The 143,116-nt window shown below is 51.8% G+C and overlaps 5 protein-coding genes across 20 annotated transcripts in view; 2 read left to right on the forward strand and 3 right to left on the reverse strand.

Moving 5' to 3' along the window:
- Positions 1-4,041: 4,041 nt before the first annotated feature.
- Positions 4,042-16,543, reverse strand: LOC144951287 (excitatory amino acid transporter 5-like). 2 transcript variants are annotated; one of them, XM_078881485.1, is made up of 13 exons: positions 16,105-16,543; positions 15,382-15,538; positions 14,390-14,469; positions 13,466-13,681; positions 13,253-13,295; positions 12,849-13,099; positions 12,112-12,359; positions 11,403-11,502; positions 10,989-11,222; positions 10,657-10,851; positions 10,046-10,180; positions 9,484-9,580; positions 4,042-4,834 (listed from the first exon to the last, which is right to left on the reverse strand). In XM_078881485.1, exons 2-13 carry the CDS (start codon positions 15,526-15,528, stop codon positions 4,325-4,327), a joined length of 2,256 nt encoding a protein of 751 aa, XP_078737611.1. In that variant the 5' UTR covers positions 15,529-15,538; positions 16,105-16,543; the 3' UTR covers positions 4,042-4,324. The 2 variants fall into 2 exon arrangements, with proteins under 2 accessions (XP_078737611.1, XP_078737601.1); XM_078881475.1 differs by having other exon boundaries at positions 15,688-16,543.
- Positions 16,544-49,057: 32,514 nt separating this feature from the next.
- LOC144948002 (prostaglandin E2 receptor EP4 subtype-like) lies at positions 49,058-60,803 on the forward strand. Its single transcript, XM_078877433.1, has 9 exons — positions 49,058-49,112; positions 49,848-49,893; positions 50,877-51,506; positions 52,188-52,335; positions 53,396-53,638; positions 57,712-57,813; positions 59,811-59,897; positions 60,365-60,439; positions 60,711-60,803. The coding sequence occupies exons 1-9, from the start codon at positions 49,058-49,060 to the stop codon at positions 60,801-60,803; spliced, it is 1,479 nt and encodes a 492-aa protein (XP_078733559.1).
- Positions 60,804-72,483: 11,680 nt separating this feature from the next.
- LOC144951295 (uncharacterized) lies at positions 72,484-85,529 on the forward strand. Of its 4 annotated transcripts, none has more exons than XM_078881498.1 (14): positions 72,484-72,591; positions 73,610-74,124; positions 74,793-74,932; positions 75,740-75,838; positions 76,575-76,706; positions 77,147-77,239; positions 78,072-78,113; positions 78,585-78,635; positions 78,779-78,844; positions 80,667-81,017; positions 81,885-81,948; positions 82,357-83,013; positions 83,240-83,373; positions 84,479-85,529. In XM_078881498.1, exons 2-14 carry the CDS (start codon positions 73,923-73,925, stop codon positions 84,548-84,550), a joined length of 2,103 nt encoding a protein of 700 aa, XP_078737624.1. In that variant the 5' UTR covers positions 72,484-72,591; positions 73,610-73,922; the 3' UTR covers positions 84,551-85,529. The 4 variants fall into 4 exon arrangements, with proteins under 4 accessions (XP_078737624.1, XP_078737641.1, XP_078737632.1 ...); XM_078881515.1 differs by having other exon boundaries at positions 80,667-80,798; XM_078881506.1 differs by having other exon boundaries at positions 76,605-76,706.
- A 4,451-nt stretch (positions 85,530-89,980) lies between these two features.
- LOC144951322 (dual specificity protein phosphatase CDC14A-like) lies at positions 89,981-115,972 on the reverse strand. Of its 12 annotated transcripts, none has more exons than XM_078881552.1 (18): positions 115,576-115,972; positions 114,229-114,319; positions 113,953-114,028; positions 113,098-113,190; positions 111,533-111,612; positions 111,032-111,098; positions 104,901-104,963; positions 104,730-104,817; positions 104,288-104,370; positions 103,640-103,787; positions 103,300-103,438; positions 102,887-103,088; positions 102,161-102,372; positions 101,712-101,759; positions 100,583-100,747; positions 94,556-94,862; positions 93,375-93,420; positions 89,981-90,885 (listed from the first exon to the last, which is right to left on the reverse strand). In XM_078881552.1, exons 1-18 carry the CDS (start codon positions 115,619-115,621, stop codon positions 90,785-90,787), a joined length of 2,055 nt encoding a protein of 684 aa, XP_078737678.1. In that variant the 5' UTR covers positions 115,622-115,972; the 3' UTR covers positions 89,981-90,784. The 12 variants fall into 12 exon arrangements, with proteins under 12 accessions (XP_078737678.1, XP_078737662.1, XP_078737670.1 ...); XM_078881536.1 differs by having other exon boundaries at positions 93,360-93,420; XM_078881544.1 differs by having other exon boundaries at positions 93,375-93,423.
- Positions 115,973-129,690: 13,718 nt separating this feature from the next.
- The window catches only part of SASS6 (SAS-6 centriolar assembly protein), a 20,021-nt gene continuing 6,595 nt past the window's right edge, over positions 129,691-143,116 (reverse strand). Inside the window, exons 4-17 of the mRNA XM_078881630.1 lie at positions 142,377-142,481; positions 141,718-141,889; positions 140,661-140,738; positions 140,048-140,167; positions 137,576-137,767; positions 137,113-137,307; positions 135,826-135,915; positions 135,351-135,530; positions 134,707-134,788; positions 133,498-133,640; positions 133,151-133,204; positions 132,878-132,996; positions 132,391-132,467; positions 129,691-131,888 (exon numbers count right to left, since the gene is read on the reverse strand). Coding sequence (XP_078737756.1) covers positions 131,761-131,888; positions 132,391-132,467; positions 132,878-132,996; positions 133,151-133,204; positions 133,498-133,640; positions 134,707-134,788; positions 135,351-135,530; positions 135,826-135,915; positions 137,113-137,307; positions 137,576-137,767; positions 140,048-140,167; positions 140,661-140,738; positions 141,718-141,889; positions 142,377-142,481 — 1,735 coding nt within the window. The 3' untranslated portion in view covers positions 129,691-131,760. The remainder of the gene's footprint in view (positions 131,889-132,390; positions 132,468-132,877; positions 132,997-133,150; positions 133,205-133,497; positions 133,641-134,706; positions 134,789-135,350; positions 135,531-135,825; positions 135,916-137,112; positions 137,308-137,575; positions 137,768-140,047; positions 140,168-140,660; positions 140,739-141,717; positions 141,890-142,376; positions 142,482-143,116) is intronic.

Consider the following 143,116-nt stretch of genomic DNA (forward strand, 5'->3'; position numbering starts at 1 on the left):
CTGTGGTAACGACATTAAAGATATTAATGCATGCGGGGTATATGGAGGTGCGGGCTATCTGAAATTTGTTTGACACAAAACGCTCTTTTTGCAGGGTATATGCGTCTGCGGGTTATATGCATATGCGGGCTATATGAGGGAAAATCCGGTACTCAATTCATAGAGAGGTTTGATCAAGCTGGATTCCACAAGCTGCAGCAGTTTGAAAATGTGCTGTTATGCGGAGACATGGACAAGGTGGTAGACGAGTCTCCTGAATTTAATTCAAGACTACTGCAGCTGGTCATGTTTGGGGCTAATTACACATCTCAAATGAGCTCAGATGTTGCTAGCATTATTAGGGAAATTGTGTCAGAGGTGAGAGGTCTCTTCAGTCAGGTGGAAGCTTTAGTAAGGCTTCTGCTGGTCGCCCCGGCCTCCTCTGTAGAGGCTGAGACATGGCTTAGATATTCGATGAGTCAAACAAGGCTGAATAATGTGGCCATGTGTCACGTGCACTAGGAGAAACTGGACCTTGAAGGAATATGCCAGTCTTTTATAGGCGTCAACGATAAGCATAAACAGGCCTTTGGATCCTTTGCTTGAAGAATGGCAAGTCAAAACACTTGTCATTGCCTGGAGAGAGGAGGTGATGGGAGGATAGGAGCAGAAATAACTTCAGAGCAGGGGAGAGGAAAACAGATGACTGGAGAAGAGAGGAGAATATAGGACCAGAGGAGGAGAGGAGAGAGGGCTGGAGAGTAGAAGATAGGAGAGCAGAGCAGAGCAAACGCCCCTGCTGCCTACCCAAGTGTACTTGTAAATATGTAAATAAAAACAACAATTTTCTAAACCTTGGCCACAATATCTGGACTTGTCTTCATATAACAATGCACATATTTTTGTGGCTATGTTTGTACTTTATTAATCCCTAATCTCTGCCATGACATACAATGAAACAAGAAAAGGTAAAAAAGAGAAAACAGAGCGTATTCATTCTAGATTTGAAGCTTTTGTGACTGCAAGGATTCATCCTCTTAGGTTTTTTCGGTAAAGTCACGTAGGTAAAAAAATATATATTAATATATACATACATACATAGCAGGCGTGACCAAAAAGATCTCCAAAATTCTAAAAAAACACAAGATCCAAGTCCGATTCAGTACAGTACATAAAATCCGTGATCTAATCCCATCTGTAAAAGATGTCATTCCTGACTTGCAATACCCTGGAGTCTATAAATTGAGTTGCATCTGTGGTGATTGTTACATTGGGGAAACGAAACGTCATGTCTCCGATCGTGTCCACGAGCACAAGTCAGATCTGAAACACGGCAAAATTGATTCTTCCGCCGTTGCTGATCATTGCTACAACGCTGTGGGCTCTCATGATATTGTCTTTTCCGAGACCAAGGTGCTCTGAAAAGTTTCTGGCTACCATCAAAGGTGTGTACACGAAGCCATCCAGATATACAAACACAGACATAACTTCAACCGTGATGATGGGTACAAACTGAGTAATCATTGGAAATATGTTATTAACCATGTAAAAAATATTTAATTACACATTTGTACCATCTTATTTGACAGGTACTATTCTACTTTACCGAGTGTTGACATCCCCAGCGTTTAACAGTACTGCTTTCTTTTATTTTGATTATCAGCTAACACCGGCCACAACCCCGAGTCGATGTGCACCATTGTTCTCTTTTAGCCCCCCCCCCCCACCGTTCCATTCCCTGGCGACCACATTCAGATAATCCCCCCTCCCCCTTAACTTGTATTTAAGAGCTCGTCTCTTGGATTTTTCCTCACTTGATACAGTAAATTTAGCTGTGACGGTCCCACCTGATGACGGAGACTTGTGTTGCCTCCGAAACGTCGTGATTTATTATTTTATTTCTATTCTTATTTATATATTTTTTTATTTTTTACCTACGTGACTTTACCGAAAAAACCTAAGAGTAAAAAACAGGGCAATGTAATACAATACACTATTAGACATTATTATGAAAATAAATCAAAAGTTTATCCCATGTGTTAGTGAATTTTTTATTTTTTTATCAGGAAATGAGTTTTCAAATTTAGATTATTTGTTTCTATTGACTCCATGGCTACGGCCTCGCACAAAGCCATAAACATACACAGAGACCGATAGGGGCAATGGCTACTAGATTTTTGATCCAGATGTCGCTGGTTCGATTTGATTTCTCGGAGTGGCAGTTGAAGCAGCAGAGCGAGTCTCTAAAATCCCCCTCCCCTCCGCAGCTACCACTGTATGGGTTCTCCAGTCGCGTGTGGTGGGGTTAAATGTGGGTATTCCCGCCACTTCCAACTTGTCTGGCAATCGTGGACATGTGAGAAAAATTACCACTCGAGCTCCTTCAAGAAGAGACCCCTTCCGCCAGCAGGGCCTCGAGCGAGCAGTTGCAGTGCTATGCCTGTGCCTCGCACTCACCTTGCATATATGATTTACCCCAGCGGTGCATTCGTCACTGACGTTCCCCTGGAACCGGTTCTACAATCTGTTACCTCATTATACCACCTTTGCCAGTACCAAAATATAATAATAGGGGTTTTCCCCTTTTTTCTGGCAACAAAACTGAAACCTTTTTACAAGGATTCATGTATGTATTAACCACAATACTTGCAGTCGAAATGCAAACAAAAACACACGATGATCATATATGCATTGTCTTTGAAACTGATTGGCCCACACCAAGGGACTGCTTTCTTTTGAGCCTGGACCCAATTGGTGCTCGACCAGAGGACGCCTTTTAGCGTCCTCGAGGGAAAACCCCTATTATTACAATTTGTTACCTGTGGAGCGGTCATCGTTGAACAATCCCTACCATGAGTTGCTGCACTGCCGCCTTCTGCCCTCGGTGAGTGGCCACCAGGGCCCCGTGGCCTCTGCTGAGTGACCCTCTGGGCCCCGTGGCCTCTCTGCTGAGTGACCCTCTGGGTCCCGTGGCCTCTGGAGAGTGGCCCCCAGGGCCCCGTGGCCTCTTATGAGTGGCCCTCTGGGCCCCATGGCCTCTCTGCTGAGTGACCCTCTGGGCCCCGTGCCCTCTCATTAGTGGCCCTCAGGACCCCGTGGCCTCTCGTGAGTGGCCCTCTGGGCCCCGTGTCCTCTCGTGAGTGGCCCTCTGGGCCCCGCGGCCTTTCCGCTGAGTGGCCCTCTGGGCCTCTCCGCTGAGTGGACCTGTGGGTCCCGTGGCCTCCAGTGCCAGGGGAATGAATCACACACAGCGGCACTGCTAAAGTAAGAAACGCGTTTAATGGAGACGTCCGTACATCAATCTCTGTGACGGCCGCACGAACAGTGGGAGTGACGCGGTGACTGACCATGACAGTGAATGCCGTGCGTGTGTGGGCAGGCACAAAGACAAAGGTCCCCCGTGTAGCCCACACAGACTGTTGAGGCAGCATCTTTAAGCGAGTGCCTACGAAGGCCGTCACGGCGCGGCACCTACGAGGAAATGTTGTGGGCGGAACCGCGCCCGGCCTGTGACCACTTTTGTCTCCCCTGTGCTGAGGTTTACAAACCCCAGCAGGTACTCATTTAAGGCTGAGTCGACCCAGGGGAGGCTCAGTACCGGTTCGGATATTCGTCACTGATGTTGGCCGTGAGCAGTAATCGAACTTGGGTGGACGGGTTCGTAGCGCAGTGCGTTAACCGATGCACGACTACTCCCCACACACACATGTATATACACAAAAACACACAGAGAGACACAGCGAGAACAGCACAGTAGAATATTTGTACGTTTTACAAAAAGCACTTCATATTTTATTGGTTTGGTTTTTAAAAGTTTTTTGTTATGCGGTAAAAAAAACCTTAATTTTAATTCATCGTCACATGGAACAACATTGGTAGATTGAAAAGTCTTGCGGTTCAACACAGGCGTGGCTGTGACTCGTTATGAACAGACAGGGTCCTTGCCTACAAACATCTGGCAGTTCACCAGCACTGGTTCCAACAACCCTGAATGTGCTGATGAGACACGCAGTGTTCAAACATGTCTGAACGTTATTTCGTACTGGATCAATGCCACTGAAATGATCGACTCTCGGAAGGCAGCGTGGCTGATGGGATTTGTAAAAACTACTTTTAATGTTTATGTGGAGGGAAAAATATGTTAAGGAGGCAAATTTTCTACAGAGTTATTGGGTTACTTATATTCCCCACAACAACATCTGAAAAATCAGAGAAGTATGCCACTAACCAGACACTAGCCAGCCAGACACTCGCCAGCCAGACACTCACCCTAAGCCCGATGTCTAACCCGATCTACACAACCGATCTCCTCAACGCCCCCCCCGCCTCATGGGGAGTTCATAGTTCACAGGATGGACTCTGAGTCGGTGTCTTCTGACGAGTCGATGACCACGACGACGTCATCATCGTCATCATCACCATTCATGTCGATGACGACGCACGCGTCCGCTCGCTCGCCGCCTCTCGTCGTCTGGTCCTCGCACTCGTCCACAGCCTCCCCCCCTCCTCTGCCTCCTCCCGCTACCCCAGCAGCCCCCGCTGCCCGTGAGGTGCGGGTGCTAGTGGTGCTGCCGCTGCTATTCCCCACGCCGCAGCGCGACCTCCAGTACTCGCGGCGCAGTGTGGCCGCGCGGCACGAGCGTGACCGGTGATCGCGGGGGCTCGCCGGCAGCCACGTCCCAGTGCACGCACCGCCACCACTGTCACCGCCGCCACCATCGCCGCCGCTATGGCGGCCGTGCCGGGGGTAGGTGGCCGCTCGGCGGGGCAGTTTGACCCCTGGGATCACCGCGCCATTGCGCTGCATCGCGACGTGGGGCAGCCTCATGCTCTTCAACTCCACGATCCTTTGTCCCTGCGGAGTTGTAATAATGATTGTATAGCGATATAGAGAGAGAGATATACACAGTGTATCAGACTACACGTGCTGGTCCGATATGTTCGAGGGGACGGGTTCACCGATCACGTCTCTCCAACGCCTTGCGAGTAGCGACCTTACCTTTAGCTTTATTATAATAATATAATAATGATATTATTCGGGTCTTTCGGTAAAGTCACGTAGATAGGTTCAAAGAAAACTATGACGTTTCGATCGCAACACAAGCGCTCGTCATCAGGAAGAGGGAGTTAGCTTCTAAAGGTAAACTGTTTATAAAGGTTTGAAATGAGCATAGCCCAAATGTCAGCAGCCAATGTATACAAGTGGTGGGCAGCGACCGCGACGGTGGTGGGTTTTTCCACAAATCAAAGGGCTGCCCAGTAAAAATTTGCATGATAATGCAAGATCATTGAGCAGCCTCCACGGCGGGCGCCCTGATGTGGCTATGTTAACATGAGATATTAGCATGTTAATAGAAGATTACAAAGCAAAAACCTCGAGCTCAGTGAGCGAGGTGGCTGTGTTAGGGTGAAAATTTTTACCTGTTAATGTAAAATCTATCTACGTGATTTTGATTTAACCGCCTCTACGAGGAGGGTTTCCACACAACTATTAGATATTTATAAAACTTCGAGACAAGAAGGCTCATCTGATCGAGTCGCTCACATTCCTGAAGAGATGCTGCGAAACTAAGGTAATACCGATCGCCTTTACATTGACATCTGCTGCTGTGACTTCTCACAATGCTAAACGGATCTTGTTCAGGGCCAGCTTAGCTCTGATCTCAGAGAGAATAAGATTTCTCCGATTTGAACTACATAATTTAGACAAGACTCTCCTGAAGTCACACTTAACATTGACGGAAAAAATGTCTACATCTGATTGGGAACCTGTAGATAACACGACAGCCTCTTCAGTCAGCTAAATGCAAAGATAACCTGATTTCCAAGTTCAACCTCTTTTCCAAGAAGAAGCCAGATCCACACGTTAAAAAGTTAGACGTTGAAAAGATTGTTATCAATCAGAGTAACAGTCTAATTTCTGACAGCCTAATATCCGTGCTAGATAAAGGGTTGAATTTTGCAGTCCCTAAACAGATCCCAGTTGAAGATTTCATTGGCCAGGTTTACGTAGCCCTTATGGGTTTAGGACACATTACTGCAGACGTGGCAAGATCAGAAGTCGCTGTAATCTTCAAAAACGCTAAGGCACCTATTAGCAACATCAGTAAGGATGAGCGCTTTGAGCTTTCTCAATTATAAAAGAGAGATGAAATAGTCATCCTCTCAGCTGACAAGGGCAATGCCACAGTCATCATAGACAAAACCACATACAATAACAAAATTCAGGACCTACTTAATGATGGTAGCTATACAAACATTTTAAGAAATCCCACCAACAACCTCGTTACGAAAACCAACAAGATCATCACCGATTCGACATCTTTAATTGAACCAACCAAGCAGTTTTCCTTAAAACCCTCTGCTGCTAGACCACTCTTTATGGATTTACCAAAAATCCATAAATAGGGTACACTCCTTCGTCCTATCATCTCCACCATTGACTCATCCACCTACAAACTGGCCCGATTTCTGTCTGAGACCTTACAACCATTAACTGGTAAGACCACCTCAGCTGTACTTAACTCAGCTCACTTGGTATCGTTAATTAAGGACATCTCACTAGATTTTCTCGTTAGTTTTGATGTAGTCTCTTTGTTTACCAAAGTTCCTGTGCCTGACACCATTGCAATCATTGAAGGTTTGGTCCAACATGGACTGAATGCTGATGTACCAGCCAAGGTGAGACACTGCCTCACCAATACTTCACCTGGAATGGTACATTATACAAACAAGTTGATGGTACCCCAATGGGTTCTCCCTTATCTCTAGTTGTAGCCAATGTTTTCATGGAAATTTTTGAGACAGATGCCATCCAGGCATCCACTCTATGTCCATCCTTGTGGAAGAGGTACGTAGATGACACGTTTGTCATCTGGCCACATGGCCGACCAGCTCTGAACCAATTCCTCAACCACATCAGCTCCATAAACCCAGCCATCAAATTCACCATGGAGGTGGAAAAGGATGTTTTAATCGAAAGGAGACCAGATGGCTCAATGGAACACTCTGTCTACAGGAAGGCCACCCATACGGATGCATATCTGTATTTCTGACCATCATCACCTAGCCAGTGAACTGGAAGACGTACACTAAGTTCTCAAGATGAATGGGTATTCAGACTACACAATCCGTAAAGCTATCACCCCAACCGTTGGGAAAGAACCATCTGAGGATCCAATTAAAACCATCACCTTGCCATACATAGCAGGGGTCACTAAAAAGAGTTAAAAAATCATGAGCAAACACAAGATCCAGGTTCGATTTAACACAGTACATAAAATTTGTGATCTGATCCCATCTGTGAAGGATGTGATCCCTGACATACAATACCCCGGCGTTTACAAACTAAGCTGTGTCTGCGGCAGTAGTTACATTGGGGAAACTAAGCGACATGTCTCGGACCGTGTTCGTGAACATAAGGCAGATCTGAAACATGGTAGGACCAATACCTCGGCCGTGGCTGATCATTGTTTTAATGCGGTGGGCTCACACGAAATTTATTTCTCTAAGACGAAGGTACTTTGCAAACCCACTGGCTATCAACAAATATTCGTTCATGAAGCCATCCATATATATAGAAACAGACACAATTTCAATCGAGAAGATGGGTATAAACTGAGCAATCATTGGAAGGACATTATTAACCGGTTCAAGTCAAAACTGACTGTGATGTTGCCATCCTACCACCTTCCGATGCTAGTTGTTATTTTCGTGACTGCAGGGATCCATACACTTTGGTTCTTTCAGTAAAGTCACGTAGGTATTAAATAAAATAAATTAAATCACAACGTTTCGATTGCAACACAAGCAACCATCAGGTGGGAAAACCACAGCAATAATTTTTTTGCGCTGAAGTGGGAGAGAGAGTTGCCGTGGTAAGAGATAATATAGGTAAGAAATGGGGGAGGAGCAAGGGGGAGAGGGAGGGGTGGGGGTGTGGGGTAGGGGTAGCGCTGCGTGGGCGCGAGGAGGAGTGCGTGAGGCCGGTTGGGGGGGGGGTGTAGGCGGGGCTGGGAGTGGGAGGCCGAGAGAGGAGAGGTTAACTCGGAAAAATAGAGTAGTCGTACCCGGCAGATATGATAGACAACAACCGCTACAAAGCAGTTATGGTTTTACCTGTTTAATAACAAAGGTTTGTTCATGAAGCCATCCAGATATATAAACATAGACATAACTTCAACCGAGAAGATGGATACGAATTGAGAAATCTTGGAAGGATGTTATTAACCAGGTAAAACCCGGGTACGACTATATTTTTCCAAGTTAACCTCTCCTCCGCATCACCAGCTCTCTCGGCCTCCCACTCCCAGCCCCGCCTACTCCCCAGCCTCACGTACTCCTCCTCGCGTCCACACAGCGCTACCCCTCCCCCACACCCCCACCCCTCCCTCCCCGCCCCCTTGCTCCTCCCCCCTTTCTTACCTATATTACCTCTTACTACGGCAACTCTCTCTCCCTCTTCAGCAAAAAAATATTGCTGTGGTTTTCCCACCTGATGATGATTGCTTGTGTTGCAATCGAAACGTCGTGATAAAAAAAAGTCACCTACGTGACTTTACCGAAAGAACCAAAGAGTATGGTTTATTGCAGTCACGAAAACTTCAAATCCAGAATTAGTCGATTTAATTTATTGTGTTTTATATCTACGTGACTTTACCGACAGAACCAAAGAGTAGGTAGAATTTCTCACCCTAACACAGCCACCTCGCTCACCGAGCTCGAGGTGTTTGCTTTGCGATCTTCCATTAACATGCTAATCTCTCACGTTAACATAGCCACCTCAGGGCGCTTGCCGTGGAGCCTGCTCAAAGATCTTACATTGTCATGCTAATTTTTACTGGGTAGCCCTTTGATTGGTGGGCAAACCCACCACTGTCGTGGTCGCTGCCCCCCACTTACGTTAACATTGGCAGCTGACATTTGGGCTACGCTCATTTCAAACCTTTATAAACATTTTACCTTTAGAAGCTAACGCCCTCTTCCTGATCACGAACGCTTGTGTTGCGATAGAAAAGTCGTAATTTTTTGTTATTTTCTTTGAACCTATCTACGTGACTTTACCAAAAGACCCTAAGAATATGAATTAAGTCATTATCGATTTTGAATGTAAAAATTCAGTGACTTTCTGCTCGAATTAACATTGAGGCATTGGTGCTCATCTCTTGTTTGAAGCCTTGCAGAACCAGTGGTGGAAATTCCATATTCCTCTGGCGGGGGTAAGGGGGGTGGTGCAAGTCTCTCCATAGCACAACCACTGTTGACTTCCCCACAAAGTGGTGCAAATTTTATGGACCCCGGAGGGAGGGATGATGATGTGCTGAGTCAACCCCACCCCCCCAAACCAGTGATCTGAACTCACGACCTTCTGATCGCTGTAAGCCGCTCGCTCCACCGCTGGGCACCCCAACCGTCACCGTCGTGAGAGGTGACAATGGCTTTGGGGGGGAGGGCTTCATCCAGCAGTAGATAGACCATGGCTGATGGTGATGCTGATGGACTCACCCCGTCCAGCTGTTGGAACTCCTTGCGGCAGATGTGAGATATGATCCCGGCTCCCAGGGAGTCACCCAGAACATTCACCATAGTCCGGAACCGGTCTCTGCAGCCAGAGACAAAGACCCGCACACACAGACACATGCACGGACACGAGGTTAGGTGGACACGCTGAGAGATGGACAGAGTGCAGGTTAGATGGACAGACAGATGGAAACATATGATAAGCGCGTGTCTCTGTATCTCTCCGCTAGTCTATGTGTGTGCTTGTCTCTGTGTGGTAGGCATGTGTGGTTATTGTCGTCTGCCAGTCATGTCAGTCAACCCATGACACCTGAGTCTGTCCCATGGCCTCTTTTCAACTAGGAGCCTTCCAGACTTTCACACTTTACTGGCCTCGAAGTGCACCTAGCCTGACACAAGCGCCGCAGTGATGTCACCACTGAATGTCGGCCATTGGTATCGTCGCCCGCCAGGACGGGACGACAGCCGCACGACCCCCCCGGCACTTGCCCCTACAGACCGTGTGGGCTATAAGGGGGAGCTTTGCCTTGCGTGCGTGTGTACCCACAGCGCCCAGTCGACGGCGACGATGAGGGAGATGTCCTCGCTGGGCAGCCCCACGGACGTGAGCACGATGGCCATCGTGACGAGGCCCGACTGTGGAATCCCGGCGGCGCCGATGCTGGCTGCCGTGGCCGTGATGCTGACGAGTCCCGAGGAGATGCACGCAGAGGCACGGAATATTATGTAGAGACTCTCATGGTCACACACACGCACGGCTACTGTTTTATTATTATTTCGCTTGTTTATCCAGGTAGCATGAAGAAAGATTCAACTCTTCACAGGAGGGTCCTGCCAAGTTTTTGTGATGGGGGTGATGAGTGCTGCTGCGTGATAGTAATTGACTAATTTTAAAATTTGGACCGTGATGCTGACATACTATGGCCTTCGCTTGCGAATGGCGTCATGGCATCCTTAACGTTCTGCCGCGAGCGAATCAGATGGTGCGTCGTAGTATTTTTTTTATAAATACAGCACCACCACCGCAGTCTTAATTAAGACAGCCACCACATTCGAACCGCGAACCTCTGCAAGTAGCAAACACCACTCTACCGCTGGGTCACGCATCCCCGGCGCAGGTTGCAGGGTTTGGCAGGGAGGAGGATGAGGAGGAGGCACCTGATGGTGACGAGTTGGCCTAGGTCCAGTTCGTAGCCGTTGACCTGGGCGATGAAGATGGCCGCCACGGCCTCGTACAGTGCAGTGCCGTCCATGTTGATGGTGGCCCCCACCGGCAGCACGAAGCGCGCAATGCGACGGTCGATGTGGTTGTTCTCCAGCAGGCAGCGGAACGTGATGGGCAGCGTCGCCGAGCTACCATCACGACAACAGCGACAACAATGACAACAACGACAATGGTCACACGACGGAGACAACGACGTTGGGTTCCCGTGGCGGCCCGTCGGGCTGGCCATCCGGCTATCGGCGATGGCGGCGAGGCCGGCGGGCACCTGGAGGAGGTGGCGAGCGCAATGAGCAGGGCCTGCAGCATGCCACGCACGAAGGCCACGGGGTTGCGGCGAGTGACGGCGCAGTAGATGCAGGGCAGCACGACAAGGCCGTGCAGCATCAGCCCCGCCACCACCGTGGCCGAGTAGAGGCCCAGGCGCCGGCCCAGCTGGGATGGGTCGTCCATCTCCAGCACCTTGGCGGCCACCAGGAACACGATGCCCAGCGGGAAGTACCTGGGGAGACCGGGCGGACGGGAGGCCAGAGAGGTTGTGGTGGTGCAAGGAGGAGGAGTGGGTTGATTGTGGTGGTGGTGCTGTTGGTAAAGGAATAGTGGCATTGGTAGTATTGGTAGTGCGTGTGAGTGTCATTGGTGGTACTGGTGGTGTTGGTAGTGTGCCGGTGGTGAGACCCACCACACAGTGACGGATACAATGCGCAGCACAGCCTCGTTGAGACACTGGCAGAACGTGACAAGCGGCAAGCCGTTGTGTCCCATCTTGCCGAGCATCACCCCTAGAGCACACGCCGCGAGCGCCAGCACACAGCCACGTCACCCGCATTGCCCACCCAACTGGAAACGGCAGATCCGCCGGTTCCAACCACGCGCCACCCTTGGCCCAACGTTGTGCGTTGGCAAGGGCGATTCAACCTCCCCACAACCAGGACGTCAACTCGCGTCGTTCCGATTGCGTTTCTGCTCAAACGCATTTCTCCCCATTGCTGTGCCTGCCTCAGTCCGCTTCAGCTTTCCAGGAGCATTGTTATCGATAAAGAACACGAATCCGTGGACAATTCACCTCCTTCACACATCTGTCCTTCCACATGAAGTATTTTATTTACACATCCCATCGACCAAACGGCATTCTGGGAGTGCATCTTATTAGCAGCATTGGTTCAACTCTTGTCGGCAGAGTGGGGCTTGCTTGCACCATCGCTGGTGAACTGCACAGACGGTTACAGGTCAGAAAGGACATGGCTTCTAGTTCCACGCAAAGCCATTGTAACACGAGATAACACTGTCTGTCACCAGGTAACACCGTCACGAGGCAATACGAGGTAACACCGTCACGAGGTTACACCGTCACGGTGGTTCCATTGTCTACGTCGGAATGGAAGCCGCACCCATGGTGGCTGAAAAGATGACGATTCCCAGGACGTTCATTCCCGCGCTGGTGCCCGGGACGCTCCGGTAATACACGCGGGGCGGCAGCGTAACCATCTCCACCAGCACCCTCTCCGTGGCAACGCCGCCTCCACCACCGCTGCCGCCGTCGTCACCATCCCCATCACCATCGTCGACATCATCCTCCGCCACGACGTGAAACACGAAGTGCGGTCGGCCTTCAATCGTCTCCACCTCATCGCCCGCTCTGGATGAAGAGTAAAGAGAACCATTGGTTTCGTGTGGCTGGAGTGTGTTCTTACTATTATAAGTATTCCTCTACGACGCTTGATTAACGACAAAAGTCTCTAAACTCCTTTTCAGGAGGGTCCTGCCAAGCGTGGCAATGATGCTCTTGACGTCTCTCATCCCAATCGAGGAACTTCTCCGCATCGGGAAGTTTGGCCAACGGCGGTAACATTGTGTGGCTTTGTTTTTTAGCTACGGGAGGCAACCAGAGAACCACACACTGGCACACATAGACAAAGATCCCCCGTATTGCATTCAACAGACTCTGAGGGCAAGTGCTGTTTGCGAGCACCTATGAAAGCCGAAACGGCACATGAGGGGGTGGGTGGCCAGCACCACAACCGGCGCCTTTGTCTCCATAGTGGAGATGTTTACACTACACCAGCTACTCATTTGAGGATGCGTCGACCTAGGGGAGAACCACGCTCACACAGTTGACTTTACTCACCCGTGTCTGGCCGGGTGCTCCTGCTGCTGCTGGCTATGCTGTCGCTGCTGTCGCTGCTGCTGGTGTTGCTGGTGCTGTGAGGGGGCTGGTCGCTTAGTTGGAGCCCATTTGCTACGACCACCACCTCTACCAGCACCTCCACCACTCGTGATGTTGGGAGGCAGGGTGGTGCCTGTTGACGACGTGATGGGTGACACGAGGTGCGGAGTCTCGTTTCGCGGCTTCACCACGGAAACCATATTGGTGCGGTACTGAGAAAACAGATCATCGTCGCCCTCATCATCGTCATCGGCCGTGATCTATCCACTGCTGGATGAAGGCCTTCCCAATCCGCCAACACGGGCTGATTTCGTGGCTCCATCTCCGTGGAGAGATCTGTGTGGAGAGATCTGTGTGGGTCTCACCTGCTGGAACGTTGCCTCCACGAGGTTGGCTGGAAACATGTTTCTGCAACGAGAGTGCGGTGACATTGGAAAGGTCGCTCAACAGCAGCAACAGCACCAACAACGCCAACAAGTGAACCGGCGGTCATAATCTCAGAGTACAAATGTCTCGGCGGAACAAGTGGAGAGTGTGGAGGGTCGGCGTGTCGTGGCCGGCGCAGGCCCCGTGGCCACCGTATGAGGTCGAGCAGGGCGTCCGCCGAGCTTGGCAGGCTGCGGCCTCCCTGGTCGCGGCCGTCGCGCTGCGCCGCGCTGCCCGGGTGCACGGCGCACGCCAGCACGATGCCGATAACCACGGCGAGCAGCGTGGTGCTCAGATAATAGGAGACCGTCACCAGGCCCAGGCGGGCGCACGTCTTGCTGTCCAGGGCGGCCAGGCCAGAGATGAGGCTGCAGGCACAGCACGGTTTTAAATGACAGAGTTTCGTTTAAACGTAAAAACAAAACATCAAACGGAGAGTTGGCGACAGCAGCGCAGGGGTCTGTGGGCCGAGTGGGGTGGGGCGGTTGACGAGTGCTCTCTCTGCTCCGTCCTGTGAGTCGCATTCAGGTGTACCACCTGGCATCGTGCCATTGGCGATCGTCATAGTACTCCGCCACCTACGTCTTCGCGTAGAGTTACACTGCACTTAATCCCACAGCTCAGGGAATATGGGTCAAAGGGCCCCTGTTCCGAGCCCCGAGTGGAACGGAGGAGACCTGGGGACGTCGCGAATTCCAGCCCAAGGCAACGCGGCCGCAGCGTGATGCACTAACCGCTATGATGCGCCTCTCCGCCCTGTCAGAGGGCCGTCGCCTGAAACGGTTTTGCCAAGTTCAGAGTCTAAGAGTTAAAGTGAGTTCCTGCTCTACTGAGCAACATCGAGGCATTGGTGCTCATGTTCCGTTTACGGCCCTGAGCCAATGGTGGAACTTCCACATTTCTATGACGGGGGCGAGTATATCCATAGGACAACCACTTCATCTTCGCCACAAAATGGTACTCATTGTATCAACCCCGGAGGGGTGATGGTAAGAGTCAACCCTTCCCAGGATATGAACTCGCTAACCACTGCACCACCGCTCATCACAACACGCATACACACAGGTGTCCCGTACCTGGATGTGACGAGGGGTAGGATGAGCATCTTGAGCATGCGCATGAGCAGCTCACCCGGGAAAGCCAGGTACTGGATCTCCTGCAGGGCAGACGACCAGGCGCTTTACAGAGCACAGCACACCAGAGACTCACCATCGGGCCAAACGAATTCAAAGGTTAACACGGAGGAGCTTTGCGCAACTGATATGATTTGTAATTCATATTTGGGTGAAGCCATTTCATGCCCAAATGTGTGTCGTAGGCCTTACATCACACGACACAGCCGAACGCATGTTCCCTTGTCACGTGGTGTGCAAGCAGTTAATGCACTGATTGTTGTTGTAGCTCAGATCAGCGCCGATGAGTTGGAGAACAAATCTCAGGGCCTACATTGAGCAGCGATTTGATTCACGACGTTTGGCTTGAAACTGCGTCAGGTGTCTTCAGAACAAGGTGCAGGAAGTCAAAGTAAATTTGGGGTCAAATATTCTGACTTCCTCGACGTTATGTTGACGATTCTTGGCGTGACTGGCTTACACGGCCAAGGCACGTGTGCCTCATCTGCAGACACCTGTACACGAAGTGAACACACCTATCACACGCCTCACACCACACCTCGTATTGTTAATTTTAGTTTAATGTCGCGTCATCGCTGATGCAATTCGCATCTCATAGTCGCTGACGAACCACGGACACGCGGGAAGGCAGACAGGCGGTGAGTCGGCACTAACAATTGCCCAGGTTCTGCAGTCCCCTATATATTGAGACGTTTTCAGACAATGAGTTGAGACATTTGGGAGTAAACCGGAGCACCTGGAGAAACCCCGTGCGTGCGAGCGGGCAACATTATTGATATGTGTCACATACACACACACATCTCTTGACAGGTGTCACACACACACACCTCTGCACAGGTATAACACACATAGATACACACCTGTCGACAGGTATCACACACGCAGACTCACACCGACTTCGCAGGCGTGTGGCGCGCGTGCTGGGAGCTCGTCACCTGCTGGGAGAGCTGCTTGGCTCGCAGCAGGAAGCCCAGGAGGCAGCCCACGATCACCGACATGACGGAGAGGATGAGCAGCAGGTTCTGCAGCACGGACGCCTTGACGCGGAGCCACGCTGTGCTGCTCGTCGCTGCGCACGCCATCCTGCTGTGCCTGCCGGTGAGTGGTAGTGGTGGTGATACTGATGGTGCTACGGGTGAGTGGTGGGGATAGTGATGGTACTACGGGTGAGTGGTGTATGTGAGAGTGGAGGTGATACTGCCTGAGCTGGTGGTGAGTGGTGGTGATAGTGATGGTCCTACCGGTTAGTGGTGGTGATGCTGTTGGGGCTGGTGGCGGCGGTGAGTTGTGATGGTGGAGTTTACGACTCGGCACTGGCGGTGGTGGTGCTGATGCTGAGATGACTGCTGAGGCCCCTGGTGGTGGTGGTGCAGCTGATGGTTGTGTTCTGCTGGCGCTGCTGCTGCTGATGCAGGTCTCTACTCAGTCGTGTTTCCCACGCAGGTTCTTTACATCCTGCTGCTGGTGTTGATGTCGCCGCAGATCCAATATTAAGGTGTTGTCTGCTGCTGATGATAATGCTTCTGCTGATGACGCTGATATTCCTGCAGCTTACGATTTCAATGCCAGGTTAAGACACAAATTTATCGGCAAAACCGTGGCGATTTCTGCTTCCGAACAACAACGAAACGAACCAGGCGATCGCTGCCAGATTTTACTTTTCAAAAGTCGCACGACATCTCGCAGTCCACCCTTGCTGGCTCGTTGGTTGACATCAGCGAGGCTTCCTCCAGCGCTCGGCGTCCCCCGCCAGCGCTGCGCGTCCGCTCCACCGCCACTCGCTCCCCGTCAGCGTCCCTCGGCTGCCCCCCTGCTCTGTCACGAACCGGGCTCCATGCCCGACAGACACTCGAACCGGAGCAACAATCCACGGTGCCACTACGAAAACTGGTTAAGAGAACAAAAAAACCCCAAACCGTTCGGTTACGCCATTTGCTTTTGACCCCCAGTTTCTGCGCGCAGGGTCCAGATGCGCAACGCGTAAAGCGGCCAGCGACAAACCGCACCGGTTGGTTTGGATTCAGTTAGGGCCTGGACCGCCGGCTGACGCGATAAGGGCCGGGGAGGGCCACTCGCGAGCGCCGCGATTCTCCCATCCCCGACACTGCTCGCCAAAGGCTCAAAGCATTTGTCTGAGCCACTGCGTAGCAACAAATCCCCTCGGCTTTTCGAGACCCGGGAGTAATCTCGGGTAATCCGCGCGGCACGAACATCACCGAGAGGAGAAACGGGCGACCGTGTAATTGTCTAGGCCACCGCTCCAAAGCAGTTGAATGATGTGGCTGAACCAACAAGCAACAGTGAAACAAACTCTTTCGAGTTGGTGGTCGAGACAAGGCTGAGAGGATTGTGCGTGCGGTGTGGTGGACGCGTGACGTGCGTAGGGGCAGGGCACATGGAGTGGCGCCTTGCTGCTGTTTCTGAGCAGCTCGCCTGCAAGTGTTGATAAATCTACACACCCACTCACCCACTGACTCACCTACCCACTCATCCACTGGCTCACCTACCAATAAACCTACCCAGTTATCCACCACCTTACCTTTTAGCTCACCTACCCACCCACTTACCCATTCACCTGCCCACGCACCCGAAGAAACACCCACTCACCCATATGTGATTATTTTTTAACACAGTTGCTTATCAAAGGGCCAAAACGTCAAGCAGTCAGCAACAAACAGTGCTGTTGAAGTGGTCACAGATAAGCGTTAACACGTTTCATGAATTAAGCACGGTTATTATTGTTGTAAGATCTTTGCGGGAAGAGATGACGATGATGGTGGGAGAGGGAATTCCAGAGTGGAGCAGTGCGAGGGAAGAAGCAGAAAGAGAAGTGAGTGACCTGCAGTGTGGTGAGTGTGTGGGTGAGTGGGTAAGTGAGTGAGTCTTGCTCTGACATGCAGTGTGGTGGTTGAAAATTGTGTGGATGAGACGATTCAGTGTCTGGTAACCCGAGGGAACAGTCGCCACTGCAGTCGCGATTAAAGAATAATAAGGAGGCGATTGACCGCCAGTGAACCAACGAGTGCGGGACCATTAATGACCCCGAGTGCTGCTTCACTCTGGACCCTGTGTGGTGCAGCAATGCGGTCGGAGCCTGACGCTGCACAACCAGATGTGACAGCAGCAGCGAGGGTCCGGTTCGTGCCGTCCATGGGAGCAATGATTGCTCGGCGTTGATTCGCTATCGCGTGAGCCCCACTCCATCCCGTGCGATGCCGTCAAGTGTCTCGGTTCGGGGCGTGGAGCGTTTCTCGTGCGAGTGATTTCCTGCTGCGCTAACGAGCACTAAGGCGTTGGACCGATCGCGTCTCTCGCGCGCCTTGCGAGCGGGGATCTTGGCGCTTTCTCGTTGTTGAACATTCGACGTCGGAGTGATTCCTGCTGCTCAAATCCACATTGAGGCATCGGTGTTCATCTCCTGTTCACAGCCCTGCAAAGCCAGGGGTGGAATGTATACGTTTCTATGACGGGGGCGACTCTGTCTCGACGACAACCACTACTGACCTACCCACAAAGTGGTGCTTATGTTTAGGTGAATGTATAAGGTGCTAGGTAGGTGAATGTGTAGGTAGATAAATGTCATTGTATCGACAATGGAGGAATGATGTCCACCACCCCCCAACCAGGATTCAAGATGTGAACTCACAAACTTGCCGGCTGTGAGCCGCTTGCTCACCCAACCAGGTGACCACGCGTCACAAAGAGACGAAGACCCCCCGTGTAGTCGCAACAGGCTGCAGGAGCAAGTGCCAGAAAGGCACACCAGGGGTGGGTGGTCAGTACTACGGCCGGCTGCCTTTGTCTCCCTCGTGCCGATGTTTACACATCATACCGGGTGCGCATTTAAGTTCAGATTTTTAGATCCAATAACCACGTGTACACGTCGTGTATCCACGACGGCACCTCGCAACCCCTCCTCAACAGCCCCCCCCCTCCGCTCCTGCTCGAGCGAGGGGATTTGGACCCCTACACGGATATGAAGGGGTCATGGGGATTAGAAGGGGTCAAGGTCCTGGTGTGACCGATCTCTAAGCCTATGCGTCAGGATCTCCGCTAAATCCTCCAGAGCCGCGCAGCGCCGTCGCCAGGCCTCGCAGTCATAACATGTTTTCATTCATTGATCTCGTTAAATAGAGTGCCGCGTATTGTCACTAAGAATGTTGTTTCTAGTGTAGTGCTTTTGTTAAACCGGCAGAGCCTCACGTGCGAGCGTGACCCCCGGCACCGCAATCAGACAAAGCGAGCACGAAAGGTAGAGTGAGCGAGCGAATAGAATTCGAGACAAAAACAACAAAAGCATAACCACTTGACAGAAGACATCGAACACAGTAAACAAACGCAAATCGGAGGCGGTGCTGTGTGATGCCGCCGCCACGAAGCCGTTCAGCAGGCGCCCCATCCCCGACCTCGCCACCACCAAGGGACGGAGCCGACCCCTCGTCCCCCTCACCTCACCTCACATGAACACACCCGCACGCATTTCCCCCCCCCCATAGAGCTGGAAGGGGAGGACACCTGATCGACCGGTTTTTATCCGAGAAACCCTTATCGGGATTAACTCTCACGGTTTCCGGCGATCAGGGAGTTGGATGACCTCCCCCGACGCTACGTTGCACCGCGGCGCTGCGACCGACCTTAAGATGGTATGGTTGCGGCGAGGGGCATTCGGCCACCGCGGTTGAGGCGCACCCCCCACACCCACCCCCACGTGTCGACGAGGCAAGCAGGGACGGGACGGCATAATTAGCAGGAATGCGGCGGCTCTCGCATAGTCACTTAAGGTTGGGATTGTTGCACTTGAGCGCGCAGGCACAATTGTTGGGGAGGGTAAATAATTAAGCTGAAGGTATGAATAGATCGGGAGAGGGGAGGCGCGCGGGGAGCCGTGCACAGATTCCCACGACGGGCCTTTGTGATGGACACCGCCGCATGAACTTCAATAATGGGGGCCTGCGTGAGAAAGGGATTGATTGGAATTTGCGCTGCGCAACGCCGCACATTGATTAGCATATCACAGGCGCCCGGAACCGCGGTGCGCGTGCTAGAGGGTGCGAGCCCATTGTTAGGGAAAAGCTGTGGGCCACCATCCCGCTCGGAGCCTTTGATGTAGGGAGGATAAATAGGGGGCGCAAAGGGGAAATCAGGCTCTCACTCCAGCGCGAGGCGACAAGACGCAGCTCCAGCCCAGCGACCCGGACGTCCGTGGGACGCACCGAGGTACGCTGCGAGCAGGGGATCAACGGACCGCCGTGAGCACCTAACAGTGAGTAAGGAGGTGAATTATAATCATAGCAGATAAATCGGGAATAGGCATAAAGGTATCAGCGTGGGCCAGCCTCGTCGACTCACTGATTTAACACCTAGTTCCAGGTAGCGGACAATAAATCATGAATAGCGAATCGTGGCCTCGTGTGATCTCGTGGAGAGGTGTGCACGTGTGTGGTCCTGCGTACACAGTGGTTCGCCACGTGAGTGAGCGCGGCGGGGAGCTGTGTGCGTGAGTGCGCGTACGTTCACTACGTGTATGATACAGGTGCGCGATCACAACGTGAGTGCTCCGTGGTGAGTGAGTGCCGCGGGGAGCTGTGTGCGTGAGTGCGCGTACGTTCGCTACGTGTCGGATACGGGTGCCATTGGTAACGTGGTTATTCGATGTGGAGGCGAGTGCCGCACCGGGCTGTAGACGGGCGCACGCTCGCAGCGTGCGAGCGCTGTACGTAGCGGCGTAAAGAGGGGGAGTATGGCGTTTGATTGATGATGCCGTGCGCACGTATGCTTGCGGCGTGGGAGCGCTGCGTGAAGCCGTATGGGTAGGGGCGTCGCGTTCGAAGGCCGGCGAAACCCTAGCGGGTATTAGGGAGGTGGGGTAACATAAACGGAATAGGGGATGATGGCGGGAGAGACCCCGGGGGCCAACGGCCCCCACAGCTGTACTCCCGTTTGCAGACCTGTAGAGCTAGCGGTGGAAAGTCCACGTTCCTTTGGAGGGTGGGTGACATTTTACTTACGATAATCGCCGTTGACACCCCCACAAAGTGGTACCCATTTAATCGACCTCGGACGGAGGGAGAGGTGATGGGCTGAGTCAACCCCCACCCCATCCAGGATTGGAACTCGCGAACTTCCAATTGCGAGCCGCTCGCTCTGTCACTGAGCACTGTGGCCGGTTTCAAAATATGCATCGTCATCATGATCATTGTTATTGTGCTGCGATGATGAGGTGGCTCGTCATTTACAGATGTTGTGCTAAAGAGGATTGCTACGGAAGTGGCCATGAGCGCTGTGCACTCACGCCGGCTGGCATAGCCTGCGCCCTTCCCTCTCTGCAATTCTCCGCGCATCTCCGCTAGGATTATCGCTGTGTCTACCAAGCCGCGCTGCGCCCGGAGCATGACTCGCCGCCACACTGCCCTGTGTTGTTGTGTCCGCTCTTTGAGGACCCGTGTCTGAACACGGGCAATTCAAGAGAGCCTGGCTCTGCTTACAAGACACTAAATGTCAAAATCTGTCCAGAATGTGCTTGTGTATAGCCAATTCTGCTGAAGTTACGCACTCCCAGAAGGCTTTTCGGTCGTATCTGTGCCGATTTCTATTTGGATGTCTCTCACAATTAGTTGATTGTTTATGCTCTGGTGGCTGTTTGCTTGCTCGCTGTATTTCGTTACCTTCTCGCTTCTGTCGTTGTGGTCACCCAGACCACTCTTGCAATCGAGACTCATCCTGCCCTTTTGAGTCCCCCGCGTGTCAACAAAACACGACAGTGATGTTCGGCTCAATTTGGCATTGAGGCATCGGCGCTCATCTGTTGTTCACAGCCCTGCAGAACCAGTGGGGGAAATTCCACATTCCTATGGCAGGAGTGAGTCTATCCATAGCACAACCACTCTTGGCTCCATCATCCTTAACACAAAGCGGCACACATTGTGCCATTGGCTTAGAGGGAAGGCGCCTGGATTAGGGATTTGCCTCGGCTGTCCCCGTGACTCTGGGTAACCAGCATTGGGTCATTGTAACGGTGGCACTATTAATCCGCCCGTCCCTTGCGTGCGTTCAGCGGTGGAGTCGTTTGCGATTGGTGACGATTTGCCAACAGTCCACAAGGTAGCACTAACGTCATCGGAGCGGGGAGGGGGGGAGGTTGAGGAGGAGGTGGTGGTGGCCGAGGTCGAGCGCAGACTCCTGCTGCTGCTGCTTTCGTGGTTGGTCTGGAAAAGCCCCCACTCCGCCTTCCCCGGCGGGATGGTCCCTCCGTTTGCTCTGCTACCCCCGCTGCCTGGAAATGTCCGCCGAACGCACGGGTTCACGAATCACAGTGGATGGGGAACGTGCCCTGATTATTTGTAATATGTTGTGTTTCTTTGACCCACAGAGACACGTGAAACAGCCTTTCTTTTGCAATGTCAAGTCTTAATTAGCTTTATAATTATGTTATTACACTTAATTCATAGTTGGTTTTGTGTTCAGCCACGTTCATGATCTGGCCAAACTTCACCACCCGACACGGCGAAACAAATTGTCACGTGCTCAGGCGTTGAACCGGGCAATGACAGCTATCGTTGACAATCTGCGCTGCATTCCTCGTGGATGAATCTGAGTTTTCCTTGAGCGATAAGCCCGAGGCGGGCCCACGAGGAGGCGATGTAGCCACGTCGAGCGGTGCGCCACCGTCCGTGACGGTGCGGAGCACAGGAGCTGCGTGAGCACGGAACTTCGGTTAAACCTCCTGCGAGCAGGCCTCGATTCATCACGTGGCCTCAACGTGCACCTAGCCGGACACAAATGCTGTGGTGACGTCCACTGAGTAGTGAACGGCGGTTGTGTGGAGGGTGTAAGGCGCTATAATTGCTCTTACAAAAAAAATCTGGACCGGTTTTGATATGCAATGTCTCATCAGCAGAGCCAGACTTGCTTGATCAAACTGTTTATCGGCTTATAAATGACACATTTATATTCATGCGATCTAACCCAAAACCCTCTGTTATAAGCAAGGAACTTCTCTGGTAGGTATGGGTGATAGACGCAAAACTCTTGGTAATATTGTACTAATATGTGATAGAAGTCTGATAGTTATGCCACGGCTAACATCAGTGGCTAAAAGTTACGTCTGCGCTGGGCACACGCCACCACCAACCTGCACTGGTCAAATGCCCTCCACAACTGACACGGCGTGAGCCATCATCCTGCAGTGGATTCACTAAAAAGCGACCACTACTGCTGGCGCAGTCGTGGAGTGATTTCAAGTCGTCGTTGTGGGTTGACTCAGCCCATCATTCCTCCATCCGGGCACCACTCTGAACAGATAAAATGAGCACCACTTGCAGCTGAAGTCAATTGGTTTCCTTTTGAAAGGCTCGCCCCCGCCATAGGAACGTAACATTTTCACCACTTGGTTGAGGCTGTGAACAGGAGATGAACATTACATGAATAAGCAATTGAGCGAGAATAAAAGTTGGTATCGTGTATTTAGGTATTATTCCGCTCGTTTACCCACACAAGCCTCGCTGAGTCGCAGGAGGGTGCTGCCGAGTTTTCGCAGCACGGGGGATTTTGCTGCTAATGCTGTGTGATCTCAACTTGGCAGGCGATTTTTCAGCAATGGGATGTTGTTTGGCCAATACCAGTTGCATTGTTTATTTTAGCAATGGCAGGACATCGGAGAACACAGAGTAAACCCATACAGACTCGAGGGAAAATTACAAGCTCCACACGGAAAGGCACTCGAGTCGGGAGTCGAACCCAGGGCCTTCTTGCTGTGAGGCTCAGCGAGTGTTACTGTGGGGGCCGACGTCCGCCCCACCGCCCTCGCCGGGCAGGTGAGGCGCAACGTTTCCCCCCTCCACTCCCTTCTCCTCCACTCCCTCCTCCACCGCATCGATCGGCCCCCGGTGGGCTCCCGCCTGCCTGGGTGATCGCGCCCCCCCCCGTGCTGGCGCTCTCTCTGAGTCACGTGGCTGCATCGCTGGCTCACCGCCGCACGGGGTTACTCCGCGCACGCCCACGGACACCGCCACTAACACGAAGGCGGCTGCGTGAATATGCGCTCGCGCCTCTGGGTGGTTAAACCCTAATCCACCTGCACACAAAGGCTAACGCTAAAGGGCTGCGCGAATTTGCGCGCCAGTGGGTGGTTATTCGCTACCCCGCACCCACGATAAGACGCGCTCTAAAGCGCGCTCTAAAGCGGCAGCGCGAACGCGCACGCACCTGCAGGTGATTAATTTAACAAGCACGTGCATAAAAACGCGCGTGTCGGCGAGCGGGTTTAATGCACCCCGCCTCCGCCTTAATACTCGCGCCACACGGCTGCACGGACGCGCCTGCGTCGGCGGCCGCTTTTGTTATAATACACGCGCGCCTCACACTAAAATTACCAACACCGCGTCGAGGTTCCACACATACACACAAATCACACTGCACCGATACTCTGTACTAAAGTTTATTAACGGTGCAAATACACACTACCTGGGGGTGGAATATTTCGCGAGAAGAGCTTAGTCTAACTCTGCCGACGAACCCAGTCACTCTACCACGTACCTCGAAGCTGTACTCACGTCGTACGGACGCTGTGAAAGTCGGAGGGAGAAGGACGAAATAAAACTTTACCTATCACTGCCTCGTAGCAGCACTCGCTGGCATCACACGGATGCTGCGAGCGGCTCGAGGAGGCAGGACGGCAGGGAGTGGGTCTTGACAGCCCAGAGGTTGAAAAGGCCCAGAGTGACGTCGCACCGCGCAGCCAATCGTGCGCTTACCTGCGCCCTTGCAATTTTAAACCAATTTTAGGGGCATCGCAATATAACCTGTCCTGCGAGAGTCGGCCAATCTCCTGTCACCGGGAAACCGTGGGACTCTCCCTCTAGGGGCCCTTCGCATTAAAACCCGATCGGCCAGGCAATCTCCCGCAGGGACACTACGTGGGTGCAAGTGCTGCGTGTGTGCTCAGGGTGGGGGTAGTGGACGATCATGTCGCTTGCGGAGTTGCTCCGCGGTCGTGGCACCACATTGCCACTCCACTATCATGACCAGCGCAGGCAGAGCTGTGCGTACGAGATGTTCTTGATGAATGTGCAGTCACGTCCAACGTTTATTACAAACACGGCGCCTCGAGCTCAATTGAGATATTAAACGATTGCTACCAGAAACATAAATTTTCCAGAAAGAAAGAAAAAAATAATGACATTAAACCAAATGAAAATCCATGTCTCATCCTGCGTTAAACTAATCCCGTTGAAGGTATTCACTGTCCTTTTGCCGTGCGGCCGATGGGCGGTGTGAAATAGTCGCGTGGCGCACGCTGATACCCATACTTTACCCCACCTGCTCCTCCTGCCCAATTACCCGCAAGGCATTAGTGGTCGTTCTAATTGATGATATTGCTCATGTATTAGTAATCAGACGTAATTAGTTTGGCGAAAGGGTGATGGGGGAGGGGAAATGTGTGCGGGGTGTGGGTGATAGTGGTGCTCATCGCGGTGTGTAAACGCGCGCTGCCCTATGCGCCCGGCAACCCGAGTTGGATTCCCGCGCAACACCGGGCCTCCCCTAGGTCGACTCCTCCTCAAATGAACACTTGGTGTTGTTTAAACATCACCACTAGGAAGACAAAGGTGGTCGGGAGTGGTGCTGACCACCCACCACCTCGTGTATCGTGACTGATGTAATAGGTGCTCGCTAACAGCACTTGCCCCGGCTATTTGGGGGATCGTAGGCGTGTATGTATGGCAAGGCCGTAGCCATGGAGTCAACGTTGGGGGGAACCAAATCTATATTTGAAAACGAATTTCCTGCCTAAAATATAAAAAATTCACTAACACATGGGATTAACTTTATTTTTATTTTAAACAATAATGTATAATAGTGTATTGTATTACATGGCTCTGTTTTTTATTTTTTACCTTTTCTTGTTTCATTGTATGTAATGGCAGGGATTTAAAAAGTACAACCATAACTACAATCATATCAAAATAAATATATTTTATAGCAATATATTGGGGGGGATATTTTGAGCATTTTTTTATATTAGGTGGGATGTGTCCCCCCATATATATTATAATTACGGCCTTGATGTATGGGAACGTATATGTAAATAGAGAGGCCTGTGGAGGCCTTCATCCAGCAGTGGATAGATTGTGGCTGGTGCTGCGTGTGTATATCACCCATTAGGGGTCGGGCTCCTCTTGCGCACCACGCCGCCAATTGGAGGAATTGCACGGAGGAGGGACTTGCGGCTCAAATGGTCCAGAATGGCCATGTCGGAGACACGGAGCCAGCACCGCTGAGGTTCTGAGTTCCAGCCCTGGGTCTGGGTGACACAGAGATGATCAAGAGTCTAACGCGTTTCTTGAATTGAGCGAGGATATTGATGGGAGGAGGGAATTCGAAGGTGGAGCAGTGCGAGAGAAGAAGAAATAGAAGTGAGGTGATCTTCAGTGTGGTGAGTGGGTAATAGGGTGGGCGAGTGAGGAGGTTACGGGGTGAGTAAGTGAGTGGTCAGTGTGTGTTGTAACCTGCAGCAAGGCCGTAGCCATGGAGTCAACATTGGGGGGGACCAAATCTTCCAGGGGGTCTGGTTGTCCCTCCTTTAAACTAATTTCCTGCCTAAAATATTAACACATAGGATGGACTTTTTTTGTATTTTTTACAATAATGTCTAATATTGTATTACATTGCTCTATTTTTTTCTTTATTACCTTTTCTTGTTTCATCGTATGTAATGGCAGAGTGTAGGGATTAGTAAAGTACAACCATAACCACAATCATATAAGGAGACATCTATTTTATAGCAGTATATTGGGGAGGACATTTTGAGCATATTTGAATATTGGGGGGGATGTGTGTCCCCCAATACATATTATAAGTACGGCCTTGAGCTGCAGTGTGCATGGTGATGAAACACTGCGAGAACAGTAACCGAGTTCAGGGTAACCTTAACAAGTAGTCGCGATGGAAGAGTGGTAAGGAGACGACTGATGGATCGAATCAATGAGTGCTGAATCACCAATAATCTAGGTGAGTGAGTGACTGGGTGAGTGAGCGAGTTAAACTGAGTGAATCAGTGGATGCTGGATCTTCAAACACCCTGATTGCTTTCCCACTGAATATAGTGTGCAGCAGTGCGGTAAGAACTGAGTGGTTCTTCTTGGGAAGGAATTGTGCTATGGGTGACAGCAGCGATTATGAAGCGCACAGGATCAATAATAGATCGGGGTGACGGCTTATCAATATTTTGTGGTGGCAGTGGTGCCAAACCTTTTAGATCAACTCAGCTTGAAATGCTCCCCACTTCAGCCAGGCGGGGGTGCTTACACTGCACTTGGCTGCCTGGATCCAGGACTGTGGAAACAGCAGCGAGGGTTGGTGGATCACACACATGTTATGAAACTCCCTTCCTGTTGGCGTAGAGTAGGAGCCATGTCCTGGCTCGCCAGGAGAAGGCAGTACAGCAAGTGGGCTAATCGCCATCTGTTGCTATCTGGTAGAGAATTGCCCTCACGCACGGCGTGGGTGTCCTCTGAGCGCTCCAGTTTCCACACATGTGTGGAGGAGTAGTGTGATGACGTCATATCATGGGCGCTGTAAGGTGTGATGACGTCATATCATGAGCGCTGTAAGGAGACACCTTCGAGAACAGGGGCGGGTCCGAGTGAAGGGGAGGAGCCGCCAAAGGGGTATTTGAGGGGGACCCCCTGACGAAGGCGGGGTCGTTGTGGGAGCCCGGAGTGTGGATCGGCTGAAGGAGGTCTCTCCCGCTCGTGACCGGACGCTGTTGGCTGAACCCCCGTCCGGGGTCGACGAGTGGGAGAGCCAAAGAGATGGCCGAGAGTAGGGCTCCAAGAAGTCTGTGAGAATCGGCTGAGAGTGAGTGGGGTTCTTCTATCCACGGCCGGGCGTTGTTGGATGAACCCCCGTCCCGGCCCGAGTGAGAGAGCCCACGGGATAGCCGAGGTTAGGACGAGTAGAGCTTGGGGGTCCACGGGAAGGACCGAGTAGAGAGAACACATACCCCTGGTGTGAGCCGAGTGTTTAAACCGGGTTAATAAATGTCGAAAGCCCTTACAAGAAGTTCCGTCTCCGCGTGGTTCTACGATGCAACACTTGTACTCTATAATAAACACTCATTATTATTTGGCTGAAAATATCTTAAAATTAAAACCAAATGCAGGACCCTCCGGAATTATTCTAACTTTGTGGCGTAGAAAAGTCCACTGCATAAGCATTGCCCCATACACAATAGGAATTGGCCGAAGATGTTATCCGAAAATGCAATAGATGGCCTCTGGGGGCCACGGTTCGTTTATGAGCTGAATTTATCAAATCGCGGGTGACTCAGGGAAGCTTTGTCTATAGGAGGTGATTAGGGGCAACTCGGAACGAGATGAAAAATTAATGACTCACTCATTCACGTCCCTTGTTTAATCATTGCGTGGGCCCCTTCACACACAATGCAAACACAACACAAACACACAGCTACACACAAACACAGTACCACCTACACACAGCAATACATACAGGAACACAAAACAGACACAGCAACATACACCCAGCAAGATGAGCATGTCCGCTATGACATAACCAATATCAGGTAACAAACACCCGCGTGTGTTAGCGTGGGGGGATGTGCGTGTGTGTGTTGGAAATGTGCGTGTGTGTGTGTAAGGAATGTGCGTGTGTGTGAAATGTGCGCGTGTGTGTGGGATGTGCGTGTGTGTGTGTGGGTGGTGCGTGTGTGTCGGGAATGTGTGTGTGTGTGGGGTGTGTGTGTGGGATGTGTGTGTGTGTGGGATGTGCGTGTGTGTGGGATGTGTGTGTGTGTGGAATGTGTGTGTGTGTGGGGGGGATGTGTGTGTGGGGGATGTGTGTGTGGGATGTGTATGTGTGTGTGTGGGGGGGGGGGAATGTGTGTGTGTGGGGGGGGGGGGAATGTGTGTGTGTGTGGGATGTGTGTGTGTGTGGGGGATGTGTGTGTGTGGGGGGGGGGAATGTGTGTGTGTGTGTGGGATGTGTGTGTGTGGGGGATGTGTGTGTGTGGGGGGGATGTGTGTGTGTGGGGGGGGGTGTGTGTGTGTGGGGGGGATGTGTGGGGAGGATGTGTGTGTGTGGGGGGGGGATGTGTGTGTGTGTGGAAGGGATGTGTGTGTGTGGGGGGATTTGTGTGTGTGGGGGATGTTTGTGTGTGTGGGGGGGGGGGATGTGTGTGGGGGGGGGGATGTGTGTGGGGGGGGGATGTGTGTTTGTGTGGGAAGTGTGTGTGGGATGTGTGTGTATGTGGGGTGTGTGTGTGTGTGGGGGATGTGTGTGTGGGGGGGATGTGTGTGGGGGATGTGCGTGTGTGTGTGTGGGATGTGTGTGTGTCGGGAATGTGTGTGTGTGTCGGGAATGTGTGTGTGTGTGGGATGTGCGTGTGTGGTATGTGTGTGTGGGATGTGTGCGTGTGTGGTATGTGCGTGTGTGTGTGGGATGTGTGTGTGGGATGTACGTGTTTGTGTGTCGGAAATGGATGTATGTATGTGTGGGATGTGTGTGTGTGTGGGGTGTGCGTGTGTGTGTGGGATGTGTGTGGGATGTGCGTGTGTGTGTGAGATGTGTGTGTGTGTGGGGGATGTACGTGTGTGTGTGTAGAGGTGGTACGTGCTGGGGGGGAGGATCGTGAGACAGCGCGTAGTGGGTGGCTACATCACATCACGGTCCGCAGGCAGGTGTCCACATCGCGGTCCGCATAGGCCCCGCCCTCTGGCGCGGAGGGCTATGTAAGGCGATGCGCAGCAGTGCTCGGGGAGTCGTCAACCAGTGAAGAAAGAAGACGGAGCAAGAGATAGGGCCCTGAGACCCCTAGCCCCGCTGCCCTTGTAAGGGCCGGGACTCTGTGCGGCTCAGTGGCGAGACCTTGGGGATCACGGCCTGACGTCCTTGTAAGGGCCGGGCTGTGTGACCCAGGGGTCGAGACCCGTACCCTGGCTAGGACGGGTCAGATAGCCTCCCCCTAGGAAGCACGTAGCCGGAGGGCCTGAGAGCGTAGCCGAGTTAGGCACGCGTAGCGTAGGCTGTATCTCGGCTGTATCTGTTACTGTTGTGTTAGTGTTAATAAACAAGTGCTGCCCCGTCAACTCGTCTCCCGCCGTATTTAAGATATTACAACTGGCGTCAGAAGTGAAACTGTCTTCAAAATATGGATACTAGGAAGACTAATTGTACTCACGAGCGAGACCGGGAAGACGACCACGAAGTGCCGGGCCAGCAAGCTTCGGGAGGAGAGGAGGAGGAGCTGCCGACACCGCAGCACCTTTCGGGGACGCCCGACGCTCCGCTCGGGTCCGACACCAGACTCCAGGATGCGCACTTTCGCCTGGCGGAGCTGCTACTCGCCGCGGCTTCCATTTTGGCGGAAATCACGGCATCTGGAGGAGGAAGGACGACGGCAAGCGTGGAGGAGGGAAACCGGGTGCGGGCTCGCCCCAGCACCGCGCCGCACGCCGAAGATTCCCGCCAAACTACGCTTCGCGCCTCGAATATTGAAAATGGCGCCATTTTCATGGATCGTCCGTCGATTGGCGGGAACCGCGACCACCATGTGACCGAGGAACTCCACTCTTCGCTGCCCGCGTCATCGGCGCGCGCCAAAAGTCGCCACGAACAACCCATAGACGGGGCCGCCATTTCTCACAGCGACGGCGCAGCGCGGGAAAGTCATCTATCGGAAGACGACCAGGTGTTTCAACAACGACTTCCTGCGTTGACGGCCTGCCGCCACCAATTCTACGATCGACGGAAAGGTGACACGGAAACTCCACTCGCCTACCGCACAGCGCTGCTTGCCCTCGCGGACGCCGCCTTTCCCCGCATGGATGAGGAGGGGAAGGACGCGATGGTGACGGAACAACTGCTGGCGTTGGCGCAGGACCTGGGGGTCCCTATCAACTCGGCGGACGAGGTAGACATTGGTTCCTTGCGGGTTGCTACGAGTATCCATGCACACGAGGTCCTGAAACGGAAGCGGACGGTCGTCTGTGCATCAGCTGTCTGTGCATCAGCCGCGGACCAAGGCCCAAAGTCGTCCTGGCTACCCCCGGCAAGTCGAGGCACTACACATGCTCGATCCACATACACGTCGCACACGGGTTGCCGCTTCGCGGGGGAGGGAACGCGCATAGGGGCCGCGGGTTCAGTTCGGCGAGGGGGGTTCATACAGGGGCTGGGAGCGGCCCAATGGTCTGAGCTGGCCCACAGGGTAGTGGCTGCATCGGCCGGGTCGTCCGTAGTTACGGGGTTTATAGACGGAGTTGAGGTCCGGGTGCTGGTTGACACGGGCACGTCGGCAACTATCATTTCAGATCTTATTTATAACATTCTCCCCGTCCAATGTCGACCCCTGCTCCCGGTAGACGTGCCATGTTATGCGGCGAACGGGGGCTCCTTGGGTATTGTCGGGCAGATTCGGGCGACCATTTGCATCGGGGATATTAAATAGGCGGGACCTGTTTTGGTCTCTTCTTCCCTGGCGGTTCCATGTTTATTGGGCACAGACTTTTTGGCTAAAATGCCGATTAAAATTCTCGTCGATCAAGGGTGTATCGAGCTCCCATCGGGTCGCCGCATAACATTTTTATCGAGCCCTACCAAACTACGCACAATTTGTGCGACGGTCCAAGCGCTGGCAACCCAGACAGTGCGCGTACCCCCGGGATCGCAGATGCTGGTACCCCTCCGGTTACGGAAACTTTTGGGGGTGGATACGGCGGGGCAGGGCGTGCTGTTGGGTCTGTCGAACAAAGCTGTTGGGGGTTTGGACTTGGCGGTGGCTCAGACGATGGTACGGGCGGACAGGGACCCATTCGTCATGGTTTTGAACGCGGGGTCGCGGCCAGCCGTGATTCCACAGGGCACCGTGCTTGCTCACGCGGCGCCAGTGCCCGTGGATGAGCAGCTCATTGCGCACGTTGATTCCACTCCGGGTCCGCATCTTTAATCGGGGGAAGATCAACAGTGGTTGGACTCATTGTGTGCGGGCTCCAGTAACCTGTCCAGTGTGCAATTGGGGGCGCTGCGCGCCCTGCTACTCGAATTTTCTGACGTGTTCAGCAAACATAAATATGATATTGGGTGCACTGACCTGTTACGCCACCACATTGAGACGGGGGATGCGGCCCCAATTCGGCAAAATCCTTTCCGGTTAAGCCCAGCCGAGAAGGAACATGTGCAATCGGCTGTTAATGACATGCTGTCCGCCGACATCATTTCGCCCTCATCCAGTCCATGGGGAGCTCCCATCGTGCTTGTTAAGAAACACGATGGATCCTTGCGGTTTTGTGTTGATTTCTGCCGCCTTAATAAGATCTCGGTGGCTGACGCGTATCCGCTCCCCAGAATGGACGAATCCCTGGATGCCTTAGCGGGGGCACGTTTTTTTTCGACGTTAGACCTGCTATCGGGATTCTGGCAATTGCCCCTCGATGAGGAGTCGAAACCAAAGACCGCCTTCCGAAAATCGGTAGGCCTATTTCAGTTTAATCGGTTGCCCATGGGACTTCATTCCGCTCCCGCGACGTTCCAGAGGCTAATGGAATTGGTTTTGTCGGGCCTCCAATGGGATACCTGCTTGATTTACCTTGATGACGTCATCGTTTTCAGTCGAACTTTCGAGGAGCACCTCCAACGGTTGAGGGGGGTGTTCCTCAGAATGCGATCTGCTAAATTAAAGTTTAAACCGGGAAAATGCCACCTACTTCGGGAATCGGTACGGTACTTGGGGCACATTGTGGGCCGTTCGGGGATCTCCACCGATCCCGCTAAGACACACTGTGTCAGTTCATGGCGACACCCACTTCAGTTACTGAGGTCCGCAGTTTTATTGGATTTGCCTCCTACTACCGCCGCTTCGTTCAGCACTTTGCCACCATAGCCAAACCCCTGCATGCTTTGACAGCGAAAGGGGTGAAGTTTCCCTGGGGGCCGGAGGAGGAGGCCGCGTTTTGCTCCCTTCGGGATGCTTGGTGAGTGCTCCACCCTTGTGTTACCCTGATTTCACCAAACCATTCCTGCTTGACACGGATGCCAGTAACACGGGTATTGGGGGGGCGCTCTCACAGGTGATCGGGGGAGTCGAACGTGTGGTCGCCTTCGGTAGCAGGGTTTTGTCGCCGGCGGAACAGCGCTACTGTGTGACCCATCGCGAGTTACTTCGCTATCGTTTTTTTTATCCAGCAATTCAGACCGTATCTCTACGGCCGTCATTTTACTGTCCGTACGGACCACGCGGCGCTGCAATACGCGTTGCGTGTTGCCCAACCCTCGGGTCAGTTGTCACGATGGTTGGAGGTCCTCCAGGACTACCAATTCACGACCACTTACCGTAAGAGATTGCGCCACACCAACGCGGATGCCCTGTCGCGGTTGTCGCCTCGCTCGGAATGTGCATGTCTTCTGGGATCGCCGCGTTGTAAACCCCCTGTCGCCGTCTCCACGGGAATTTTGTTCGCCGCCACCGACGCGCCACAGGTCGACGTTCCCGCTGCTCCGACGGGCGGGGACTCGTTACTCGCATTGCCTCTTATTGAGTGGGGCCGACTCCAAATGGCCGACAGCTCCGGTCTCACATTGCGTCGTAAGGCAAAGGGTCCCGAGAGAGGGGAAAAGGGGGTCGGCTCCTGGGTGGTCAAACAGGGCCTCCTTATGAGGTGGGACGGTATGTCCCGGCGACATGCGCTTGTCGTGCCGTCTGCTATGCGGGGTAGGGTCGTTCTGGCCGCTCACGAACGGCTCTTGCATTTGGGAGTTCATAAAACGCTTGCCCTGCTCCAGCGGGACTACTATTGGCCGAGTATGGGGAATGATGTGGCGAACATACTCAAGGGGTGTGTGGGGTGCGCCCAACGAAAACCGCCGCCCATTGCGGCTAATCCACCGCTACAGTCTATTCAAGTCTCGCGCATAAACCAACTCCTTGCACTGGATATCTTGGGGCCCTTTCCGGTAACGCCTAGGGGTAACAAGTACCTGCTGGTTGGCGTGGAATACTTCACTCGATGGCCCATGGCGTGGCCGCTCGCCTACCAGTCGGCGGCGGCCGTGGCGGACGCCTTTGTCCAGGGCTATGTCTTGGACAAAGGTGCCCCCGAACGCTTGCTGCCCGACCAGGGAAATAATTTTTCGGGCGTTTTGTTTCGAGAGGTGTGCGACCTTTTGGGTACCAAAAAAGTGCGTACCTCCCCGTACCACCCACAGACTGATGGGATGGTGGAGCGGCTCCACAGAACGATTACTTACATGTTATGCCAACAGGTGTGCGAGGCTCAGGTTGATTGGGACTTGCAGGTCCCTGGTGTCCTCGCTGCGTACAGGATGGCCCCCCACGCGGCGACAGGGTTTTCTCCATTTTATCTCATGTACGGTCGGGAGGCCGATCCGCCCATGGATGCCCAGCTGGGGATTTCCGAACCCCGTGCTAAATCTAAATTGGCCGACCATATCAAATTTAACATTGCTAAGCTAGCCGAGGTGCGGGAAGCTGCGAGGCTGAATTCGAGGTCTCGCCAGCTTGCTAACGAGCGGTTGCGTGCACGGAGGGTGTACATGCACGAATGAAAACCGGGCGATAGGGCCTGGCTGCACTGCCCGCATGCACCGTTGGCTACGTCCCCGAAACTGCTGAGGCCATGGTGGGGACCCGTTGAAGTCGTGCGTGTTGCACGACCCTAGTGCATTCAGATAAAGTGGGGAAAACGCCGTTGGTACGTTCACCCCTCCCGGCGGAAACCTTTCGCGGCGCCACATGGCCTTCCTTCATGTCGTAATGACTGAGCATGTGATGTGGCCGTCGACTCGGGGAGGGAAATGGTACCGCCTGATCCTCACATGTCTCCGCCTGATCCGCTCCCAGGTGTCTCGGAACTGACGGCTGCTGACCGTCGGCAACCGGATCCCCGAGGCACGCGCGGATCTCCGAAGCCTGCTCCGTGCCTTCCGGGACTGCCGGAGCCACCTGACGGTCAAACACGTCCTGTGCCATACGACGGGCCGGCCAAGCAGACCCGTGCTAAGTCGCACCACTTTTTCTGACTGGGGGGGGGGGGAGGCAGTCCCGCCGGGTCACCTCATCACAGCGTTCCCCTTCCGTCCGTTCTAATGTTCCGTGTCAAGGGGCGAGCAGGGGTCGAGGGGACGCTGTACAGGTCGTTCTTGTATATAATTTATTGGTTTTACTCGTCGGTGTGTACATATATTCTTGTTATTACAGTTAAGGGTTCGGTTATTTATTGCGGGGTTCGCGGGGTTCTCGTTGTGGTTGGGTTGTGATTGTTAGTTTTGGTGTTACGGGGCGCACACGCGGAGAGTTTTTTTTTGCAGCCGAGCCGGCTGCGAGCTATGTGGAAGGGGGTGTTGTAGAGGTGGTACGTGCTGGGGGGGAGGATCGTGAGACAGCGCCTAGTGGGTGGCTACATCATGGTCCGCAGGCAGGTGTCCACATCGCGGTCCGCATACGCCCCGCCCCCTGGCGCGGAGGGCTATGTAAAGCGATGCGCAGCAGCGCTCGGGGAGTCGTCAACCAGTGAAGAAAGAAGACGGAATAAGAGATAGGGCCCTGAGACCCCTAGCCCCGCTGCCCTTATAAGGGCCGGGACTCTGTGCGGCTCAGTGGCGAGACCTTGGGGATCACGGCCTGACGTCCTTGTAAGGGCCGGGCTGTGTGACCCCAGGGGTCAAGACCCGTACCCTGGCTAGGACGGGTCAGATAGCCTCCCCTAGGAAGCAAGTAGCCAGAGGGCCTGAGAGCATAGCCGAGTTAGGCACGCGTAGCGTAGGCTGTATCTCGGCTGAATCTGTTACTGTTGTGTTAGTGTTAATAAACAAGTGCTGCCCCGTCAACTTGTCTCCCGCCGTATTTAAGATATTACATGTGTAAGGAATGTGCGTGTGTGTGTGTGAGATGTGCGCGAGTGTGGGGAGTGATAGTGCACTGTTTTTTATGTGCTTGGGAATGTGAATGTGTGTATGGAACCAACAGTGTCAAGGTCGGCCTCTGTGGAGAAGGTTCGTGGAGGACGCTGCTGGGAAGTTGGAGGCAGTCGTCCTTCAGCAACAACAGATGGCAGATGTGCGACGCTCACAACAATGAGCGGAGCGCAGAGTGGCTAAAACGCAGAGTTGACACAGTGGGGAACACGTGGTGCATCTTCCATGCAGTCGTCTTAGTCAAGCCATGACACCTCGGTCTGTTCCGTAACCTCATGCCAGCGGGCCTTCGACACTTTGCGTGGCGTCAAAGTGCGCCTAGCATAGCACAAGCGCCGTGGTGACGTCACCGCCACTCAGTGGTGGACGGCGGTTGTTGCTGTTGTGTGTATGCCACGGACAAGATTAGAGACGAATATTTGAACTGGTCCTGTGCCTTGGATAGGTCCACTCAGACTTAAATTAATGAGTACCTGTTGAGCAAAAGCGGCCGTGCTTGGCGTGATTCTGCCCACGCGACCTCCTATCTGCGCCGTGCCAACCGTCGTAGGTGCTCGCTTCCTGCACTTGCCCCAGCAGGCTGTGTAGGCTGCACGGGGATCTGTGCCTATAGCGTCATGTGCATATTCATACACTAACCGCAAACATAAGGACACGCGCTTATCTCGCCCGCACGGCTCTGCACGATATCGCTCCCCAAGCACCCAACACTCGACTCCACTGCGCAACACCGATTATTATTTTAGTTTCCCCAATGATTCACAATGGCGTGTCAGGGGCACGGAGTCGTCAGCACCGCTGAGATCCTGGGGTCAAGCCCTGAGTTTGAGTCGCCTTCTCTCTCAGGGGTTCACACAGACAAGTGAGTATACATACACATCGACGTGAGTACATACACACGTGTACATACACACATACTCGTGTACATACACGTGTACATACACACACACGTGTACATAAACATACACGTGAGTACACACACATACACGTGTACATACACCCACGTGAGTACACACATACACGTGTACACGCACACACGTACACGTGTGCACACACGTACACGTGTACACACACATACACATGTACATACACGTGTACACACCCACACGTGTACATACACACACGTGAGTACACACACGTGAGTACACACACGTGAGTACACACACATACACGTGTACACGCACACACACGTGAGTACACACGTGAGTACACACACACTGACCTCTGCGGGGGTCAATAACACTTAACGCGAAGCAGCGCGCCTCAGTTATTGCTATTTTACCGGTTCCTCTCGGGACGTCTCCCTTCATCACGACCGTCATCATCATTAGCAGCATCAGCCCGGGTGTTGGGGCTGGAATAGCGCACGAGGAGATGGTGTGGCAGCATACCCCGACGGCTAGCTGGCCACATCTCTGTGCGATCCGCAGATCCCCCAGCGCCGACGTGACCACATGCCAGGCGAGGTTGTTCCTAATGGCCTCTCCGTGATACTCGGGACAGGTGGCTCAGTGGTCGAGCGAGCGGCGCAGTCGGATGGTTGCGAATTCAAATCCTCGTTGTGGAGGGGGGGGTCGATAAGATGGGTAACAGTCAACAGGGATCTTCTTTATGGATAGCCTCTCGCTCGCCATAGGAACGAGGAATTTCCACCATTGGCTCCACAGCAGGGTTGCAATCGGGAGAGGAGCGCCGATGCCTCCATACTCGCGGGAGCAACAGCGGTCGCGAGGCCTCGTTGTGTAAGCGCGGGGCCGTGGCCCGTGAAAGACGCGGCGGTGGCTCTCGGGACCCGTGGAGGGGATCCCGGTGCGGGTGCCTCTGTGATGCCGCCGCCACGAAGCCGTTCGGCAGGCGTCCCATCCCCAACCTCGCCACCACCAAGCAACGGAGCCAACCCCTCGTCCCCCTCACCTCGTCCCCCTCACCTCGTCCCCCTCACCTCACCTCACATGAACACACCCGCACGCATTCCCCCCCCCCCCCCCCCATAGAGCTGGAAGGGGAAGACACCTGATCGACCGGTTTTTATCCGAGAAACCCTTATTGGGTTAACTCTCACGGTTTCCGGCGATCAGGGAATTGGATGACCTCCCCCGACGCTACGTTGCACCGCGGCGCTGCGACCGGCCTTAATATGGTGTGGCCGCGGCGAAGGGCATTCGGCCACCACGGTTGAAACGCATCCCCCACACACACCCCCCCCCACGCGTCGACGAGGCCAGCAGGGGAAGGACGGGACAGCATGAGTAGCAGGACCGCAGGGGCTCTTGCGCATAGTTACGGAAGGTTAGGATGGTTGCGCTTGAGCGCGCAGGCACAATTGTTGGGGTGGGTAAATGATTGAGCTGAAGGTATGAATAATCGGGAGGGCGGACGCACGCGGGGAGCTGTGCACAAATTCCCACGGCGCACCTTTGTAATGGACGCCGCCGCATAATCTGCAATAACAAAGGCATGCGTGAGAAAGGAATTAACTTGCGGAACGCCGCACTTGCTGCACATCCGATTAGCATATCGAAGGCGCACGGTACGTGGGAAGGGGGTAGGAGCCCGAGTCCGGGAATTAGGATAAAAAGGAGCGTAGCAAGGTAGGGAGCCGCTCTCTTCACTGCTCTTCAAGAGGCACGCGTGCAAGTCGGCTCCCAGCTTTGCCCTCCGGACGTCCGCGTGACGTGTCCCGACGGCATAGAGGAAAAGCCACAGGACGCCGAATACTTCTAACAGTGAGTAAGAAGGTGAATTAGAATCATAGCAGATAAATCGGGAATAGGTAGAAAGGTATCAGCGTAGGCCAGCCTCGTCGACTCATTCTGATCTAGCATCAATTCGCAGGTAGCAAATAATAAATCATTAATAGCGAATCGTGGCCTCGTGTGATCTCGTGAGCGGTGTGAACGCGTGAAGCGCTGCGGCTCGCCTCGGGGGAAGCGCTGCGCAGAGCGGCGCGAGAGTGGGTGTCGCGTGTAGAGCTGCGTGTGTGCGCGTGCGTTCACTCCGTGTGCGATACAGGTGCGCGATCATAACGCGAGTATTTAGTGGTGAGTGAGTGCCGCGGGGAGCTGTGTGCGTGAGTGCGCATACATTCGTTACGTGTCGGATACGAATGCGCATTGGTACGTGGTTATTCGACGTGGAGGCGAGTACCGCACAGGGCTATAGACGGGCACATGCTCGCAGCGTGCGAGAGCTGTACGTAGCGGTGTAAAGAGGGGGAGTATGGCGTTTGATTGATGATGCTGTGCGCACGTATGCTCGCAGCGTGGGAGCGCGGCGCGAGGCTGTAACAGTAGGGGCGTCGCGTTCGAATGCCGGCGAAACCGTAGCGGAAAATAGGGTGGTGGGGTAACGTAAACGGAATAGGGGATGCAGGCGGGAGGGACCCCGGGGGCCAACGGCCCCCACATAGTGGTGTCAGAAACGGGACGATCCCCCGCGCCCCCAAGGGAGAGAGGCCCCCCGACCCAAGTTAAAATAAAAGGCACATATACGGGCAAAGGGATTCCATCATGGAAATCGTTTGCCCGCAGCATCAAGGGGGCTAAAAAGATTAATGGGTGGTCAGATGAGGAGGCGTTGCAGCAGTTAGAGCTACATTTAGATGGGCGGGCAGCTGACTTTGTGGAAGCTTTGCCCGCAAGCGCTCAAACTCATTGGGAGGAACTAATGTGCCAACTCGAAGAGCGCTTCGGCAAATAGGATGAGGAGGAGGCGCAGGCGGCATTAGAGGCACGCCGCCGCCAACCCGGCGAGGATCTGCGAGACTACGCCGAGGACGTACGCACGCTGACCCAGCTCGCGTACCCGGAGTAAGAGTCAAAAATAATTGAGGGCCTCGCCGCCGGGAAGGTCCAGCGATATTTGGCACAAACCCCGTGGTGGCAGCCAAATGTCGACAGTGCACGCCTCTCCTTTGACACCCTCGTCAAGCGTGCGCGCAAATGCGAGAAACTCTCGGGTGAGCACACGCAGCCTCGAGGGAGGGGACGAGAGTGCGCCGTAGCGAGCCTACTCTCCGACGAGGAGGAAGAGCTCGCCACCGCAGTAAGGGGACGGGCAAGGGAGCTCCAGAGACCTAGCGAGACAATCCCGGGGTGGGCGGCCGGGTTACAGACCGGCATGGGAGATATTGCTGGCCAGGTACACCAAGTACGCGAGGAAGCAAATAAAAATGTGAAGACCATCCAGTCTGAGATGGGTGAGCTACACTCCACAGTAGGGGGGCTGACCGGGAAGGTATCCCAATTAGAGTCCGAGTTGGAACAACTGCGTACAGGGAGAGGGAGCGGGCAGGGGACCCACTACGCAGCCGCCACCCCTCCCCGGACGTGTTATGTGTGCGATCGGCGAGGGCATCTCAGGAGGGACTGTCCTCAGGTTGCCCGAGCTAGACAAGAGCTAAGGTCAAACACTAAGGCCCCCCTAGAGAGGGGACCACCGGGGGGTGAAATCGACGTAGCCCTGACACAAACAAGCTGTGAGAATAATGGCGAGCGAGTGATCTCCACACAGGTTCCAGCAACAACGCCCACAGAAACGGTGACTCCTGGCGACTGGCTACGGGAGCTGGTGGCGGGGATCACGGGGGCAACGTCGCTGGTGGAAGGGGAGGTAAACGGAATGCGTACCCAAATCCTGCTGGACACGGGGGCGGTGGCCTCGCTCGTGAGCGCAGCGCACTGCAGCGCAATCGGGGTCGACGTGCGTCACCTGCAGGCCCCGGACCGCGCGCTGCACACGGCGAGCGGAGCCGGAATGGGGTTTCTGGGGAGAGCCACCCTAGAGGTCCGCATAGGCAGCCAGGTGTGCACCCAGGAGTTCTACGTGTCGAGTGCGTTGTGTCACAAGTGTATTGCAGGTACCGACCTCTTAGAAAAGCTGGGACTCAACGTGCAACCCCGCCAGCGATGCGCCACCATGGAGAGCAACGGCGAGCGGATTCCATTCCTGGGACAAGAACCAACGCGCCCCCGCTTCGCACCTGTGGCCGCTATCCTGGCGACGGCAGTCACCATCGGGCCGCTCACCGAGATGCTGGTGCCGGTGGCAACATCCCCCACCGACCCCGCGCTCCGACCATCAGGGGAGGTAATGCTAACTCCTCACCCGGAGTTGGCAAAACGGTATGGGGTCGTGGGATCCGCCACGTTGGTAAACGCAGATGGGGACCGATTGTTTATGCGGATGTTTAACCCGCACAATACCCCAGCGATACTGCGACGGCGCACCCCGATCGCCACTGTACACCCCCTGCACGCACGCCACTCTGACGAATCGGTGTTCGCACTCTGGGCTGAGGACCCCGGTCGTCCTGAGGGGGACCAGGACCTGGCCTGGCGAGTAGGCCCGACTCCCCGAGCCGAGATCGTCCCCCTGCTCGACGCGTTACATGTGCCATGGGTGGATTTACCTAAGGGAGAGGCCGATCAGCTGCGCGAGTTACTGCGGGAGTATGCCGACGTGTTCAGTGAACACGACTCGGACGTGGGTCGGACCGACCTTGTTAAGCACCAAATTGACACCGGTGCAGCCAGACCCATCAAACTCCCTGCGTACCGAGTGGGCGCACCCGAACGCACGCAGATCAAAGAGGCGGTTGGGGACATGCTTCGAGATAACATAATTCAGCCCTCGGCGAGCCCCTGGTCAGCCCCGGTGGTACTAGTAATGAAAAAGGATGGGTCAACCCGGTTCTGCGTCGATTACCGTAAACTGAACGCAGTCACGCTCGGCGACGCCTTCCCCATACCCCGCATCGACGACACTTTTCACAGCCTCGCCGGAGCGCGATATTTTTCCACCCTCGATCTCGCGTCCGGGTACTGGCAGGTGGAGATGGCGGAGGAGGATCGGCCGAAAACCGCATTCACCACCCCGATGGGGCTATTCGAGTTTCGAGTACTCCCGTTCGGACTCACCAATGCGCCCGCGACGTTCCAGCGGCTGATGGAGTTGGTGATGCGGGGTTTGCAATGGGAACAGTGCCTGATTTACTTGGATGACGTGATCGTGTTCAGTAGATCTTTGTCTGAGCACTGGTCCAGGCTTCGAGAGGTGTTCCAGCGACTGCGAGCGGCTCATCTCAAGCACAAGCCACGTAAGTGTTACATCGCACAACGCGAGGTGGGGTACCTCGGGCATCGCGTCAGCGAGGCAGGCGTGCGCACCGATCCGGAGAAGGTACGCGCCGTAGTGGAGTGGCCACGGCCAAGGAATCTGACGGAGATCAGATCATTTTTGGGGCTCGCCACCTATTATCGTCGATTTGTAAAGGGATTCAGCGAGAATGCACGCCCCCTCACCCAACTCACTTCCCCTAAGCACCCCTATCAGTGGACGGGGGCCTGCCAGACGGCCTTCACCACTCTCAAAGACCACCTCACCCATGCCCCCACCCTCGCTTTCCCCGATTTTACCACCGATTTTATTTTGGACACCGACGCCTGCAGCAGCGGGCTGGGCGCGGTGTTGTCACAGGTACAGGATGGGACGGAACGAGTCATCACGTACGCCAGCCGGACCTTGAGTGGGGCCGAGCTGAACTATTGCGTGACCCGCCAAGAGTTGTACGCCGTGATTTTCGCATGTAAGCAGTTCCGGCCGTATTTGTACGGCAGGAAATGTCGCGTACGCACTGACAATTATGCTCTGCAGTTCCTTCTTACATTCAAGGAGCCGCGGGGGCAGATGGCCCGGTGGTTGGCGCAGTTGCAGGAGTACAACCTGCAAATCGAGTATCGGGCTGGCCGGACGCATGCAAACGCGGACGCCTTGTCGAGGCGACCCACGGTGTACGCTGAGACAAGGGCGGAGGAGGCCTGCCCGTGTTTCACGGGGGGACGCTGCCGGCAGGCAACGGACCCCCGAGAGGCCGCGGCCACTGACCCCCCCCCAGCGAGAGAGAGTGCAGTGTGCGCCACAGAGACCCTCACAGGTGGCACCGAGGATCCCGTCGACCGCCCTGCAAGCGCGGGACCCGCGGCTCGGGACCCGATCGGACGGATCCAGGAGGACGTCGGCTGCGCATTCCCGGGCCTGAACGACGAGCAGCTGAGACAGACCCAGCAGCGAGATCCCGATCTGGCGGCAGTGGAGGCGGCACTGCGGGAGGAAAAGAGCGCCCTACCAGGACCCTGGAGCGGTTTGTATGGCCGGTTGTGTGTGCAGAACGGGGTGGTACGGGAGTTAACCGAGGCCGGCCAGCCGGGGTGCATCTGTGTTCCTGCCCAGGTGCGACCCCAGCTGCTACGGCTGGTGCATGACCACCCACTCGGGGGCCACGATGGGGAACGACGCACTCGAGAGACCCTGCGTCGCCAGTATCTCTGGCCCAAATTGGCACAAGACGTGGCGGCCTGGGTACAGGGCTGCCGCGCCTGTCAGCAGTGCGGGCCGAAACCGGCACGATACCAGGTACCCCTAAGGCCGTTCCGGATCAGCCACACGAATCAGCTGGGCGGGATCGATCTACAGGGGCCATTCCCGCGATCCCATCGAGGCAACCGGTATATCCTAGTCGCAGTAGAGTATTTCACCCGCTACCCTGTGGCAGTGGCCATCCCTGATAAAACGGCCTTGGTGGTGGCCCGGGCATTCGTGGAACATTACGTACTTAAGCACGGGATCCCAGAACGAGTCCTCACCGACCAGGGTAGCGAGTTCGAGGCCGAGCTGTTCCAGGCACTGTGCCGAGAATTCGGAATCCAGAAGGACCGAACCACCGCGTACCACCCCCAAGCGAACGGAATGGTAGAACGCATGAATCAGACCCTAGCGGGGAAACTCAAACGTATGGCGGCCGCAAATCAACGGGATTGGGACGAACACCTCCCCTACGCCCTTTTCGCCTACGCCACCACCGTACACACGTCGACGGGACAAACCCCGTTTTTAATGATGTTCGGCCGTGAGTCTCGTTTACCCGCAGATCTGCTATTCGGCGTCCCTTCCCCCCAGCCGGAGGAGGGAAGCCGCCCCGTGGAACACCTGTTGGAGACCCTGCGAGAAGCCCAAGGCCGAGCATACCCATAAGGGGAAGCCGGGCATCGGCGGCAGGAACAGGGCACCCGACCCCGCATGGAACCCCCCTTATTCCTGACAGGCGCTAAGGTGTGGCTACACACCCCTCGCGTCGGGGCCGGGCAGGTGGGGAAACTGACGACCTTCTCGCGGGGACCCTGGACCGTGGTGCGGCAGATCTCCCCCTGGACGGTACTAATTTATGGCGGGGAGAGGGGTCGAGAGACGGTGGTCAACGTCCGCCGCTTAAAACGATGGAAAGCGGCCCCGGCGAGAGAGAACCCCGTCACCCGAAGACCCCGAAATCCCGGAGTACCCGCACCCCTCGTGTTGGGGGGCCTCGCACACTACATGGGCCCCGCCGGGCCCCCAAGATGCCCCGATCCAGTCCGGAGACGGCGTGGACGACGGCCCCTAAACCCTTCCGCTGCTGAGTTTGTGCCCCAGCCCACAGGTGCCGGAGGACGGGGAGAGCTGCTGGAGTGGAGGAGGAGGCCGCCGCAGGAGCTACAGAGGACGGAACCACCCGCCTCCGAGACCAGCCACCAGGTCCGGGCGGATCCCCCAGACCCCGCAACGTTTCCTCGTCGGCGCGGCCCAAGCGAGGTGCTCCAGTCAACCCGGGACGGGGACTGGCACCTCGGGGGGCTATGTGATGCCGCCGCCACGAAGCCGTTCGGCAGGCGTCCCATCCCCGACCTCGCCACCACCAAGCAACGGAGCCAACCCCTCGTCCCCCTCACCTCACCTCACATGAACACACCCGCACGCATTCCCCCCCCCCCCCCCCCCATAGAGCTGGAAGGGGAGGACACCTGATCGACCGGTTTTTATCCGAGAAACCCTTATCGGGTTAACTCTCATGGTTTCCGGCGATCAGGGAATTGGATGACCTCCCCCGACGCTACGTTGCACCGCGGCGCTGCGACCGGCCTAAATATGGTGTGGCCGCGGCGAAGGGCATTCAGCCACCACGGTTGAAACGCATCTCCCACACACACCCCCCCCCCACGCGTCGACGAGGCCAGCAGGGGAAGGACGGGACAGCATGAGTAGCAGGACCGCAGGGGCTCTTGCGCATAGTCACGGAAGGTTAGGATGGTTGCGCTTGAGCGCGCAGGCACAATTGTTGGGGTGGGTAAATTATTGAGCTGAAGGTATGAATAATCGGGAGGGCGGACGCACGCGGGGAGCCGTGCACAAATTCCCATGGTGCACCTTTGTAATGGACGCCGCCGCATAATCTGCAATAACAAAGGCATGCGTGAGAAAGGAATTAACTTGCGGAACGCCGCACTTGCGGCACATCCAATTAGCATATCGAAGGCGCACGGTACGTGGGAAGGGGGTAGGGGCCCGAGTCCGGGAATTAAGATAAAAAGGAGCGTAGCAAGGTAGGGAGCCGCTCTCTTCACTGCTCTTCAAGAGGCACGCGTGCAAGTCGGCTCCCAGCTCTGCCCTCCGGACGTCCGCGTGACGTGTCCCGACGGCATAGAGGAAAAGCCACAGGACGCCGAATACTTCTAACAGTGAGTAAGAAGGAGAATTAGAATCATAGCAGCTAAATCGGGAATAGGTAGAAAGGTATCAGCGTAGGCCAGCCTCGTTGACTCATACTGATCTAGCATCAATTCGCAGGTAGCAAATAATAAATCATTAATAGCGAATCGTGGCCTCGTGTGATCTCGTGAGCGGTGTGAACGCGTGAAGCGCTGCGGCTCGCCTCGGGGGAGCGCTGCGCAGAGCGGCGCGAGAGTGGGTGTCGCGTGTAGAGCTGCGTGTGTGCGCGTGCGTTCGCTCCGTGTGCGATACAGGTGCGCGATCATAACGCGAGTATTCAGTGGTGAGTGAGTGCCGCGGGGAGCTGTGTGCGTGAGTGCGCATACATTCGTTACGTGTCGGATACGAATGCGCATTGGTACGTGGTTATTCGGCGTGGAGGCGAGTGCCGCACAGGGCTATAGACGGGCACACGCTCGCAGCGTGCGAGAGCTGTACGTAGCGGTGTAAAGAGGGGGAGTATGGCGTTTGATTGATGATGCTGTGCGCACGTATGCTCGCAGCGTGGGAGCGCGGCGCGAGGCTGTAACAGTAGGGGCGTCGCGTTCGAATGCCGGCGAAACCGTAGTGGAAAATAGGGTGGTGGGGTAACGTAAACGGAATAGGGGATGCAGGCGGGAGGGACCCCGGGGGCCAACGGCCCCCACACCTCCACTACTGTTACCGAACCATTCACCGGTAGTTATGGTTCACACTTGCGCTCACGATTCGCGCGGATCATTGGAACGCGGTCGCAAATAATCGATTATTATTTTTTTTAATCCGCATATTAAAATTGCAATGCGCCGCTCGTGACGTCAGCACAGGTGTTAGTTTTGTGAAGTCACCACGGCTGGTGGGTGTAGTGACGTCAGCACGCTGGTGGGTGTGGTGACGTCAGCACGGCCGTTGGAGGTGGTGACGTCGGCACGGATGAATTGAGTTCAGTCCACGCGCAGCGCTGCGAGGGAGAGAGGGAGTGGGAGACTTTGACTTTTAAACAACTTTTATTGCCGCCAGCAGCAAAAGCACTGGATGCGATTTCAATATGAAATACACAGTCACCAGCAAACTAAATAAAATAAACGCTACAAATCCACGCGCTATGGCGCTAAATGCAGCGCGCACAACACGAAAGAAAAGTCACGTGGTGGTGGTGGTGGTCATCGCGCACGCCACGGTGACGAGCGAGCGCTTCAGAAGGTGGGAGAGAGGGAGAGGCGGTGGGACAGAGAATGCGAGAGGAGAGCAAGGGGAGAGCGAACTCAGGTGAGAACGCATCACGTGACCGACTATTACCATTGATGCACTAATTATACTAATTGACCTAACTACTGTATATTATAGCGTTAATTATAAGCACGATTAATGATAATGAATTGGGTTTGTAATATTGTGACTGCGACGACGAAATAAATGAACAAGCGGTGTTGGTGTGAACTGGACTACCGATTCGCGGCACCACGCTCCCTCTGTGTGCTCACGCTGCGGTGCTGAGGGTGGCAGCAGCTACGCGGGCCGTGCGATGCGGCAGTTGCGTTAAGAGTCGTACGGGTGCACATGAACCGAAGCTAAGCAGGTCGTGCCTGGTTAGTCGTCATTGTCGTCAAATCGTCAGCTATGATCTTTCCACTGTTGGATTGAGATATCTCCAGTCTAACTCGTGTCGCTCCTGCGCGCGAGCCGACTTCATCGCTCCATCTCCACGATGGACGTGCTCTTGGGGAAGTTGTTGATTGCGGACCGGGATCGTGGTCACTGTTCCCGTGAACGTCTCTCGTCAATTCCTCCACCCGTGTCGAGGACTCGCATCGACCAGACTCTCACCCTAGATTTGAAGTTTTCGTGACTGCAGGGATCCGTGAAATATAAATTATTTTATGCCTACGTGACTTTACCGAAATAACCAAAGAGTACAGACTCACGGTTTCGTCTCATCACCACACCGCACTGCTTCACTCTGGAATTCCCTCCCATCATCGTCTCTTTTACCCATGCTCTTAATAATAAGTGCTCAATTCAAGAAATCTGCAAAAAAAATGTGTATGTCTTATCCACTAAAAATGTTGATAGTACGTACTGTTTGTTGCTAGCCGCTTGATGTTTTAGGGGCCTATTGAGCATATGCTCAGCAAGTTTGTAAGACGAAGTCGCCATCTCAATCTCTGGGTTACGTTCTCAGTACTCCTGGAGGGCAATCGTCAGGGGACGCAGCAGCGGCATTGGCAGCGGCGGTGCACTCCACAGGGAGCGGTGCCGGCTGCTTGGGTTCGGTCTCACGGCGCGGCAGTTCTCCCAATGGGGGAGCTCAACCCACCCCTCTTTCCACCCACCCAGCATTACTAAAGGGTAACACCGCCACACTGGAGTCGATGGGCGTGTTAGTTTCCTGTGGCGAGGTCACATGTGAATACACTATAATACCTTTTTCCAACATGTCTGGCTCTCTCCCGTGGAAGCCCATTCCACAAACAGTGGCTTGAACGAGCAGTTGCAGAGCTGCGCCTTCATAAACACAACTTGTGATGCACAATGGGGTCTGCTGCTCACACACTGATGCCAGCCTCAATCATGCCATTGACTGACTCTCCTGTCACCACAAAGTGGCAGTGTGTGTGTTTGTTATTGCGTCGTGTTGAGTGTGTGTAGGTCGACTCTGCCTCAAATGAGTACCTGGTGCGGTGTGTAAACGTCGCCACTAGGGAGACAAAGACGGCCGGTCGTAGGTCTGGCCACCCGCCCCTTCGTGTTTCGTTAAAGTTTGAATAGGTGCTCGCTAATAGCACTTGACCCGTTAATCTGTTAATGGCTATATGGAGGATCTTTGTCTTTGTTTGTATTCAACATTCTTGTGTTTTTGTCTTTGATCCACAGATTGAACCGGCAACTCTGACTCTTATGAACTCGGCAAGCACTCACAAGTACAGTCACCGGCACTCACTAGCACACATTCACCAGTACACTCACCAGTAGAAACTCACCAATATCCTCACCAGCACTCACCAGTACCGACCCCACGTAGGGAACCATCGCCTATGATGTCGCGTTTTTTTCTAGGCAGGTGTGACAGCACTTCACATGGCTCGCACGCAGACACATACACACTTCCTTGATTGAATAATACAGCGTGCGTGCGTGTGTTTGTGCATGGGTGGGGTAGCGTTGTGGTTAGATCGCAACGAACCCGGTGAATCGAGTTTCATTCTTGCTGATGGCCAAGATCAGTCGCAAATATCTTCACCGGTCTCGATTCTGGCCCTCCCCAAGGTACCAAACAGAAATAGTACCCAACAGCACTGGGGAGACAAAGGCTGCAGGGCAAGCGTGGTGTTAAGACTTCTTAGGTGTTCGCAAACAGCCTTGCCCCAACAGGTTCTGTAGACTATACGGAGATCTTTGTCTCTGAAGCGCTTCTGATAATTGGGAGCGCTTTGAGATGCATTACCTCTTCCTGTCGAGGCAGCCTCGGGGTTAATCTTATTTAAACATAAAAGACGACACGCACCGTAAGCGCATGTGCTGAGCGTTGATTATACATACGTAATTGCCCACTTTTATTTCACGGGTGGGAGACCTGTTGAATTCTCCAATCCTGTGACGTGCGTAAAATTTTGACAGCATGTTTGAAGCCACTTTGTGCCTCAGTGCTGTAGAATTCGTAACGCGCAGTTTTATTTCGTACGTATGCTCAAGAAAGCAGACGAGTGGGAAGACAGCCAGAAACAGCGCCAGCAAATGTCCAGCTCTGTGGTCCTATATTGAGACATTTGGCCAATTCCATTAAAGTGCACTTATGCATACCTTGTTAATTCGTTTAGTCCTGACGGCGCGTTCGGGCGCTGTAAGCCCATTGTTAAACACAAGTCAAATAGTAAATATTACTCTGTAGTATAGATGCACACATTTTGACCGTTAGCGAGACTGCCTTCTCAGTTAGCCCATCATTCCGGGGATCACGTTACGGACCCAACTTTGGGATTCCCTCCCATTGTCTCTTTTCCCAAGCACATAAACAGCCCTGCTCTATTCTAGACACGTGTCACACACTCTTAACTACCATACTTTGATAGTGCTGTTTGTTGCTGGCCGCTTGATCACGTTGGTAGGATGAATTGGTATCGCTGGCGCACCGAGGCACTGGCGTTCATCGTCGCCCCACGGAGTAAACGCCGTGCCATTGTTTGACATCGCCAGGGATGATTCTCGCGTCGATTTTTACTGCGCGAAACAAAACATGAATTACAATGGCACAGAATATGCAAGCACTCTCAGCGTGACAGCAGCCAGCTAATGAACTAGCTGTCTAACAATCTAGCCGTCTAGTTAACGAGCTCGCTATTTAACTAGCGTCACACAATATTGGCGAAAGCCACGGCCGCTCTTCGCCTGTAGCTCACAGACGCACAGATCAAATCAATACATTCATTTACAAAAAAACGCAATTCATACAACGTACGAATGCGTATGTCCATAAATATTAATTCAGAATGAAAATCTAATCGGCGTTCCAGAGAATCCATTGAGCTCAGGTGAAATAAACCAAGGAGGAGTGTAACAGCCACAGCGCTTTTGCAACAGCAGCGGCAGTGACAGGAGCAGCGGCAGCAGCAGCAGCGGCAACAACAGTGGCAGTGGCAGGAGCAGCGGCAGCAGCAGCGGCAACAGCAGTGACAGTAGCAGGAATTCACTGCCCTCACTGTGAACACGTCCACCGTAAGAACTGGGAGCTTGGAATTGTGTGGAGACATATTACTATTGATTTAAAACAAATTCTCAATTTACTTCCATAACCTTTATTTGAACATTGACAACACAAGAAAGCCTGGAGATTCAATACAAGGATTATTTTGTCGTTTTACCCGTGGGTGATTTTTCTCGTCTGGCGTTTGGGCTGTAGCAACGGCGCACAGCAGCCGGCTCCTGAAACTGGGGCGCGGCAGTCGGTGACGATAGTGCGACGTGTGAATTAGCACGGGGAAAGCCGCCGTCACACTGAGTGGCTCTACACCATCTCTCCACACCTCGTCACAAATAGTATTCAGTTACAGACACGCATACTACATACACACGCACACGCACGTCCCCTCGGGGATTCGTTTTGGCCAGGTATGTTTTGGTTGGCAACCCAGATAATATTTGTGCACCCGGCACACCACATCGAGTATATCTATTGTTATGGCTGTGGTTACTGCTACTTGTCGCATGCCAACTACTCTGGACACCTTATAAACGAGATGTTCCAACTGAAGGAATTTCCAGGTGAACAATTTTTTATGAAGTCAAGTACTCGAGTCTCACAGGGACCCGGAAAATAGTGAGTGAGGGATTTGGCCCTGGCTCTGTCTGTGTGTGTCCACCATTGGCTAGCAGTCTCTGAATGTCTTGTCTCATTGTGAGCAAAGTAGTCCTCTAAGATTATTTAACAAATCTCAGATTCTAGCCACGTGTATTGTGTGTCTTGAAATTACGATGGTTTTTGACTTTCAGCACACACATTTGCTTAGCAGAGTTAACATTATGGGGCAGCGGTGTTGATGTGAGAGTCCAACAGCAACACCGAGGGTGTCGAAATGTCTCTGTCTCTGCACAATGAGCAAGCGAGAGTCCCTTACGCTTTGTATCTCGCATTGCGTTTCTCTTGGCGAGGACATTCCCACACAATTAGCACCTTTCCAGACAGTGAACACACACCGCACTCTAATTAACAAGAGCAATTAACGAAAACCTTTCATGACCGGCGCGTACAGCCTGTGTAAAGCACAGAATCGTCTCTTGTGCTCAACATAATCATGGCTAACGCCAGCGGAGCCCTCACGATCGCTGGTTCTCCAAATCACACCAACTCACTCTTTCTGCTGACACCACCACTAACATCATCATCGTCATCGCCGACACCACTGACACCCTCATCGTCCCGCGGTGGCAGCTCCGGTGCCCGCGTGCCACTGTCGGCAGTCCTAACCCCGGCATCGATGTTTGCACTCGGCGTCCTGGGCAACGCCGTAGCCATCGCGGCCCTGGCCCAGACACCGCGGGGCCGCAAGGACGGCGCCTTCTACGCATTGGTGTGCGGTCTGGCGGTCACCGACCTTCTCGGCACGTGCCTGAGCTCGCCGGTGGTGATCGCCGGCTACGTGCGGGGTGGCTGGCCCGGCGGCGACGCGCTCTGTGGCTTCTTCGCCTTCACACTGCTGTTTTTCGGTGCGGCCGGCATTAGCATCCTGTGCGCCATGTCGGTGGAGCGCTACCTCGCCATCAACCACCCGTACGTGTACAACCGCTACGTGGATGCCCGGCGTGCCCGCGCGGCGCTCGCGGCGCTGTACGTGATCAATGGCTGCCTCTGCGCATTGCCCTGCGCTGGCGTGGGCCGCAGCGTGGCCCAGTTCCCCGGCACCTGGTGCTTCTTGGACTGGCGCAGCGAGGAGCCGACGCACGCCGCCTACAACTTTGCGTACGGTGGCTACAGCGCGGCGCTCATCGCGATCACCGTCTTCTGCAACATTGCCGTGTGCCGCGCGCTGCTGCGCATGAAGCGTCGCACTTTCTGGCGCTCGTCGGTGGCGTCTGTGTCGGTTGTGGTGCCACCGCCACTGTCCTCCTGTTCTTCGGCATGCACTAGAACGTCACGCGTCTCCGCCGGTCCCTCCTCGTCCCCATCTGTCGCCACTGCGTTTGCTCGAACGGTTCGGTCGTCCGTTAGGGGCGGTAGCGGTGACGACGGTGGCGGCAGCAGCGGCGGTGGCGCTGGCTCGCCCTTGGTTTGTCCGGAGTTGGAGCGTGGCGGTTCATGTGCTCCAAGCAGCGCTTGTGAAGTCGGCGAAGCATCTTCGTGCCGCCGATGTTGTCGTTCGTCGATGCTCGTCCACGCTCGGTGGTCGTCGGCGTCGGTGCGGTCGCCCCGATTCTCGACGCGACCTCAAGCTGACCGAACGGTGCCATTCCTGGCTTCTCCATCGTCGGTCCAGACACCACCACGGCGTCACCCCTCCCCCATGGCCTCGCAGCCTGACCCCGTGACGTCAGTGTCTCTCAGCCGCTGTCTGCCGCTGAGCCGGACGCCACCCGGTCTCCTGGAGCAGGAGCAGTTGGCGAAGGTGTCCGGGGTGGATGCGGATCACGTGGAAATCCAGGAGACCCAGGAGAAAGAGGAGTTGATGAGCGAGTCTCAGAGGGAGTCAAGGCAAGACACAACCCAGGAGACTGCCAGCGCTCGTGGTGAGGCCACCGGCTGCAGTGATGGACGGCTGTTGGAGTCGAGCCGGAGGGGCCGGTGGCACCGCAGGGGCCTCCGGGCATTGGGTCCCTCGGCCGCTGAGGTGCAGATGTTGTGGCTCCTTCTGGTGATGACGGTGGTCTTCCTTGTGTGCTCCATTCCCCTTGTGGTGAGTCCGCGGCTTCCTGTGTAAGGAACCACTTATTTTGTTTGTCCACGGGTGACTGACCTGGGTTATCAAAGTGATGAATGTAATCATGAGAAATAACGCACAACAAGAAGAAAATAGAAATCAAAGAAAATGCAACTATACATACATCAGATACAACAAACAAAAAGAAGATTGTGGTTTCATGTCTCTCTTGGCTCTCCTCGATCTCTCTGCCACATTTAATACCGTTGATCGCACAGCTTCTCTGGATTGTCGTCTCACTCGGGTCGGTCTTGTTTCTAAATCTCTCTCTTGGTTCATTTTCGACTGCTCTGACCGCTCCTTCGTCTCTATCCAAAGCACATCTCCGATCCCGAGACCTTTCCATGGTGGCCCCCAAAGTCCTGCTCTCAGTCTCCTCTTCTCCATCTACCTCCTTCCGCTTAGCAAACTCAGCTCATCCATTAGCATCCCTCATCACTTCTATGCTGACGACACACAGTCCTACAGTTCTTTGACCCTTGTGATGCTGCTGTCTTCTGCTGGATCTCTTTCTCCAAACTCGGTATCAAAATAATCGAGGTGCGAAGCTTTGGGAATAATATTACTCTCCTCCCACTCCCACCATCCACCTTCTCGACCTGGACTTGAACCTTGCCCCCACAATTTTCGACCTCGGCTGCACAATCCACCCCAGACTTTCACGTTTCCCACCTTGTAGAAATGCTTATTCTCACCTATGGAGAATCACCCACAAGAGGCGTCCTTACTGTTACTGAGATGCTTGTCTGCACCTTCATGACATCTCGACTCAACTGTTGTGACTCCCTCTGTGGTCTCCCTGATGTCCATTATGCACACGTCTAACCCCATTTTCTCCGCTCCTGCCCCATGCCTCCCCCACCGGCCTCACCTTCACTACCATCACCACCACCCTGATTCGCCACCACCACCACCACCACCTTTCTCACCATCCTGCCTTCTAACCCTCATCACTACCACCACCACCACACTCTTAACCTTCACCATCACCACCACCCTGACTCCTAACACTCGCCACCATCACCACGACTCGCAGGTGCGAATCTTCGTGAACCAGCTGCACCGCCCACCGGTGGAGCGCCACATCCCGCACAACCGCGACATCCTGGCCATCCGTCTTGCGTCCTTCAACCCCATCCTGGACCCCTGGGTCTACATCCTGTGCCGGCGGGGACTGCTGGGCCGACTCGTGCGCCTGTGCCGGCGACTAACGCGCAAACGCACGCCGGTCACGCAGCGCCGAGCCAGAGGCACCAGCGTCTCCCGGAGGATGTCCGTGGTACAAGGGGATGGCGACGATGGTGATGGTGGAGATGATGGAGATTGTGGTGCTGTCAGTGTTCCTCGCCGGTCGGCTGCAGTGCAAGAGGACGATGGTGGTGGTTGTGGTTGTACCGGTGGTGGTTGTGCCACCACCAACAGTAGTCGTGGTTGTAGAGTTTGCAGTTGTGGTCGCGCCGGTGCCATCAACGCCTGTGCCAGTGTTCTTTGTTGGACATCTGTGGCGCAAGCGGACGGTTGTGGCGATGGTGGTTTTGCCACCACCAACCATGACGGATGTCAAGGAGAGGTAGTGAAACGATACAAACGAGATGAACACAATCATAAACAATCCAAACGAGATGAGCACAATGATAAACAATCCAAACGAGATGAACACAATGAGAAACAATAAAAACGAGATTAACATAATAAGAAACAATACAAACGAGATGAACACAATGAGAAACAATACAAACGAGATGGAGTTGTCTTCTCAATTGACTGATAACCTGTGTTGTATTATATCGGAACATGTATTATTATGGTTATAATTATTTTAAAACGTAATCTTGTTTCTGTAATCAAATGCTCTGCACTTAATAGCATTGCTAGCCTTCGAGTTAAAGCCGGGACGGGACCGGTGGGTTCACAGTGGCCGTGTCACCTTTGGTGGACACGAGCGTTTTATCATGTGCTTGCGGCTTGAACACAGAAAGATGCCGTAAATCCTCCTCGCATGAGCCCGCGATGCGCGCACAGACCCCGCAAAACGCGAAACACGGATTGCGCGTTTGTCTCAGGCACTCAGGAGCAGCTCCGGATTACATCATCACTTCCGCTACAGCGGCCAATCAGCTGCCAGGACAAAAAACCTGACGCAACATAGCTGTCGTGATGTCATTGCTCCGGTCTGTGGCTGAGGTAACTTGTATTTGTGATTTACGATTTTAAAGTAACGTGAGTGTGTGTATGTTTGTTTTTTCGTGCACATATTTGTGCAAGTGTGTGAGGGCATGTAATTGTCTTCAAGCTTGTGAGAGAGTTTGTATCTTATCGTGTGCCGTGCCAGCCTTCATCGGTGCTACTCTCTAACAGCACTTTCCACAATAGTCTGTTTAGGCTACACGGGGAATCTTTGAGTCGCAGCGTGTTTATTTGTACGATCAAGAGATGGCTCCCGATTGCCCGACCATTGTTTTGTGGATGATCTTGTAAATGCTGCTGATTCTGAGTTGTTTTTTAACCTGCCCAGGGCCAGATTAAGATTTTGTAGGCCCCTGGGCTACAGGTACTGTGATGCCCCCAGTAATATTTTCAAAAGGAAAACAAAGTTAAAGAAAAAAATATTTTTACAAGGCTAACAACAAATACAATTTAGCATTCAAATGAAATAACTTTTCACTTAATCTCTGGAGGCCCTCCAGCTGGCGGAAGCTCCTGGACTGCAGCCCCTAAAGCCCATGCCTTAAATCTGGCCTTGTCATCAGCCTCATAAAAATAAATCACGTGCCTGAGTACCCTATGTCATCAAATACTGCCTCCACTCTCCAGAAGCAATGGGGCAGTTGTGCAGGGAGTGGGAGACATTTCCGTACCCGGGCAGTGTGCTTGTGACAAGTTGCGATTTGGAAGCAGGTCTCCGAATCACCCAAAAGGCATTTTTTCACCGTGACCGCCACTTGGTGGTGAACAGCGGTTGTAATTTGTAATTGTACTGGTGATGGTGTGTCTGCGTGTATATTTGTGATGGTGTGTGGCTGCGTGTGTGTGTTGAGGGGTTGTGCAATGTAAATCGTCTCGGTCAACTCCTGGTATATCTGTGTCTGTCCCGTGATCCCCTGTCAGAGAGTCTTCAACACTTGACGTGGCCTCAAGATGCATCTAGTCTGACACAAGTACTGTGTTGACGCCACCGCCACTTGGTGGCGAGTGGTGGCTGTGTGTGAGAGCGTGTGTGGTGCCGCGACCACAGAGCAACTCAGCAAGCGCCGCGATTTCCTCCAGGCCCCTGCACTAAACACACACCCGCATGCAGCGCACCCACATAGTGTCCTGGTGGGGGGATTGCCTGGCACATCGGGTTTTAATCCGAAGGGCCCCTAGAGGGAAAGTCCTACGGTTTCTCAGTGCCAGGGGATTGGCCGACCCTCGCAAAACAGGTTACATTGCGATGCCCCTAAAATTGGGTAAAATAGTATGGGCGCAGAAAGAGAAGGTTCCCTATGCCAACCGCAATGAGGTTCAACACGAGGGGAGACGGAGGGTGGCATAAGCGCGAGAGCCCTTCCAGACAAAGGGACAGTGGGTGGCCGCCGCTGCCCGCCGCCCACAGCTACCGCCGCGCAGCACTAGAAGGAAGACACGGTAACGGGGGTGGGGGGGGCCAGTAACCGCAGGTAGGCACACGTTTTGCCACGCAGTACAATGGCACCCGGGCCTTTGAAGTTAAGAGAATAAAAAGAGTAGCCCGGGACGATTTGAGTCAGTTGTCTTCAAACGCCAGGCCATCAAGACCCACTCCTTGCCGTCTTGCCTCCTCGAGCTGCTCGCAGTCTCCGTGTGATGCCGGAGAGTGCTGCTATGAAGCATTGATAGGTAAAGTTTTCTCTTGTTCTCCCTCCGACTCTCACAGCGTCCGTGCGACGCCGTGAGTCCAGCTTCGAGCTACGTGGTAGGATGATTGAGTGACTGGGTTCGTAGGCAGAGTCAGGCTCAGCCCTTGTGAAATATTCCCTCTCCAGGTAGTGTGTATTTGCGCCGTTAATAAACTTTAGTGCAGAGTATCGGTGCAGTGTGATTTCTGTGTGTGGGTAGAACCTCGGCGTGGTGTCTACGATTTGTGTGTGGTGCGACTGCGCGGGGAGACGGTGTGCGCAAGAGAGCGAGCGCAGGGCTGCAACGTCGGTGTGGTGTTGGTCATTTGAGTGTGTATGCGAGGCGCGCGTGTGTAGTAAAACATAAGCGCTCGTGCGTGTTCGCACAACAACAATAGCATTCACGGCGAGGCACGCGTGCAAATTCGCGCAGCCCATTAGCGCTAGCCTTTGTGTTCAAGCGGATTAGGGCTTAACCAACGGAGGTGCGCACGCATATTCATACCGCCATTTTCTTTAGCGCTAGCCTTTGTGTAAAACGAGTGCCTGCAGGGGCGCGCGTGTGCATTCAGCCGCCTTTATATTAGTGGTGGTGTACGTGGGCGTGTGCGAGATAACCCCGGGCGGTGGTGAGCCAGTCACTTAGCTATGTCTCTCAGAGAGGGCGCTGGCGCAGGGGGGCCGATCACCCAATCGGCAGGGGCCCGGTGAGAGGCGGCTGAGGGGGTGGATGGGAGCGGGGAGGCATGCATCTGCCCCCACAATTTGGTGTCAGAAGTGGGACGACCCCCCACGCCTCCAAGGGAGAGAGGCGCCACACCTCAAGTGAAGGTAAGATACGTATTTACCAGACAATGGATTCCGTCAAGGAAATCGTTTGCCCGGAAACTCACGTACGCTAAAGACATTAACGGCCGACTTTGTAGAAGTGCTACCCGCAAGCACGCAAGCGCAGTGGGGGGCACTAATACACCAAATTGACCAATGCTTCGGCGCGCGCAATGAGGAGAAAGCGAAGGCGACATTCGATGCGCACCGCCGCCAGCCCGGCAATGAACTCCGCAACTACGCAGCGCGCACGCCCGGGGTATGCTGCGAAAATTACTGAGGACCTCGCCGCCGAGACAGTCCGGCGATATCTGACTGGCACCTCATGGTGGTAGCCAGATGTGAGCTGCGCGCGCATCCCATTTAACGCCCTTGTTGAGCGCACACGTGCATGCGAGAGACTCGATAATGAGCTCGCGATCCGGACCTGGTGGCGGTAGAGGCGGCCCTTTGGGAGGAAATGGTCGCCATACAAGGACCCTGAAGTGGTTTGTACGCCCGGTTGTGTGTAAAGAATGGGGTGGTGCGGGAACTAATCGAAACCAGACAGCTGGGGTGCATGTGTGTTCCCGCCCAGGTGTGGCCCCAGCTGCTACGGCGGGTGCACGACCACCTGCTTGGGGGCCATGATGGGGAACGGCGTACTCGGGAGACCCTGCGTCGCCAGTATCTCTGGCCAAAACTGACGCAGGACGTGGCCGTCTGGGTGCAGGGCTGCCGTGCCATCGCGAGCCTCCTTCTAGGGGAGGAGGAGGAGCTCGCCAGGACGGTGAGAGGGGGCGCGAGGGAGCTCCAGGACCCCGTGAAAAAACCCCGAGATGGGTAGCAGGGATACAGACTGACATAGGGGATATTGTCGGGGTCGCTGGTCCCCGAGATCCCTCCCTCGATCATGCTAACGGCCGGGCTAACATCATCACTCATCCCCCCGCTGCTAGGCGAACCGCTGCTGGGTTCCTCGCCCATGGTGTGGAGACGTCGCTCGAGGATTCCCCTCCACCGCGGGTCCACGTAGTAGGCATGGTTAGTTACCGAGTAGTATTATGCCCCCCTTCACGCTACCACGATACCTCCCTTTTCTAATCGCGCACCTGTAACCCACACACAGCTCCACACGCGACACCCTCTCCACACCCACACACAGCTCCACACGCGACACACCTCTCAACGAGATCACACGAGGCCACGATCAGCTATTAAGGATTTATTGTTTGCTACCTGGGAATTGATGTTAAATCAGTATGAATCGACGAGGCTGGCCTATTCTACTACCCCTGGACCTATTCCCTATTTATCGGCTATGATCCTAATTCACCTTCTTACTCACTGTTAGGTGCCCACGGCGGTCCGTTGATCCCGTGCTCGCAGCGTACCTCGATGTGTCTCACGGACGTCCGGGTCGCTGGGCTGGAGAGCGTCTTGTTGCCTGGTGCTGGAGTAAGAGACAGATCTCCCCTTTGCGCCCCCTTTTATCCTTCCTACATCAAAGGGATGCGGCTCCGAGCGTGGTGGTGGCCCCCTCCCAGTTTTTCTTTAACAATGGGCGCGCGCCCGTCAGCGCGCGTGCGGTGGTTCCGGGCGCCCTTGCTATGCTAATCAGATGCGCTGCGTGTGTGGCGTTAATTCTAATTAATCCCTTTCTCATGCATGGCACCTTGGTCATGCACATTATGCAGCGGCGTCCATCACAACGGCCTGCTGTGGAAGTTAGGCGCGGAGCCTCCGCATGTCTCCACCACCTGCCCCATCAATTGCGCACTATGCGCCCGAGTCGCCTCTCTGATTATTTGCAATTCCAGCCCTATCCTTTAACTTCCCTAACAATGGCACCTACTCACTCGAGCCCGCTTTGGCACGCTAAACTATGCCGCCCCGTCCCTCCTCTGCCTGTCTCGTCGACCCGTGGGGGTGTGTGTGGGGGAATGCCTTTCAACCGCGGTGGCCGAATGCCCTTCGCCGCGACCATACCATCTTAAGGCCGGTCGCAGCGCCGCGGTGCGAAGTAGCGTCGGGGGAGGTCGTCCAATTCCCTGGTCGCCGGAAACCTTGAAAGTTATCCCGATAAGGGCTTCTCGGATTAAAACCAGTCGGCCAGGTGACCTCCCCTCGGAGCTCTATGGGGGGGGGCGGGAAATGCGTGCGGGTGTGTTCATGTGAGGTGAGGGGGACGCGGGGTTGGCTCCGTCCCTTGGTGGTGGCGAGGTCGTAGCTGAGGCGCCTGCTGAACGGCTTCGGGGCAGTGGCATCACAATATACGCGAGGAGGTGACCCAAGTATGCGGGGAGGTGATCCGAAATATGACCAAGCTGCAGTCTACAGTGGAGACAATCCAGTCCGAGGTGTGAAGACTACGCTCCACGGTAGGGGGGCTAACCAGGCAGGTGTCCCAATTAGAGGCAGAGTTCGGGCAGATGCGTATCGGGAGGAGGAGGGGGAGTGGGCCTCCTACGGAGCCACCACTCTTCCCCGGGCGTGTTATCTAAGCGACCGTCGGGGGCATCTCGTGAGAGACTGTCCACAGATCAGCCATGCTAGATACGCACCAGGGTTATTAGCCAACGCCCCCTAGAGAGTGGACCAACTAGGGGTGCAATCGACACGATCCCGACAGATGCCGACAACAACACCCAATGACACGGCGACTGCGGAGGACTGGCTGCGGGAGCTAGTGGCAAGAATCACGGGGGCCACGTTGCTGGTGGAAGGGTAGGTAAACTGGCAGCGTACCCGGATTCTCGCTCGTGAGTTGACATGGGCCGTCTACAGGCACTGGACCGCGCGCTGCACACTTCGAGTGCAGCTGGGATGGGGCTGCTGGATAGGGTCACCCTGGAGGTCCGCCTCGGACACCAAGTGTGTGACCAAGAATTCTATTGGTCGAGCGTGTTGTGCCACGAGTGTATTGCAAGTACCGACCTCCTGGAAGGCAGCGGGGAGCGGATTCGGTTCTTGGGACAAGAGCCGGATCGCCCCCGCTTCAAACCTGTGGCCACTACACTGGTGTCAGCCGTCACCATCGGGCCTCTCGCGGAGATGCTGGTGCCGGTGGCAACACCCTCCACCGACCCCGCACACCGACTATTGAGTTAGGTAATGCTGACTCCTCACCCGGAGTTGGCGGTACAGTACAGGGTTGTGGGGTCAGCCATGCTATTAAACATGGATGGGGGCCGACTGTTCATGCGGGTATTTAACCCCCACAGTACCCCAGCAATGCTGCGTCAGTGCACCACGGTAGCCACCGTACACCCTCTGCATGCACGCCACTCTAACCAGCTCGGTGTTTTGCCCTCTGGGCTGAGAACCTCTGCCGTCCCGAGGATAACCAGGACCTGGCCTGGCGAGTCGGTCCGACTCCAAGAGCAGATGTCGTTCCCGTGCTCAACGCGTTGCAGGTACCCTGGGCAGATTTACCCAAGGGGAAGGCTGATCAGCTGTGAGGGTTTCTGTGGGAGTACGTCGACGTGTTCAGTGAGCACGATTCAGATATGGGCCGGACAGACCTCGTTATGCACCAAATTGACACAGGTGCAGCCTGACCCATTAATATATATCCAGTCGCGGATATATAACATAATCCAGCCCTCAGCGAGCACCTGGTCTGCCCCGGTTGTACTGGTAACAAAAAACGAAGGGTCGACCCGGTTTTGCGTTGATTATCGAAAGCTGAATGCGGTTACCCGTGGCGACGCCTTCCCCATCCCCTGCATCGACGACACCTTTGACGGCCTCGCGGGGGATCAGAGGCGGATCGGCTAAAGACCGCATTTACCACCCCGATGGGACTGTTCCAGTTTCGAGTACTTCCGTTTGGACACACTAACGCGCCTGCAACATTCCAGCGGTTGATGGAGTTGGTGATGCGGGGCTTGCAATGGGAACAGTGCCTAATTTACCTGGATGACGTGATAGTGTTTAGTAGGTCCCTGTCTGAGCTCTGGTCCAGGTTACGGGAGGTGTTCCAATGACTGCGAGCAGCCCATCTCAAGCTCAAGTTGCGTAAGTGTCATATTGCGCAGCGCGAGGTTGGGTACCTCGAACACCGCGTCAGCGACCCGGAAAAGGTACGCGCCATGGTGGAATGGCCACGGCCGAGGAACCTGATGGAGATCAGGTCATTTTTGGGGCTAGCCACTTATTATCATTGATTGCATGCCCCCTCACCCAACTCACTTCCCCTAAGAACCCCTATCATTGGACGGAGGCCGGCCAGACGGCCTTCACCACCCTCAAGGGCCACCACCACAAATGTTATCCTGGACACCGACACCTGCAGCAGTGGGCTGGGTGCTGTTGCTGTCACAGGTGCAGGATGGGACGCAGCGGGTCATAGCATATGCCAGCTGGACTCTGAGCGGGGCCAAATTGGATTATTGCGTGACCCGTCAGGAACTGTCGGCCGTGATCAGTTCCAGCCGTATCTGTACGGCAGGAAATGTCGCGTGCGCACTGACCATTATGCTCTGCAGTTCCTCCTCACATTCAAGGAACCATAGGGCAGATGCCCCGGTGGCTGACACAGCTGCAGGAGTATAACCCGCACCACCCCATTCTTTACACACAACCGGGCGTACAAACTACTCCAGGGCTGAGCATACACACGTAAACGCAGACGCATTGTCAAGGCGACCAGCAGTGTGCGCCGAGACGCAGGTGGAGGAGGTCTGCCCGTGCTTCACGGGGGGATGCTGCCGACAGGCAACGGCCCCCCTGGAACACTCTGAGACTAACCCCTCTCCATTGAGAGAGAGTACCTTGTGTGCCACAAAGGTCCCTGCGGAAGGTGCCGGGGGCCCGGTGGGCCGCCCGGCGGGCACGGAGCCCGCACCCAGGTGCCCGACGGGCCACTTGATCCCGCCTGGTTGGATCCAAGAGGACATCAGCTGTGCATTACCTCACCCGATGGCCGGTGCACGGGGTCGGTGGATGGTGTTGCCACTGGCACCAGCATCTCGGCGAGCGGCCCGATGGCAGTCACCCGGGTAGCGGCCACGGGTACAAAGCGGGGGCGATTCGGCTCTTGTCCCAGGAACGGAATCTGCTTCTCGCTGCCCTCCGTGGTGACGCATCGCTGGCGGGGCTGCACGTTGAGCCCCAACTTTTCCAGGAGGTCGGTGCCTGCAATACACTCATGGCACAACGCACTCGAGACATAAAACTCCTGGGTGCACACCTGGCGTCCTATGCGGACCTCCAGGGTGGCCCTCCCCAGTAGTCCCATCCTGGCTCCACTCGCCGTGTGCAGTGCACAGTCCGGGGCCTGTAGGCGGCTCACGTCGACCCCGATCACGCTGCAGTGCGCCACGCTCACGAGCGAGGCCACCGCCCCCGTGTCCAGCAGGATCCGGGTACGCCGCCCGTTGACCTGCCCTTCCACCAGCGACGTAGCCCCCATGATTCCCGCCACCAGCTCCTGCAACCAGTCGCCAGGAGTCACCACGCCCTTGGGTGTTGTTGCTGGGATTTGTGTGGAGGTCACTCGCTCACCATTATATTATTCTCATTATCGTCTATTTGTGTCGGGATCGTGTCGATTGCACCCCTAGTTGGTCCACTCTCTAGGGTGCATTGGAGTTTAACCCTGGCGCATGTCTAGCGCGGGCGATCTCTCACGAGATGTCCTCGACGGTCGCACAGGTAACATGCCCGGGGAAGGGTGGCGGCTCCATAGTGGGCCCCCTGCCCACTCCCTCTCCCAGTATGCAGCTGCCCAAACTCTGACTCTAACTGGGACACCCGCCCGGCCAGGCCCCCTACTTTGGAGCGTAGCTCACCCATCTCGGCCTGGATGGGCTTCATATTTAGGTTCGCTTCCTCGCGTACGTGGGTCACCTTGTCGTCAACTTGGGTTATCCGGCCTGCTATGTCCCCTATGCCGGTCTGTAGCCCTGCCACCCATCCCGGGGCTGTCTCGCGGGATCCCGGAGGCTCCCTTGCCCATCCCCTTATCGTCCTGGCGAGCTCCTCCTCCTCTTCCTCATCTGGGAGCAGGCTCGCAATGGCTCACTCTTGTGCCGACCCTCGGAGTTGCGTGCGCTTGCCGGAGAGTTCCTCGCATTCAACCGCGCGCTCGACAAGGGTGTCAAAGGGGAGGCTTGCGTTGCCCACTTTGGGCTGTCACCACGTTGGTATGAGCTAAATACCGGAGGATCTTGTTGGCGGCTAGCTCGTCAATTACCTCCATCGCGAATCATGTCAGCGATCGCACGTCCTCGGCATAATCGTGAAAGTCCTCGCCGGGTTGGCTGCAGCGCGCCTCTAAGGTCGTCTTTGCCCGCCTCACATTACGCGTGCCGTAGCGTAGGTCGAGTCGGAGGATCAACTCTTCTAACTGGGTTTGCGCGCTTGCGGGTAGAGCTTCCACAAAGTCAGCTGCCCGCCCATCCAGATTCATAGTAAGTTGCCGTAACGCCTGCGTGTCCGTCCAGCCATTAAGTTCTTTAGCCCCTGTGATGTTGCGGGCAAATTCTGTCCATTAAGGAGTCCCCTAGCCGGTGAACACATACCTTATTTTCGCGTGGAGTAACGCGCCTCTCTCCCGTGGGGATGTGGGGGTTCGTACCACTTCACTCGTGTGAGAGCCGCCGCTGCTCGATTCCTCGTCCACGGGGGAAGGGCTGCCACTCTCCGGCCCCTCTCCCCGTGCCGCGACCCCGAGTCTTGTTTGTGAGGCATAGCTCGGGGCTGGCACTCGGCTGCCTGGAATCAATCCGTCACTTCTCAGCCACTCAAACGCGACGTCCCCGCTCACACAACCCCGCACACCAATCACACGCGTGGAATGGGGGTCAGGGGTCAGAGGGCAATGACGGCATCCGCACACGCGTGGGGTGGGTATTCGGAGTTGGTTTTAGAGCGACACACCAATCGCACACATGGAACGGGGAGGGGGGGTCAGGGGTCAAAGGGCAGGGACGTTACTCGCACACGCGTTGCTGCCGAGGGTGGGTACTGGGGATTTAAAGGGCTGTGGGGCTGGTATTCGGGATTAGTTTTAGAACGAGTGTGATGCCACCACCGCGAAGCCGCTCGGCGGGCGCCCCATCTTCGACCTCGCAACTGTGATGCCGCCACTGCGAAGCCGCTCGACGGGCGCCCCATCTTTAACCTCGCCACCACCAAGCGACGGGGCCAACCCCGCTTCCCCCTCACCGCTCCCCACATAAACACACCCTCACACATTTCCCCCCATAGAGCTCCGAGGGGAGGTCCCCTGGCTGGCAGGTTTTCACCCGAAAAGCCCTCATAGGGATAATCTTCACAGTTTCCTGTGGCCAGGGAATTGGACGACCTCCCCCGATGCTAATTCGCACCGCGGCCTTGTGACCGGTGTTAAGATTGCATGGTCACGGCGGGGGGCTGCCCAACCACCGCGGTTGAAACGCACCCTCCACACACACGTATTGGCGAGGCAGGCAGGGGTCCACAACCATGAACTAAGAGGAAGCCAGAGGGGGGTGGGCAGCTGATTGGCGTGGCGGTGTGCTCGGGAACTGCCGGCGCGCCGCAGCACGCAGCGAGCCTTGTTACGATAAGCCGCAGCTAATTGACATAACAAAGGCGCCCGGGGGCCGCCGCCGGCGCCACGGCCAGCAGGCAAACCCATTGTTAAGGAAACCTTGGAATGCGGCTTAACGGGCGGGGCGACCTGATTGGCCGAGAGGGCCCCGGGTCGGAGGCCTTTAATGTAGATTACCGATAAAAGGGGAACACAAACAGGGAGAGGGCTCTTGCTCCAAAGTCAGCCCACGGGACGGTCTCCAGCCCGGCGACTCGGACGTCCGTGTGACGCGTCGAGGTGTGCAGTGAGGACGAGATCAACGGAACGCCGTGGGCATCTAACCACGTACGGGAGCCGGCGACGAGCCATGCCTCTCACGCGAGCTCGCGGAGGTGCGGACCAGGGAGAGGCCTCGGGGGCCAGCGGCCACAACACGAGTATTACTGCACCCTGGGGAAGTTAATAAATGGTTTACTCGTCCCCCGGCTCTTCCACACAATAATGAAGGCTGGAGACAGGATTTGTGCGCAAACTCGGCTAGACGGGTCGCGGTACTCGACCGAATGCGCGAGTCAGGCTCTTGCACGATGGTTGCCCCGATATAGTTGGGCACGCGCCAATCTCCGCATCCTGACGAACGTACACACGCCACTACACGCTCTCCCCACACTCGGTGAAACCACATGACACTGTTGTAGGTCACTACCAATTTATTCTCGGCGAAATCAGTGGGGTTACTAACTGGTTCCCGATGGTCTAAACCCAATCTTTCCCGACCTTTTCGACTTATCTTCTCGAGGAATTACCGCGCCGTTCTCTACTTCTCTCTCTCGCACTCACAGTTCAATTCGTGCGGCGCTCCTGCGGGCCAGTCCTTGCTGCACTGCGACTCGTCACATGGACGTTCGAGTGGCTGGAGAGTCGGCCGATTGCTGGCTTGTGCTGGACACAAACTCACTCTATCTCCACCTTCCCTCACATTTTATTGTGCTTCACATCAAAGAAAAGTCGTCGCTGATCCGATGGCCTTCCCAGCCAATCAAATTGCTCGTCTGTACCATAGTTCTATTCGGACCGGTGCTTTCAGCGCCGTCTGCATCCAGGTCTCCACATCAAAGGGAATGCCACTAAGCTCCCAACCAATCAGAGTGCCTGCCCTGGTTTCCCGCCGTTCGTGGCTCCGCCCCCTACCTGCCTGCTAACCCCTCTGTGTTGCGTGTGTTTTAACCGCGGGGGCTGAGTAGCCTCGTCGTGACCGTGTAATTCCACGTTAATTCACGGCGCCGCAGCGCAATTTAACCTGGGGGAAGCCTCGGTCAATCCCCTGGCCTCAGGAAAAACCGTGGAGAATGTCCAACCACGAGGAGGGCTCCTGGGTGAAAACCTGTGGGCCAGGCGACTTCCCCGCGAGGCTCTATGTGGGGGTGGGTGCGTGTGTTCATGTGGGGGGTGGTGAGGGAAGAGCAGCATCGGCCAGGCCGCTCCGTGGTGAGGGCATCATGGGTGCGGCGCCGGCAGAGCGGCTTTGCCGCTGTGGCATCACAATGGTTATGAAGTGGGGAACGGTGGTGTAATGGTTAGCGTGCTGTGCTTATGAACCCTGCAACCCGAGTTCGATTCTCGCTCACAGTCAACACCAGTGACGATTATCTGAACCAGTTCTGGGCCTCCCCTAGGTCGTCTCAGCCTCAAATGAGTACCCGGGTCTGTGTGAAACATCGCCTCTAGGGAGACGAAGGCAGTCAGGCGTGGTGCTGGCCACCGACCCCCTTATGTACCTTTGCGCCCTTCATAGGTGCTCGCTAACAGCACTTGCTCCAACAATCTGTTCAGACTATACGGTGGATCTCTGTCTTCGTGGTGATGATGGCGGTGGTAGTGGCGGTTGCTGTGGTAATGATGATGGTGATGTCTGTCCGTCCTTCTCTATGTTCACTGGTGTGTCTGTTTGTCCGTATTCCTGTCCATCTGTCCACGTCAAAGTCAATGGAGAGAGTTTCGCATTTAAAAGGCTTTAGGCACATGCCTGCAATTGCTCGCTTACGCTCACCTATCGACTGTGGTGCGCCCATTTACATTGGCGTGACCAGTGGCGTAGCTAGGATATTTTGCGCCCGGGGACGAACTATTAAATTGGCGCCCCCCCCCCCCCGTTTAATCACATACCAAAATGTAATTACATGACATGTAGGCTGTGTGTGGCGGGATATATAAACTTTTAGGTTGAGGTGTAGATTTGTGCAGTAGTTTCAGGCTGCCGCGCCCGCCGCAATAAGTTATAATGTAACGTTGTAAGCCTCATTTTGGCGCCCCTTTACCTTGGCGCCCGGGGACATATGTACTCCCCTGCCCCCCCCCTAGCTACGCCTCTGGGCGTGACCCTCCTGTACCAGAGTTTTTGTATTCAGTGAGGCTCTCTGGGGTGGGGCTGGGGAGGAATTAAAGAAACAATATCCAGTGTTTCAACTGGCGCGCCGGGAGATGGAATCAACCCGATGGCTGGATTGCAAGTCCAGTGCCCTGCTGCTGACCCGTTGCACAGCCGTGGTCGCAGCTGCCCTGTTTATCATTGACGAGCTTCAGCCTCTGTGTTGGAGACAGCGGCCCAGAGACGTGCGGCCCGGGTGTGTGTGTTGGGGCTGCTGGCCCCCGCGGTCCCTCCTGGCTGCTCAAATATGTGGGGGCCGTTGGCCCCCGGGGTCTCTCCCTCACGCATCCCCTATTCCGTTCGCGTGGCCACACCGCCCTAATACCCGCTAGGGTGTCGCCGGCATTTGAACGCGACGCCCATACCCATCCAGCCTCACGCAGCGCTCCCCCGCTGTGAGCATACGTACGCACAGCCACACACACCCACGCAGCTCCGTGCATCCAACTCAACACTGACTACTCACGTTATGATCGCACACCTGTATCATACACGGAATGAACGCACGCGCACACACGCAGCTCCACACGCGACACCCACTCTCGCGCCGCTCTGCGCAGCGCTCCCACGAGGCGAGCCGCTGTGTACACAGCACCACACGCGTTCCCACTTCTCAGCGAGATCACACGGGACACAGTCAGCTATTAAGGATGTATTGTTTGCTACTTGGGACTGGTTGTTGAGTCAGTATGAGTCGACGAGGCTGGCCTATTCTACTACCCCGGGACCTATTCCCTACTTATCGGCTATGATCCTAATTCCCCTTCTTACTCACTGTTAGGTGCCCACGGCGGTCCGTTGATCCCGTGCTCGCAGCGTACCTCGATGCGTCTCACGGACGTCCGGGTCGCTGGGCTGGAGAGCGTCTTGTCGCCTGGTGCTGGAGTAAGAGACCGATCTCCCCTTTGCGCCCCCTTTTTATCCTCCCTACATCAAAGGGATGCGGCTCCGAGCGTGGTGGCGGCCCCCTCCCAGTTTTTCTTTAACAATGGGCGAGCGTCCGTTAGCACGCGTACGGCGGTTCCGGGCGCCCTTGCTATGCTAATCAGATGCGCTGCATGTTGCGGCGTTTATTCTAATTAATCCCTTTCTCATGCATGGCGCCTTGGTCATGCACATTATGCAGCGGCGTCCATCACAACGGCCTGCTGCGGAAGTTAAGCACGGAGCCTCCGCATGTCTCCACCACCTGCCCCATCAATTGCGCACTATGCGTCCGAGTCGCCTCTCTGATTATTTGCCATTCCCGCCCTATCCTTTAACTTCCCTAACGATGGCACCTACGCACTCGAGCCCGCTTTGGCACGCTAAACTATGCCGCCCCGTCCCTCCTCTGCCTGTCTCGTCGACCCGTGGGGGTGTGTGTGGGGGGATGCGTTTCAACCGCGGTGGCCGAATGCCCTTCGCCGCGACCATACCATCTTAAGGCCGGTCGCAGCGCCGCGGTGTAAAGTAGCGTCGGGGGAGGTCGTCCAATTCCCTGGTCGCCGGAAACCGTGAAAGTTAATCCCGATAAGGGTTTCTCGGATAAAAACCGGTCGGTCAGGTGACCTCCCCTCGGAGCTCTATGGGGGGGGGGGGGGGAATTCGTGCGGGTGTGTTCATGTGAGGTGAGGTGAGGGAGACGTGGGGTCGGCTCCGTTGCTTGGTGGTGGCGAGGTCGTAGATGGGGCGCCTGCTGAACGGCTTCGTGGCGGCGGCATCACATAGCCCCCCGAGGTGCCAGTCCCCGTCCCGGGTTGACTGGAGCACCTTGCTTGGGCCGCGCCCACGAGGAAACGCTGCGGGGTCCGGGTGATCCGTCCGGACCTTGTGGCTGGTCTCGGGGTGGGTGGCTCCGTCCTCTGTAGCTCCTGCGGCGGCCTCCTCCTCTACTCTAGCGGCTCTCCCTGTCCCTCGGTACCTGCGGGCTGGGGCACAAACTCAGCAGCAGAAGGGTTTAGGAGCCGTCGTCCGCGTCGTCTCCTGACTGGATCGGGGCGTCTCGGGGGCCCGGCGGGGCCCATGTAGTGTGCGAGGCCCCCCAACACGAGGGGTGCGGGTACCCCGGGATTTCGGGGCCTTCGGGTGACGGGGTTCTCTCTCACCGGGGCCGCCTTCCATGGTTTTAAGCGGCGGACGTTGACCACCGTCTCCCGACCCCTCTCCCCGCCGTCGGTCAGGTGACCTCCCCTCGGAGCTCTATGGGGGGGGGGGGGGGGGAAATGCGTGTGGGTGTGTTCATGTGAGGTGAGGTGAGGGGGACGCGGGGTCGGCTCCGTCGCTTGGTGGTGGCACGTGACCACGCCACGATAACCCTGTGTGTCTTCTCGGTCGAGTTTTCCTTTAAACAACAAAACATTTGTTGAAAATATTTGTATAACCACCTCAATGTTACCGACGGCCAACACCGCAAGGGTAACAATCTCTGTGCTATGCAAAAGGGCCATTCCCAAAGACGGTGCCTATAATGTCTTCGTTTTATGGCTACAGGGTCCTGCCAAGATTTAGCGGGATGGCTACAATCTGCTGCTGTGTGTAGTGTTCCCAACTGAGTCTATTTTACAGTCATTCAAATTTGGTAAAAAATTTGAACCGTAAACCTTAAAGTCTATGAACGGGTGAATGCCATGATATCACTTAATGCTGCCTGTTGCTGGCCGCTTTGCGTTATGAACATTTGGGTCTATGTCCAGCAACTGCAATTAAACCCAGTAGTTATCAACTCATAAGTTAATGTCAGTGTGACATCTCCGATTTATATTTCTGCCTTTCCACTGCTGGATGAGGGCCTCTCCACACCGTGCAGGATTATTTGACCATACGTCACTACGCTGGTCAGTGCGGGTTGGTGGTGAAGCGGGGAAGCAGCGACGTGGGAGCATCGTACAGTACAACAATGGCCTTTGCTGCTGTGCCCACATTGCAGCACATCCTCGTATCCTGTAGCACGTGCTATGAGTGATGGGGGTGCCCATGCAAGGGACTATCCAAGCTCAAACCTCTCCACTTATGATTACGACTGTACAGAACTTCACGGTTGTTGAGCGCAGGCCCAACCAGCCAAGCACAAACACACAACTTCACAGACTGACTCATCACCACTACCGCCACCCGTATGAGTAGGGCACGGGCTGACGTTACCGATTAACCAGAGTTTTGTGTTTAATTGGCTCTCTTACGAGGTTACTCATTGCTCACATCGCTTCTTAACCCAGTTAATATTTTAGTGGTTAAAACTTTTACAATTTGTTTCATCCAGTCATCCTCGTGTCCCCGTTGTGCGTCTGGCGCGTTACAAAGTTCAACGTTTAATTCAGACGAGAAAGATGTCTCACCAAGAGAGGTGTTACGGAGAGATTTCTCGCCAGAGAGAGAGTGAGCGAGAGGTGGGGGTTTACATAAAGCAAAGTTTTAAAATTTACATTTAAATTAAAAAAATTACGAAATGAACGAAGCAAAGTGTCGAATACACCGAGCATCTTCTTGTTTCCACTGATCGTAAAAAAAGAGAGACATCTGGCTAAGCTAACAGCACAGCCCACGCGTTCCCGAGCACTCGTGGCACGAGCTGACTTTTAGTGTTAAGTCTCAAATTGATTTTGTGTGACCAGAAAAAAACTACCGAATAGAAATCGTCAAAAGAAAAAATCGCATTTCATGCGATAGCAAGAAAGATCAGGTTTAATTTGAACATGAGGCAAGGGAGTCGACAGCACGGATGAGTGTGCGAAGATCGTGTTGGTTTCTTGACCATACTTCACTATGTTGGCCAGTGCGAGTTGGTGATTGGTGGTTATGGTGGGGGTCCAGCCACCGCATGCCCAAGCATCTTCTGTTTGGCTGGAAAGAGGGGGCTAAATGGCCGCGGCACAGGCTAGAGAAGAGATGGACTGATGTGGTACAGAAGGATGTGGAGTTTATTTGACCTGGTACCAGCCAGTTTCGTGAAGCACGCTGCTGCTGGGGAGTTGGAGGCAGTCGCCCACCAGCAACAACGGAGGGCAGATGAGCGACGCTCACAACGAGCGGACTGCCCGGTGGATAAAACGCAGAGTTGGCATAGTGGGGAGCACAGTTGGTGCTTCTGCCAGTCCTCTCAGCTAGCCAACCCATGACACCTGGGTCTGTAGCGTGTCCTGCCAGCGGACCTTCGACACTTCACGTAGCCTCAAAGTGTACCTAGCCTGGCACAAACGCCGTGATGACATCACCACCACTTAGTGATGGGACGGCGATTGCTGTGGTGGGTGCGGGACCACTCTCAGCCACTGATGTCGGCTGTGGCCAGCAATAAAACGCCGGTTGCCAGGTTTATAACGCAGCGCACTGATCACTGCGCCACCGCTCCCCCCCCCCAATTCCTGAGTTAATTATTAATTAATGTTGTTGTGCTCCTCAGGGGTTGAGGGGCGACGCAGGAAGTGGCGATCAGCTGATTTCCTTTGGGGCGCACAAACATCTCTACTCCAACAACAATCATCATCATTATCAGCAGCAATGCCTAACTACAGAAAACACACCAGGCGCAAACATTCACCGGCTGCACCCTGATGATGATGCTCAGAGGCATCTGAACCGGTCCCTTAGTCTCTTTTCTCAACCTCAACACAAACTCATGATATAAATATAAAAGTATTGTTTAACACATCCCATCAGCTACACGGCTTTCTGGGAGTGTATCTTAGCAGAATATGCTCAATACCAACAAACTCTAGACCGGTTTCGACATTCATTGTCTCATCAACAGAGTCCAACTAGGGCACATGTTTGTTGAACTAGGGCCCATATATAACAGAGATGACCCTTGCCTATACCATCCTGGCAATTTATCAGGATTGGTTTAAGCAAGTATGTCTGCTGATGCAACACTGAATGTCAAAGCAGGTTCAGAGTTTATTTGGTATTGTGGCAATGCTGCTGATAAGATGCACTACTCCCAGAATGCCATGTGGATGAGATGTGTAAAGCAATACTTTATTTTTTACGTGCAAACAGCGATGGGAAGAGTTGAAGTTGTGATAATTTATTTTGTATATTAAACGGGCATTGGGGCGGTGCTTTTGCCCGGTATATAGTCATGAGAGCCAGTGGTGTATATTCCACATTGCTATGGCGGGGGGGGGGGCATCCTTACAGTAATCGTCACAGAGACGGCTGGAGACATCTTCACGGACAGTAGAATTACGCGCAGAGCTCATGGGTTCCCGGCCACGGACGATATCGGAGCAGACAGTGATCTGAGTATCACCCACGTGGCCAGGATCAATAATTGACTGGATTATGGAGGCGGCAGGTTGATGCTGAGTGGTTAATGATCAACACGGTTCGTCTTGTCTCGAGGAGCCCCGAGCTTGGTTTCTCTACCTGACGACACCGACGTCTCCCATCATTCAACTCCACCTCCCTACCCGATCATCTCCCTCCATTCAACTACACGTCCCTCCACCATCTCCATCCATTCAATTCCACCTCTCTACCCCATCATCTCCCTCCATTCAACTCCACCTCCCTCCCCCATCTCCCGCCTTCATTCCCACACTTCCTCCCGCCCCCACTGATCCCCTCCCCCTCATCACGTGCCGCTTCGAGTGGCAAATTCCAGCGGTAACGACGAGGGGAGATGGAGCAGGAGAGAGGTGAGTGAATCTCCATTACCGCCACTCTCGTTATTCTAATCTCTACTAATTACGAGTGTCAGTCTCAACTGTATAAATTACATCACTCATTCGAAGTACTCTCACCCTTGGCAATTCCTCCTATTCCTTAATGTTGAGTCCGATTGACGCGTCCCGCGGCCGCGCTGATCGGGTTCTAGAGGGACTTGAGTTGAACCTGCTAGTATGTTACGCTGTGAGCGCGCTCAGAGAGCTCAGGCGCGCGTAGACAGCCCGAGCGAGATGAGACTTGAGGTGGTCAGCGGTGGTGGCTACGCTGCTACACGACGCGGCTTTCTGAAGTAGTAACCCAGCACTGGAGGCAGCAGCGAGGGTTGGTGGATCGCACACAGATGTTGTTGTGAAACTCCCTTTCCGTGGGTGTCGAGGAGGTGCTCTACCCTGGCCCTCTAATTGAAGGCAGTGTAGCAAGTTGGCTCATCGCCATCTGTTTCCGTCGGTATAGGGATAGACCGTTGCCCACTCGCGCGCTTGAATATTCCCCAGGGGCTCCAGTTTCCACCCACTTGTATAATTAATCGCTCATCAGTAATTAACGTCATCTGTGAGACAGGTGTGTGTTTATTGAAGGTGAGGCAGGTGAGAGTGTTTCCAGGTGAGTCAGGTGTGTCTGTGCTGTCGGTGTATCCAGCCAGGTGGCTCAGCGGTAGAGGGAGCGGCTCACAAGTGGGAGGTTTTGTGTTAAAATCCTGGTTGGATGTGGATTTAGCCCATCATCCCTCCTGGGTCGATAAGGAAGTACCACTTTGTGGGGGAGTCAAGAGTGGTTGTCTTATTGATAGACTCACCCCTGTCATAGGAATGTGGAATTTCCACCAGTGGCTGTGCAGCACTGTAAACATGAGATGAGCAGCAATGCCTAATTGGTCATGTTTGCTAAATGATATTAATATGTACTGAGTCTGCTTTGATAGATGTCACTCAACAAAGTGGATGAATATAAATTCAATGTTCATGTGTTTATCTTTTTTCATTACAGACGGGAGCTTCAAATAATGACCAGGGTCATTTCAAAGATAGCATTCAGCATATAATTGTTACGTGTGCATTTGTAGTTTAAATCAGATTAGTGGCTTAATTCAACATAAAACAAACGTTAAATAAAGCTCATATCGAGTACATCGTGGGTAGCGCTGTTTGTTGCAAGCCGCTTGACGTTTTGGCCCTTTGAGTCTGTGGTCAGCAGCTGTGTTTAAAATATCAAAACCTCAAACAAATTTTTATTTTGTTATCATCGAGAACATTCACTTTATTACAACAACAAAAATTACACGCTTATTTAAATACCAGTTATGTTAGCCCAAGTGGAAAACCCAGGAGATGGATATGGAACAAATCCTGGATCAGAATCAATGGCTCCAGGGTCTGGAGCCCCAGCCCCAGGATCTGGAATCGCGCCTTCAGGAACCGAAATCTCAGCTGCAGGGTCTGGAACAGCCGGAGAGACGGATCAGAAGGGCGGGTTCTTTGCAAGAAAGTCGGCGAAGAAGAAGTGTGAGTGAACTTGCAGATGATGTCTTCCTCGGCATCGTTGGCATCGTCGTCGTCAATGACAACCAAAGATTCACAGAGACACCCAGACCCGGGGCTTGAACTCATGCTCCCAGCGGTGCTGGCTTGGTGTCTAAGCCGAGGCCACCCTGTGTCTCCTGGAGACAGTGTTTTGATTAAGCCCAATACAGTAGGAATGGTTGTTCCCTCTTTACATTCTCCAGATTGCTGCTCCTCATCTGCCTGCTCTCGCGTTTGTTTCAAAAATACTGTTTTCTAGTGTCCAAAGCTCGAGGCTGAGTGGGCAATTGTCCCATGAGAAGAGGCACATAATGGCCGGCTTACCACAGTGTGATCTTTGAGTGGTACCTGTGGGTGATGAGAGCACTCCGAGACAATCACGGGGTCTCTCTGTCTCTCTCTGCCTCTCTCTCTCGTGTGTGTCTCTGTTTCTATATCACTGTCTCTCTCCTTGTCTCTATCTCGAGTCACTAATAATCATCTCAGCAACATCATGATGATGGTAATAATCATGATATCTATAATATTGATGATGATGCTATTCAGAAACATTGTAATTATGAGATGCAGAATCACTGTGGTGAAGGTATGGATGATGGTTTAGGTGATGAGGCTGCTGATGCTGATGGTGTTCATGTTGCTGTGAGTAGCCCAGGAGAAAGGCCTGGAGGAGAGGGCTCAGCGTTTCCGTGACGACGGCGTGCGACACAAGGCCAAGCTTATTGGGGTGGATGACGTGAGTGACTCACGCGGGGAGAAGCTCTGCCAGGACTCCATGATGAAGCTGAAGGTGAGTCAACCATAGTCACAGAGTCACAGAGTCATGTAGACCCACAGAGTCACACAGACACCCACAGAGTCCCACAAGACCCACAGAGTCACACAGAGGCCCACAGATGCCCACAGAGTCACACAGAGGCCCACAGATACCCACAGAGTCGCACAGAGAACCACAGAGTCACACAAGACCCACAGAGTCACACTGAGGCCCGCAGATACCCACAGAGTCACACAGAGGCACACAGAGTCACACAAGACCCACAGCATCACACAGAGGCCCACAGAGTCACACAGAGGCCCACAGATACCCACAGAGTCACACAGAGGCCCACAGAGTCACACAAGACCCACAGAGTCACACAAGACCCACAGAGTCACACAGAGGCCCACAGATACCCACAGAGTCACACAGAGGCCCACATATACCCACAGAGTCACACAGATACCCACAGAGTCACACAGACACCCACAGAGTCACACAAGACCCACAGAGGCCCACAGATACCCACAGAGTCACACAGAGGCCCACAGATACCCACAGAGTCACACAAAGACCCACAGAGTCACACAAGACCCACAGAGTCACACAGAGGCCCACAAATACCCACAGAGTCACACAGAGGCCCACAGATACCCACAGAGTCACACAGAGGCCCACAGATACCCACAGAGTCACACAGAGGCCCACCGATACCCACAGAGTCACACAGAGACCGACAGCTTGTTGCTGGTTGTTATTGACTGACCTTCGCTGTGGTTGACCCTTGGTGTGGTTGACTGTTGCCGGGTGTGGCTGTGTTGGTGGTGGTGGCCCCAGGGTTTTGCCGCGGCCGCTCGCTCCCGCGGGGAGCACAAACAGAGGGTGGTGATCCACTTGTCGCTCAGCGGACTCCGAATCTCCGACGACAAGTCCGCCGTGAGTCCGCGCCACCCCTAGATCTGTTCAGCCCTAAATTAGCACCTCACCTAGGTCCACTCAACACAATATGCCCACTAATGCCCTCTCCCCGCTGCTCTCACGTGGTTAGATAAAAGGCTGCTACATCAGAAATGTGGCTACCATAGCAGTATAATGATCCACGCAGTGGTCTTATGATCCAGAGGTGGCCAGTTCGACTCCATCTCCCGGTGTCACCGCAGTCAATCGGCAGGTCACTTGTGGTGGGGCAAAGCGTAGGTACTTCTTGAATACTTCTGGTTAGTGTGGAAGAATAAACCAATACACTAGCACTCCCTCTAGTGGAGACCTTTCCACCAACAATAAAGTGAGCGAGCAGTTTCAGTGCTGCGCCTTTACTTATGACGTGGTTAATGGACTCGCTGATAAACAGCGTGGCGCCTGCTTTACGAAACGGCCATCGACACGCCGAGCCCTCGTCCCACCAATTAGCACTAACGAGCCGCGGCTGTGGAGATTGGCAGTGGGCCGCTGCTGGGGTGGGTTGCGGATGCGCCGTCCCCTCACGATCCATCTAGCTCCTTCTCTACACAAGAGGAGCCGATGTCATCGCTCCATCTCCTTCGTGGACGCCCTCTAGGACATGTTCTGCTCGTTGCCTGTCGCTCCGTGTCTTGCCCCCTGTGTCTATGCCCCCTGTGACCCTGCCCCCCATGACCCTGCCCCCATGCTCCGCTGCCTCTGCCCCCGAGAGGTGGTGGAGCACGAGTCTGTGCTGGAGAAGATCTCATTCATAGCGAAGGACTCGACGGATACGCGTGCGTTCGGTTTCGTGTGCGGAGCCGAGGGGCAGCACCGGTTCTACGCAATCAAAACGGCGCAGCTGGTGAGGAGCCCTGGGCCATTGGCGATGGTTTGGTGGGTTGAAAGTTACGGGCTCAGTGTCCAGGTGCGTGAGCTCAGCACACGTCTCTCCAATTAGGCCAAGACAGTCCCGGTGGTGTCACAGTGGCCATGTTCCCATGTTCTCCACGAAACTCTTTGTGAAAATCAGGATTTTGTCGCCAGTTAAAATGTCCTGGACTCGTTACATGGGCGTGGGCGAGGCTGCATGAGTAGTGGGCGGAGCTACCGGATGAGTGGGAGGAGCTGTGTTACAAGTGGGCGGGGCTAGTAGCTGAGAGGGTGGAGTTAGCTGAGGGTGGGGTTGCCAGCAGCACCATTGATATTCACTAAACTTCGTGTTTCTGTCATGTCTCCATCCATTGTGTCCTCCTCGTTTCTCCATCTGTTGTATTGTCCTCTTGTTCCCCTTCTCTCCGACAGGCTGAGACGGTGGTTGCAGACTTGAGGGATCTCTTTCAGGTCGTGCAGGGTCTGAAGATGAGGGTCAAGGTTGAAGACCCTGGGGTTGAGCAGGTAAGGTGTTCCACCTGGGCTCCAACAGGTGAAGGGCACCGGAGCCAGGGCTGCTGTACTGTCGGCCTTGTGTACAGTGTAACCTGTGGCCCTCCTGGGCGGCTATATTGCTCGGAGGGCACAGATGCTGACCCAGCATCGAGCTATCCACGTGGAGCTATCTGCATGGAGCTACCCGCATGGATTATTTGTGTCTTGACGCGAGGCCAATGCCACGATCAGGGTAACATTGGGGGAAAACCACTGCCTTTTAGATACAAAAATATAGTATAAGTTTGACATGTCAGGCCTTTAACTATTTATTGTCAGGCAGTGTGTGGATGATATCACAACCGTGGTGAAGCCGCGTAGAGGAGACATGTTGCAGTCAAAGCTGGATACAACGCGGGTGTCTGGGGCCGTGAATAACACGCAGTATAGGCTACCCACGCTATCATGGGAAGCACACTCTGGAAGGTCACCGAACTGCACAGATGTCTGTATACAGTGCAGCGTCGTCTCAAGTGCCAAGAGTCTGACCGCGTAACCAACCTGTAAGAGATATCGTCGTATCTGCCAGACGGCCGTTTTCCACTTCTTATTTTGAGCAACACTTATGGTCGGTTGTCGGCCACAAAGAAGCTGTGGAGTCTGCAGCGCAAGAGCCGTGACCCGATGGCAACGCAAACACAAACGTGTTTGTGCCCACTTGGAATGCCCGATTAACGTGAAGTTCATGTGATTAGTTTTTTTGTAGGACGAGAGTTGACCCGTGTGGTGAATCTGAATCCACTGTATTACGAGCCGTGTCGCTTCGGGCGTTGACCACAACTTGTTCGTTTTTTCTTTCCAGATAACACCAAACGAACAGAGTCATGATGGAGACATAATGCAGGTGAGTGGCGTAGGTATTCCTAACCAATGTTCCCCTGGTTTAGCCAAGACAGTCCTGGTGGCTTCAAATGGTCACGAGCGAGTAGATCGCCATCAGAAGGTTGTGGTAGCAATTGCTCATTAATGTTGGGTAGAGTGTTGCCCCCTCGCACGGGTGGGTTTCTCCAGGAACTCCAGTTTCCTACCACGTATAAACATTGATTCTTAATTGCGTTGGCCAAATGTTCAAATATAGGACCACAGAGCTTGGGCAGTTGCTGGCGCCTATCCTGACTGCCTTCCTGCCTGTCTGGTTGTCGGCGCCTCCGTGCAAAAGCTGCCACGGCACCACAGATTCTACAACAGTGTTTTGATCTCTGCTGTGTGCGTGGAAAACGCTGTGTGTACGGCGTGACTAAGTAAAACATCAGTAGTCATGTTACTGCTGGGTGGCTGCTGCTATTGTGATTTGTCCCCTGCGCCGTGCACTTAGGGTGGAGAGACACTGTTTGGACGTGACGAAGACACCAACAAAATCACGAATGTGAGTTTTTTAAAGCCCCAATGGGATTCCAGCGAATCGAGAGATTTTTATTCTTATTAAATTATTATAAAATTGGAATCCCTTTGTGAGAGAAGTTAGAAGGGGTTGCACTTGTTTAATGATGTCGTGTTACACCAATCTAGGGACTGGATCAGCTGGATCTGTTTGGGGTCATGTCGACCCAGCCGGACATCAGCATCAGCCCGACTGTGAGTTCATGTGTTCTGTACAGCCACAACAACAACTGCCATTCGCCACTAAGTGATGGTGACGTCACCACGGTGCTTGTGTCAGACTATGTGCACGTTAAGGCCACGTGAAGTGTCAAACGACCGCTGGCAGTAGGTCACAGGGCAGACCCAGGTGCCATGGGCCGACTGACTGAGATGACTGGCCGATGGACCACCTGTGCCTCCTACTGTGCCAACTTGCTGTGTTTTAGCCGCTCGTTGTGAGCGTCACTGCTCTGCCCTCCTTTGTTGCTGGAGGGTGGACTCCTCCAACTTACCAGTAGCGTCCTTCACGAGCCTCCTCCACACACACGCACACATATGCGCACACATACACACGTGTACACAAACACTTGCGCACATACACGTGCACACACACAAAGACAAAGATCCCCTGTATAGCCTTTAACAGACAGTTGGGCGTGGGTGGTCAGCACCACGCCAGGCTGCCTTTGTCTCCCCAATGGCAATGTTTACACATCACACCAGTTACGTATTTGAGGCTGAGTCGACCTAGGGGAGTTCCCAAGACCGATTCAGATAATGGTCACTGGTGTTGACAGTGAACAGGAAATAAACTGGGGTGGCGTAGTATGCTAATCGTTGCTCCACACACACACATCCCCACGTAATTACACACGCACAAACTCTTTAATAGACACACATTTTTGCACGCACATAAAAGCACACGGCGCAACTAGATAACTTTGCAAATTGATTTGGGACGGTTGATTGAATGTTGGACACTGCCATTGGATGGGCTCCCACCTGGTTAAGTGCATCAGTCGTTAATGTAATGAATAACGGATTGTTTTATTATTTCAATTAATGTCAACACCGGTCTATAGTTTTGCTCGTGTTGAATGAACGCTGCTGAAACAATAGACTCCCAGAAGGACGTGTGACGATGGCATGTGAAAAAAATACTAATTGTGTCGTAATGAGTTTTGTGTTCATTGTTTTTGCTTTGAATGCACGCATAGTCTACACAATAACAATAACTCTGTAACAGTAAGAGAATAACGTCCTGCCACTACGAGTTTTGCACTAACAGTGTTGCTAATCACAATTACGACCGACATCGTGAAAACGAGACGCAGGAACTCAGGGTAGAGCAAGCAGCTCGAGCACGGAAAGTCGGGAGTTCAAGTCTTGGTTTGGTATTAACCCAGCCCATCATAACATGAGTACTGCTTTGTGAAGATGTCAGCAGTGGTTGTCATATGGGTAAACTCGAACCTGCCATAGGAACGTATAATTTCCACAACTGGCTCTACAGGGTGTAAACAGGAGATGAGAACCAACGCCTCAATGCTCACTTGAGCAGCAGCAGGACAACAACAAAGCGGTGCTCATTTTACCGACCCCCAGTCAACCTCCTGCGACTCCTCGCTCTACCGCTGAGCTACCAGTGCGGATGCCACTTCTAATCCTGCCACTGCTACTACCATTACTCACTACTGCCACTAACATTACAACTATTACCACTGCCATTACTCACTACTACTTCTACTACTACCATAACTCACAACTATTACCATCACTCACAACGACTATTAACTACCATTGCTCACAACTGCTGCGACTACCATTACTCACAACTGCTGCCACTGCTACTTCTGCTACTACCATAACTAGCAACTACTACTCTTGGTATTGATGTTACTAACTACCTCCACAACTACTACGACTAGTGCCATTACTAACTACTACTATCACCACCAGTACTGCTGCCTGGTTGTGGTTCTGGCTGCAGTGGTGGGGGCAGTTATGTGGTAACGCTCGTGTCTCCACTGTCCAGAGGGCCTCATCCCAGCCACCGTCTTGGTTCTCCTTCAACGATAACCACAACCACGTCCCCTCTCATCTCTCCGAACCAAGCCCGTGGGGGTCCGCCCCCCCCCAAACCACTCCCTCATCTACGAGTCCTGCAGTAAACCCCTTTGCCGACATACACGCAACATCATCATTGCCACCGTCATCATCACTTTCATCATTGGCACCGGGGAACCCGTTTGCGCACGGATACATGGATTCGCTGCGTAACGGATCATCAGCTCTTCCGGCCACCGCTGCCGCCGCTATCATCACACCACCCCCCAGGAACAAGAACAACGTGTCTAATCGAGCAGCCGGCTCCCAACACATGCAGGTTACGTTTTGTGATTCATTCACGTGACTAACCAATAGAGTAGAGCAGTCAGTGTGAATGATGATTTATTACAGTAATTCACTAATTAATTCCAGTCACTCTATAGTAGCGCACCGGTGGTCAGTCACCTCCTTGTCACTCTTCTATCGCCACTACCATGGTCACTGTTTCCATGAACTTCACACATTGATTCCTCTACCCGGGTTGAGGACTCGGTTCTGCCTGATTTGTTCGATCTGAAGTGTGTTCAACCACCACACTGCAGGTCAGAATAATCCACTCACCCAGCTACTCACTCATCCACTCACTCAATAACCTTTTCACCCACCCACTCACCACACCCACCCACCCGCTCTCCACACTGTAAGTCACCTCACTTCTTATGTTTCTTCCCTCGTATTGCTCCACTTTGGAAGAATTCCAACTCTTACAACATTAACCGCGCTCTATTCAAGAATGTGTTAACTTTTGCAACTGTAATAGTGATGTTTTGTTGCTGGCGCCATGATGTGCTGAACAACTATTGCACAGATCTCAATTTATTTGGGGGAAACCTTTTTCTTAGACTTTGTGTTGTTATTCAGCCAGGGGACCCAGTGCAAGTGGCTTCCAACTCGAATGTTGCGAGTTCCTATCCAGTCCATTAACATTGCACCCTGTGGGGTTAAAATGATTACCACTCTGTGGGGAAGATCAACTGCGGTTGTCTTTTTGAGAGATTCTCCCCCGCCATAAGAATGTGGAATTTCCACCACTGGCTTGGCTGTAGAGAGATGAGCATCAATGCGTAAATGCTAATTTGAACCGGAAATCATTTTCATGTTATGTTCTATTGCTGTGTTAATGTTTTAATTGATTCCGTTTCAGACTCCGGGATCACTTGAGCTCTTTGGCTCAGATCTGTTCTCCTCAGCTGACGCCTCCTCGACTGGTGTGTCTTAGACGTGGGGTGTGCGACTCTGTGTAGGAGTGTCCTGTAATGATGAGTCATGTTGTGGATGAATCTGGTCTAATGTCTCTTTGAGCATCGTTGTGGAGAATGTAATAAAATACATAACCAGACAAACATGCCTTCTTCACTTATCTGTCCCACCACAAAAAGTATTGTTTATACATCCAATGCGTGGTTGCTTGTATTGTTATCGTGTTGAACCACCATTGCTGAAATTATGGCACTTCCAGAAGGCCCTTTGGCTTATTAGCATAAAATATTTTATTTGGAGGGATTGATATAAGGAGGCGCATTGCCTGCCTTATTTTGTAAAAAAAAAAAATCCATTAAACGTCTTTTGCTTGCAGCTCAACTCACAAAAACCACTTGCGTCTCTTTTCTCTACAGGCCCGAGCCTGTACACCGCCGCCTCAACACAGTCCAATATAGCCGCCCTGCAAGGCCTACACACCGCCATCACCAACGCCGTCACCTTCGGCTCCCAAATGCCGTACCCACCGAGGCCCTCCGGCTTCTCACAGGCGGCGCCGACGGCCCACCTCCCTAAGCCTCCAACCGCGATCCCCAGTCCCCAGGCCTTTCCGGTACTGGCGATAGCCGGAGCATTTGGCCTCGCTCAGGCTCCGTTCGGTGCCCAGTCACAGCCGGCATCGGCGTGGGCCTCGCCACCTGGCATGGCCTACCGAGCCACGTCGCCCGCCATCGGCGCCGGTGTGTGGCCGCCGTGCGGGCCGCCGCCATCGCCGTGGGGTGCAGTGCAGCCGGCGGCGATAGCTCAAGCCGCGGCTCAGTCCTATCAGCCCAATCACTTCCAGGTCGCGCCAATTTTGACGCCGCCGGTCGCGATGCCGGTCGCGGTGCCGGTACGTGGTGTTGCAGTGCACGGGGAGAGGCCCAGGCCATCACAGACGGACGCGTTCCAGACGCTGGACCCGCTGGGCAGTGGTGGCGCTGGGGCCGGTGTCGGGGCTGATGTGCCGTGGGGGAAGGAGATGTTCAAGATGGCACAGCCGGCGAAACCGTCACTCAGCCAGATGCAGAACGGTGCGGGTGTGTGGTAGTGATGGTGGTGTATTAAAAAACATGGTGACGTCGATGGTGGTGATCATGAGGATGATATGTTGATGTGCTAGAGAGGATGGTTATGTGTAGATGGTGGTGTGTTCGATAGGAATGTGATGTGTCGATAATGGTTTGTTGGAGATGGTGATGTGGTTATAATCATGGTAGTGGTAAGTTGATGGTGATGCTTATGCTGTTGGTTCCACAGGAGCAACCATGCCATCGACCAATCAGCAGTGGCCTGGGCAGAGCCTTGCAGGGACAACCGCCTTCCCTACAGCCAATCAGCATCAGCCGGCACAGCCCACCCCCACAGGGGCCATCCTCGGAGCTCCTTCATTGGTGGGTTCTGTGTGGCTGACGTGGCTTGGACCCAGAGTTCATGTCACAAATGAGCAGGCAATTCCTCTCCTTCCCATATCTGTCCCTGCACATACAAAATTAAATGTCTCCGTGTCTATTTGTCTGTCTCTCTCCGTGTCTCTCTCTTGTTTATATTACTCACGCAGTGCCAGACACATGGCTATGAAGAACGTGTTGGCATTCACGTGTAAACAATGCTTCCCGCTGTGCTTTAAGAACTCCTGCTACCTGTAATTTTGTTCGAATCCTTCTATTCACCTGCGGGTTATCCGTGGGTAATGGGCATTACCTCATTACTCATTTGTATTCTGTTCACTGCTAAGATTTGTGTAGCAACTTCATCCTATTATCTGGTGGTTATCCACAATATTTTACCCCACGGATAACAAGAGTAAAATCCAGGTTACCCCGCAGATAACAGGATCTGTGATATTGGTTACCCATATCACCATGGCTAAGAGGAGTTCCCCTGCAATACACAACACAAAATAATCATTAGGAGTGCAGAACATTGTATTCCAAATGCAGATACACTCATTCACATATACATTTCACATTACAAATCATAGTTTGCACACGCACGTTACAAGGTAGAGGTGCAGCGTTGCAATTGCTTACATCACTGCTGGCAGGTGCTCCATCTATGAGAGGGGGCTCTAGAGGGTATGTAGTCTGCGCTTCCATGCTGACAAGACATGCTGAAAGAGGTGGGCCTACCCACACTTTATCCTACCGGACACGATCTACAGATTGACTGTTGGGTGGAAAGAGGCGGTGCGGGGGGGGGATTTGAAAACCTTTACCCTGCTGTCGCAACTGCCTGCTGTGCCAGAAGATCAAATCCAATTGGTAACCTCTGGATTGCAAATCCCAGTGTGGCAACATTACACCACTGTGGCAGATCCTGTGTCAATGTACCAAATTAGCATCATATTAAACAACCAACATTCGCCAATAAGCGGCAGTGACGTCACCACGGCGCTTCTGCCAGCATTCGTTGCTCATACCACTACACAGCATAGCAGAGTGAAGTTTGTGATGTTAATGTCTCTTCCTCTATTCCTCTACCTCCCTCAACCCACAGGTACCACAGGTTCCTTGGCAGCAGGGGCCAACAGGTTCTGATGCTTTTGGTGGTAACCCGTTTGGCTTGTGAGGGTGGCAAAGCCACCCAGAGATCCCCACCATGAGTCACCCATCCTCCCCACGAGTCCAGGCGCCTGGTCCCCCCGGCCTGTGGTGGGCCCCAGTGCAATTGCACTGCCTGCACACTCGCTCGTTAGTTATACACCAGGCCTAGGTGAGTCTTCCGTTTGGCAAATCGATTTCTCAGATTACAGAATTACAAATGATCAGCAAACTCGAATATTCGTAAAAAGCCGATTAAGATATCTAACACAAAATAATCCTTAGCGTCATATTATTTGGTCTTTCGGTAAAGTCACGTAGATAGGTTCAAAGAAATTTAAAAAAAAAAAAGAACAAACTACGATGTTTCGATCGCAACACAAGCGATCGAAACGTCGTAGTTTTTTGTTATTTTCTTTGAATCTATCTGCGTGACTTTACCGAAAGACCCAAGAATATGAATTCTTACATTCACGAAAGCTTTAAGTCAAGATTGAATCCTTAGCGTCGTCGTGGAAAATAGAATAAAATATATAATCAGACACTACGTCTCATATCTGCCCCTCCACATAACACATCTCATTGGCCACGGCCTTCTGGAAGTGCATATGATCAGAATTGGTTCAACACAAGCAAACCTCAAAACTGGTTTCTACATCAGCAGTCATGCTTGCTTAAACCAATGCTGGTGAAATAGTTGTTTTGGTAATGTGATAATCACCGGTATAGTCTGAACACCACTTAAGGTGGATTACAATTCCAACGCCAATGCCTGAATGTTAGGAATGTAGACACTGCAAACACTATTAATATTCGTAGCTACCCAGCGCAATAAACGAAGCCAATTAGTGTTATGTTTGGCGATCGCGTACGGTATAGTTTTGTGGACGTGTTGCTTAAACGATGATTGAAATGTATGGATTTAATTGTCAAAAACAATATTTGCACACATTTTATTTATGTGCAATGTAAAAAAAATTGTGCATAAAACATGAATTTTACTTTTCTCACCGTGTCCTCAGGTTGTTGCGTGTGTACGCGTCACCTTAATATTGACCAATCAGGATCAAGCATTCACCAGTATTCCAATCACAAGCAGGCAGTCGATATCGGCTACCAATCACCATCGCAATGAGCCAGGAGGCAAATGTAAACACTGGAACGCTGACTTGGTTAACCCTTTGATCAGTACCTTATAGCAACACGACTTTATACTATCTTTGTTCATATTGGATCATGTTTAGGAGCTATTGTGACCCCACGTTGCACGTAGAATAAATGCATCAAAACTTTCAAACTAAGTTGCAAAGCTGATCATTAATTACATGTACTTTTTTTTTATACAACCTAGGAATATAGGTAATAAACAAGTGATAACTATGGCCTATTTTCAATATACGTTTTGTAATGTTTTCCAAATGTTTGAATGCCAAATATTAGGTGACAGAAAACATTGTTGATAATCACTTTTCATAATCAAATATATAACAAAAATATGCCATGAACACTGGTTTTTGCCTCCAACAACACCAGGCCACAAATTCATTTATGCTGACAATTTTTCGTTGGGGGCGCTGGGAGTGACAAAGAAACAGAAGAGAGCCCCCCCGCTGATTTAGATGGAACAATATTTCCAAACACTGGTGCCTGAAACCTAACCTTGTGAAAATTGTGGTATCATTGTTTCATTTTTCCAACTCAGAAGCTAACAGGATGATGAACGTGCATTTCTAAGATCATTCCCGACACAAACCCAGGATATATTGGTTTGACGTTGGACAGAGGCCTCACTTATTCTCAAAGAAATGAAGACGAACACCATGTCCAAAATAAATATCCAAAAGCTAACAGGCAGACTTCCCTCACTTTATGGGGGTTCGGTTTATACAATATTGCAATGTATAAGCAGCTAGCCTATTTCTACTCAAAATTTGCTGTACGGTATGTGTTTGGAGTAGTGCATACAGTACGGCAGGCAGCTGTCTCGTGCGATCTCGATTTATGCGCACTTTTTTCTTCCAGCATCTATCGCATGAAGCGAGGGAAACCTGTACTGGGCTGAGGTTGCGATGCAAAGACACCTGCAAACAGCATCCCTGGGCCCGTGTATATATAACTTTTTTTGCACCGTACGTAACCAGCCGTGCTAATCGGAAGTGCGAAACACGAGTGCCTTGCGCACTAAATCTTCCTACAGTCCAACAAGAGAACAAATGCCACATCGCGAGCATACAAAACGACCCTCAAACACGACGCTACCCATCTACGAAGATCTCGACCACATGCCAACGGTTCTGGACAGCAGCAGAGGACCTGGAATCGAAAATCACTCAAGAAAAGTGACGGCACCAATAAGGCAGCACATTTGTCTAAAAAATGAGCCGAATAAAAGATCCGACGGCCGAACATACTTGCTCCGCACTGTCTGAGCGGCAGGTGCTTAATTATAAACCACATCAGGACTTCTTCTCATGGGCGATGTGGATATCTGATGCACCAGTTGATTCAGAAATTCTGCACAGCAACTGTGGCAAACAATGGAACACATTGTGAACAATCGATCCCTTATATTCACTTCCAGGCGAGATGACGGATTCCATGTACGATGTTTTAACTAGATATCAAAATGAAACTACCCTTGCAAATGTTGCCATTTCCATACAACAGATTTATTTAGTAGAGTATATCGCTTGTGTTGTTTCTTTTTCCCAAAAAGAGTATCATTAATTCCGGTCAGAACTAATAAAGGTTTTGTAAATGTTTGTGAAGACACAAGTACCCGCAGGCCAAGGCCACTCAGCTCCTATTCCTCCCATACCACATCAGCCCATCTCTCTAGCCCGTGCTGGACCCGTTCAGCCCCCTCTATCCACCCAAACAGAACCTGCTGTTGCACGTGAAACAAATATCCCACGTATACCGATAGTGTTGGGGATAGGATTTGTTCAGATATTCGTCATTGATGAGTCAATTGAACTTTCATCACCAGGTTCAAAGCATAGTACACTTACCATTGCGCCACAACTCCCCATGCACAAACACCCAGCAATAACAAAAGCATAATACAGTCTCGAGAGGTTTAATAATACACATTGGTTGCTACACCCTACACTTAGGGTAGAAAGGGAGGTGGACGGTGGAAAGAGGCCCCCCTTATTTTCTTCCCGCCAAAGTAATAGAACATTCAGCCCCATCAGACCCATTCACATTGCACAAAAATTGGGCTCAACGCGTCCAGATGATCAACAGGGACAATTCGACAGTGAATATTCCGGTCGATCGACGTTAAACATGGAACAATCTCGCAATCGTTACTCCGGTGGTGACAATATAAAAATACTAATATTGTGCACAGTCCCGCCCTTTGTGGTGGTTACTTTTACATTTTATAAATGGGATAAGAAAGACTTGCATATGGTTACTGTACGTGGGTATAAAAATATAACCATGTTCGGCTTGACGCACAATCTCGCGGCGACGTCCAGACGCGTGGCCCCACGTGATCGTCAGACAATACCGTCGTGGTCGTGACGTTTCGGATTTTAAACGAAAAATGATTTTTTTTTTTAAAGCTTCTCGCAAACATGATTAGCATATCCCAACAATACATGCTAAACGTCACGTTCCCACTGAATGCTGCACACACGTTTTTGTAAAATAATTAATTCGCAAATATAATCATTATTGGCTAGTTCAGTGTCAAAAGCTCACTCCGCCTTCAGGTGCACTTGAAAACTCGTGTACATGCGTGTTACATATATATGTTAGTGTACTTTAAAACATCAACGGTAATCGCGACTGTGGTAGTGCAAAGCGTGTTGTGTACTGCTGCTTTATTCATGGTTGGTACTTTATCGTTCTTATTGCTGTCGTCAATGCGATGATGTCTCTACAACGTCTTGTGTTGCAGGTGAAGCGATCTTGAGAGCAGTGCTCACTCAGATACTCAGTTATGCTTTAGTACAAAGTTTGAACGTATAATTTAACTAATTGTTTGTCGACATTGCTTAATATATCACAAGATTAGAATCTGGCCGAGTGGCTCAGTGGTAGAATGGATCGCAATTTGAAGTTTGTAAGTACTGTACAAATGTTGGTTGGGGGGGTTGATAGCCCATTAACCCACCCACCAGGGTTGATACAATTTTGGCGCGTTATTTAAAAGGGTCGATGTGTCGCGTCGTTTGTGAATCAGGTTCTTTGGGCCTGGTTAACTTCTACGTTAGACCTACGAACACCGGCCACAAACTTCTAAACTTAATTAGCTTTTTTGCATAGAATACTCCCGCTCGTTAAAAAACAATTATACTTAGATCCCAAACCCACCTTATATATCGCCATATTTGACCCATTTCAACTTTACAAACTGTAAATGTGTATAAACGCGGACGGCCCTTGTGTCAATCCACTGATTAAAGAGTGCCTTCAGCACAGTGCGGGCCACGGTGGGTTGTTTAACCATACTTTACCGTGCAAGTCATTGTGGGTTGGTGTAGGTGGGGATCATCGATAGTAAAGAACATTGATTGGTGTCTGGACTTATCCCAAGTACTCCTACTAGCTGTTTCTGCACGTATGAGCTATGCATATACATACGTGGCTTTGCATTCACTCCCTCGAGTATTGTCACTCTAAATAGATGCTCACTAATGGCACTATCCTATAATTTATACAACAGCAGGGATTATTCAGCCATGCTAGTGTGTAATGTGTATGTGTATAAATGTATGTATATACATTATAGCTATGTGCTAGCGTATGTACGTGTGTGTATATATACGAAGGAGTATAGATTAGGCACATAACGATTCACCAATTAAAATCCATTCTCAAGTTCATGAAAATTCATTATAAAAATACGATGCAAATTATCTGCTAATTTTTCATACAGGTTAATGAAATGAGACAAAACGAGAAACAATACAAACGAGACAAACAATAATCTATTCTTAAATCAAACCTGAACCCTTCATTCAATACCGGGGGGGGAATATTTATATGCCTGACCTACATGTGTGTGTGTGTATGTGCTAGGGTTGTCAAACAGTAACCGGTAAACTGGGAACCGTTTTCGGAATCGGTAACTGGTTACGAATATCAGAACCCGTAATGCATTTCAGTAGAATTTTTGTAATCAACTGATTGGCACGTGCGGACTGACGTAAGGAGAGGGCGGCGGACATATGGAAAGGATGGTGGCAGGCCTTAGTCACCGCGTGGAACGTTGCTTTTGTTTCTCAGTTAAGAGGTAAAGGTGCAGCCCTGCAGGTGTCCGCTCACACCACTGCTGGCAGAAGGGCCTCCACTTGAAGTACCTCTAGTGGTATTTGTTCTACTATTCCTCACTGACCAGTCGTACTCGAAAAGGTGGACGTACCCACACTTTACCCCACCACACAAAACCTGCCGATCGACTGTGGTGCACTCATGTACACTGGTGGGTGGACATAATAAATTGTGGGGGGGGGGGGGGGTGTTGTTTCAACGACCGTGCCACGAGATGGAATTTAACTGGCGATCTCTGCATTGCAAGTCCAGTGTGCTGACTGCTACACCACCCCGGTGGAAGCTGCCTTCATTTCTCAATTAACCCTTTCCCATTCCAATGACGTAGGTGTAAGTAATCAGTTTTGCTTCCGAGACATACACATATAATAAAATAATTTTGTCATATCGAGGATCCCACAAGATCATGGGGGTGTGGCAGTTTGGCACCAGCTATAATACAGTGAGGTCATGTCACTACAGTTCTCTCTGCGGAGAGCACGACTTGAAAAACAACGGTGCTATGCCTCTCTAAATAAAGTAACGTTGAACCACTTGCGTGTTCCGAGGTTCAGCGGTGAACAGAACCCATGCTGCAACTTGCAGACATCTCAGAACGGGAAAGGGTTAAAAAACTAAACACATTTTGTGTCCTTAACTCTTGACATTTCTATGTGCCGCAAACCGGTAACCATTTTATTTCATGCGATTACCAGTAAAGTAAAAAAACTATCTTAACAACCCTAGTACGTACATAGATACATATACGTACGTACACATACTGGGAAATATGTACTATACATCGATACGTACCATACACATACATCAAAGAGGTGTGTATGCACGCACACGTGTATAGATGTAAGTATAAACACGTATGTACATATACAAAGCTTTGTATTGTCCACAGATATGTATCATATACACACATTAGGTATGTGTACACGCATGGGTACACACACGTGTACGAGAGTTGATGGCGGAGTATGCGATGATGTCACTTCGCATGCACCCCAGGCCCAACTGTAGCCCCTTCCACCGCAAAGCATCTTGGGAGTTCAGGGGTCGTTAGTACTGGCTCCGTGATGGCTGTAGAGACTGGAGGGGGGGGGGGCAGGGGGAAATTGGGAAACATAACATCCATTAATGATAGGGTTTTTCCCCTTTTTTCTGGCAACAAAACTGAAACCTTTTGCAAGGGGTCATGTTTACATTAACCACAATTATTGCAGTCAGAATGCAAACAAAAAACACTCTAATTTATGCATTGTCCTTTAAACTGATTGGTCCACACCAGAGACAGCTTTCCTTAGAGCCTAGTCTCATACAGCGTTCGACCAGATAACGCCAAAAGGTGCACAGTTCAAAGACAACGCACTATCAGAGTAATGAGGGCTCGGGGTAAGCATCTACATCGAGGCCTCCTTTGCCAGTACCAAAATATAATAGGGTTTTTCCCCTTCTTTTGTGAACGCAAACTCTGGTGACACTAAATAGATTTTATACAAACAACAACGATAAGCTTTGCTGTCGGAACAATATTAATAACCGGTCAGGTGGCTCAGCGGTAGAGTGGGCAGCTCGCAATCACAAAGCTGCGAGTTCAAATCCTGAGGGGTCAATAAAATGAATTGCATGGCTTAATTTTGGAGCTTTCGTGACTGCAGGAATTATTCTTTGGTTCTTTCGGTTAAGTCACGTCTAAAGATAAAATAATAAATTAAATCATAGCATATTACGACGTTTCGATTGCAACACAAGCAATCATCATCAGGCATAAAAGAAATAGCAATAAAAATCTAACTAGAAAACTATAGACAGACATACAAGCAGACAGACATCACAAGGACACACAGAGAGAACACATATCGGCACAAAGAGAGAGGTCGTTTCTGTGACCGTGCCTTAAATATAGAGAGGGGACGGGGGCGGAGATAGGGAGGGGGCAGAGAAAAAAATGAGCATATCAATGAGTGGACGGCAACGTGATGCTGCAAGTAAGACGACGCAGCATGGCAACGTAAGCTTGAAAATCAGGAGAAAGACACACGAAAATTAAATAACCTAGTAAAATATCGAAATATAATGTAATGCAACACAGAGAGTCGGTCAACACACAATTAACGCATAGCCCGGTTGATTACGTATTTCAAAGATTGCTAAGTTAGAATTTAAGTGTGAAAATTCCAAAGAGAGGACACAGACAGAGAGAACAAATAGCCAGAGAGAGAGAAAAAAGATGAGCTTAAAACTTCCCCGTAGAAGTGGTTCAATCTTAATTTTGGAGCTTTCGTGACTGCAGGAATAATTCCTGCAGTCACGAAAGCAGGAATAATTCCTGCAGTCACGAAAGCTCCAAAATTAAGATTGAACCACTTCTACGGGGAAGTTTTAAGCTCATCTTTTTTCTCTCTCTCTGGCTATTTGTTCTCTCTGTCTGTGTCCTCTCTTTGGAATTTTCACACTTAAATTCTAACTTAGCAATCTTTGAAATACGTAATCAACCGGGCTATGCGTTAATTGTGTGTTGACCGACTCTCTGTGTTGCATTACATTATATTTCGATATTTTACTAGGTTATTTAATTTTAGTGTGTCTTTCTCCTGATTTTCAAGCTTGCGTTGCCATGCCGCGTCGTCGTCTAACTTGCAGCATCACGTTGCCGTCCACTCATTGATATGCTAATTTTTTCTCTGCCCCCTCCCTCTCTCCGCCCCCGCCCCCCTCTCTATATTTAAGGCACCGTCACAGAAACGACCTCTCTCTTTGCGCCGATGTGTTCTCTCTCTGTGTGTCCTTGTGATGTCTGTCTGCTTGTATGTCTGTCTATAGTTTTCTAGTTAGATTTCTGTTGCTATTTCTTTTATGCCTGATGATGATTGCTTGTGTTGCAATCGAAACGTCGTAATATGGTATTATTTAATTTATTATTTTATCTTTAGACGTGACTTAACCAAAAGAACCAAAGAATGCGTTGCATGGCGTGGATAAGTTGACAGCAGTTGTCCTATGGAGGGACTTGCCAAAGTCATAGTAATGTGGAATTGCCACCGCTGGCTCAGAGCTGTAAACAGAAGAGCATCGCCTCAACGTTAATTTTAGGAAATCTTTTTGACTATTCGAATTGATACCAAATATGCCAGGAAAGCCTCACCGAGTCTCAGAACTCTTTCTCAGGAGGGTCCTGCTACAATAGGATGTTTGGTCAATTCCATTAGTGATGAGAGTTTGGCTTCATGTGAGAGGAAACTGGAGAAACCGGAGAAAAGCCAGCATTACACTACGAGTGTGATACTCAGCACTGCTACCTCCTGGCCACACAGCTACAATATCTGGCCAGTACTGGTGGCTTACTCATCCAAGTACTAACAAGGTCCAACAGAGCTTAGCTTTCCAGATCCAGCGAGACCGGGCACCATTCCGGGTGATTTGGTCACACAGAATCAGAATCTTTATTTATCCTGGAGAAATAAAGGGGAGGGTGTGAGTAGGGTATGGGAATGCAGCAATAGTGTGTCATAGAGCAAATAGAAGAGAGAGAAGGGAGAGAGAACCAAGAAGAGGATGGATACCGGCGCATGGCTGACCGGGGGCAGCTGCCTCCCACACCGCTCCCTCCTCCGTTGCCGGCCTCTGCTGCGTCAGCCGACACGCCAGGTGGGTCGGGGGTCAGGTGGTGGGGGGAGAATTGTAGTGGAGGACGGCATGGGGTGCAGTTAAGGGAGTGGGGGAGCAGAAGAGAAGAGACGGCATGGCGGCAGAGTCAAGAGAAAAGCGTGAAGGAGGTAACGGGAGAGAGGCCGTCGAGTAGCATGAGCCCTTGCAAAGTTGCGGGATTAGTATTGGCACTGTAACTGGGTGCATATGCACAACACTATATGCACACACCACATATACAGCTTGATACACGCGTACAACTGCACACACATACTAAAACACACACATATCTATACAAAGATCTCCTATATAACCTTTAACAGACCTTTGGAACAGTGCTGTTAGCAAAAACCTTTTAAGGGCGGCACAGCATAAAGGAGTGGGTGGCCAGCACCATACCTGGCCACCTTTGTCTCACAAGTACTGATGTTTACACACTGCACCAGGTACTCATTTAAGGCTAAGTCGACACATACATACAAAAGACAACAGAGTTACACACATATGCATGCCTTTATCACTCACTGCACACATGCAAACACCATGGTGCACAAAGCTTTGCACACATACATCACTGCACAGAGGTTCATAAAACATACACCTGCAGGCACATTTATACACAAATACAATCGACCGCACACACACTAGAACCTGTGTAGGTACTGTGGTTATGGGATTGGGAGAGAATGGGGGTTGAGAGGTTTCACCAGGTTTTTGTGAAAATAACAAATGATGGAAGTACAAGCATCCAGCCTTATAGCCTATACTACCTGTTACTACAGATGGTCGTTGGTCACCAAAGCACTCACTACCAAGGGTCCACCTTGATTGATTCCAAATTCTGATGGGCGACATTGTGGACAGCAGAGTACAATGATGCCATAGCTATTATTGTACTGTACTTTTACGCTCCCACGTCTATGCTCGCTCCCCACCTTCACTGACCAACTGACCAATTGACCTCACCTTCTAGGAGACTCAGTGCTATGGCCAGTTTTGGGATGGGGTTTTCCCACCGGTCTGACCAGCGGGCTAAACGTCTGGTGGGTTAACAGGCTGGAATGCTAATGAACCAACGAGCAGGCCGGCCAAACTCTCTCCGCCGACTTACTGAAGAGTAGCGGCCGAGCTGTCGAGGGGCAAGTGCCACAGCCCCCGGTGCATTATGGGTGGTGTCAGCAGCACCCGAGATTCTCCCACGGGTGTCGCGCGAGAAGATGACGCAGCCGCCACCAAATCCACCAACGCCGCCCATTCCCCAGTCATCACGATCCGTGGAGCTAAACTTATTGGCCGAGCGGCGCAGCGTCGACACGTGATTGGCCGAGGCTCTTGACGAATTGGAAACCGTGATGGTGACATCGCGATCGTTGGACAGGTTCCCAAGGGAACCGCTCAGTCGCGGGTTGAGTACAAAACTTGGCGGGAGCCAGGAGGTTGAGAGGAAGGTGGGGGGAGGGAGGGATGAGAGGGGAGACACAATGAATGAATGTTCATGCAGTGAAATTATTTTACAAAGTAAATGACCGCGTGTTTGTTCATGCAGATGTTATAAAATAAATGCAGCTGCTGATGATGATGATGATGGAAACATGATAATTGGTTCTTTACCCTTCTATCTGGCAACAAAACTGACACCTTTTTACAAGGAGTCATGTTTGCATAGACCGCAATACCTGCAGTCATAATACAAACAAAAGAACATAACTCTGATAATGTGCACTGTCCTTAAAGTTGATTGATCCACACCCGAGACAGCTTTCCTTAGAGCCTAGTCTCATATGGGTTGGACCAGATGACGCCAAAAGGCGCACAACTCAAAGACAATGCACCATCAGAGTATGAGAGCTCGGGGCAAGCATCTACACTATGGGAACCTCATTTGCCAGTAAAAATATGATAATTGGTTCTTTACCCTTCTATCTGGCAACAAAACTGACACCTTTTTACAAGGAGTCATGTTTGCATAGACCGCAATACCTGCAGTCATAATACAAACAAAAGAACATAACTCTGATAATGTGCACTGTCCTTAAAGTTGAATGATCCACACCCGAGACAGCTTTCCTTAGAGCCTAGTCTCATATGGGTTGGACCAGATGACGCCAAAAGGCGCACAACTCAAAGACAATGCACCATCAGAGTATGAGAGCTCGGGGCAAGCATCTACACTATGGGAACCTCATTTGCCAGTAATCATATTTTTACTACACTATGGGAACCTCATTTGCCAGTAATCATATTTTTACTGGCAAATGAGGTTCCCATAGTGTAGATGCTTGCCCCGAGCTCTCATACTCTCATACTCTGATGGTGCATTGTCTTTGAGTTGTGCGCCTTTTGGCGTCATCTGGTCCAACCCAAATGAGACTAGGCTCTAAGGAAAGCTGTCTCGGGTGTGGATCAATCAACGTTAAGGACAGTGCACATTATCAGAGTTATGTTCTTTTGTTTGTATTATGACTGCAGGTATTGCGGTCTATGCAAACATGACTCCTTGTAAAAAGGTGTCAGTTTTGTTGCCAGATAGAAGGGTAAAGAACCAATTATCATATTTTTACTGGCAAAAAGGTTCCCATAGTGTAGATGCTTGCCCCGAGCTCTCATACTCTGATGGTGCATTGTCTTTGAGTTGTGCGCCTTTTGGCGTCATCTGGTCCAACCCATATGAGACTAGGCTCTAAGGAAAGCTGTCTCGGGTGTGGATCAATCAACTTTAAGGACAGTGCACATTATCAGAGTTATGTTCTTTTGTTTGTATTATGACTGCAGGTATTGCGGTCTATGCAAACATGACTCCTTGTAAAAAGGTGTCAGTTTTGTTGCCAGATAGAAGGGTAAAGAACCAATTATCATATTTTTACTGGCAAATGAGGTTCCCATAATGATGGAAACAGTCATTGGGTTAAAAAGAGAATCAAGCGGGAATGAAATGAAGCGTATGTAGTTTTCTACACGTACATAAAGGCACACATACAACAACAACACAACAACCGCCATTCACCACTAAGTGGTGGTGACGTCACCACTACGCTTGTGCCATGGCCATATGCACCCTGAGGCCACGTGAAGTGTCGAACGCCCGCTGGCAGGTCACGGGGCAGACCCAGGTGCCACGGGTCGACTGACCGAGATGACTGGCTGATGTACCACTTGTGCCCCCTACTGTGCCAACTTGCTGTGTTTTAGCCACCCGGCGCTCCGCTCGTTGTTGTGAGCGTCGCTCCTCCGCCCTCCGTTGTTGTTGGAGGGCAGCTGCCTCTAACTGCCCAGTAGCGTCCTTCACGAGCCTCCTCCACTGAGGCCGATCTTGACACCGTTGGTACCAGTCATCGGTAAGTCCACTCAGCTCCATGTCCTCCTGGACCACATCACTCCATCTCTTCTCTAGCCCGTGCTGCGCCCGTTTAGCCCCCTCGATCCGGCCGAACAAAAGCTGTTTAGGCATGCGGTGGCTGGGCATGCGGGCTACATGACTCAGCCAATGCAGCCTTGCCTGCCGGAGGAGTTCACCGATGGGACTTTGCCCAGATCTTTCAAGGATTTGTGAGCGCCTCACACAATCCAGCCTGGTTAAACCCAGGATGGATCATAGGCAGGCCAGCCTAAATGTTTCTAACCGGCGAAGATGCTCCATTAGGGGAGTCCACGTTTCGCAAGCATAGAGAAGGGAGGGAATGACTGTGGCCGAGAAGACCTGAAGCACCATTGGAACCTCATTTGCCAGTAAAAAATATGATAATTGTTTTTTTACCCTTCTATCTGGCAACAAAACTGACACCTTTTTTACAAGGAGTCATGTTTGCATAGACCACAATACCTGCAGCCATAATGCAAACAAAAACATAACTCTGATAATATATGCACTGTCCTTGAAGTTGATTGGTCCACACTCGAGACAGCTTTCCTTAGAGCCTAGTCTCACATGGGTTGGACCAGATGACGCAAAAGGCGCACAACTCAAAGACAATGCACCATCAGAGTATGAGAGCTCGGGGTAAGCATTTACACCATTGGAACCTCATTTGCCAGTAAACAATATAATTGTTTTTTTACCCTTCTATCTGGCAACAAAATTGGCACCTTTTTTTTACAAGGAGTCATGTTTGCATAGACCACAATACCTGCAGCCATAATGCAAACAAAAAACATAACTCTGATAATAGATGCACTGTCTTTGAAGTTGATTGGTCCACACCCGAGACAGCTTTCCTTAGAGCCTAGTCTCACATGGGTTGGACCAGATGACGCCAAAAGGCGCACAGCTCAAAGACAATGCACCATCAGAGTATGAGAGCTCGGGGTAAGCATTCACACCATTGGAACCTCATTTGCCAGTAAAAAATATGATAATTGTTTTTTTACCCTTCTATCTGGCAACAAAACTGACACCTTTTTTTACAAGGAGTCATGTTTGCATAGACCACAATACCTGCAGCCATAATGCAAAAAAAAACATAACTCTGATTGACAAAAAACATAACTCTGATTTTGTTTGCATTATGGCTGCAGGTATTGTGGTCTATGCAAACATGACTCCTTGTAAAAAATGTGGCAGTTTTGTTGCTAGTTAGAAGGGTAAAAAACCAATTATCATATTTTTTACTGGCAAATGAGGTTCCAATGGTGTAAATGCTTACCCCGAGCTCTCATACTCTGATGGTGCATTGTCTTTGAGTTGTGCGCCTTTTGGCGTCATCTGGTCCAACCCATGTGAGACTAGGCTCTAAGGAAAGCTGTCTCGGGTGTGGACCAATCAACTTCAAGGACAGTGCATATATTATGAGAGTTATGTTTTTTGTTTGCATTATGGCCGCAGGTATTGTGGTCTATGCAAACATGACTCCTTGTAAAAAAAGGTGTCAGTTTTGTTGCCAGATAGAAGGGTAAAAAACCAATTATCAAGACCTGACGCTTCGTGCGGAACGACAGACCAGGCAGCTTCCACACAGCGTTACGCAACCGATGAAAAGATATTGCCGCTCGACTGATTCAGAGTGAGGCCTTCGCTGCAAACCGGAGCCGGACATGAGCATACTGCCCAGGTATGGGAAACTCTCCACTCTCTCCATAACTGCCCCATCACCGATTGGGAGTTGTGGGGGTGGAGTGTCTGATGGTACAAAATACCCAGGCAGGTGCTTAGTTTTGGTGGGGCTGATGGTAAGGCCCCACCTCTTAGTGGCACACTCCAGTTTCAGCAGAAGAATCTCTAACTCCTCCTCTGAATGAGCAGCAATTACCAAATCATCGGCATACATAACATGGTTGACAATAGGGAGCCATCCCTTGACCGCACCCGGGCATCGATCAGCCTCCCATTATATCTGTACCAAATGGAATTTCTCCGGTACAGCTATTGAAGGCTTCACGATCTACATGGTTAAAATAGATGTTAAATAATGTGGGAGCTAGAGGATATCCCTGTCGCACCCCAAGGTGTACAGGGAATGGCTCTGACTCCCGGCCACGTAGTTTTACCCAGGCCCGCTCACCATCATGAAGGTCCTTAATGATCGTGAGCAGAGAGTCAGGGACTCCAAAAGCACGAAGAACAACCCAGAGCCCAGGCCTACTGATGGTATCATAGGCCTTGACCAGGTCAATAAAGCAGAGATGTAGGTCTTGTTGGAATTCCCTACACCTCTGCTGTAGCAGACGGACAGAAAATACGGCATCTGTGCAAGACCACCCTTTCCTGAAACCGCATTGGGGCTCCGCAAGCCTCTCCTCAGCGTGCCGAGCAAGACGATGTTGAATAATCCTTGCCAGGACCTTTCCCGGCACACTGAGGAGTGAGATGCCCCTGTAGTTGTTATAGTCTGTGTGGTCCCCCTTCTTAAAGAGGGGGACCACCAGGGCATCCTTCCAATCCTGCGGAACCCGTCCAGTGGTCCAGACTGTTGTTATGATGTCATGTAGGGCAGTCTGTGCACAAACGCTACCCTCCCTCAGCATTTCTCTTGGGAGATCATCTCTGCCCGGTGCCTTTCCTAGTCTCAGACTCTGGATCGCCTTCAGTACTTCATAAACAGATGGCACCTCAGCCAGCCACTCACAGGGGGTGAGACTTCATCTTCCAATATTTGAAGCACCGCAGCCTCAGCAGGGTCATCCCCGCTTTGTGCCACGATGGTTTCCTGGCTGAGAGATTTCCCCTCCCCCAGGACCTCACAAAAATGCTCAGCAAATCTGCAAACCTGTTCCTGGGGGTCGGAGATTGGATCGCCGTTTTTTCACCTAATGTTGGTAATAGGTGTGGCGCTGCAGGTTACTTTTTTGATGGAGTTAACTAGGGATTTGTGATCGTGGGCCTCTGAGGCAGACTCCATCTCTTGCAGCGCCTCACGGCTCTCCGAACCTCCGAGCGAAGGCTGCGATAAGGCTGCGTTAAGCCTCTTTCTCTGACGTGGGATGCTGTAGACAGTTAGAGTGGGCTTGTCGCTTTTTCTCAACCATCCTGAACACCTCCTCTGTCAACCAGGGTCCCTGGGGAGGTCTGGACCGCGTACCCAAAGCAGCCATTGCAGCTGCATGAGTCACAGTCCTAAACCTCGCCCATTTACCCTCGACATCAGGAGGAGTGGGGGACGATGCCAACCCCAGTCGCAAGCGATGATGAAATTCTCGCTAGCAACTTTCATCAGCTGAGACCAGGCCACCATAGGTTGGAATGGGGTCTTGGGTGTACACCCACCACTAAACCATGGCACACATACACGCGCATATCCACATTCATAAAACATGCACAGACGTATAGACAAACACATGCACAAAAACAATTAAACACAGGCATGCATTAACAAATGCACCAACATACAATAACACACACCATCATGTCTCATCACGCATAAATACTGCCATCACGTATATCTCACCAACATGCACTCACATCATCACCCACTAACACAAGACCGCACACACACAACAGACACACCGGCACCTCTACATTAATTAATATGCCTTCAACACAAAAACTGCATACATCATCTTCTGTAACCATTGCCCTAACCCAACAGCTCACACACACACTAACATCACTAAATACACACACTGACTCACACCGGCGCACACACGAATACACTACCAATGAATACAATCATCAGGCAATCATCAGGCACCATCATGCAAGCGCTACCTCTTGAGGGCGGAGTGGCCCCCTCCCCCGGTGGAGTGCCGGGTGACACGGGCACTGTTCTGGACGCCCAACGATGCTGGAGACTTTGCCGATTTCACCGGAGACGACGGCGACAGTGACGATGATGACGTGGAAGCGGCGGCAGCGCCCTGCACCGTCGCCGTCCTGCGGGGGATGCAGGCGCGGCGCATGTGTTGAGCGGTTGTACACGTATCCACCCGCAAGCGCGTCCACTCCCACACATAACCACCACACACTTAATTGGATAAAGCTATGAAGCAGCAATTGTCATTTCGACAGTGAAAATTTAGTAAGAGTCAGCTGAAAAATCATCTTGAGACTCATTTAGGCTTTCCATGGTAAGCAAGTGAAATATTATTTTAATAATTAATCAGATTGAGTGAATGCATGTATGTGTCTGAGGATTAATGGTGCATGTGACAGTCATCTCCATCAGTCAACCCATGGCACCTGGGTCTGTCCCGTGACCTGCCAGCGAGCCTTCGACACTTCATGTTGTACATCGCCTGCTTCAGGCGCTGTGGTGATGTCACCACCACTTAGTGGTGAATGGTAGTTGTTGTTATTGGGGACCGGTAGTGTAGCGGTTAACCTGCTGCGCTACAAACCCAGCGACTCGAGTTCTATAACAGCTCATGGCCAACACCGGTGACAATTATCTGAATCGGTCCTGGACCTCCCCTAAGTCGACTCAGCCTCAAGCGAGTACCTGGTGCGGTGTGTGAACAACAAGACTGGGGAGATGGAGGCGGCCGGGCATGATGCTGGCCACCCACCCCCTTACCGGCCTTCATAAGTGCTACTCGCTAACAGCACTTGCTTTTACAGTCTGTTAAGGCTATATGGGGAATCGTTGTCATTATTTGCCTGCAAATACATCATAAGGGCATTTTCTTTGAAACACAGTTGCCGAGCACATGCCCAAAGGCCCAAATCGACAAACGGCCAGCGAAAAAGAGCATTATTAAAGTAATATTCACAAAGTTACTCGATTTGTTTAATGCATCACACCGACATACATTGATGGACAGATATACAGACTTACAGATTAATAGAAAAACACACACAAATTGACAGACAGAGATGGTTGTGTCAATGTAGAACGGACCTCAGCTGTTGGGAAGAGGAGCGCGTGTTCATGCGTGTCTCTCCCCGCCTGGAGCGCAACGACACACACACCCCATCACGCACACATGCGTGGGTGTGTGAGCCTGACCGTGCCCAAGTGTATGCGTGAGTGAATGCATGCGTGTCGTTGGCACAGAAGGGAGCACAGGTGGTACATTTGCCAGTCACCTCAGTCAGTTTACCCATAACACCTGCGTCTCTATCGTGACTTCCTGCCAGCAAGCCTTCTGCATTTCACGTGGCCTCAGTGCACCTCGCCTGGCACAAGCGCTGTGGTGACATCACCACCACTTCGTGGTGAATGCCGGATGTTGTTGTTGCATGCATGTATGCACATGTGGTAATGTTACCGAGCGATAGGTCTTATTTGTGCATCACTGCCAATGGTTAATATGCAACTCAACCACCCGACAAATGGCCTCCTCCCACCTCAAGTTTCCACTGGTGAGCAAGGCTGCCGAGTGCCGTGTGGTGACGCCGCTGCTGCTGCTGCCACTGCCAGCGCTGCTGCTGCTGCTGCTGCTGGTGGCGGTGGGGCCAGTGGTGGCAGCATGCCGAGTGTGTCGCCGGTTTTTAAGAGCGCGGAGTTTGTCTCCCTGTGTGGGGCCACCACGGCCCATGCCCTCCACCTGCACCTCATACTGCACAGGTACACACATGCACACACATGTGCACACATGTGCACACAAAACCAAAGATCCCCTGTGTAGCCTTATAGAGACTGTTGGGGCAAGTTCTGTTAAAGAGAATCGATTAAGGTAAACACCTATTATGACCAAAAAGGCACACAAGGGTTTTGTAGCTAACACTATTGTCTCACCATGCTCGATACTCATTTAAAGCTGAGTCAGGATTATTTGTTGAACTAGGCAAGCACTCAAGAGACCAGGATAATCTAATTTGTCAAAGAGCGGACCTCGGGGAGGCCCAGGACCGGTTCAGATATTCGTCACGGATGTTGACCATGAGCAGTAATCTAACTCCGGGCATGGGGGTTCTTAGCGTATTGTGCTAACAACTGCGCCACCGCTTCCCATGGACCAGATGTAAACACATATACCCATCTACAGACACACAAACGGAGACACACACAAGCACACGCACACATCTCATTAGTTCCCCGTGACCCCCGACCCCAACGTTTGTGATACTCACGTCTTCGATCTGCGTGGCGTGCAGTGTTGGCGATGATGAGGGGGAGATGGGGCCGAGCGGGTCGCGTAGACTGATGTCATCGACACGCGCCAAGATCCGCGACACGCCCAGCGCCGTGCCCTCGCGCCCCGTGGGGCCCGAGCCCACACGCTGCTGCTTGGCACGGAACGCCTCCCCCTGAGCCCACAGGCCGGATTGCCTCCTGCCGAGGGGGGCAAACGGGGAGCAGGCAGTGGAGCAGATTGGGTGAAGGTGTTGTCATGGCACATGAGTCTGTCCCGTCACCGCCTGCCAGCAAGCCTTCACCACTTCACGTGGCCTCGAAGTGCACCTGGCCTGGCACAAATGCCGTAGTGACGTCACCGCCACTTAGTGGCGAATGGCAGCTGTTGTTGTATCGGTGTGGGTCTCACTCGAGCAGAAAGTGCTGCTGGGGCCCGATGATGGAGCCCGGCCGACATATGCGGATCCAAGCGACGGCCTCGGCAGCCGTGAGGCAGTGGTGCTTCATGAGGTAGCATGCGATGAGCGTGCCTGTGCGGCCCAGCCCCGCTGCACGCACACAGTGTCACCATCACCACACGACAACGTTTGTCACTATTGACGCATCCGCTATCTCCCCATTACCAGCAGCATCGCCCTCCACCACGACTGTCATAACTACACCAAGCGCCACCACAATGACCAACACTCACATTACTACTACCATCACCACTATAACCACCACTCACACCACCACCACTCGCGACGCACCCTTGCAGTGCACGGCGACGGCGCCCCTCGTGCCCTCGCAGATTTCACAGAACTTGCGCACGATATCGGGACTCGGGGAGCTGCCGTCCGGGAAGAACAGGTCGTGGTGCACCAGCCCCACGTCCGTGAAGCGCCGCGCGTCGTAGATCTACCCCGGCGCGCGGCAACACATATCATCATCATCATCATCGCTCAGCCATTGTTACCACAGTGGCGAGATGTTAACTACCTTGAGTGGTATATAGGTCGTTAGTTTGATCCCGACCCTGACGACTGTATATTTGGAGTTTGCATGTCTTTCTCCCCGTGGCCACGTAGATTTTTCTCCAGGTCCTCTAGTGTTTCCTTACACATTTAGAAACACGCGTTTTAAGAGTATTTGGCTGCTATATATTTCGACATGATAGGCCACTTCTTTGAGTGATCATTTGTGGCCAGATCGCTTCTGAAAATTATCTATATAGCTCAGTGGGCTTTACCTGGTATTTTATATTCTTTTACAGTTTTTTTCACCCCATGCCGGACAAACAGCTAGTGCACCGACACTTTCAACCCTCGTCCAGTTTTAAAGCGTTACAAACGGATCCAGCGGCCAAGGCAAGAAGTGCCCGACCAGGTGCATGTTGCTGACGGTGTGTTCGCTCACACCTTCTTGTTGAGCCGGATGACGGTGGTGACGCCATTCTTACGGAAGTACGGGATGTAGGACTCTGGGGAATGTAGCGGGTAGCCTGCACGTGCACACAAAATACATATCCCCCCCCCCCCCCCGTGTAGACTTTTAATAGACTGATGGGAGAAGTGCTGTTAGCGAGCACCTATGAAGACCAATACGGCACATGAAGTGATAGGGGGCCAGCACCATGCCTGATTCCCCAGTGTTGATGTTTACACACTGTTCTAGGTACTCATTAAAGGCTGAGTCGATTATTGGGAGACCCATAACCATTTCAGATATAATCATTACTGTTATTGGTCCTGAGTAGGAACCGATCTTGGGAATCAGGGTTCGCAGCGCAGTGTGATAACCACTACACTACCACTCCCCATATGTGCATGCAAGCGCGTGTTTATGTGTGTGCATCATCACCGTTTTCCACTTTGCTTTTTGGGTGGGGACCGCTGAATGCCAGGAACCGCTCGGGTACGATCCAGTTAAAATCTCCATTCTCAACGTGCTGATCACACACAACAACAATAGTAGCTGTCATTCACTGTTAAGGATGAGAAGAGGGGAGGGGAGGGAGGGGAGGTGACCCACCTCGTAATGCTCATACTCTTCTAAGTCAAAACGCGTACAGTCCAGGAAGCCAGTCTGCAGTGCCTGCAAACGAACAGAAGCAGCAACAACACAAGAGCTTAGACACACACATCGACACACGACAACACAATAATGTCAACATTATAACAATAATAATCCCTTTAGCCAGAATAAAGAGGAAAGAAAGGATGAAGAATAGAAGGCGATACAGCCGACAGGTGGAACAGTGGCTACCCTACTTATCTTAACCAATCTTCTTCTTCTTCTCTTCTATATATATAAAAGTCAAAAATTGTGTGTGGGTTTGTGTGTGAGTTTGTGTGTGGCCGCGCGCTTGGCTCTCCAACAGTGGGGTTTACGTAAAAAAAAATAGCCAAGTACCACGCCGGAAGCCCCGTGGTGAGCAAGCACTATTCTTTTTTCACATCCGTCAACTTAAAATTAGTTTAATTAGCGATTTAGTGTGATTTCTGTGTGCTTCCCTTTAATTTATTTATTTATGACGCATGCACGACCATACCAACTCACGTGCCTTTGGTGGGGGGGATGGCCCATGCCAAGTCGCACGCCTTTGGTGCGAGTGAGGGGAACATTTTCTTTCACGTTAAAAATGCTATAAAAATACACTAAACGCTCAGGTAAATCTTCACTGTGTGATGTCCCCCCGACCCCAATGTGTGCAGTTATTACTACCATACAGTCGCTAAATGCTACCACTATAGGCCGTACATATTACTGCAGAGCGGCCGGGGAGATCGTGGCTGGGGGGGAGGGGGGTCAGGTGTAGCAGCCCAGCCCCAGCCTGCCAAGGTGCCACCTCGGCCAGCTGGACAATCTAGGTGAGGACGGAGGCTCTGCACGGGACTAGGCCTCACCACGCCACTCTGTCAGGTGAGTACTTTGTGCTATACAGTCGATAAATACTTCTATACAGTCAGCATGTACTACTGTAGTGATAGCAGGTACCACCAGTCGGTATGCACTGCTGTAATCATAGCAGGTACCACCACAGTCAGTACACACTGCTGTTATATTTTTAAGAGTAGTTTTGAAATATGTTTTTGACCCGGGCAACGTGTTGGATATATGACCCTTTTTCCAAAATTCATATTAAGAATTATTCAGCCAATTTTTTTTTTCATATAATCAATCGCGGGGTCACTTGGAGCGAAAAAAAACGGAACCCCCCCCCCCCTTTCTCGAGCAGCTGCCTTGTCACGCTCGCAACAGGGAACCGGAGGTGAACCATAAAGATAATGAGCCCCCCCCCCCCCTGCAAAGGAGAGAGAGAGGGGATGTTGTAAAACGGGCAGCGAAAAGCAAACAGACGGGTTTTGGAGGCTATTTTAGCTAACAAAAAATCCAAAACTTAGCGACAAAGATTAAGTGAACATTATTGTAGAACGCCTCACACTCACTCCAAGTAAACAAAACCAGGCTAAAATCTACATCAGTTACTATTATTTCCCATTCATTATTTTAATACAAATGTCATTTATTTTTCTTTATCTACGCGACCAAGCCAAAACGAATTCTCTAACCTCGGGATATCAGATAACATAATAACTCGAGAACAAACAGCACAAACCCAGGATACAGGTGGTGGAACGAAGGTTAGTAAAACCCTACGAAATACGCGGTAATGATAACAATGCTAAATCACAAATCTTGAATAAACACAAACCAAATAATAATTACGAAGTATTAGACAAAGGGTCATCTAGAAGAATTAAAGGCGAAATAAGTCAGTCATACCTAACCAAGATGTAATGCACTCCATAGGAAAAGAGCCTCCCAACAGCTTTACACCATTGGAACTTCATTTGTCCGTAAAAAATATAATTGTTTTTTTACCCTTCTATCTGGCAACAAAACTGACACTTTTTTTTACAAGGAGTCATGTTTGCATAGACCACAATACCTGCAGCCATAATGCAAACAAAACACATAACTCTAATAATATATGCACTGTCCTTGAAGTTGATTGGTTCCCACCCGAGACAGCTTTCCTTAGAGCCTAGTCTCACATGGGTTGGACCAGATGACGCCAAAAGGCGCACAACTCAAAGACAATGCACCCCATCAGAGTATGAGAGCTCGGGATAAGCATTTACACCATTGGAACCTCATTTGCCAGTAAAAAATATGATAATTGTTTTTTTACCCTTTTATCTGGCAATAAAACTGACACCTTTTTTACAAGGAGTCATGTTTGCATAGACCACAATACCTGTAGCCATAATGCAAACAAAATCAGAGTTATGTTTTTTGTCAATCAAAGAATGTGTGTCCTCGCGAGTGACGTCAACACATGAGGCCCAACCCCTCGCGAGACGTCACTCCACATGAGGCCCACCCCCCCCCCTCATTAATATTCACGAGTGGGTGAATTTTTACACGAACGCAGAGGAACGTCGAGCTGAATTAAATAATTGTTTACGCAAAGTTGCTTCAAATTACATTTCTTTATCGAAAGTGACGGTAAAAAATAAATCTACACAGCAGTGCTACATCTGTACATGATGTCACTGCAAAAGAGGCCCCCCCCCCCCCTCATTAAGATTCATGCCCAGGTGGAAATTTACACTCACGCACAAGAAGGTTGCGCACTCCACATGCCGCACCTCTCCCCTCATTAATAATCATGAGTGGGTGACGTTACTCCACATACCGCACCCCTCCACTCATTATTATAACCATTACCGGATGACGTCACTCAACATGGGGCAACCCCCCCCCCCTCCTCATTAATAATCATGAGCTGACCAATTTTTCTATTGAACGGGCAAAAAAGCTAGTATATAATCGTTTCCTTGCCTGTGTAGTGACATCAGGGATGTCACTGTATGGTGCCGGCCCGAGAGGGCCGTGGCGCGCGATGCACTGTCATCGCGTACACCCCGTAGGCGGGTGTAGTACCAGCCCTAGTGGGGCTTGGTATGCGCTGGGATCGCGCGTGCACCACGCATAGCGTGTAATGCGAGCTCCCACAAGGGGGAGTAGGAGAGTGTCAGCCCAGGGGCAGGATTGCCCCAGGCCATGGCACTCTGGTTGACCCCGTAGACACGTGATCCAGTGTCCACAGAGGGGGCCCCAGGTGGGGGGGCTAGGGGGCGATCATGTGTCTGGGGAGAGCTCTCGAGAGGGATCGAAACGGAACTAGAAGGCTCGAGAAGGCGGGCGGAGCGGTCCTGACCCAGGAGGATATAAGGCGGGTCCCTGAGGGGGACCGGGGTCGCTGCATTCTACAAGCTGGAAGCTCTACGTCCTACAAGCTGGAAGTTCTACAGGCATCAACACGTGGTTGGGACCCGAGTGAGGGTCAGACCCTTCATAGCTGTAACTCCTCCGTATAGTGTAGTTAGCTGGGTGGCCACCACCCTAGGCTGTATCTGGTGAAGGGGCAGTTACCCCTTTCTGTTACGTGTTGATGTTACAATAAATGTGTTGCCTCTAAAGAACGTCTGCGATTCAGTTGGACTCACTACACCTGTAAACATCTGGCAATTTCATCACCATGAGTTGACTGCTGATGAGAAACTCAATGTGAAACCAGTCCAGAGTTTTATTTGTGTTGAACCAGTGCTGCTGGTAAAATGCTCTCATAAGTCCATGTGGCTGATGGGATGTGTAAAAATGTATTTGTGTATATGGAGGGGCAGATATGTTAATCAGGTGGTGTATTGTATGCGTATTTGTTTCATCTTCACCTAGGTCACCCTTTCAAAAGCAGCAATGATGTTTCATGTATCCCAATGGCAATATTTCATGTCCAGGTTATATAACGGATACTGGCAGACTGATCTACCAGTTGCACAGTGGTAACACTTGTGCCTCACAGTGAGAAGGGCCTGGGTTTGTTTCTTGACTCCTTCTGTGGCATTTGTTTTCTCGCTGGTTCTGCATGGGTTCTCTCCAGTATTCATAATCAACGTTTTTGGGTTTAGATCGCGTTATTTATAAATGTGTCGCAACCCTCCACCACCCGACACGGCCAATCAGTAAAAAAGTGTCACGTTGACAAAAGACAAATTAGTTCACTGCTTTAGCCCACCGGTGTGTTGAAGCGCGAAACCACAACATTTACAATTTGAGTACGACGTTTCGCTGGTAATTGCATCCAGCATCATCGGGCAATTCGCCAGAATGGTGAGGCTCTGCTGTGTCTCCCGTTCTTATATAGAGCAGCAGCAGCGTGACGTCATCATTAACTCATTAACTCATCAGGTGCAAATATTTGAGGGGGGAGTTATTGTAATTATATACTAGATTAGTAATCAGGCTATTGTTACGATGCGAGTTGTAGATTAGTAATCATTTGGAATGTGTTTTATTGTGATTATGCTACATTAGTAATCAGTTAGTGTTTGTTTCCCTTATAAGGAATTGTAATGTATCTTATTTAATAATACGCTTCCAGGCCGCACTAAGCCTGTAGCTGTCTGAGCGATTAAAGTTATTTCTGTTTCTCTCAATTTCAATCGATTCTCTAATTAGTCTTTGCCAGTAGTAACTAGTTTTACACAGCACTTCAACGTTGTCAAAATCAATTGAGTGTCCCTGTTGGCATGCATGTTCTGCCACTGCCGACAGTTGTGTTTGTGATAATTTAATATTTCTCTGGTGTTCTTTTAGTCTTACACTAACGTTACGCCCTGTCTGTCCAATATAGCATCTGCCACATACACAATTAATCCGATATACACCTTCTGTTGATAATTTAGGTAATTCGTCTTTAGTGCACGTTACTATTTGTTGAATTTTGTGTACTGTACCAAATCTTACTGTAATGTTTTGCTTTTGCAAAACACGGGCTAATTTGTCAGTTACTCCTGAGATAAATGGTATTTTTATTGTTTTAATAATCTGATCGCTTTCAGCAGTGTTGCTTTGCGATCGTGATTTGGCATTTAGTGCTCTGTTAATTTGAGCATTATTGTAGCCATTCTGTCTTAGTGCTTCTTTAACATGTTTAATCTCTCTCACTAGACTTTCACCATCTGACACTGTTTTAGCCCGATGTATGAGCGTCTTGATAAGAGAGGATTTCTGAGCTGGGTGATGATGCGAATCTGCATTCAGATAGGCATCAGTGTGCGTTTGCTTTCTGTACAGACAGGGCGTAACGTTAGTGTAAGACTAAAAGAACACCAGAGAAATATTAAATTATCACAAACACAACTGTCGGCAGTGGCAGAACATGCATGCCAACAGGGACACTCAATTGATTTTGACAACGTTGAAGTGCTGTGTAAAACTAGTTACTACTGGCAAAGACTAATTAGAGAATCGATTGAAATTGAGAGAAACAGAAATAACTTTAATCGCTCAGACAGCTACAGGCTTAGTGCGGCCTGGAAGCGTATTATTAAATAAGATACATTACAATTCCTTATAAGGGAAACAAACACTAACTGATTACTAATGTAGCATAATCACAATAAAACACATTCCAAATGATTACTAATCTACAACTCGCATCGTAACAATAGCCTGATTACTAATCTAGTATATAATTACAATAACTCCCCCCTCAAATCTTTGCACCTGATGAGTTAATGAGTTAATGATGACGTCACCCTGCTGCTGCTCTATATAAGAACGGGAGACACAGCAGAGCCTCACCATTCTGGCGAATTGCCCGATGATGCTGGATGCAATTACCAGCGAAACGTCGTACTCAAATTGTAAATGTTGTGGTTTCGCGCTTCAACACACCGGTGGGCTAAAGCAGTGAACTAATTTATCTTTTGTCAACGTGACACTTTTTTACTGATTGGCCGTGTCGGGTGGTGGAGGGTTACGACACATTTATAAATAACGCGATCTAAACCCAAAAACGTTGATTATGAATAATATTGGTCGCGAAAGCCTACGTGTTAATCTCTCCAGTATCCCTCCATAGCTAAAAACATACAATGCCATCAACGTTGGCCAAACATCCCAATGTAGCAGGACCCTCCTGAAAAATAGCCGCCTGTGATGGTGGGGTTAAATGTAGGTAGGCCCACCTCTTCTAAGACATTTGGTCATCGTGGAAGAGTTGACCAAAATATCCTCTACAGGTCACTCTAGTGGAGGCCATTCTGCGAGAAGTGGCATAAGCAATCCATTGCAGGCTGTGTCTTTACCTTGCCGACCCCCTGCAGACAGTCAAGGAGGGTCAGGTTGAAGCTGCATGGTCCGAATGAAGCATCTCTGGTGGGGGGGGGGTGATGGTAGCAAGGATGAGTAAAAAAAAGACACATAAAACATACACACAAGATGTACACAGATGTAGACTTAGAAATACACATGTAGATAAACCTAGACATAGACACAGCTCCACACATATACAGCTAAACACACAGATACAGAGATTTATACAACTACAAAGATCCCTCGTATAGCCTTTAACAGACTGTTGGGGCAAGTCCTGTTAGCGAGCACCTCACACAAAAAGTATTTCCTGATACACACACCACACAAACACACAGATAACTACAAATACACACAGATAAACACAACTATACAGATATACATAGAGAGGTACACACACAGTTACACATGCACAGAGAAACATACAGAGGTACACACAGTGACACGGTGACACAAAGACAATGACAGACTGTGTTGCAGGGTGAAGTTGTCACCTGAAGGGCAGGTAAGGGGGTGTGTTACCAGCCACTAGAGGGCGGTACGCCTCCTCAGGTGTCCTCTTCAAGTAGATAACCTGTGTACACAAACAAAAACAACGTTTTCTTTGGTTCTTCGGTAAAGTCATGTAGATAGAAAAATTATAATAAAAAATAAAGTGAATAAAAAACCGTGAGGAAGGAGCCATCTGAGGACTCAATCAAAACCATCATCTTGCCATACATAGCAGGGGTAACCAAAACGATTTCCAAAATCATGAACAAACACAAGATCCAGGTCCAATTGAATTACAGTACATAAAATTCGTGATCTGATCCCATCTGTGAAGGACAAAATTCCTGACATACAAATTAAGCTGTACCTGCGGCAGCAGTTACATTGGGGAAACTAAACATGTCTCGGACCGTGTTCGTGAGCACAAGGCAGATTTGAAACACGGTAGGTACAATACTTCTGCCGTGGCTGATCATTATGTTAATGCAGCTGGCTCACACGAAATAGATTTCTCGAAGACGATGGTACTTTGCAAGCCTACTGGCTATCAACAAACATTCCTTCATGAAGCCATCCATATATAGACACAGACACAATTTCAACCAAGAGGATGGTTATAACCTCAGCAATCATTGGAAAGATGTCATCAACCACTTTGATGACATCTTTCCTGTCAACCTCCACTGTCAGCAGTATGGGTGTGTGCAGCGAGGTGCAATGATTGCCAGGACCGCCCTTTGCTTGGTGTAGTAGCTTGTCTTTTCTCCTACATTAGCATTAGCTGCCCTGCCCATGCTGCTGACACACTTGGAAGATGCCCATCTCTAAACCTTTATAAACAGTTTGCCTTTAGAGGCTAACCCCCCTTTTTCCTGATGACGACCGCTTGTGTTGCGATCGAAACGTAGTGGTTTTTGTTTTATTTTAATATTTATTTTTATGACTGAAATAACCAATAATAAGTCTACATTATAGACTGCCAGTACACTCACTCAGGTTAAGAACCAGGCTACAGTCTACATTATAGAATGCCAGTACACTCAGTATAATAACAATTGCTACAGTCTACATTATAGACTGCCAATACGCTCACCAGCTTAAAAACCAGGCTAGTCTACATTATAGACTACCAGTACACTCACCGAGGTTAAGAACCAGGCTAGTCTACATTATAGATTGCCAATACACTCACTCCGATTAAGAACCAGGCTACAGTCTACATGAATGTTTTTTGGTATTTATTATTTTATTTAAAAAAAAATTATTCACTTTATTTTATTATTATTATTTTTTTCTATCTACGTGACTTTACCGAAAGAACCAAAGAATATTAATTCCTGCAGTCACGAAAATTTTAAGTAAAAACATACGTTAACGAATCGGCTATATACATCGCACATAACCAACTTTTAGGCGCTCAATGTGACATGTATATGAATCAAACTTCCATCACCAAATCAATGCGTCACCAGGCATATAGCCACTGCGTCACACCTTGTCACACCGCCCACCGGAGGGAATATAATTGTTAGAGAGTGCTGCGGGGTGGGTGGGGGGGGAAGCTCACTGCGTAAGAGCCGATGAGGAAAGCAGCATTGGCTCGTTTGCGTTGGTCAGGCCCCGTATAGTACACGATCCTCTTGCGTGCCAGAGAGAAGGACTACAAAAAAGACAAAGACATGCACAGACAAGCACATAACGACACATAAGAGCTGGAGTGTGACCGCATCTGATTCAAACTTGGGGAGGCCCAGGACTGGTTCAGATAACAGCCACTGTTGATGGTAGCCTTAAGCAGGAATAAAACTCGAGTCGCTGGGTTCATCGCGCATTCTAATCATTGCGTCACCGCTCCCCACATATATACACACACATGTATGTGGAGAGTGGGGAATGGTGCCGCAGCGATTAACACTTTGTGCTGGGAAACCGCTGACCCGAGTTTGATTCCTGCTCAGGGCCAACATTCGTGATGAATATCTGAACCATTCCAGGGCATCCAGAAAGTCAATTCATTTGGGCAAAGTGCTGGCCACCCACCCCCTCGTGCATAGTACCAGCATACTCTTAGCTTGTCTCTTGGATTGTTCCTCACTTTATACAGTAAATTTAGCTGTGACGGTCCCACCTGATGACGGAGACTTGTGCTGCCTCCGAAACGTCGTGATTTATTATTGTATTTCTATTATTATTTCTATTATTTTTATTATTTAGTTTTATTTTTACCTACGTGACTTTACCGGAAAAAACCTAAGAGTATGAATCCTTGCAGTCACGAAAGCTTCAAATCTAGAAGATAGTACCAGCCTTGATGGGTGCTCATAAACAGCACCCAAAAGTATTTTAAAGCTATAGAAGGATATTTGTTTTCTTTGTGTGTGCATCTGTGTGTATACATGTATGTACAGGTGCCGGTCAATACCTTGAGTTTCTTATTGAGCTTGCAACAGAAGCGATATAGCATGGCCAGGTTCAAGGGCCCAAAATCTGCATAAAAGCTGCAAAAACAACACACACTGTTACCTACAGCCTCCACTCACTCCCTTACCTCCACTCAGTCATCCCAACTTTTATTGCCCCCCCACACCCCTTCCCCCACCCACACCACTGTCTGCCTCCTCTCTCTCCGAAGGCCAGCACCTGGGCTCCAGTGCAATTGCACCACCTCCACCTTGGGCGGGGCGTAGTAGTTACTCACTTCTCGTAGACCAGCTCATCGTCCGTGCTGAAGTAGTGTGTGTTCGCCGTGCTGCGCGGCTTACTACGCAGCGTGCTGAAGTACAGGCGGTCTGCTCGCGCGCACACACGCACGCACGCACACACTCATTGTACACATATGCACACAAATTATACACACACAGGCAAACTCACTCTCCTACCCCTCCCTTCATATCTCTCAACTACCCTCCACGTACTATCCTGCTTTCCCCCTCTCATATCTCTCTCCCCGAGCATCTCTCTACCCGTCCAAGCACTCTCCGAGCTCCCCCCTCTAATCTCATTCTACTCCCCTTCATACGCTCTCCTATCTCTCCCCTCACTCTCCTCCATGCACGTAATTTCTTGTTTATTAATTATTATCTTCCACTCAAAATATGGTCCCACTCATTTGTAGTTGACAGTAAACGTCATGCTTCATGTTGAATTAATGTAGAATGTTCACTGTGAACCACCACTTGACTGTGGTGACAATAAATCCTGGTCATGTTCTATACAAAAAACGCCAGCCAATGATATCAGTTGATTTCTTAAGTTTACCCAGGTGGTAACTCAAGAGACAAGGACAATCATATATCAGGATAGTCATTTTAAAAAGTAACCAGGGGTGTTTGTCTGCCAGCAGGAAGCAATAATTGCTATGCATAATTGTAACTTAGTACTGTAATATGCAGGTAATTTGGTACGTGTTGATAAACAGCGACACAAAACAGGCTACTCTTGCAAATTATGTCCTGTACCATTATGGTTATTACACCCACATTAATTATTAGGGCGGCCACTGGAATCGACCTGTGAAACTCTGCAAAAAGCGGTGAACTACTGCAGTACCATGTCACCGCCCCTACATAGCATCACGCAAGATTGGGAATTCCACAGTTCCTCACGTTATATTTAACAATGCTATTCTTAAATACAGAAAATCAATCTGCTTTGCACAACAATCTCATCCGGCATATAATGCAATGGCTATACTGTATTACGATGTTGGAATACTGTTGTAATGGCTGCACCTCCGATTAGCACAGTTGGCTACGTACGGTGCGAAAGAAGCTCAACATCATCTCATCCACACTGCAGGTCACAACAACTCGCTCACCCACCGAACTCATCACACTGCAGTCACATCACTTCTCTTTCCACTTTGTCCTTCGCAATGCTCCATCCTATCATCTCTTTTCCCCAATCTCTTACAATAGCCTTGCTCAATTCATGACACGCGTCAACTAATATCTATTACAACATTGATAATGCTGCTTGTTGCTGGCCACTTGACGTCATGAACCTCTGCGACCGTTTCTAAACAATGCAGCGCAACTCAATTCACCTTTAATGATCTCCGCTGAGCTGATGAGCTCGTTTTCATCAGCCATGGCGCCTCCTCGTCGTCTTCCTTTCCTCGACCTCGTCAGTGAAGCTCAGAGTCCGAAGACCGACTCTCTTGCGGCCTTCTTTTCCCTGCGGCCGAGGTCGCCCCTGCCTGGGTTAAGAAACCTATCCGACAACCGTTAACTGTGGGTACGCCTTGGCCGCACCGGTTCACGCGGTCTGCTTGGCTTGCGGCGACTCGCGAAGCCTACCCCGCGCTCCCTACCCCGCGCTCCCGGCGACGCTAGAACATCTCGGGTAATGGTACAGGACAAGTTGAACGTCCCCGACTGCGTCGTTAGAAAAGCGAATTACAGCAGCGCCGCCGCCGCCATGTTTGACGTCTCGCCCCTGGCAACGGCGCGAGGAGGGGATTGTATTTCCCACAATGTATCGGCGTCCCCCGCGCGTACTCGATTGGCTGCAACGAATATCACGTGACACGTCGGGGCCATGCTTATCACCAGCGGTGGCTAATCTGCGCTACGAAATGTAATGAAGGTCACCTGACATACAACAGGCCAATCGCAGGACGCGGAGCTTCACGACGGTTTAATTCATAAAATGCGAGTGACGTCACCCCGGGTAGGCGCGACTTGGCAATGAAGATTTGAAGTTTTCGTGACTGCAGGGATCCATACTCTTTGGTTCTTTACCTACGTGACTTTACCGAAATAACCAAAGAGTTTGGCAATGAAGGTCGAGGCGCAGGCCTGCACTGGTGCTGCTCCATCGGGGCGAGAACGACAGCCCCACTCGGGGAGGGTATTTTAGCCAACTCGTGTACGCCGACAGGACGCCGTGGAGGGCCAACACTTTACCTCCCCCCTCCAGCACAGGCGACCTGCCTGTCAACTGTGGTGCACCCAGTTAGATAGTTGCTGCTGGGTGGACAGAGGAGAAGCCGTGGGGGGGGGGGAGTGTTAACAAACGTGGCTTGCTAACTTATGACAGTACATCACTGTGGGGCGCCGCGGTGGCGAGACGTTAACTCCATCGACTGGTGTCCCGGACCCTGACGCCTCTGTAAAGTGTCCAGTATTTTAAATGTACATGTTCTCCCCGTGGTCTCGTGGATTAAGTTCTCAGGGTCCTCCTGGTTTTCCCTCCATGCATTTAATAGTGTTTGGCCCCTATAAATATTCACACGATACGCCACTTTGTTGAGCTAATAATTTGTGATATCCATATCACTTCTGCAAAAGAGCTACAGTGAGGGAAAAAGTATTTGATCCCCTGCTGATTTTGTACGTTTGCCCACTGACAAAGAAATGATCAGTCTATAATTTTAATGGTAGGTTTATTCTGGTAGGAACGAAGTGGACCAGACCACCAATAGATTAATGTGTCTGTCTGTCCATCCGTGTATCAACATCGCCCCCTACTGCAAACACTTGGCATGACCCTGTCCGACAAGATGGCCGCCCGCTCCCCCTGCGATCTGTGAACTAAACAAGATGGCCATCGCTTCCGGCGCCTCACGGCGAAACTTTTAAACTTCGCTTCAAATTTACTTTACTGAAACGCAGCACGTTTTTTTAACACAGATACATTTATTAACACAGAGACGAGATACATTTAATCGCCTTATTTGTGCACGAAAAGCACGGCGCGAGGCCTAGTGCGGCAGGCTTCGCGAGGCCTAGTGCGGCAGGCTTTGCGAGGCCTACTGCGGAAAAGGCATCGCGAGGCCTACTGCAGAGAAGGCTTCGCGAGGCCTACTGCAGGGAAGGCTTCGCGAGGCCTACTGCAGAGAAGGCTTCGCGAGGCCTAGTGCGGCAGGCTTCGCGAGGCCTACTGCAGAGAAGGCATCGCGAGGCCTACTGCAGAGAAGGCTTCGCGAGGCCTACTGCAGAGAAGGCTTCGCGAGGCCTACTGTAGGGAAGGCTTCGCGAGGCCTACTGCGGAAAAGGCATCGCGAGGCCTACTGCATAGAAGGCTTCGCGAGGCCTACTGCAGGGAAGGCTTCGCGAGGCCTACTGCAGAGAAGGTTTCGCGAGGCCTAGTGCGGCAGGCTTCGCGAGGCCTACTGCAGAGAAGGCATCGCGAGGCCTACTACAGAGAAGGCTTCGCGAGGCCTACTGCAGAGAAGGCTTCGCGAGGCCTACTGCAGGGAAGTCTTCGCGAGGCCTACTGCAGAGAAGGCTTCGCGAGGCCTAGTGCAGAAGGCTTCGCTAGGTCTACTGCAGAGAAGGCTTTGCGAGGCCTAGTGCGGCAGGCTTCGCGAGGCCTAGTGCGGCAGGCTTCGCGAGGCCTACTGCAGAGAAGGCATCGCGAGGCCTACTGCAGAGAAGGCATCGCGAGGCCTACTGCAGAGAAGGCTTCGCGAGGCCTACTGCAGGGAAGGCTTCGCGAGGCCTACTGCAGAGGCTTCGCGAGGCCTAGTGCAGAAGGCTTCGCTAAGTCTACTGCAGAGAAGGCTTCGCGAGGCCTAGTGCGGCAGGCTTCGCGAGGCCTAGTGCGGCAGGCTTCGCGAGGCCTAGTGCGGGAGGCTTCGCGAGGCTTAGTGCAGAAGGTGGTGGTGGGGGGTGGTGGTGGGGAGTGGTGGGGGGGTGATGAGGGCTGGTGGGAGGGGTGGTGTTGAGGGTGGTGTTGGGGGGTGTTGGGGGGGGGGCTGTCAACTGGTGTAGGAGGCGGTGCACTTCTCTGCTTCAATTTTGTTGCGATTTATTATCTGCACACAAACAAAACCACCGAGAAGTAAGACGCGTCACCCAGCCCTGCCCCCCCCCCCCCGCCCTCTCCCCCCACCAATATTTGAGTGATATTATAATTAAAAACAATGATGCAGCACCCCCGCTTTTACATTAGTAAGCAAATCACAGCAAGATGAGTTTTTTGCACACTACGGGCAACACATTTTCTCCAGTCACTGCCTTAAACCCGTTCAGTCGACCGAGTGGAACAACAGAATAGGCGGCTAAATACGGACTGAGTGGCACATAGAACACATTCCTGCGGAGGGAGCTGGTAGGAACGTTGGGTTGCTCGGTCAATGGCCAGGGTCAACGGCGGCGTGGTCTATTCCGCAAATATGCCCGACTGTGAGGGCGGGCACAAGCCGGCGTGAGTAGGTTAAACGTTAAGTTTTATAAGGACACCACGGGGTGACCAGCCCCTCCCCACCCAGCCCCTCCCCACCCAGCCCGGTCGATATCCCTGTACCGGTACTAAGTATTATTCCTACCAGCCCACCCCGCAGGGTCCTGTTTTGAACAGTGAGAGACAGAATAACAACAAAATCCAGACAAACGCATGTCAAAAATGTTATAAATTGATTGGCATTTTAATGAGGGAAATAAGTATTTGACCCCTCTGCAAAACATGACTTAGTACTTGGGGACAAAACCCTTGTTTGCAATCACAGAGGTCAGACGTTTCTTGTAGTTGTGTGATGCCGCCACCACGAAGCCGTTCAGCAGGCGCCCCATCCCCGACCTCGCCACCACCAAGCAACGGAGCCAACCCCTCGTCCCCCTCACCTCACCTCACATGAACACACCTGCACGCATTCCCCCCCCCCCCCCCCCCCCCCCATAGAGCTGGAAGGGAAGGTCACCTGATCGACCGGTTTTTATCCGAGAAACCCTTATCGGGATTAACTCTCATGGTTTCCGGCGATCAGGGAATTGGACGGCCTCCCCCGACGCTACGTTGCACCGCGGCGCTGCGACCTGCCTTAAGATGGCATGGCCGCGGCGAGGGGCATTCGGCCACCGCGGTTGAAGCGCATCCCCCACACACACCACCCACGTGTCGACGGGGCAAGCAGGGGAGGGACGGCAAAGCATGAGTAGCGGGACCGCAGGGGCTCTTGAGCATAGTCACGGATGGTTGGGATAATTACGCTTGAGTGCGCAGGCATGATTGTTAGGGAGGGAAAGGGATTAATTAGAATTAACGCCGTGCAACGCCGCACATTGATTAGCATATCACAGGCGTCCGGAACCGCGGTGCGCGTGCTAGAGGACGCGAGCCCATTGTTAAGGAAAAGCTGAGGGCCACCGTCCGGCGCGGAGCTGCATCCCTTTGATGTAGGGAGGATAAAAAAGGGGGGCAAAGGAGAGATCGGGCTCTCTTCTCTCCAGCGCCAGGCGACAGGACGCTCTCCAGTCCAGCGACCCGAACGTCCGTGAGACACATCGAGGCACGCTGCGAGTACGGGATCAACGAACCGCCGTGGGCATCTAACAGGGAGTAAGAAGGTGAAGTAGGATAATAGACGATAGATAAGGAATAGGTACAGGTTTAGTGGAATAGGCCAGCCTCGTCGACTCACTGATTCAACATTAGTTACCAGGTAGCGAATAATAAATCATTAATAGCGAAGCGTGGCCTCGCGTGATCTTGTCGAGCAGTGGGAACGTGTGGGTGCGCGTGTGTACACAGTGGTTCGCCACGTGAATGAGCGCTGCGTAGAGCGGCGCACGAGTGGGTGTCGCATGTGTGCAGGTGTGTGCGCTCGTAGTGTGGGGGAAGGGGTCGGTGCGTCCGCAGGCCCCCGCTCCGTCTGTCGTCGCCAGGACTCGCGCAGTGTGAGGGCAGCGTTGTTCACCCTCCGACCCCTGATCCCCGTTTAATAGCGCGTGATCCGTGGAGAGACAACGCAGCGTCTGCAGGTGAACGAGGGCGTGCGGCGAGCTATGCCTCTCACACGAGCTCGCGGGGGGACGGACCAGGGAGGGGAGCCGTCGGGCGATGAGCCCAGCGACGGCAGCAGCTGCTCGCAGAGCAGCGAGGGGTCGGCGCACGGCAGAGCCCCTGCCATAGGCACGGAGCAGGGAGGGACTTCGGGGACCAGCGGCCCCAACAACATGGTGTAAGAAGTCGTACGAACCCTCACATCTTCACGGGAAGGTGGCGCGCTACTCCACGCAAAGGTAAGGCATGTGTTCACCGGCCAGGGGACCCCTACATGGAAAGCGTTTTCCCGTAATATCATAGGGGCTAAAGAGCTTAATGGCTGGTCGGACACGCAGGCGTTGCGACATCTTAAGTTAAACTTAGATGGGCGGGCAGCCGACTTTGTAGAGGCACTACCCGAAAGCGCGCAAACCCAACTAGAAGAACTAATGCGTAGATTAGACCTGCGTTTCGGCACGCGCAACGCGATACGGGCGAAGACGGCCTTAGAGGCGCGCCGACGTCAAACTGGCGAGGACTTCCGAAACTACGCTGAGGACGTGCGATCACTAACCCGGATCGCCCGTCCAGAGTTCTCGAAGGAGGTCATTGACGCGCTAGCTGCAGACAAGCTACTCAGGTACCTAGCTCGCACCGCGTGGTGGCAGCCCAAAAAGAGTAGCGCAGGCCTCCCTTTCGATACCCTAGTCGAGCAAGCGCTGGAGTGTAAGGAGCTCTCCAGCGAACGCGCGCAGCTCCGAGGGTCGGGACAGGAGTACACCGTGGCGAGCCTGATCCCTGACGAGGAGGAGGATGAGGATGAGCCCGCCAGCCCCATAGGGAGACGGGCAAGAGAGGCCCAGAGACCCCGCGAGACAAACCCCGGGTTGGGTAGCTGGGTTACAGACTGGCATGGGAGATATTGCTGGCCGAGTAGACCGAATGGACGGTAAGGTAACCCAAGTAGGGGAGAGGATAACCCACGTAGGTGAGAGGGTAACCCAGGTACGCGAGGAAGCGATTAAAAATATGAAGACCCTCCAGTCTGAGATGGGGGAACTACGCTCGACCGTAGGGGGGCTGGCCGGGAGGGTAGCCCAATTAGAGTCCGATGTGGGACAACTGCGTACTGGGGGAGGGAGAGGGAGCGGACAGGGGACCCGCTACGGAGCCGCCCCCCCTCCCCGGGCATGTTATATGTGCGACCGCCGAGGGCATCTAGTGAGAGACTGTCCTGAAATCACCCGAGCTAGGCAGACGCGGGGGTTAAAACTCCAACGCCCCCTAGAAAGCGGACCAACTAGGGGTGCAATTGACGCGGTCCCGATACAAATAGACGATAATGAGAATAATGGCGAGCGAGTGATCTCCACACAGGTTCCAGCAACAACGCCCACGGAAACGGTGACTCCTGGCGACTGGCTACGGGAGCTGGTGGCGGGGATCACGGGGGCCACGTCGCTGGTGGAAGGGGAGGTAAACGGAGTGCGTACCCGAATCCTGCTGGACACGGGGGCGGTGGCCTCGCTCGTGAGCGCAGCGCACTGCAGCGCGATCGGGGTCGACGTGCGTCACCTGCAGGCACCGGACCGCGCGCTGCACACGGCGAGCGGAGCCGGAATGGGGCTGCTGGGGAGAGCCACCTTAGAGGTCCGCATAGGCAGCCAGGTGTGCACCCAGGAGTTCTATGTGTCGAGTGCGTTGTGTCACGAGTGTATCGCAGGTACCGACCTCTTAGAACAGCTCGGACTCAACGTGCAACCCCGCCAGCGATGCGCCACCATGGAGAGCAACGGCGAGCGGATACCGTTCCTGGGACGAGAACCAACGCGCCCCCGCTTCGCACCTGTGGCCGCTATCCTGGCGACGGCAGTCACCATCGGGCCGCTCGCCAAGATGCTGGTGTCGGTGGCAACATCCCCCACCGACCCCACGCTCCGACCATCAGGAGAGGTAATGCTAACTCCTCACCCGGAGTTGGCAAAACGGTATGGGGTCGTGGGATCCGCCACGTTGGTAAACGCAGATGGGGACCGATTGTTTATGCGGATGTTTAACCCCCACAGTACCCCAGCGATACTGCGACGGCGCACCCCGATAGCCACCGTACACCCCCTGCACGCACGCCACTCTAACGACTCGGTGTTCGCACTCTGGGCTGAGGACCCCGGTCGTCCTGAGGGTCATTCCCCTGCTCGACGCGTTACATGTACCATGGGCGGATTTACCTCAGGGAGAGGCCGATCGGCTGCGCGAGTTACTGCGGGAGTATGCCGACGTATTCAGTGAACACGACTCGGACGTGGGTCGGACCGATCTTGTTAAGCACCAAATTGACACCGGTGCAGCCCGAACCATCAAACTCCCTGCGTACCGAGTGGGCGCACCCGAACGCACCCAAATCAAAGAGGCAGTTGGGGACATGCTTCGCGATAACATAATTCAGCCCTCGGCGAGCCCCTGGACAGCCCCAGTGGTACTAGTAACGAAAAAGGATGGGTCAACCCGGTTCTGCGTCGATTACCGTAAACTAAATGCAGTCACGCTCGGCGATGCCTTCCCCATACCCCGCATCGACGACACCTTCGACAGCCTCGCCGGAGCGCGATATTTTTCCACCCTCGATCTCGCGTCCGGGTACTGGCAGGTGGAGATGGCGGAGGAGGATCGGCCGAAAACCGCATTCACCACCCCGATGGGGCTATTCGAGTTTCGAGTACTCCCGTTCGGACTCACCAATGCGCCCGAGACGTTTCAGCAGCTGATGGAGTTGGTGATGCGGGGCTTGCAATGGGAACAGTGCCTGATTTACTTGGACGATGTGATAGTGTTCAGTAGATCTTTGTCTGAGCATTGATCCAGGCTTCGAGAGGTGTTCCAGCGACTGCGAGCGGCTCATCTCAAGCTCAAGCCACGTAAGTGTTACATCGCACAATGCGAGGTGGGGTACCTCGGGCATCGCGTCAGCGAGGCAGGCGTGCACACCGATCCGGAGAAGGTACGCGCCGTAGTGGAGTGGCCACGGCCAAGGAATCTAACGGAGATCAGATCATTTTTGGGGCTCGCCACCTATTATCGTCGATTTGTAAAGGGATTCAGCGAGATTGCACGCCCTCTCACCCAACTCACCTCCCCTAAGCACCCCTATCAGTGGACGGGGGCCTGCCAGACGGCCTTCACCACTTTCAAAGATCACCTCACCCACGCCCCCATCCTCGCTTTCCCCGATTTTACCACCGATTTTATTTTGGACACCGACGCCTGCAGCAGCGGGCTGGGTGCGGTGTTGTCACAGGTACAGGATGGGACGGAACGAGTCATCGCGTACGCCAGCCGGACCTTGAGTGGGGCCGAGCTGAACTATTGCGTGACCCGCCAAGAGTTGTACGCCGTGATTTTCGCATGCAAACAGTTCCGGCCGTATTTGTACGGCAGGAGATGTCGCGTACGCACTGACCATTATGCTCTGCAGTTCCTTCTTACATTCAAGGAGCCGCGGGGGCAGATGGCCCGGTGGTTGGCGCAGTTGCAGGAGTACAACCTGCAAATCGAGTATCGGGCTGGCCGGACGCATGCAAACGCGGACGCCTTGTCGAGGTGACCCACGGTGTACGCCGAGACAAGGGCGGAGGAGGCCTGCCCGTGTTTCACGGGGGGACGCTGCCGGCAGGCAACGGACCCCCGAGAGGCCGCGGCCACTGAGCCCCCCCCAGCGAGAGATAGTGCAGTGTGCGCCACAGAGACCCTCACAGGTGGCACCGAGGATCCCGTCGACCGCCCGGCAAGCGCGGGACCCGCGGCTCGGGACCCGATCGGACGGATCCAGGAGGACGTCGGCTGCGCCTTCCCGGGCCTAAACGACGAGCAGCTGAGACAGACCCAGCAGCGAGATCCGGATCTGGCGGCAGTGGAGGCGGCACTGCGGGAGGAAAAGAGTGCCCTACCAGGACCCTGGAGCGGTTTGTATGCCCGGTTGTGTGTGCAGAACGGAGTGGTACGGGAGTTAACCGAGGCCGGCCAGCCGGGGTGCATCTGTGTTCCTGCCCAGGTGCGACCCCAGCTGCTACGGCTGGTGCATGACCACCCACTCAGGGGCCACGATGGGGAACGACGCACGCGAGAGACCCTGCGTCGCCAGTATCTCTGGCCCAAATTGGCACAAGACGTGGCGGCCTGGGTACAGGGCTGCCGCGCCTGTCAGCAGTGCGGGCCGAAACCGGCACGATACCAGGTACCCCTAAGGCCGTTCCGCGTCAGCCGCACGAATCAGCTGGTTGGGATCGACCTACAGGGGCCATTCCCGCGATCCCATCGAGGCAACCGGTATATCCTGGTCGCAGTAGAGTATTTCACCCGCTACCCCGTGGCAGTGGCCATCCCTGATAAAACGGCCTTGGTGGTGGCCCGGGCATTTGTGGAACATTACGTACTGAAGCACGGGATCCCAGAACGAGTCCTCACCGACCAGGGTAGCGAGTTCGAGGCCGAGCTGTTCCAGGCACTGTGCCGAGAATTCGGAATCCAGAAGGACCGAACCACAGCATACCACCCCCAAGCGAACAGTATGGTAGAGCGCATGAATCAGACCCTAGCGGGGAAACTCAAACGTATGGCGGCCGCAAATCAACGGGATTGGGACGAACACCTCCCCTACGCCCTTTTCGTCTACGCCACCACCGTACACACGTCGACGGGACAAACCCCGTTTTTAATGATGTTCGGCCGCGAGTCTCGTTTACCCGCAGATCTGCTATTCGGCGTCCCTTCCCCCCAGCCGGAGGAGGGAAGCCGCCCCGTGGAACACCTGTTGGAGACCCTGCGAGAAGCCCGAGGCCGAGCATACCCACAAGGGGAAGCCGCGCATCGGCGGCAGGAACAGGGCACCCGACCCCGCATGGAACCCCCCTTATTCCTGACAGGCGCTAAGGTGTGGCTACACACCCCTCGCGTCGGGGCCGGGCAGGTGGGGAAACTGACGACCTACTGGCGGGGACCCTGGACCGTGGTGCGACAGATCTCCCCCTGGACGGTACTAATTTATGGCGGGGAGAGGGATCGAGAGACGGTGGTCAACGTCCGCCGCTTAAAACCGCGGAAAGCGGCCCCGGCGAGAGTGAACCCCGTCACCCGAAGGCCCTGAAATCCCGGAGTACCCGCACCCCTCGTGTTGGGGGGCCTCGCACCCTACATGGGCCTCGCCGGGCCCCCGAGACGCCCCGATCCAGTCAGGAGACGTCGCGGACGATGGCCTCCAAACCCTTCCGCTGCTGAGTTTGTGCCCCAGCCCACAGGTGCCGGAGGACGGGGAGAGCCGCTGGAGTGGAGGAGGAGGCCGCCGCAGGAGCTACAGAGGACGGAGCCACCCGCCCCGAGACCAGCCACCAGGTCCGGACGGATCCCCCGGACCCCACAACGTTTCCTCGTGGGCGCGGCCCAAGCAAGGTGCTCCAGTCAACCCGGGACGGGGACTGGCACCTCGGGGTGCTATGTGATGCCGCCACCACAAAGCCGTTCAGCAGGCGCCCCATCCCCGACCTCGCCACCACCAAGCAACGGAGCCAACCCCTCGTCCCCCTCACCTCACCTCACATGAACACACCTGCACGCATTTCCCCCCCCCCCCCCCCCATAGAGCTGGAAGGGAAGGTCACCTGATCGACCGGTTTTTATCCGAGAAACCCTTATCGGGATTAACTCTCACGGTTTCCGGCGATCAGGGAATTGGACGGCCTCCCCCGACGCTACGTTGCACCGCGGCGCTGCGACCTGCCTTAAGATGGCATGGCCGCGGCGAGGAGCATTCGGCCACCGCGGTTGAAGCGCATCCCCCACACACACCACCCACGTGTCGACGGGGCAAGCAGGGGAGGGACGGGACAGCATGAGTAGCGGGACCGCAGGGGCTCTTGCGCATAGTCACGGATGGTTGGGATAATTACGCTTGAGCGCGCAGGCACGATTGTTAGGGAGGGAAAGGGATTAATTAGAATTTACGCCGCGGAACGCCGCACATTGATTAGCATATCACAGGCGTCCGGAACCGCGGTGCGCGTGCTAGAGGACGCGAACCCATTGTTAAGGAAAAGCTGAGGGCCACCGTCCGGCGCGGAGCCGCATCCCTTTGATGTAGGGAGGATAAAAAAGGGGGGCAAAGGAGAGATCGGGCTCTCTTCTCTCCAGCGCCAGGCGACAGGACGCTCTCCAGTCCAGCGACCCGAACGTCCGTGAGACGCATCGAGGCACGCTGCGAGTACGGGATCAACGAACCGCCGTGGGCATCTAACAGGGATTAAGAAGGTGAAGTAGGATAATAGCCGATAGATAAGGAATAGGTACAGGTTTAGTGGAATAGGTCAGCCTCGTCGACTCACTGATTCAACATTAGTTACCAGGTAGCGAATAATAAATCATTAATAGCGAAGCGTGGCCTCGCGTGATCTTGTCGAGCAGTGGGAACGTGTGGGTGCGCGTGTGTACACAGTGGTTCGCCGCGTGAGTGAGCGCTGCATAAAGCGGCGCACGAGTGGGTGTCGCGTGTGTGCAGGTGTGTGCACTCGTAGTGTGGGGGAAGGGGTCGGTGCGTCCGCAGGCCCCCGCTCCGTCTGTCGCCGCCGGGACTCACGCAGTGTGAGGGCAGCGTCGTTCGCCCTCCGACCCCTGACCCCCGTTTAATAGCGCGTGATCCGTGGAGAGACAACGCAGCGTCTGCAGGTGAACGAGGGCGTGCGGCGAGCTATGCCTCTCACACGAGCTCGCGGAGGGACGGACCAGGGAGGGGAGCCGTCGGGCGATGAGCCCAGCGACGGCAGCAGCTGCTCGCAGAGCAGCGAGGGGTCGGCGCACGGCAGAGCCCCTGCCATAGGCACGGAGCAGGGAGGGACTTCGGGGACCAGCGGCCCCAACAGTTGGCCACCAGGTTTGCACACATCTCAGGAGGGATTTTGTCCCACTCCTCTTTGCAGATCTTCTCCAAGTCATTAAAGTTTCGAGGCTGACGTTTGGCAACTCGCACCTTCAGCTCCCTCCACAGATTTTCTATGGGATTAAGGTCTGGAGACTGGCTAGGCCACTCCAGGACCTTAATGTGCTTCTTCTTGAGCCACTCCTTTGTTGCCTTGGCCGTGTGTTTTGGGTCATTGTCATGCTGGAATACCCATCCACGACCTATTTTCAATGCCCTGGCTGAGGGAAGGAGGTTCTCACCCAAGATGTGACGGTACATGGCCCCGTCCATCGTCCCTTTGATGCGGTGAAGTTGTCCTGCCCCCTGAGCAGAAAAACACCCCCAAAGCATAATGTTTCCACCTCCATGTTTGACGGTGGGGATGGTGTTCTTGGGGTCATAGGCAGCATTCCTCCTCCTCCAAACACGGCGAGTTGAGTTGATGCCAAAGAGCTCCATTTTGGTCTCATCTGACCACAACACTTTCACCCAGTTGTCCTCTGAATCATTCAGATGTTCATTGGCAAACTTCAGACGGGCATGTATATGTGCTTTCTTGAGCAGGGGGACCTTGCGGGCGCTGCAGGATTTCAGTCCTTCACGGCGTAGTGTGTTACCAACTGTTTTCTTGGTGACTATGGTCCCAGCTGCCTTGAGATCATTGACAATATCCTCCCGTGTAGTTTTGGGCTGATTCCTCACCGTTCTCATGATCATTGCAACTTCACGAGGTGAGATCTTGCATGGAGCCCCAGGCCGAGGGAGATTGACAGTTCTTTTGTGTTTCTTCCATTTGCGAATAATCACACCAACTGTTGTCACCTTCTCACCAAGCTGCTTGGCGATGGTCTTGTAGTCCATTCCAGCCTTGTGTAGGTCTACAATCTTGTCCCTGACATCCTTGGAGAGCTCTTTGGTCTTGGCCATGGTGGAGAGTTTGGAATCTGATTGATGGATTTCTTCTGTGAACAGGTGTCTTTTATACAGGTAACAATTCTGAGATTAGGAGCACTCCCTTTAAGACTGTGCTCCTATTCTCGGCTCGTTACCTGTATAAAAGACACCTGGGAGCCAGAAATCTTTGAGAGGGGGTCAAATACTTAATTCTCTCATTAAAATGCCAATCAATTTATAACATTTTTGACATGCGTTTTTCTGGATTTTTTTGTTGTTATTCTGTCTCTCACTGTTCAAATAAACCTACCATTAAAATTATAGACTGATCATTTCTTTGTCAGTGGGCAAACGTACAAAATCACTGTAAATAGCTCAGTGAGCCTTACCTGGTAAAATAAAAATTTAAATAAAAAAAGGTTGTCCAATATTAAAAATATAAGCCGACAGTCTTTCAACCAGGGTAGAGCCGTTAATGTCTGTTTTGACCGATGTACTTTGCATAAGGGCGTAATCATATTCATAGCCGACACTTAAATAATTTAATTTGCAGTTGTCACGTGAGAGCTCACGAACATTTTCATTCGTATTTCTTTCATTTAACCAGGGTAGAGCCGTTAATGTACACAATGACATTTAAATGAAAATCGTCTATGCTTTTTAGTCAAATTAAATCCCATTAAAATACGTAGGAAAAACCAAACTATTTACAGAAAAACGAATGTCCACAGACTCTAATAGAGATATCGAAATGCTTTTTGGTCCATTATGTTCTACGCGCATTTATTTTGCATTATAGCCTATGGGCATTCTGTTTTCTGTCATTTGTTTTAGTCTTTCTAGAAATAATATTGTTCGATGCCATTTAACTCGTTGCTTCAGTGTAAAATAAATTAAAACATAAATATTTACCTGTCAAAGAAGACGCATACACGTTCCGGAAGACCGATCTTCAAGAATTATCATCCAACCTTTAAGCCTACTTATCCTCCCAATGCAACAGCACTACGCCTGTAAGTTTCACTGTAACTATGGGTTTCCCCGATCTCCATTGCAACACAGGTAATAAACCTCACATATCCATGTGCTCTCGCCTTGTTCAAAGAAACGCGAAGACCTGCCTTACATTGAACACGATCAGCTGCTTTACAAACACACGCCACGCCAGCCACATGGCAACACCACGCCTTAAAAGCATTTATGGCTTTAAAATAAATACGCAGACAATGTCTCTTGCCCATGTGTCTATGCATAAAACAAACCAATTCTTTGTTACACAACTCATTGGCGACACGGCCGCCTGGGAGTGCATAATATTAGTCAGCACTCTTTCAACACAAACTCTGGACTGGCTTCGATATTTCAGTGCCCCATTAGCATTCAGGCTTTTTTGAACCAATGCTGAACTGCCAGATGTTTATCGGTAAAGACTCCGTTAGATGAAGGCGGCATTGGCTCGATTGTTTGGGTCGGCCCCATATAGTACTTTTTATGTGGATACCGGAAAGAGGCGTATTGTCTTCCGAGTTTTTTTGCGATATATTAATTATTCTTCATGGCACTCATTACAGATTTCATAGTTTTACTGTTTTTGAAACATTCAGCCAGGGTTACTTTAGTTTTCATAAGTCAGTTGTGCTTTATTATTAAAACGATACACTTTTATATTGACAAAAAAATATTTTCAAAATAAAGCAGTTACAAGCCAAGTGATATTCCATACAGCACACAAGTCGACACCAATTGCCAGGAGACAATACTATTTTGCTTAATTCCTTCAGCTACAGCTACCAACTTTGAAAAATGCAAGAAAGCTCAGAACTGAAGCCTAATAATGGATAAATGTGGAGGCGTAATCTTATTTGAAGGATGGCAGCGGGTGAAATGTGCAGGGTTTTTGTAAAAAAAAAAAGTAGAACGGCTTGTGCATTCATTACACAAGCGGTACAATTACATGGTGAAAAACATGGACACAACGAGGGCGAGATGCTCATGTACACTTAGTTTTTTTTGTTATTGTGCATGATGGAGGCAATACAGCACACAGGTTAATGACAGATTTTGGGGCAGCCAAATTGAGTGTGCCCTACTCTGGTACATGTGGGTATTCTCAGGCTATACCAGCTTTCTTAAAATAAAAAGTGTTCGGATATAAAGTCTAAACACCAGAAAGCTAACAAGTGGAATATTAAAAAGTCTTGCGTCTCTCTTGGGTAAATATTTAAAACCTTAGTACAGTATTGTTAAAATGCCTACAGTGCATCTCAAAGATGTGATCTTTAAATAAATCACACATACGTATAGTCGTGAACATTTTTTATACTATGTATAACTTGCCAGGTAGCTCAGTGGTAGAGCTGTTCGCAATTGGAAGCTTGCGAGTGGAAATCCAGGTTGGTGGTTGACTTCGCGCATCTTCCCTCCGTTGTCTATAAAATGAGTACCACTCTTTGGGGACAGCAACAGTGGTTGTCAGATGGAATCTCTTTTGCCATAGGAGTGTGGAACTTCCACAGCTTGCTCAGGACTGGAAACAGGAGTTGCGCACCGCCTCTGCTCACGCGAGGAGGAATTTACTACCTTTTAGGCTTTATAATCATTACACCGTATAAATTCTGATAGTAGTGTACTTTCATCTTCTTGGTTCTTTCGGTAAAGTCACGTAGAAGGGAAGTAATAAAATAATAAAAATAAAACATAATAAAATAATTCTCACGACGTTTCGGCTACAACGCAAGCAGCCGTCTTCAGGTGAAGAATGAGACACTACCAAGCTAGGAGCTTATATATAAGCTGGGTTGGAGGTGGAAGAGCGCCTTAACAAAAAGAATGTGCATATGAAGAATGCACATTCTTTATTTTGTTTTATTTTTATTATTTTATTACTTCCCTTCTACGTGATTTTACCGAAAGAACCAAGAAGATGAATCCCAGTAGTGTACTTTGTATAAATTATGTTTAATTATAAATGCAGGCAAAATAATCGCGCCTAGAATTGTGGACATCATGAATAGTGGTGCAAGGATGGCTATGTAGTTATGGGATATACTGTATCTGCCAGGTATTTAACATAAAACAAAACCCGTCAACGAATCATCCACTCACAATTTAAGCAACGCACCACCCTCTTCCGCTACCGGAATTCTCAATCCCAGGAAGGTTCGTGTCTCCTTGTTTCAACCAGTACTGCTCAGATTTTCACCAAGCTAAGGATGTACACAAAGTCAGCATTGGGCAATTTTACCTTGAGTGTTTTAAAAAATAACTTGTCCAATCCAACAATTTTTGTTTGTGCACTGTTTGATTTATTCTGCAACATGGTTTTTGTTGTCATTTCTATTTGGTTGTTTTTGCTCTGCTGTATTTTTTATGTAATTCTTTTCATCAGTCACTCTTGAGTTATCGCCTGATAAAACAAAATAAACCTACAACTTGAAAACCCGACACTTGCTCTTTCCTCAGGCATTCCTTTCCTTCACGGACGTCTCACTCCGGGCGACCAATAAACAACCACCAACTGGCAGAGCCAACTGAAAACAAAAACCGGAAAAATTCTCCCAGCAACACATTAGTGTCCGATAGAGACGACGATTCTCCAACTTGTGGAATGGATGGAGTGAGCGAGCCAACACAGCACCCAGTTGCGAGATTGTGCATCAATTATGTGTCAGTGGCACAGAGATGTCAGGATGCTGACTGTTGCAAATGTAGCTGTTGCTGCTGCTGGGTGGTGGTAGCTGCTGCTGGGAAATAGGAAGACAAAGGTGGAGGAGGTCCTGGTTTCGGAGCCATTGGACGGGTCATGGCCAAACCTGCACAACAAAGGGAAAGATGACATGAGAAGTTCAAAAGGTTTACCTTGGTGAAGGGCCAGAGGGAGAAAAGGATCTTTGTAAAGAATATAAGTTTAATTCCCATATGAGTCTCTCCACATAGCACGGTTGGCTACGATTAGCATGGTTGGCTAGATACAGTACGAAAGAAATGCAACAATTTCAGCAACATTGATTTGACAAACTCTGGACCGATTTTGACATTTAGTGTCTCATAAGCAGTCAGGTTTTCTTGAAGGAATTGTGAACTATATAGGCAAAGGCCCTCACTGTCGTAAATGGGTGTCCCAGTCTGAAGCAAAACCGTACAATACATGACAATATAATCATTGAGTGTCATTGTGGACAATATAACAAAATAAATGGGCAATACGCATCCTTCCCATAATTGTCTCACTGTATAAAATGTGTTTAAAAAATTGCTTTAATGTGGAGAGAGATATGAAAAAATAAAGATGGGTAAATAGAGGAGGACACCCACCAGTCACCCCCCGCACAGGAATAGAACCGTCACGTCGTTGTAGATACTTGGCATCGAGGCCGACTGGGTCACTCAGGCTTAGCAGTGGAGAGAGAAAATGGGACAAGGGGGAGTGAGAACATAGGGAATGAGGATAAACAATTCATCATCTGGACTTTTACCTGTCTCTACATTCATAAACTAGTGCAATAACCACCCTAATAACATTAAATGTTTCTGTCCCTTAATTTTACTTCAAATGGTTTTCTAGTTATTTGTCTGAGTCAACATTCGTTACAGGAAATGTGTTTGATTTAATATTAATTTATATTTTGTCGTCTATTTCTAATTGGTTGATTTTGCTCAGATTTCTATTGGGCTGATTTTTTGCTGAATACATTTATTTCATGATTGTACATTATTTTATGTTATTGTCTTTATAATTTCGGTTCCTCAGACTGACTTTTCAATTTAATGACTGGTTGGCTGGATGGGGGTAATGTCTCACTTTCGGCTAGGGAAGGCAGAAAGGGGGGCCGTCGTTGTGAGAGGGAGTACCCCCCCACTGCCTCCGTGAGAAGGCGCCTCCAACAGTGGTGTGCTTGTGGTGACCATCTGGGCGCCAGGCTGCACACACAGCAAGTATCACCATTACTTTCAATAATAGCATCACAGCCCTACTAGTTGTATCAATATAACTACTACCATCACTGACAGGACCAACATCGTGCTGGAGGAGTCATTAGCACAGTTGGTTCACGCTGCAGCAGGCAGTATTTACCCTGTGTTTGACGGTGAAGTTCCGCATTTGGAAGCCTGTGAGTGGAGACCCCATCTTTATAAAAAGACACATTCACAAAGGAAGAAAATTAGTTGGAGGTTGGAACAAGCACCCATCAGACATACTAATTAATACCATAATATAATGAACACGTTCTGCCCAAACAAACATCAAACACACCCTTCGCCAGAGGATTTTGACAGTGAAATAAAAACCAGGTGTTTGTGGAAGTCTGTTGCATTTTGTATAAGCCAGGACCTCAGCAGTGCCAGCTCAGCTCAAGAGTCTCCCAGCCACACGACCACCTCTTGACATGGTTGATTTTACGTCATGTGTTTTTGTCTCACCGAAGTGGCCGGGGGCTGAGCTGGGTGGCATGGGCGGTACACCAGGGCAGTGTCGTCGTCTCTCTGCCGCTCCCTGGCCCCAGCCCGTCCCCCCACGCCAGTGCTCTGGTTCTCATTGAGCTGCTTGTTGAGCCATGAAATCACTGCCGGGGGACACAGGGCATGAATCTCAGCAGGAACAAATAAAAAGATCCCCCATAAAGCCTTAAGACTCTTGAGGCAAGTGCTGTTAGCGAGCACTTATGAAGGCTGGGACAGTACATGAGGCAGATGGCCAAAACCACACCCGGCTGCCTTTTACTCAAAAGAAGCGATGTTGACACATTGCACCAGGTAGTCATTTGAGGCTGAGTTGAACTAGGGGAGCCCAGGATCTGCTCCAGATAATCGTCACTGGTGTTGAACATGAGTCAGAATCGAACTAGGGTCGCTGGGTTCATAGCAGAGCACGCTAACCGCGACACGACTGCAAACACACGCACCCGATCAATGTATAATGTGATACGAAGCACACATGCATATGCGCTTGTGTGATTTTGTGCAAGTGTGTGTTAGAGATGCTCACGAGCAGAGCACTGGGTGGTTTCAATGGAGCAAGGTGCACAGTGGGTAGCATAGTTGATGCATCTGCCAGTCACCTCAGTCAGTCAACCCATAACACCTGGGTCCGTCTCATGACCTGCCAGCAAGCCTTTAATCCTTCATGTAATCACGTCAAAATGCCCCAGCCTGACACAAGTGCTGTGGTGATGTCACTGCCACTTAGTGAACGGTGGCTGTTGTATTAAGGCGTGGTTAATTGCATGTGAGTAAATGGTGTGTGCGTTAGTCCAGCTCCCACTTGTGGGGAGCGGTAGTATAGCGGTTAGCACGCTGAGCTGCAAACCCGGGGACCAAAGTTCGATTCCTGCTCTCGGCTATCAACAGTGACGATTATCTGAATCTATCCTGGGCTTCCCCTAAGTCGACTCAGCCTTAAATTAGTATCTGGTATGGTGTGTAAACATCAGTACTGGGGCGTGGTGCTGGCCACCCAACCGCCTCGTGTGCCGTGCTGGCCTTCATTAGGTGCTTGCTAGCAGCACTTGCCCAAAAAGTCTGTTAAGGCGATACGGGGGGGGTCTTGTTTTATATATAAACTCGTGTGCGAGGGTTTTACATGACAGGCGACAGCGTGTTTCTTTGGTATGTCTGGGGCACTCTCCTCACCATTCTCGTTGGTTTTCAGTAGCTGTTTACTTTCCTCCAACTTCTCCACTGTCGCCTCTAACTGCTCGCTCAGTTTTGCAGCCTAATCACAAGCGCACATGCACACACACGAACAGGGGTAACAACAACAATCACACAATCACGGAAGAGGTTGTCAACAACATATCATCCCCATCGACCCTCAGCACAAACATCCATCAGCTCATGAGCATCTATCTCCCTCGTGCTGCCCTAATGGCGATGCCTCATGTGCTACCTTGATAATATCCTAGTGTCAAGCCATTGTCGCCCACTCATATGCCAAGACTCCCCATTGTAAGGCCCCCCTTGATCCTTCAGTGCCTAAAAATTTCCCAACTACTGCCACCACCCTGTGCCACTCATTGCTCAGGGCTATGCTCAACTGGCTCAATGGTAACAGCAATGCCCAATCCATTGTGCTTCTTATTCCACTTGCTTATGGCAGAATGAATAGCAACTTAATAAAACATTTAAAACCACGTGATGGCTTGAGGTGAGAGCTGCATGAGTTGTTGCTGCATTCCTGCTGAATGTAGTTGATTCACAATGTGCCCTACACTTTGGTCAGCATCCCTCCATGCCCCCCACTCCCACAAAACCACCCACCCGCCCCACGGTTGCACCTGCTCCTCTTTGTTGCACAGCGCGATACGCAGCTCAGCGGTTTCCTGACGCTCGCGCTGGAGGCCGGCATCACGCTCCGCCAACAGCTTCTCCTGCTGTGTGGTGACGGCGTTCTTGAGGCGCACTTTGCCCGCCTGGGCCTTCAGTTCGGCCTGTAGACGCTTGATGATGTCATTTGCCTGGGGGAAGGAGTGAGCAGTGAGCGAACAAGTGGGCAAATGAGTGAGTGATTGAATGAGTGGGTGTGTGAACGGATGAGTGAGTGAGCGAGTGAGTGAGTGAATAGGGAGCGCATGGGATGTGACGTCGTCATAGACTGCAACATGACGCGCATTAGCTGGCTTGTCAACTGTTTTTATCATTGTATTTCTACACAAATTACATATCAACCCTTTTACAGAGCAATGTGGGCAGATCGGGTGAACATTTTTTGGATAAGGGAGGGGAAACAGAAGCAGAGGGTCAGGAAGGTACCTTGAGCAGCTCCTCGGAGAGCGATTTGATGGTTGTCTCAAGCTTTCCCCCCTGCGCCTGCTTCTCATCCAAACTCTCCTCCAGCTTTTTCTGAGCATGACACAACAACGTGTTTAGTACAAATAACCTTCCCTCTGTCTATCGAGTGAGAGGCTTGTTACACAAAACATTGAGGGCTCCTCTGGAACAAGTTGCTATATCATGGATACTTACCCTTGCTATAGAAATATGTAATTCCCACCATTAGCTCAGGGCTGATTGTGGAAATGTTCATCTGGGCAGATATTTTTTTCAGCAAATCATTTTGAATATTTAAAAGGAAATGTCAGTAGAAAGGACCCACTCACACTTTTATACTCGCACATTCACTAGAGGACAATGGGAGAACATATAGGCATACCTCTTATAGTGCTGCCTCCTATAACGCTATTTCCTTCAACGCTTTGGCCTGGATGAAAATTCCTGTGCGGATATGGAATAAAGTAGATGTGTTTTTGCCCATATGTGGTCTTGCGGAACCTAAATCGGTGTCTATTGTAAATTCTGTCGATCCGAAAGCCACGCTAGAGTATCCATTCATCGAGTGTTAATCACTGCATCGATTAATTGGTGATCCATGGATCTAGTAATCCCATTGGTTAGTCCTGTATAGCTTCCCGCAGAACCTGTTTACGGTAGATGGTAGTTAATCTTAAGCAAGCTCTGATAGAATGCACTGGCGAGTACAGAACTTATTGTATTTTTTTCATGTAATCATGAAAAGTTTTTATTTTAATTGATAGAATGCTTTAATATATCATGTATACAGTATTCTTTGGGTCTTTCGGTAAAGTTACGTAGATAGGTTCAAAGAAAATAACAAAAAAAGAGAGGAAAGCTGCTGAGGCAAAACAGTCTGCCTCAGCAGCTTTGCTCTCTTTTTTCCTCCTGATGACGAACGCTTGTGTTGCAATAGAAACGTCGTAGTTTTTTGCATTTTTTTTTTAACCTATCTACGTGACTTTACCGAAATACCCAAAGAATACAGTATCATTAAGGTTATTACCGATACTGTATTACCCTCATATCGGTCATAGGTAAAAAATAGCAGACAGAAACATCTCCATTTGAACAATGTTATAATGACCTCCCATAGTGCTCAGTTTACCAAGAGCGCATCCTGAGCGCTATAGGAGGTATGCCTGTACAACCAAATTCCACGCAGAAAGGCGCCCGAGTCGGGAATTGAATCCAAGACATCTTGCTGCACCACCCTGCCGTGTATAGGTAAAGTGGGTGAGACGCCACCTGCTGCTGCCGCGTGGTGTCGAGCGCTTGCCCCATGCGTTGCACCAGCTGCTCTTTGTCTCTCGCCTCCTGCTCGAGTGAGCTCACACGCGAGCGCAGGGCCGCCAACGCTGCATCGGCGTCACGACGCTCAGACTCACGTGCGCCAGACTCACGGCGCAGCGACGCTGCCTCCTGCTGAACGCGAGCACTCTCCTGCATCGGCGATAATAAGGAAAATGGGACAGCGTCGTCATTGTCACGGCTGCAACCAACAACACGTGGGTGAGGGTCTGGGCTGTGACTAGAGACTCCGACAAGTGTGGTTTCCAAGTTTCAAACGTATTTTAATTAAAACAGGTAAGAACTCAAGAGACCAGGATAGCCTCATTTGCAAGCGTGACCCCCGAGTCACCAAAATGACAATGTGTCACGAAAGGTCCACTTATCAACCCCATGTCCCCCATGCCCTTCCCGTGTTCACCTCCTCGAGGGCACCGATCCTGGTGCGTGCATCCCTGAGCGCCGTGTCAGCTGCTCGGTGCCGCTCGACAGCGTCCCGTGCAGAGGCCTCAGCCTGCGACGTCCGCTGCTGCAGCTGCGAGCGTAAGCGCCGCTGCTCGGCTTCCAGTTCGCGCCGCTCCTCCTCGTGCCGGCGCCGGCCCTCCTCCTCCACCTAGCAATGAGAGGTGGTGGAGGTGGGGGTGCCAGTTCAGTTACTTGGTTACTCAAGACATTGGATGAGCGGGTGGGCAGAAGCAAGGAGATAGGCAGGGAGGTAGACACATGCAGAGGCATACAGGCATATGGGCAAAATATAAAGATGTAGAGAATCCACCAGACGAAGATTGAGAGTCGGCACTTTTCTTTATTCTGTGCAGGCCCACGCCGCACGCGTCCACCCTCCTCCGTTCCTCTCCAAGAAGCGTCCCGATCTCCCGCTTTTCCCAGTGACGTTACCTCTCACCCCCTTTCCTCGTGACATTATCCTGACACTGTACCCTTGGATCACGTGAGTGTTTCTACCCTTGGATCAAGTATTAGCACTACAACAACAACAACCGCCATTCGCCACTAAGTGGCGGCGACGTCACCACGACGCTTGTGCCAGGCCAAGTGCACCTTGAGGCCACGTGAAGTGTCGAACGCCCGCTGGCAGGAGGTCACGGGGCAGACCCAGCAGGTGCCATGGGTCGACTGACCGAGATGACCGAGATGACTGGCTGATGCACCACCTGTGCCCCCTACTGTACCAACTCGCGGTGCTTTAGCCACCCGGCGCTCCGCTCGTTGTTGTGAGCATCGCTCCTCCGCCCTCCGTTGTTGTTGGAGGGCGACTGCCTCCAAATGCCCAGTAGCGTCCTTCACGAGCCTCCTCCACTGAGGCCGATCTTGACACCGCTGGTACCAGTCATCGGCAAGTCCACTCAGCTCCACGTCCTCCTGTACCACATCACTCCATCTCTTCTCTAGCCCGTGCCGCGCCCGTTTAGCCCCCTCAATACGGCCGAACAAAAGCTGTTTAGGCATGCGGTAGCTGGGCATGCGGGCTACATGACCCAGCCAACGCAGCCTTGCCTGCCGGAGGAGCTCACCGATGGGACTTTGCCCAGATCTTTCAAGGATTTGTGAGCTCCTCACACAATCCAGCCTGGTTAAACCCAGGATGGATCGTAGGCAGGCCAGCCTAAATGTTTCCAACCGATGAAGATGCTCCATTAGGGGGGTCCACGTTTCGCAAGCATAGAGAAGGGAGGGAATGACCGTGGCCGAGAAGACCTGCAGCTTCGTGCGGAGCAACAGACCAGGTAGCTTCCACACAGCGTTACGCAACCGATGAAAAGATATTGCCGCTCGACTGATTCGGAGTGAGATCTCTGCTGATAAACTGGAGCCGGTCATAAGCACACTGCCCAGGTATGGGAAACTCTCCACCCTCTCCACAACTGCCCCATCACCGATTGGGAGTTGTGGGAGTGGAGTGTCCGATGGTACAAAATACCCAGGCAGGTGTTTAGTTTTGGTGGGGCTGATGGTAAGGCCCCACCTCTTAGTGGCACGCTTCAGTCTCAGCAGCAGCGTCTCCTCTTCTGAATGAGCAGCTATTACCAAATCATCGGCATACATAACGTGGTTGACCAATAGGGAGCCATCCCTTGATCGCACCCGGGCGTCGATCAGCCTCCCATTATATCTGTACCAAATGGAAATTCCCCCAATACAGCTATTGAAGGCTTCACGAACTACGCAGTCGAAATAGATGTTAAATAATGTGGGAGCCAGAGGACATCCCTGTCGCACCCCAAGGTGTACAGGGAAAGGCTCAGACTCCCGGCCACGTAGTTTTACCCGGGCCCGCTCACCATCATGAAGGTCCTTAATGATCGTGACCAGAGGGTCAGGGACTCCGAAATCACGAAGAACAACCCAGAGCCCAGGCCTACTGATGGTATCATAGGCCTTGACCAGGTCAATAAAGCAGAGATGTAGGTCTTGTTGGAATTCCCTACACCTCTGCTGTAGCAGACAGACAGAAAATATGGCATCTGTACAGAACCGCCCTTTCCTGAAACCGCATTGGGGTTCCGCAAGCCTCTCCTCAGCGTGCCTAGCAAGGCGATGTTGAATAATCCTTGCCAGGACCTTTCCCGGCACACTGAGGAGTGAGATGCCCCTGTAGTTGTTGCAGTCTGTGCGGTCCCCCTTCTTAAAAAGGGGGACCACCAGGGCATCCTTCCAATCCTGCGGTACCCGTCCAGCGGTCCAGACTGTTGTTATGATGTCATATAGGGCAGTCTGTGCACAAGCGCCACCCTCCCTCAGCATTTCGCTTGGGAGATCATCTCTGCCCGGTGCCTTTCCTGGTCTCAGACTCCGGATCGCCTTCAGTACTACACAGGCAGAGGCAGGAACATGGGTAGAGGCAAGGGGATGTAGGGTGCTGCCCGGGACTTACCTGCTGGAATTTGTCTCTCTGTGTGGCAATCTCGCGTCCATGCTGCGAGGAGATCTCGCTCATTTGGCTCGACCACTCAGCTCGCACGCGTTCCAGCTCACGGCTCCGCTCTGCCAGGGTCTGTGTGCACAGTGACATACAAAAACAACCGCCATTTTTCCATTAAGTTGCAGTGATGTCAACACAGCACTTGTGCCAGGCTTGGTGTACTTTGAGGCCACGTCAAGTGTCAAAGCTTCGCTGACAGGGGTCATGGGGCAGACACAGGTGTCATGTGTTGATTAACTTGGATGACTAGCGGATGTACCACCTGTGCTTCCCACTGTGCCACTTTGTTTTAGCTACTCGGTGCTCCGCTCGTTGCGGGTTGAAACATTTCTTACAAATAAAACTAGAATTACACGTAGAAACATTGTCCTCTTCTTCGAAAACTTTGCAGGAAACTCCTGATAAAGTCCTAATAATATAATCAGTGAGACAATTATGAGTAACAAACGTGAATAGCCAATACATGAAAACGCAAATATTTGTTGTTCGAAATAGCATAATAAACACATTGGCAAGCAACTATTTATTGAAAGGCAATATACCCTCACACACACACAGAACTCACTTGCTGGGCATAGGCGAGTCTCTTTGTTAGGTCCTCTTCGGTTTTCTGTAACCTGGTCTCCAGCGCAGCATTCTCATTCTTAACAATAAATAATTAAAACTTTTAAAAGGCAACAAAGCACGTTAAAATCATTATTCTTACAATGTTTCACTGGCAAACACCTAGTTGAAACATCTTATTTACAAGGGTGTCTAATAAACGTAATTGCGAGTATATACCAATACTTACAACAAAAACCCACTATTATCAGACTGCTGGGGCACGTGCTGTTCGTGAGCACCTATTAAGACTAGCACAGCACACGAGGGGGTGGTGTGGCCAGACAACACTTGGCCACCTTTGTATCCCCATTGCTGATGTTCACACACCACACCAGGTACTCATTTAAGGCTGAGTCAACCTCGGGAAGGTTAAAAAACGATTCACAAATTCGTCACCGATGTGGGTTGAGGTGGAATCAAACTCGGGTTGGACAAAACTGCCTACTTGTCACAAAGTCCGTTACGTAGTGTGCCAACCACTACACTATAACTCCCAATGTACACATATACACTCTCACTTGCTCAAATAGACCCACATCCTCACCTACACTCATAAACAAAAGCCAATATCTCCCATGTAGCTTACACACTGTTCGGGCAAGTGCTGTTAGCAAACACTTATGAAGCCCAACACGGTAGAAGGGGGTGCCATGTCGGTGAACTATACGTCATTTGACCTAGCATGTAAACACACTTTACAGTGCTTTACCAACTGGTAAAAAAAAACACTGACGCTCACTAAGTGGATGTACCGATGCAGTTTGTAAAACCACCACAAAGCGCTGTATCAACTGGTAAAGAAATCACTGAAGCTTGCTCAGTGGATGTACCTATCCAGCTTAAAACCACCAGGGTGCTTTATCTCCGACAAAGAGTGCTGTATATACTGTATGTACAAATACACTAAGGTTCTCTCAATGGACATACCCACTTGGCTTATAAAACCACCAAGCGGCCTGGCTGTAGCAATGGGGCTTGGCCAGTGAAAGGGTTTGCCCAGCTTGCAGACAACTCACCTTGAGGCTGCGCAGGCAGGAAGCCAGGTACTTTTTAAGATCGCCGTCGGAGGCCGAGAGCAGACGTAGAGAGAGGTGCGTCAAGTGCTTGAAAGGGTTCGTCTCCACCACTGAGAGGCAGGCAGTGCTGCCACGGTCTGCTGCACCTGGGCATTGCAGCTGCAGAAGGAACCTGTGTGAATGTGAACACACACATACGTGAACACACTGACTCAGACGCACGCACCTCCCAGAAAATCACAGCCACCAACCACTAGTGTCACGACCAGCCCCATTGCATTCACCACTGCTGCCTTCGTAATGTCACCAGCGTAGCACATCCACATGTACAACAACGGTTTGTCAACGCTTTCACAAGTACTACCACCAGCAGCAACACCATAACCAGCCTTGCTATATCCACCACTGCTGCTAGTGATTTGTCAGCACCACCCACTGGCATTACCACCACCATGCAGATTTCCTGGGTAAACATGCATACTAAAATAAAAAAGCCACCATTTACCATGACGATCACTGCCATCTCTACCACCATGAGCACCACTACCACGAGCTGTAGCATCGTTCAACACCACCACCACGTCACCATCAGTACCACCAGCAACATCATATACTACCACCACCCACCATCAACACAATATGCCATCATCACCACATACCGAGGCACATCTTTGTCCTGCTCCTGGATGCAGAGTTGCAGGAGGTCAATGAACTTCTGCGGGAAGGATGTGAAGTCCACGAGCAGACCCTGCTGGCTCTTTAGGCTTCACACATGCCCGCACGGATATACACATACACACAAAGCCCAGCATCACACCATGCAGCGGTTTGGAGGCACTTTTCTGTGAGAAGTCACCAAACTCATCTGTAGTACAACATTTTGCAGGCGAGGGTTAGTGGATCACATTTTGTGAAACTCACTTCTTTTCGATGGCAATATAACAGGTGGATTCATTTCCATCTGCACGGGGATTGAGTGTTACCCCCACTCACATGCATGGGTTTCCTCCAAGGCATATAAACATTACTTCATGGAGTTGGCCAAACATCCTAATATAGGACCACAGAGCTTGGATATTTATTGGCACTGGATCTGGTTGTCTTCTCACTTGTCTGTGGTTTCCAGAACCTCTGTGCAAAACACGTGCGAATTACAAATTCTATAAACCCCACACACGCAAAGAGAATAAAAATGCAGTATACTACACAGAAATGACGGCAACCCGCTTTTTGTCCTGCACGCTAATGGTCACCACGTCCTTTCTGTGCATGCCCAGGGACCAGCCAGTCAAATTTCCTGTTGATGTCATTAGAGTTTGCATCCCTTTGTCAATCTATTGCTGGATGGAGGCCTTCCCATATTATATCGGTCATAGGGATTATTTGACCACACTTCACC

This window comes from Lampetra fluviatilis, chromosome 3 (assembly GCF_964198595.1).
Source record: "Lampetra fluviatilis chromosome 3, kcLamFluv1.1, whole genome shotgun sequence".
NCBI classification, from domain to species: domain Eukaryota; kingdom Metazoa; phylum Chordata; class Hyperoartia; order Petromyzontiformes; family Petromyzontidae; genus Lampetra; species Lampetra fluviatilis.

Excerpts from the sequence above, each read along its gene's own strand:
- LOC144948002 (XM_078877433.1), top strand. The coding sequence starts at position 49,058 with ATGAATTGGTATCGCTGGCGCACCGAGGCACTGGCGTTCATCGTCGCC. Across the intron at positions 52,336-53,395 it reads TGTGCTCCATTCCCCTTGTG|GTGCGAATCTTCGTGAACCA; the intron begins GTGAGTCCGCGG and ends CACGACTCGCAG. Across the intron at positions 53,639-57,711 it reads TCTCCCGGAGGATGTCCGTG|TATCTCTGGCCAAAACTGAC; the intron begins GTACAAGGGGAT and ends CTGCGTCGCCAG.
- LOC144951322 (XM_078881533.1), bottom strand. The coding sequence starts at position 115,621 with ATGGCTGATGAAAACGAGCTCATCAGCTCAGCGGAGATCATTAAAG. Across the intron at positions 111,613-113,097 it reads TCCTCATCGGCTCTTACGCA|GTTATCTACTTGAAGAGGAC; the intron begins GTGAGCTTCCCC and ends TTGTGTACACAG. Across the intron at positions 103,788-104,287 it reads TCATCCGGCTCAACAAGAAG|ATCTACGACGCGCGGCGCTT; the intron begins GTGTGAGCGAAC and ends GCGCCGGGGTAG.
- LOC144951295 (XM_078881498.1), top strand. The coding sequence starts at position 73,923 with ATGTTAGCCCAAGTGGAAAACCCAGGAGATGGATATGGAACAAATCCT. Across the intron at positions 74,125-74,792 it reads AAAGTCGGCGAAGAAGAAGT|CCCAGGAGAAAGGCCTGGAG; the intron begins GTGAGTGAACTT and ends TGCTGTGAGTAG. Across the intron at positions 81,018-81,884 it reads CCGGCTCCCAACACATGCAG|ACTCCGGGATCACTTGAGCT; the intron begins GTTACGTTTTGT and ends ATTCCGTTTCAG.
- LOC144951287 (XM_078881485.1), bottom strand. The coding sequence starts at position 15,528 with ATGGCGTGCGCAGCGACGAGCAGCACAGCGTGGCTCCGCGTCAAGGCG. Across the intron at positions 13,100-13,252 it reads TGGAGGCAACGTTCCAGCAG|TACCGCACCAATATGGTTTC; the intron begins GTGAGACCCACA and ends CTGTTTTCTCAG. Across the intron at positions 12,360-12,848 it reads GAGCACCCGGCCAGACACGG|AGCGGGCGATGAGGTGGAGA; the intron begins GTGAGTAAAGTC and ends CTCTTCATCCAG.